The sequence below is a fragment of the Vicia villosa genome, linkage group LG1, assembly GCF_029867415.1.
Source record: "Vicia villosa cultivar HV-30 ecotype Madison, WI linkage group LG1, Vvil1.0, whole genome shotgun sequence".
In the NCBI taxonomy this organism is placed as follows: domain Eukaryota; kingdom Viridiplantae; phylum Streptophyta; class Magnoliopsida; order Fabales; family Fabaceae; genus Vicia; species Vicia villosa.
In genome coordinates, this window is record NC_081180.1 from 249,586,148 (window position 1) to 249,730,326 (window position 144,179).

At 34.5% G+C, this 144,179-nt stretch overlaps 6 protein-coding genes, 4 long non-coding RNA genes and 2 other non-coding genes across 14 annotated transcripts; 8 read left to right on the plus strand and 4 right to left on the minus strand.

Annotated features, from left to right (window-relative positions):
* Positions 1-14,668: 14,668 nt before the first annotated feature.
* LOC131625428 (WAT1-related protein At1g68170-like) lies at positions 14,669-17,423 on the plus strand. The gene is made up of 7 exons (XM_058896296.1): positions 14,669-14,959; positions 15,052-15,114; positions 15,555-15,671; positions 15,777-16,023; positions 16,113-16,271; positions 16,678-16,829; positions 16,941-17,423. The coding sequence occupies exons 1-7, from the start codon at positions 14,766-14,768 to the stop codon at positions 17,200-17,202; spliced, it is 1,194 nt and encodes a 397-aa protein (XP_058752279.1). The 5' UTR covers positions 14,669-14,765; the 3' UTR covers positions 17,203-17,423.
* A 21,655-nt stretch (positions 17,424-39,078) lies between these two features.
* On the minus strand, positions 39,079-44,213 carry LOC131625445 (uncharacterized). 3 transcript variants are annotated; one of them, XR_009290861.1, is made up of 12 exons: positions 44,087-44,213; positions 43,868-43,932; positions 43,701-43,738; positions 43,500-43,575; positions 40,909-42,994; positions 40,740-40,827; positions 40,510-40,660; positions 40,351-40,426; positions 40,184-40,252; positions 39,670-39,775; positions 39,408-39,491; positions 39,079-39,230 (listed from the first exon to the last, which is right to left on the minus strand). It is a non-coding gene; the product is annotated as an uncharacterized LOC131625445 (long non-coding RNA). The 3 variants fall into 3 exon arrangements; XR_009290857.1 differs by having other exon boundaries at positions 43,500-43,581; XR_009290858.1 differs by having other exon boundaries at positions 43,701-43,932.
* Positions 44,214-45,626: 1,413 nt separating this feature from the next.
* TRNAV-CAC (transfer RNA valine (anticodon CAC)) lies at positions 45,627-45,700 on the plus strand. Its single transcript has one exon. It is a non-coding gene; the product is annotated as a tRNA-Val (tRNA).
* Positions 45,701-56,518: 10,818 nt separating this feature from the next.
* Positions 56,519-56,592, plus strand: TRNAV-CAC (transfer RNA valine (anticodon CAC)). The gene has a single exon. It is a non-coding gene; the product is annotated as a tRNA-Val (tRNA).
* Positions 56,593-64,615: 8,023 nt separating this feature from the next.
* LOC131625453 (uncharacterized) lies at positions 64,616-66,506 on the plus strand. The gene is made up of 4 exons (XR_009290862.1): positions 64,616-64,875; positions 65,228-65,310; positions 66,002-66,067; positions 66,156-66,506. It is a non-coding gene; the product is annotated as an uncharacterized LOC131625453 (long non-coding RNA).
* Positions 66,507-88,766: 22,260 nt separating this feature from the next.
* On the plus strand, positions 88,767-90,229 carry LOC131625461 (uncharacterized). The gene is made up of 4 exons (XR_009290863.1): positions 88,767-88,856; positions 89,422-89,513; positions 89,610-89,684; positions 89,995-90,229. It is a non-coding gene; the product is annotated as an uncharacterized LOC131625461 (long non-coding RNA).
* Positions 90,230-105,498: 15,269 nt separating this feature from the next.
* LOC131645133 (tubby-like F-box protein 8) lies at positions 105,499-108,972 on the plus strand. The gene is made up of 6 exons (XM_058915794.1): positions 105,499-105,716; positions 106,025-106,095; positions 106,672-107,098; positions 107,239-107,326; positions 107,728-107,860; positions 108,042-108,972. The coding sequence occupies exons 3-6, from the start codon at positions 106,748-106,750 to the stop codon at positions 108,751-108,753; spliced, it is 1,284 nt and encodes a 427-aa protein (XP_058771777.1). The 5' UTR covers positions 105,499-105,716; positions 106,025-106,095; positions 106,672-106,747; the 3' UTR covers positions 108,754-108,972.
* A 1,771-nt stretch (positions 108,973-110,743) lies between these two features.
* On the plus strand, positions 110,744-111,275 carry LOC131625467 (uncharacterized). The gene is made up of 2 exons (XM_058896329.1): positions 110,744-110,828; positions 110,917-111,275. Exons 1-2 carry the CDS (start codon positions 110,745-110,747, stop codon positions 111,172-111,174), a joined length of 342 nt encoding a protein of 113 aa, XP_058752312.1. The 5' UTR covers position 110,744; the 3' UTR covers positions 111,175-111,275.
* A 788-nt stretch (positions 111,276-112,063) lies between these two features.
* On the plus strand, positions 112,064-112,590 carry LOC131625471 (uncharacterized). Its single transcript, XR_009290864.1, has 3 exons — positions 112,064-112,102; positions 112,210-112,327; positions 112,412-112,590. It is a non-coding gene; the product is annotated as an uncharacterized LOC131625471 (long non-coding RNA).
* A 322-nt stretch (positions 112,591-112,912) lies between these two features.
* LOC131598979 (uncharacterized) lies at positions 112,913-115,016 on the minus strand. The gene is made up of 3 exons (XM_058871508.1): positions 114,852-115,016; positions 113,574-114,749; positions 112,913-113,490 (listed from the first exon to the last, which is right to left on the minus strand). The coding sequence occupies exons 2-3, from the start codon at positions 114,328-114,330 to the stop codon at positions 112,913-112,915; spliced, it is 1,335 nt and encodes a 444-aa protein (XP_058727491.1). The 5' UTR covers positions 114,331-114,749; positions 114,852-115,016.
* LOC131598990 (uncharacterized) lies at positions 114,511-117,873 on the minus strand. The gene is made up of 7 exons (XM_058871516.1): positions 117,672-117,873; positions 117,535-117,585; positions 117,146-117,386; positions 116,144-117,060; positions 115,719-116,093; positions 114,852-115,586; positions 114,511-114,749 (listed from the first exon to the last, which is right to left on the minus strand). Exons 1-7 carry the CDS (start codon positions 117,871-117,873, stop codon positions 114,511-114,513), a joined length of 2,760 nt encoding a protein of 919 aa, XP_058727499.1.
* Positions 117,874-123,624: 5,751 nt separating this feature from the next.
* Positions 123,625-125,802, minus strand: LOC131625475 (uncharacterized). The gene is made up of 10 exons (XM_058896337.1): positions 125,515-125,802; positions 125,310-125,437; positions 125,132-125,222; positions 124,899-125,055; positions 124,651-124,808; positions 124,431-124,551; positions 124,179-124,349; positions 124,041-124,082; positions 123,899-123,958; positions 123,625-123,783 (listed from the first exon to the last, which is right to left on the minus strand). Exons 1-10 carry the CDS (start codon positions 125,592-125,594, stop codon positions 123,637-123,639), a joined length of 1,155 nt encoding a protein of 384 aa, XP_058752320.1. The 5' UTR covers positions 125,595-125,802; the 3' UTR covers positions 123,625-123,636.
* Positions 125,803-144,179: the final 18,377 nt, after the last annotated feature.

Sequence of the window (144,179 nt, forward strand, 5' to 3'; positions counted from 1 at the left end):
ATCCCTCCCTTAGCAATCTCATCCATAGTTTGGAGCATATTCAAGAGGAACCTCCAAGCAAAAACTAGAATATTGCTAGGCACAAAAAAACGCTAAACTAATATTAAAGTACGAGATAAATAGTTATTCGAATGTGAACCTGCAATAGAAATGCCATATATCATTATATAAGCCGATTTGACAAAGAAGTCAGCAGTGTCACGCCACCAAATGAAGGAATCTACTAGAGTCGGAATTGGGCTCACTTCAAAAAGGATGTTATGGAAGGATTCCCAATCAGGCCTTGTTGTTGTAGGAAGGAGAGAGGGATTGATTCCTAGGTTCCAACTCCAAATTCCGTTTTGCCATATTCCTAATTCACAAACATTGATTCTTCTATCACAGGGAAGTTCAAAAAGATTAGGAAAGAATGATTGATTCTTTTATACCAATAAGGAGGAAAGAATCTCAAACCTCAAACCAAAAATTTTCTTTGACTCTCTCATCACGTTTCCGATATATAAAACTATCTCCATGTTGTTGTTGATGTATTTGTAGTTGTTGTTCTTGTTATTGTCATGGTTTTTGAGACTTAGAGTATAATATAGTGTTATTTTTTAGATAGTTGTTGTTTACTGTTATTGTTATTGTCATGGTTCTTTAGACTTAGGACATAATGTAGTGTTGTTTTTCAGGTATTTGTAGTTGCTTATTGTTATTGTTGTATTATTTTGGAATGTTCATTTTTATTTTTATTTTAGAAGTTGTATGTGATTATGGATCGTAGTTGGATGAGAGCCAATAGATTAAGTATAGAGTATGAGAATGCGGTGATTCAAATTCTTGAATTTGTGAAGAAAAAAAAACATTCCTGATGATAATGGAATTTTTTGGTGTCCTTGTAAAATTTGCTAAAATACACAAAAACATCCATGGGATGTCATATTCAATCATTTAGTTTGTGATGAAATTATTCAATATTACAGGAAATGGGTATGGCATGGTGAAGTGGGAAAAAAAGACCTATGTCTCATAGAGTTGAAGATGGTGAATTTATGAATGATACTCTAGAATATATGATTCGTGATATTGGAGTAGATGTGTTTAAGAAAGCTCATGTGGAATATAATTTGCAAAGAGACCTCAAAGAATCTTTATATCTGGGATGCAAAATTTTTACAAGATTGTCAATTGTGTTAAGACTATTTAAACTTAAGACAATAGGTGGATGGACGGATAAAAGTTTCATTGAATTGCTTGAATTGTTGCAAAAAATTCTTCCGGAAGGTAACACATTGCGAAACCATAGTTATGAGGCCTAAAAGATATTGTGCCAAATGTGTTTGGACTATTCTAAATACATGCATGTCTTAATTAATGCATATTATATACGAAAGAGTATGAAAAATTGAAGAATTTCCCAAGATGTGGGGAGTCACACTACCAGAAAAAGGATAATGGTGCTGAAGATGATGAGGGTGTAACTAGAAAAGGTATTCCTTCCAAGTTGATGTGGTACCTACCGATAGTTCAAAGGTTCAACAGGCTCTTTGTTAATGTAAAAGACACAAATAATACTAGATGGCATACATATGAAAGATTATGTGATGTAGTTGATTCATTACAATGGAAGAAAATTGAAACGTTGTTTCCAGATTTTGCTCTTTAGTCAAGGAACCTTAAGCTCAGACTTCATGGTATGTTCTTCTCATAATTTACAACCTACCTTTGTGGTTGTGCATGGATTGAAAATATATGATGTTATCAATGATGATTTGGGGTCCAAAACAACCAGGGAACGACATAAATGGTAATGTTGATGATGCATACACAAGTGATAACTTTAAGTTGTGTGCCATGTTGTTTTGCACAATCAATGACTTTCATACATATATATGGTAAATTGTCTAGGTACGTCGTCAAGGGACATAAAGCGTGTTCAATATGTGAAGATATTCCTGATAGTGATGAAAATCAAGATTTAAATTTTGATACCCCCCTAATTCGCAACACATGTACGTCTCTCATTTGAAGAAAATGATTCTGATTATGATGTGTGTAGCAACCTGCCCTAAAAATTAAAGATTAGAGTCGCCACCTATTCTACCAAGGCGAATAGGAAACCTCGCGCAATTATAAAGATTCAGGGTAAGATACTATTTCAGGTCGAGGGAAGGTGTTAGGCACCCTAAACCCTTTCCTAAGGTTTGCATTGTAGAGTCAAGGTTTGTGGCAAAAAAAAAAGATAAAGAAAGATGACAAACAGGGTTAAAGCAAATAATTATCATAATTAAAGGTTTATAATTTAAATCGGAAAAAATGAGATTTATGGGGGAGGGGACTCGCCTTGTTGCCAAGTGCCTACGTACCTCCTTAGGGAGGATCAGAGTCTACGTAGTTCGGGGAAGGGTTGTACGCCATAGGATTTGAATTTGATCTGAGATGGTTGAAAATTTGCCTCAAGGCTTTTGAAATAGCCTATGAGAAGTTAGGAATTTGAAAAGGTTTGTCTTGGAAGTGTTTTAGGCTTAGGGCGTACAACCCTGATTCTAATTTGTACTATTAACCGCGATAATCGATTGATTCAATTACCATAGTTAATAGATTAATAGTTGTATCATTACCAATTTTAATCGATTGATTCGATTATCACTAATAATGAATTATAGTATTTTTAATAATTTTTATGAATTAATTTGTATCGTTACCCCTCGTAATCGATTGATTCGATTAAAAAGAACAACGAATTAGAATGAGAAAAATAAAGTAAAAAGTTAATCATCACAACTAATAAAATATTTGAAACCATTTAACCAAATAGAAATTGATTGCATTCTAATTAAATAAGCCCTTTAATTAAAATTATTGTTGACCATAGCGATTAATCGATATAATCGGAACGAACAACAAATTATGATTTTAATCTTAATATTATGTATTAATTTATTTAACAAAATAATTATTATCATTATACTAATAAAAAAAATTAATTAAAACAAATAATTTAGTTAAAATAATTTTTAGTTAATAGAGATTAGGATTCAGTGTGGCTGTAGTTAAGGTACATGGTATAGAAATCGGATTCTGGGTGTTAGATATAAGTGGCTGGTGATCTAATGGATAAATATTGAGGGAGTATGGTAGTCTAACGCTAAGTGTGAATATTGGATCCCTGAACAAATGATTCATAAAAAAAAATATATGGGAGCGAGGGATCGAACCCCCCTCCCTTCGCTCAAACGCGCTCCCTCTCACCAACTCAGCCAAACCAACCATTCACAATATACACGCGCCCAGAAGGAAATATATGAAACCCACAACCATTAAAGGAAAACGCGTGCGTAATTTCAAACGAGCCAGTAGCGTGATGCCACGCAATCATCTTCTTCACGAAGACTTGCAAAAACCCTGAACATTTGGCTACGGATCTGCTACGATTCCGTTCGTAGCCATTTAACCCTGCACTTTGAAAATCAAATAGGAACCATATAAATGTTTCGCACCCCTCCCATTCTCTTCGTCCAAACTCCCTAAACCCAGATACAACCCTAATTTCTTTCAATTTCACCCCTAACAGAAAACCCCAAATCAAGCTCCCTAACCCTAACGATGGTACATCACGATACAACCAAGTATTCATCAAATAAATTAACCAGAATCATTCCACATACCACAACAAACAATAATATGCAATCAGAATATGTTTATATGGCACGGATCATAGCAATCGAATTCAAGTTCAAGAGGACATACCGTGGCTTTAATGGAGATGTTTCTGGGGGTGTTGTCGCAGAGCAATGATCCAGACACCTTCAGGATGCTTCAAGGAATCTTTTGCACTCTTCAAACCTCTTTGAAACGCTTCAATCGCTCAAAACCGAATCCAAGTTTATGTGGGATTTTTGCGTTCTTGAATGCACTCTTTTTTCCAGAATCTCGTCCCCTATTCCATTGGCTGGTGTTTACTACTTATAGGGAAGTGAATTAGGTTAAAACAAACTAGTCCAAGGCCCTTTGAATCCAATCTTGAAGATTTGAGAAATTTGATTTATTAAACTTTCTATTTCAATCCAATCTTGCATCAATATTGTTCCAATCACTTGCATCAAAGGATGTTGTGGAAGGATTCCCAATCGGGCCTTGTTGTTGTAGGAAGGAGAGAAGGATTGATTCCCAGGTTCCAACTCCAAATGCCGTTTTGCCATATTCTAATTCACAAACATTGATTCTTCTATCACAGGCAAGTTCAAAAAGATTAGGAAAGAATGATTGATTCTTTTATACCATCAAGGAGGAAGGAATCTCAAACCTCAAACCAAAATTTTTTTTTGACTCTCTCATCACATTTCCGATATATAAAACTATTTCCATGTTGTTGTTGTTGATGTATTTGTAGTTGTTGTTCTTGTTATTGTCATGGTTTTTGAGACTTAGAGTATAATATAGTGTTATTTTTTAGATAGTTGTTGTTTACTGTTATTGTTATTGTCACGGTTCTTTAGACTTAGGACATAATGTAGTGTTGTTTTTCAGGTATTTGTAGTTGCTTATTGTTATTGTTGTATTATTTTGGAATGTTCATTTTTATTTTTAATTTAGAAGTTGTATGTGATTATGGATCGTAGTTGGATGAAAGCCAATAGATTAAGTAAAGAGTATGAGAATGAAGTGATTCAAATTCTTGAATTTGTGAAGAAAAAACATTCCTAATGATAATGGGATTTTTTGGTATCCTTGTAAAATTTGCTAAAATACACAAAAACATCCATGGGATGTCATATTCAATCATTTAGGTTGTGATAAAATTATTTAATATTACACGAAATGGGTATGGCATGGTGAAGTGGAAAAAAAGACTTATGTCTCATAGAGTTGAAGATGGTGAATTTCTGAATAATACTCTAGAATATATGATTCGTGATATTGGAGTAGATGTGTTTAAGAAAGCTCGTGTGGAATATACTTTGCAAAGAGACCTCAAAGAATCTTTATATCTGGGATGCAAAAATTTTACAAGATCGTCAATTGTGTTAAGACTATTCAAACTTAAGGCAAGAGGTCGGTGGACGGATAAAAGTTTCATTGAATTGCTTGAATTATTGCAAGAAATTCTTCCAAAAGGTAACATGTTGCGAAACCGTAGTTACTAGGTCTATAAGATATTGTGGCAAATGAGTTTGGACTATGTCTAAATACATGCATGTCTTAATTATTGTATATTATATACGAAAAAGTATGAAAACTTGAAGAATTTTCCAAGGTGTGGGGAGTCACACTACAAGAAAAAGGATAATGGACAAGAAAAAGGATTATGGTGCTGAAGATGATGATGGTGTAACTAGAAAAGGTATTCCTCCCAAGGTGATGTGGTACCTACCGATAATTCAAAGGTTCAACAGACTATTTGTTAATTTAAAAGACACATATAATACTAGATGGCATACATATGAAAGATTATGTGACGGGAAAACTTTCAATGTAGTTGATTCATTACAATGGTAGAAAATTGAAATATTGTTTCCAGATTTTTCTCTTTAGCCAAGGAACCTTAAGCTCATACTTCATGGCATGTTCTTCTAATAATTTACAACCTACCTTTGTGGTTGTGGATGAATTGAAAATATACGATGTTATCAATGATGATTTTGGGTCCAAAACAACCAGGGAACAACATAAATGTTTATTTAACACCATTGATGGAAGAATTAATAATTTTGGGGCAGGAAGGTGTTAATGTTGATGATGAGTACACAAGTGATAACTTTAAGCTATGTGCCATGTTGTTTTGCACAATCAATGACTTTCATACATATGGTAAATTGTTTGTGTACAGCGTCAAGGGACATAAAGTGTGTCCAGTATGTGAAGATATTCCTGATAGTGATGAAAATCAAGATTTAAATTTTGATACCCCCTAATTCGCAACACATGTACGTCTCTCATTTGAAGAAAATGATTCTGATGATGATGTGCATGTTATTCGCCATGATCATCAAGAGTGGATATAGGAAAACTAGTAAGTAAATGTTTTATATCACTTAGTAATATATATTTACTCATTTTTTTACTAAAGATTTAATATTGTCGTTGATGATCTTAATTGGTTTCAAATGTGGTTTAAATTATAAGTGCTTAACGACCGGTGAAAAATCACATAAGAGAATTTTTGGACGACCTATAAGATTTTGCATTTTGGTTATTGCTTTTGTTGGCTAACCATTTATTTTAGTTTCAATTTATTGTAAAATTATAAGGTGCACCTGTGCCATTTTGACCTTGCAAAATTATAAGGTGAACATGTGCCATTTTGACTTTGCAAATGGTGTAAACAATTAATATTTTTGGTACAATGTTTCTGATTGAGAAATGGGTAAAAGGTACAATGTTTCTGTATTAGAAATGACCAAAATATGATTCTATAATAATGTTTCTGTTTCAAAAATGGTCAACATACTGTAATACAGGTTCAAACAAAAATATAGAAAAAATTAAATAACAATGTTTTCCCCTCGGTTATTATTATAAATCGAGGTAATAATTGTTCTATATTACCTCGGTTTCTCAAATAACCGAGAGCAAATGTGGGGCACGTCATCCAGTTCTGAAAATAATAAAATTGTAGAAGCCGCGAATCGAACCCACGTGAAGAACACTTTACCGGCCCCTCGACTACTTCAAAACCAATGGAAAATGTGACAAGTTTTCATGACGCCCTTCGTTCCCTTGCATTTGTAACCGAGGTTAAATCCCTTTCACGACCGATATTAAATGTATTTTTTGTAATAATATATATTTTTATACGCTTCTTGCTTGTAATTAGAGAGACAAAAACTTATGTATTTTCAGCTTATGTTCTATTCTAAGTTTTATTGATTTATTATTTTATCATTTTATTAATTTTATTTTATTTATATTTATTATGTCTATGTTTATTATTATATGTGTGAATAATTCCATATATAATTGCAGGATTATGAGGACATTATAAATGTCAGATCTCTTGTAAAATTTAATCTTAAACTTCGCTTTAATAAAATGAAATTTATATTATAATCTTTAAACACTTTAGGAACACCTTTATCAAATCCGAGGAGATATGAGATATCAGCCAATGGACTGCCGAAATTTAACACATAATTATTAGACGAACTAACCAACACATGAAATCACTGATGCCCTCGAATCACGCTCCTGCCCGTATCAATGACTAGTTTCTCCTTGACTGAGCAGCCCATCAAGGACGTCGAGCATGACCTGCTCGACCCTACTTTCACGCAGAAATTCCTGGAAGTCACCTATTTTGGGCCTGGGTCACTAGCGCCTAGCCCAAAATAGGGACCAATGGCCATGCGCTGGGGACATTATAAATATTCTTTCATTTGAGAGGGTCAGGTATTCAAATCTATTCCTAAACACTCTCACTTATCTCTACACCCTATTGACTTTATCATCGGAGTGCCTTGTAGGTACACCCCCTCATCCTCATCATCAACATTGTACGCGAAGTTTCTAACACACTTCAGATTCTGATCAACCGATAAGATCAGTTTTATTTTACAAATAACGTCTCTTAACGAGTTCTGTCATTAAATTAACCATGAAATTAAAATAGATTAATTAGTGGTTTAAGATACAACTTTATTGTTTGAAAGAAAATATAATTTAAATTGGCAAAATATCCTTTTTGGTCCCTTATATTAACCTTTGGATTCATTTTGGTCCCTTAACTTCAAAAAGTGTCATATTGGTCCCTTAACTCTTTAAAAGGTATCATTTTAATCATTTTTGTCATATTAGCGACTGATTTAACGATCGATTTTTGAGTTTTTCCGTTGCTAATGTGACAAAAAGGACAAAATGACACATTTTAAAGAGTTAAAGGACCAATATGACACTCTTTGAAGTTAAAGAACCAAAATGAACCCCGAAATTAACATAATGGAGAAAAAAAAAAAAAAAAAAAGAGTATTTTGCCATCTAAATTCTTCTATTAATTCTGGAAAAGTCAGATTTTTATAAACACAATATGGACAAATCTTTTATGGGTTTATCCTAGATAATGGTTCATAATCTTAAGACAATTTTTTATTAAAATTCCTAATCTTTAAAATAATTAAACCAATCAAAATCACATCTTTTTAAATAATGAACAAAATATTAAAATTTGGTGATCAATCATATTCTCTATCAAATGATCAATTTTATTAGGTGGTATATTTCGTATACTTATTATGGCTTATCACCACTTACTATATAAAAGTTAACTGATATTGTAATGTTAGTTAAGTTAGTTGCCATTTATTAGATATTTATTTTCATTCTTCAAATCTTTTGGCTGGCTTCAATAAGAAAAGATGTGTGTCCTTTTAAGATCTTTGTTATTAGAAATAGAGGAAGATTTAACCTGTATATAAATATAGCTATTACCCAATGAAAATAATTTGAGAAATGTACTAAATCAGTATGATTGTCTCCACATATATTCTATTTTAATTTATCTGTGCAAGAAAAATCCACTTAGAGAATGAAGACTGGTTATTTTAAGAGTCGAAAGTAAATTTTAAGGAGGTTTATTAAATCCTAAATTAAAGAATAGGTTTTGTTTGAGAAGTTGTTTTTTGAGTTTATGATTTATAAATTAATATGACAAAAAAAAATCTGTTTAGTAATTTTTTTTATTATGAACATATAACTTATTTTATTAATTTATAAGTAATTTAGATTATAGTTTATAGTTTTTTTTTCACTTTTGTTCTTATTATTTTAACTAAAATTTATTATTATTCTCTATAATTTATTTAATCCAAAATAAAATAATTATATATTAAATATTTTTTATGTCATTTTAATTTATCAAAAATTGATCTGTTAATTTTATCAAAAACTAAACTTATCATCTATAAGTTATCAATCATCAACTATGACTCATAAACTATAAATTATCAGTCATAAGTTATAAATTATCAATTAATTTATCAACCAACCACTATTCTTACCAAACAAATCTTTAAATAAAAAGATAAAAAAAAAATCTTAAAGGAAAGATTGCACATTGTTGGTATGAACAGTTGAAATAAAACAAATCTACAAGAATTATTGTCTGAATAAACCAACAAATTAATTAAATATTAAAATCACAAAATTATTCTAATACTCTATAAGTTAACTAAAACTTATTATATCTAAAATAAATAATTAAAAACTCAAAAGATATCACTCATGCACATGACAAAGTATTCTTGGTTTATTCTATCATTATTTAATAATATACATTCATAAACTCTACAGTCTTATATCAATTAAAAGCAGCAAACACAAGAAAAAAAAAAGTTCTTTATTCCATTGACTACTGTTTGAAGGTTCATCCCCTCTCAGGTGACTTATTAATTTATTTTATTCTCTACTGAGACAAATTGGAAAAAAATGTGCATGTTCAATTAATCAAGCAAAGAACTCTTGATGTTATGTTATGGGTATATTTTTGATTAATTGAACTCTTAGGTTTGTTTCTAGGAGTGAATCTAGCTTGGAATTTATATATTTTATCTTAAGATATAAATTTGACCAATTTTACACTTCATTCTCCAGACATCTTGACTTTGTTTGTTTTGTCCCCTAATCATAAAATAGAATAAATTTGATTGGAACGGTCCAAATGAAATCCTGTTTGGAAGTTTAGAAATTTTATAAATAGAAATAAGTTTATAAAATAATAAATTGAAGGGTGTAAATTCTCCCACTAGGGCAAACCTAGAGATTCAAAAGCAGTCTTTTCAAATTATTCTGTTGGTGTTATGGGTTGAGTTGAAACTTCACTAAATAATCAAAAGCTATGTTAAATTCTTTCCTCAATTTCTTAAAAACCTTTAGAATTATTAAAAATGTCTTTTGAATTCTAAGATTTGAAATGTATTTTTTTTTATAAGTTAGACATTTATAGTCGATATTTGTTCAATTTTTACTATAAAATTCTCTTTTACATGAAATTTTGTTTTCAAATGACAATCAAATTTGATTATGGTTATGTTTTTTAAGTTGTTTGTGGTGAAATTAAAAGATTCAATCGCACCAAAATTTGATGTGTGAGGACAAATAACAATGACAATCAAATAATGACCTTCTACAAAAATAACTCTGCAACAAAACAACAACTTAACTTGTTAGAAGAAGATAAAGACAAAAAGACACAATAACTTATTTATTCAGTTTGATCAAATGATCTATTATGGCGCACAAAGCATCTTTATGATTCATTATACTTCCAAGAGTGTTTACAAAAGATTACATATGAGTTACAAGAAAATAGCCACCCAAGTTCTCAAGAACAAGCTCTATTTTTTACCTACGTGTTTCCCAATCTCTCAAATTCTCTATATATGAATCACACAAGCCTAAGTTATTTAGAAGTGTTTCCTAATCCTCCTTATATATCTTCAACAGTTTCTCAAATTCTAGGAACACACTCTTACCTCTATAAGATCACCACTAGGATTCTCAAACCCTTATCTCTGTCTTTAGCTTTAAAGTTCTGAAGTCATAATGAGCCCAAACATTAACACATTAGGAAATGAATCCATGAACCAAAACAAAAATGAAGCCATGTACACATGAATCGAGAAAACTATACTTGAGCTCTTACTAACCCAACCTCCGTTCAAACATAGACCCATAGCCACGCTGCCACCACCGGCTCCGCCCCTAAGCTAATTTTTTGTTTCTGCAATCTCAAACCATATTTCATTTCTCTTTATCACTTAAGGTATTCAGGCATAATTCAACAATCTACACACCTTGACTTGAAATCATGGTGATCCCAAATTATCCATCAACCACATTGTTGTTCTCTTCCAATTAAACATCTAATGAACCATTATTTTTATTAAGTATAAACTTTGCTTCAACCTTGATCTTGTCACTTGCATCCACTTTCTTCCAAATACCTTTTTATGATTTAGTAGTCTAACAACTCCACAAGTATGATTCTTCAACCACATTGACTCCACCTACTTTCGAATGCATCCCTAAAGGTTCATGTTTTTTAGTTTTGCCACCCTTCAGCCACATTCAAAGCATAACACCCAAGGTCAACATAACAATCCCTTTGAGATGGTTCAATCTCCCATATTGCATGATCACAAATCAAATGATAATCAAAGACCTTTTTAATCGATCTCTCACTACTATTAGTAGTATATATTGTAGGAACCTCCAACTCAAATTGAGTCTTCTCCGTCATAGTTTCTAAAGCTTCATCCCCCTGTCTTTATTGTTCTTCCCTTGAATGTACTCATTAAAAGGAATACATGTGTGATTGATGAACTCCGATCCTCCAAGTCCCTCTCCCAACATCTTATAATCTTTCCTATCTATTGAAGATACAATCCACAACTTTTCCATCAAGTTGAATTTGATTAATTTGATCAGTAAGTAAAGTTTTTGACGACCTTTAAAATAAAGTAAGTTACAATATTCCTAGTCCAAACTCCATAAGTGGTTGGAAGTCTATTCATGTAAATGAATACATGTCAATCAGGTAAGCTGCTTTTGCACCAGTCTTGCCTCAAAAACTCCATGATAACTCAGCGGTCAAATGCGTTTTTATCCTTTGTCTTCTGCAAAACTCATTAAAGTTCTCTTAACCAACCTCAAGACATTTACCATACCTTGACCTCAAACCCCATGAATTATTCTTTTCATGAAAGTCTTCACTAGCTGATGATGAATGAACAACAACATTGAAACCTTCTAAAATATATAATCCACATATTTTAGACCATTTAGCTATTATCATTTTTCTATGGGAAATCTTCAACACCCCATGTTAAGCTCTAGTGAAGTAGTATAGATTATCAACTAGGCTTAAGGATAACAAATTTCGCTTGAGTTTTGAAACATACCTCACAATATGAAGAAGAAACTCACGATTATCGAGTATTTTAAGTATGAACGTACAAATACCATGAATCTTTCAAGCCTTATTATCACCATTGTGAACTACCCCCACATTCCTCCAAATTCAAAGCCTCAAAGTCATTTTTTTACACATGTGATAAGAGAAACATGAGACGATGACCCAATCCTCTCCAGTCACCAAACTCGACATTATTTACCAAGTGACTCCAAATACAAGAAGATGGTGAATTCATAAGTTTAATTCTTTAATTATGTTGTTGATGTGAGAACATTTGTGGTGGGTAATTTATGTCAGAACTAGAGTTTGGTCAAACTCATTCCCACAAAATCATTCATACAAAATCGATTTATAAGATGATAGATGTTAGTGTCAATCTATATAAAGTATTTTCGAACTCTATTTATAATTAATGTAGAATTTGAGATCTTTCCACTCATGTCTAACACTCTATTGAGTTTGGTATGTGGATATAAACGATATATTCTGATATCATTTCAAATTAAAATTTGGCATAACCTATCCCATAAAATCGATTTATAAAATGATGAGTATAATTCTATATAATGTCTTTTTAAACCTTATCTCTAGTCAATGTATGTTAAATTTGAAAATTTTCCAATAATCTATAACACATTTGTAAACGTTCGTTGAATTTTGAGGCATGCCTAATCTTAATCTTAATGAGCTTTTGAAACTTCTATGTAAATAGAGAGAGTATATAAAACGACATTAAGCCCTTAGAGATGCCTCCATTCGAAGAAATGGCCAAGTAAATCATTGAAATAGTCTAATCCTAAAGAAATCAATTTATTCTCAAAATGAAGAGTGTTCATGCACGTTCAAATTCTTCCATATATGTATATATTCCCTAATATATTCATATATATTATTAGAAAAATCTTAGTAGATAATTCAATAGATATACAAGAGCTAGCTAGCAAAATTCTAAAAGTAAAAGTATATAGGGTGTAATAAAATTAAAAGGGACAAGCATTTCACACTTTTGTTTTCAGAAAAATTGAGTCATAATAATTCAGAGTTCGTATCGAGAAATCATAATATTGACTAAACATTATTTTCACTAAAAATCAAATGTGATATTTTCTAAATCTTCGTTCTTTAGTACAAACTCGTTTAACACTCGAACTTGTGACAAACATCTTTATGACTAATGTTTGAGTGAAGAAAAAACCAATAAACCATAAATAAATTCTAAAAACTATTGTACATGAAGCCACATAGGGTCCTACAAACACATCCCAATTATGCATATTATATAACCCATTCATGTAATCTTTCCATATAGTCTAATTTGTCAACTAATGTCTTCCACTTTCCAAAGTTTGTCAGTATAAATAAAGCACAAACAAAGCAAATTAAAGGCAAAAGATTAAGGCCTAATTGGCAAGACGGCCTCATTGACCAATTATTAATTCATTTGCACGTGTATCTAAATTTGTGCATGCTTTCTTATAAGTTCCAACTATTACGTAAAGACTAGTAGGAGTAATTTATTTGGATTATTATACTTCTAACAAATAGATGAACAGTAATAAATAAGGGAATAAGTTCAAAAATTGATAAACTCCACAAAAGACAAATTGTTAGAAACAAAATCAAATTTATAGACTAGGGTGGCTAAGAGGATGAGTAAAGTAGGCTATTGTACACTATTCAATATTTTAACACATGATTAAATAATAGTTAAAGAGAGTCTTAGTATATATATTTTTCATGATTAAACCATAGATAAATAAAATTTATATACAATTTATCATATACAAATACTCAAAAATTTAAGATATTATGTTCAAAATGAAATAGTTCTTAATTATGTTTTTATGTATTGGCTGAATTATAAATTACTAACAGGGCCCTTAGGGTGTATAAAATGGGTTACCGCATAGAGCAACAATTTTTTTACGATTAAACTGTAATTAAATAGAACTTCATAAATCATCGTCATAAAATAAGATTAAATAAGACATTTGATTGTTTTGTAATAATTGAGCTATGATTAATGTTCACATGATTTTCAAAAAATTGAGACGACCCTGATCATTAAAGTACAATTTCTACAGAAATTGTAGTGTTAACAGGGAAAAAAAGACCAAATACATTATTTCGTCTTTTTAAGTTATATGCTTTTTAAAAAAATTAATTTTTTTTATAGTTTTACGTAATAAATTACTCGTTTTAATCCATAAAAATGTATGTTGTTAATCTTTTAACTAAATTTTATTTTAAAAAGTTTATGTGTATGTTATTAATACTATACAATTAGAAGAAGAGTGTGTTTAATCAACCTAAATATACACTCATCAAATTCTATGATTGATCTATATAAAGAAGATTACTTGTAAAAACCCTAAAAAATCGCTCTATAAGTTTGACGAAAACAATAATATATTCATATCGATTATGCAGGTTCGTCTGTTTAGTCCGTCATTTTCCACACATCGAACCTTCCTTTTCAGTCCATCCACTCTACTTTTTCTGTTTCGTCCGGTTTTTTAACTGATCTAACAAAGGTTTTTGACACGTCTGGCCCGACTTGAATGGGACGGTTTGCCACCTAATACTCTTCAATAAAATTGAAAAAGTATACATAAATAAATATTTATTAACACATACTTTATCTTAAAAAAAAAACTATTATCCTATCATTCCTTTTCGAATCTGAATCTTCAAAAATATATGAAAATATATTCCCTTACAAGCAAGTATAAATACCCCCTTTATATTGATGGTAGATATCATATCATATATACACACTTCTCCATCCATCACTTCCATTAATATCTATCTCCTATATATATCCATACTTCATAATCTTTCTTCTCCAATACAATCTTATACATAAAAATCAACTATGAAAATATTAAGAAATGGCCTCCAAGGTTTGAAACCAGTGATGCTCATGGTTTTGGTTCAACTTGCCTATGCAGCAGTTAATGTGCTTTACAAGCTTGCCATCGATGATGGAATGACTGTCAAAGTTGCTACTGCTTATCGTTTGGCTTTTGGTTCTGCTTTCACTGTTCCTCTTGCTCTCATTTCTGAAAGGTTTTATTATATTTTCAGCTTTTTTTTAATTTGTTTTTTGTTTCATTATTCTAAAATGGCTTTTCTTTTGCTTTTTTTTTTTTTTATTGTAGAAATAAGAGGCCAAAGCTTAGTTGGAGAGTGCTTTTCATGGCTTTTCTTTGCGGCTTGTTTGGGTATGTTAGCATATATCATAAAATTATTTAAATTGATTTATTTTAACTTATTAACATAAGCACTTTTTGTAAAAAAAAAAAAAACACTTATAAACTATTTAAGTTAAATATTTTATATTTATATTATAAACTACAATAAAAATTGTTGGTTTTGTGAATTTTAATGTAAGTAAAAAAATGACGTATCTAGTCTACATTTGAACCAGATACATGTACTTTTTACTTATAATTAAAAGTAAATAGTATAATCTCTTTAAATGAGTTTAGTTAGTATTTCTGCAGCGACTACGACATCAAACTCTAAGTGCGAGTTTGAAATCGTGACATTTTTATTTATTTTTAAATAATGAAATTTCAGTCACAGTTTTATTTGAAGAAAAAACTTATAATCCAAAATAAAATTAATTAATCAAATTTATGTTATGTGATTAATTTTGCAGTGGAAGTTTATTTCAAAATCTATTCTATGAGGCTTTGGCTTTAACATCAGCAACATTTGCATCTGCAATCTACAATCTCATTCCTGCCATCACTTTTATCATGGCCATTTCATGCGGGTATTAATAATAAATCATCATCATTTACATGTAATTATTACAAATTAATTATTTAAGTATATGGTTTAATATTAATTTAATGCAAACAAAATTTTGTGTATATAGTTTTGAAAAATTAAATTTAAGAGCAGCAGCTGGAAAAGCCAAAGTGTTGGGAACTCTAGCAGGAATTGGAGGAGCAATGATGTTGATTTTTCTCAAGGGTGTGGAAATTAATATTTGGCCATTTCATATCAATGTTATGCATCATCATCAACATCAAACTAGCCATGTTGATTATGGTAGTAAAGGGTTGGGTGTTCTATGTGCTGTAGCAAGTTGTTTCTCTTTTGCTCTATGGTTCATAATTCAGGTAAGATTCTGGTAATTTAGAGTTCGGTCGAGAGATAAATAAAATCGGTTAAAAGTTGTAACGGTTTTGTGAATTTTATTATGGTATAGGCTAAGATGAGCAAAGAATACCCAAGTCATTACTCAAGTACAGCTTTAATGTCTACAATGGGAGCAATACAAGCCACTGGTTTTGCTCTTTGTTTTGAAAGAGATTGGAGCCAATGGAAGTTGGGTTGGAATATAAGACTTCTAGCCGTTGCATATTCGGTACCACTTCGATCTCAAATATAAATTAATTAAAATTTGTCAAATTTTAGTGTCTAACTAATACTAGCGTGTAAGAAATGCTACAACACAGAGTCTAAAGTTTTGTCATAATTAAATAGTTACACGTTTTTCAAAAATAATCTTACAGATGAACTGTGCTAAATTGAAAATTCCATACAAAATCTTCAAAAATTTAAGTCAGTTTTGCAAATATATATTTGTGGTTGTAGACGAAGTGATAATAACCGTTAAAACTGGCACATAATCGTGAATATCTGAATTAGAACCCTGATAATGATATTTGATCTAATAATATCGATTTTTATCAATTGAACTGCGATTTGCAGACAATATATACATTTTTCTTAATGAACTTTTGATGTGATTTTCAATTTTAATATTGTAGGGAATCGTTGCGTCTGGATTAGTGGTTATTGTGACATCTTGGTGCATAAAGATGAGAGGCCCACTATTTGCATCTGTTTTCAACCCTTTAATGCTGTTGTTTGTGACTATTGTTGCTTCTTTGATGTTGGAAGAAAAATTATACTTAGGAAGGTACATATAATATATTCCCTTATAAATATACATTAGCACTATTAATATATGGTTTGATTTTTTTTTTTTGGTTATATTGAGAATGATTTTGTTTGGTTTTGTGATGTATAGTTTGATTGGAGCAGTGTTGATTGTGTGTGGATTATATATGGTTCTTTGGGGTAAGAGTAAAGAGATGAAAAAGATTGCTCAATTGGCTACATCAAAAATTGCACAAGAAGCTGAAGAAGATATTGAAGTTGTTGTAATGTCTAGACCAATAGTACAAGATCATGATAAATTACATGTCTCTAACAACAATCACATTGAAGTTGATAAAGAACATGATTCAAAAAATGGAGAAATTAAGAGTATTGGAGATGATCCAAAGTAACTGCTTTGAAATGAAGTTGGAGGGCATGTTCTTTTATAGTTTAATTTAATTTTTTTTCACTAATGTTTTTTTTGTCTTTAATTAATTACTTAGTTTACCTAGTCAATTAATGAAGTATATTATACAGATATGTTAGTTGTAATTTCTTTTACGAGTAATGGATTTAGAAATGGACAAAGCCTAAACATATGGTATTTATACTATCTTACAACAACAATAGTGACTTATTTCATTAAATGAGATCAATTACATAGATCAATTTCCACTACAATGTTATATTTAGTATCATATTTCTATTCAAATTGTCAATCTAAAAAGAAATTAAAAAATATTTTTTATAGTTTTTTTAAAATATTTCTCTGCCTCTACCGGCTTGATTCCTCTTCATCTGTTCTACTTTTGTTACTAGAAAATTTACAAATCTTCTCCCTACATACTCAAACTATCTAACTCTATTTTTCTCCATTTTTTCTACTATAGGTATTATCTCAACACTCTTTCTAATATTATCATTTTTAATCTTATCATGTTTAGTTTTATCATAATTTAAATGCAACATCTTCGTATCTTTTACGCTTCCTTAATTCTCGTGTTGATTTTTAATCGTGCAACATCCTATCTTGTTCATCATCACAAGTCATATCGAAATCCAATAAAGTTTTCCCTTCGACTTTAGTGGTACCTTTGTGTCACATAAAATCCTTGAAGCACTCCTCTAATTCAGCTACTCAACTTGAATTTGATGGTTTACATCCCTTTTTATTTCTCCATGATTTTGTATTACGACTCAAGATATTTAAACCGCGTGACTAGAGATGATATGGTCTATAACTTACACATATAGGTTATAAACACTTCTTGTTTTGTTAAACTTGCATTACATATACTCCATCTTACTTCTACTTAGGTGAAAGACATGTGTTTCTGAAGCTCGTCTCTAACTCTTCAACCTCTCATTTAAATCCTCCTTCAACTCTCCAAGCAGAACTATAGCATTTGCAAAAAATATGCATCTCAGTGTTGGCTCTTGAATGTGGTATGTGAGTACATGCAAAAATAAAGTAAAAAGATATGGGCTTGGTGTTGACCCTTAATGCTAACTTATTTTAATGGAAACCTTCAAGTAAGCCTTCTAAATCCTCCATAGTCTTATCTTAAGGTGTTCTGTTAACCTAACCAGAGGTGCGTAAATACTAATAACATTAAAGGTGTCTTGTTCCACTATAAATTTCAAGGTTATAATTTGATTTCCTACTCTTTTCACATCCACAATATCCTTCATTCATTCCTCGTCTACAATAGTCTCCACCTCATTTCTCATCCACAATATCCTTCATTCACTCCTTGTCTACAATAATCTCCACCTCATTTCTCGATCAAACTTTTTCGCATGTCGAAGCTTAAATTTCGAATTTTCTAATTCTTTGGCCTTTTTCTCCTATCCACTTAGTTTCTTATAGGCTCATTAAATTGATCTTGCTCTTAACCACAGAGTCCATTATTTTCATAGATTTTCCAATAAGTGTGTTTATATTTCATGATGCAAAATGAATCTTACTCTCATGAACTAACTTTTTTATCCACATGTTCAATGAAATGTGAGAATCCTTGCTTATTTTTTATTGCATTCGGGTGGCGATGCAACAATCCTTTCTTTTATGATAATGTACACGAGTCATATAACGTGTCACTTATGAGAAACGACCTAGCATTCACATAATTTCGTAGTCGATCAATGTCATAGATATTCGACAAAGTTTTTCACTAGCTATCAACTGCCTAACACAACTTTCTCTATGTATCTGAGTTTGAGATCGGTTATGCATAGTCAAGCTAACATAGCCAAGATTTCTATATTATCTTAGAGAAAGTTATATTGGTCAATTTAATATAATAGATAAAAGTGTTCATGGGTGTGGGACAACCCGCGAATCCGCCGACCCAAATTCAATCAACCTAATAATTATTCAAACTCGTTTAGTTACATATGTGTGTGTGTGTGTATATATATATATATATATATATATATATATATATATATATATATATATATATATATATATATATATATATATATATATATATATAATCTGCGACAACCTGTATAGTTTTGGTTTGGATATTAAATTTAAGGGATAATAGTCATTTACCCCCTGCAATATAAGCGTGTTTTGATTTACCCCCTTTAAAAAAAACTTTTTTAAAAACTTCCTTAAAATATTAAAATTCTAAGTTTTTTTGCCCCTAGATGGCAAAATTACCCCCTGTAAATATTTTTATTTTGATTTACCACCCTTATTTTTACATGCTTATGGGGTACTCCAAGATTATAGGAGATATTTAAAAAAAAAAGACTATAACGGAGTAAATCAAAACACGCTTATATTACAGACGTAAATCACTATAACCCTAAATTTAAAATTTTGAATCCATATACATATACGTGACATTAACAATTTTTTATTTTTAATTACTATTTCAAAAGAAAAAACCAAACTAATATATAACTAATAACTACCATGTTACCTTAATTTTTAATTACTGTTTTTAAGATTGATTTTTTTTTCTTACTTGTTTAGTATCATTTTCAACTTATAAATTTTATGAAAAATTATGTGTTTGTGAAATTTTCTATTAATATTAAATGTTATTCTATATGAATTAATTTTATTAGACAATATATGGTGTATTTTATCTAATTTATATATTATAAATATATGTAATTGTATTGAATTGTTAATATTTTTAGAATTGAAAACAAAATAATTAAATTTTTCATTTTATGTTATGCATAATCCGCATATTCAATACAATTCAACCAATAAATGATATGTAGATTCAGTTCAATTTTAATAGTGATGGATTTGACGAAAAACGAAACCCATTAAATATTGAATAAATTAGTTAACAGATTAAACTAAACCCAACTATATACACTCTTAAACATAGAAAATGATTTGTAAAATAGACATTGATACAAGTAATGGTATGATAGAAAAGATTTTGATTTAGAAATTAAAAAAATTCAAATAAAATTTTGTTTTAGTAAAAATTGTAAAATAACTTATAGTTTTAAATAATTACTTTTTTGCAAAATGACTAATAATTTTAGAAATATAATATAATATTTAAATTTTTTATTGAAGATGTAATGATCAAAGTTCTTTTATGTGGTTGCATTTAGTACATTATGATGATGATCCACCTTAGTGGTTTAAGCTTTTTCAAAAGTCCCGACTAGAGCTGTCAAAATGGTTTACCCGGCCCGTTTAGGGTTGGTCCGAACGGGTTCTGGGCTTTTTAGGGCTGGGCCAAAAAGGCCCGGTATAATATGGGCTCGAGAATTACTACCCGAGCCTGACCCTAGCTGGGCTTCGGGCTACCCGAGCCCTAAATGGGCTTTTTTAATTAAAAAAATTAAAATAAAAACTCCATAATATTTATTATAATTAAAATTAAAAATTATATTATTTTAAACATAATACATTTTTCAGCACTATATTATCTCTTATAAATATTATAATGTGCTTCTAAATATAATATATGTCTTAATTGTATAAAATAATACTTGAATATTTAATTTAAGAGAAAATAAATATAATACGATGAAAGAATTTTGTTTATATTAATGTATAATATTTAAAAAAGATAGATTGAATAAAATAGAAATAAAATTTAGTGAAATGAGAAAAAACATTTTGCTATTTTGGAGTAAGACAATATAAATATTAATATATATTTTTTAAAATGTATAGTTATGTGGGTCTGATGGGCTACTCATGGCCCATATGGGCTAGCCCTAATGGGTAGCGGGCTTTTTAGAGCTGGGTTAAAAAGGTCCTGAACAATATGTACTCTAATTTTAAGACCCAAGCCCTATGATTTTTCAGGCCGGACGGGCCGGCCCATATAGACTAACTCATTTTGATAGCTCTAGTCCCAACAATGATTTTCGAACTATATTTGGCTTATGGGAGAGCAGGTGTGGTTTCATGTGATGTTGGATCAATGATGTATGGGGAGCAGATGTTGGATGATGTATGTGGTTCCAACACTTGTTTCATGTGATGTGATGAATAGATTTATTTTTCACTTTTTCAGTTTTTATTATATTGTAAAAAATCATTTTGATTAAAGAGCTTTTAAAAAAATTGAGTTTAGAAAATTGATGCAAACAATGACGAGGTCAAGAGACACATGCACATGATATATCTCCTTTTGTTTGCTATACTCGACCATATTCCCAAAGAAAAACTTCACTCATACACACAATTAATTATGGAGTAACTCAGGCCCGGTCTAAGGGGTAGGCTAACTAGGCATTGGCCTAGGGCCTCAAAAAATTTCTTTTTATTACCTATTATACTTGATATCTTGTTTAAAAATAATTAATAACATTCAATTTTCATTACTATTACTACTAATTTGTTCCTTTACAATGAAGTGAAATTAACTGCACTTTATTATGAGCCCGACTGTTAAGGTCCTGTGAATATGGAGAAATAACAAGTGAAGTCATATTGTGTTGCTATTTATCTACAAAAAGTTTTCATGTTTATTTACTCATATTATTGTATTATTGATTAATTTGTATAAATTCTCACCATTAATTCACCATAGATATGTCTGTGCCCCCAATTTTCTTTTGGATAGAAAGAAATAAGTATTGCAGAAAAACAATTAAATTTTATTTATCTAATATTTTTTATTTAATTGTTTTATTTTTTATGATATTTTTATATTTGTGTTCCTTGTAAATTGTTTAGTATTTTATTTAAAGTAATGTCGTCTAAAAATTTTGAATCAGGTAGTTTAAAGTTAAAATTAAAATATCTAAAATTTTAATTAAAATAATAAACGAAATTGATTATCATATTTAATAAATAAATAATTTTGTAATTTAAAAATGTAAAATATTTACTTTTAAGTAAAAGTATTGTTTTTATAAAACAAAATTATTATTAATAAATGAAAATCTTCAATATAAAATTCGCCTTAGGCCTCAGTGTCGGTTGGGGCGGCCCTGGAGTAACTTTTTTGTGTGTTTTTGACATCTCATTGTAATTAAAGAATTGGATTAAATATATTTTTTTTGTCTATGTAAATCAGTGAAATTTTGATTTTCGTCTCAGTAAATTTTTTGTTTGTTTAAGTCCCTATATTTTATGATAATTTCTTCACCCACCTCCTAACCTTCTTGCTCACCCTTGGTGAATTTACAACACTACCCCTTGTTTCGGAAGTTCATTTCCGAAAAGGTACTTTTTTTGAAAAAAAGGTGTTTTCGGAAATGAACTTCCGAAAACGTGTTTTTTTTAATATAAAATATTGATTTCGGAGATTGATCCGCTGTCGCGCACGGATCAAAACGAGTTATTTTTAAAACGTAGTATAGCGACAATGGCTCGAGTCGTATCGCAAGGATTCTTGATTTTTATTAACTAAAAGCTAAATCGATTAAGGGGGGGTTGGTTTGGTCGGAAAAAAAAGGATTATAAAAAGTGATTATAAAATAAGCTGTTTTGAAAATAAGTGATTATAGAGTTAAGCTAATCTGCTGTTTCGGTTCCTACTATCATCGATAAATATAATTCTGCGGATTTTATTCACATTCGAAGCACAAAAACATTCAACAAGCGAGAATGGAATTATAAGAATTATGATCCTCTTTCACCGGATTAAGCAAACGGTTCAACAATTGGCGGAATAACGAATTAAGCAGACGATATAACGCATATAAATTCAGGAAACATAAATCAATCGAATGAACAATGTTCTTCTATGATAATTCGGATTAAGCAAACGAATGACACAAAATAAGATTGATATGAATAGTAATTATATTGCAAAATAATATTAACCTCAAGTCTTGGAATCCGAATTACAGCAGATCAACTCAATAGGATTAGTTCGCCATGGGATCGTACAAAAGCTTCGAAAATTCCGTGAATAGTGATGGATGATCGTGAAAAATCGTGAATGGTGACTAAAACTATTTTTTTTTCGGCTGCTACCCTAGGAGCAATTAGCACGACCCGTTTCACAACTTAACTGGGTCAAATGTGTGATCCAGGCCCAATACAACTAACCCAAACAAAATACAAAAAATAATGCAGCAGCTTGTACGAGTTTTCTGGCCTTGTTGGAGTCCGAATTTGCTTCTGACTTCTGAACAAAAATCGTAGATCTTTTTCTTAGCTTTCCAACGACTGGTAGAACGCTTTACTCCGATACTCCAAGCTCCAGTTATGAATTTATTCGTGCAGGCTGCTAATGCTGAAAAATTAATACGAAAAACAAATAAGTGCAAAAATAAAATAAAATATAAAAACATATTAAAACATAAAAATAAATAAAACAAACCGAAGAAATGCTTGAGTACAAACATGGAAGAACGTGCATTAAAATGCACTGATCAGAGATGCATCTCCGAAATAAAGTTACATTTTCAGAAAATGTGGTGTTTCGGAAGTTCATCTCCGAACTCACCCCCCTTGGAGGAATTCGGAAATGCACTTCCGAAAAAAGGTCTGGACAGAAGAAAAATAACAAACAAGAACGATTCGCTTTATTTAATCGGATGAAGACGATGGAGGAGACGCTGCAACAGGTTAGAAAGTCCTGATCCTCTAGAAATCCATACCACATTGTAACTTACCAACATAATAAACAACAACAAAAAACTTATGAGCAAACTATACTTACATCATAGTGGTGTAGATCCTTATCAGCCACTCGCAACTGAAAATGATTAGCACGAACTTGAATTTTCCTTCCCAATTTTCCTTCTGAGACGACGGAGCCGACTCTAGAGTAGCCTTCTGTTTAACTTCGGCAGTCAGGCTCTCATGGAGATCAGAGCCGAACTCAAGGAAGCAACCGGCGCTGCGACAGATGGAACAAACGGCGCTGAAACAGATGGACGAACAACCGGAGCTGCAACAACAGACGGAGGAGAGGTAACCGGGGCCGGAGCATATGACGGAGGAGGTGGATGTCCGGAGGAAGAAGGATTGGAGGTACGTCCACCGCGAGAGCCGCGGCCACCACCACCACGGCCTGATCCTGCAGCATTGATGGATGATTGTTGAGAATGTGCAGGAGATGGTTGACTCCGGCGATTTTCGGGATGATTTCCTCCACCGCGGCGAGACATTGTGATGAAAGCAGTAACAAGAGATAGAAAACGTTAAAGCAAAGAAGAAGACTTAGGATCGAAAATGATTTGGGATATTTTGAAAGAAAAATGGGTGAGAAGCTTTTAAATAGGAAAGTGTTTTAGAAGTTAACCGTCTGAGAGTGGTGGGGAGAAGGAAAAGGGAACTTCGAAATTTCAAAAGGTTTTTTATTCTTTTAAATAGGGCGTGGCTGTGGAGCTTCCCAATTTTTTTTACGTGGGCTTTTAAGTAGGAAAGTGTTACCACATTTCTTAGAAGGTAACCGTCTTAGAAGGCTTACGTAGGCACATGTGTCCACATTTCTTACCTGATCAGGGGACGTCATTACAAAAAAATCAAACAAAGGGGTGCGCTGGGAAAGTCAAAGTTCTATGTTTATAATCCAGAAGATGGATAGTGTTCACGGCGATGAAATCCAAGAATCTACATATTGAAATCAGAACAATCCAAAAACTAAGATGATAAATCCAATACAAAAACACTGTGCGATACAATTCGAAATCAGAACAAAACAAAACAAAACACGTCAAACAAAACAAAAACACGTTATTCTGCCCGACGAGCGTTACAAAATACACATCAAACAAAATAAAAACACGTTATTCTTCCCGACGAGCGAACTCCTCCGAATGAAGATAATTATACCAATCCTCATCCCACTCAGTATCAGAACCATCAGCGTTGATCACGCCTGAAGACTGAGTCTGCACGTCCGAGCCATGGACCCCCAGGGGACGAGAAGCAAAACCAGTCAAAACCTTCTTCTTCTCCTTCACCTCCTTCACCTCCTTCACCTCCTTCACCTCCTTCTTTGAAGAACCCTTTCTTCCCTTAGCGCCACCCATTCCTGCGTAAAAATGAAGAAAGAAAGGTCCATGAGACCTCCTTTTATAAAAGAAGAAAGGGACACAAACTTCAAAGAAACAGGCACAATAAACAAAGGCGTTAAAAATAAAGTACTTGCAAATTAAAACGGACACTCCCTACCCTCTCTAGAAGACGCAGTCCTGCGTGCTGGTTGATTGTCTGACATGTTCCTGTAAACAATTGAAATCGATTAATATGCGAGACAAAATAAAAAACAAAAAAATTTGAACTTCTGATACATTTCGGAAGTTCATTTCCGAAAACTGGGATGGAGGTGTTTTCGGAAATGAACTTCCGAAACACCCCTGCGATGGAGTTTTCTGCAACTTCCATGGCAGACCCCTAAACCAAACTTCAAACCAAATCAAAATGCTTCTAAACAACCTAAATACTACTAACAACCTAACCATATATCATTTATGCAATTAAAACCCTAAATAACATGCATTTGAATAATAGATCTAAAAATTTCAAAACTTACAAAGTGTTAGGATTGAGGGCTTTTGAATGTTGTTTAGCAGTGTGATTGGAGCCTTGATGCAGCTTTGGAATTCTGTTTGCACAAATTTTCGCCTTTGCCACTTTTTGTTTTGATTTAGGGTAAATGATTGGGGGAGGGGGAGTGTTTTGATAAATCTGCAGAAATCGCAGTATTTCGGAAGTGAACTTCCGAAGTAATGTTTTCGGAAATGAACTTCCGAAATAAGTCAATTTTTTCAAAAAAAGACGCTTTCGGAAATGAACTTCCGAAGCAGGGGTATTTTGGAATTTTCGCTGGGGGTGACCCCCCATAGGGAGGTGGCTAAAGAAATTTTCTATTTTATTTTCGCGTTTGTTTTAGTCCCTAAAATTAAAATCCGTAGGAAATATTTTTAGGATAATCCGCAAGAAACCTGCAGATTTTCCTGCGGATTTTGGCTTTAGGGACTAAACCGACCTCAAGCAAAAAGTAAGATATAGGGACTCAAACTAAAAAAAAATAACTTACAGGGACGAAAATCAAAAACTCGCTAATTTACAGGAATCAAAAGTACATTTAAGCCAAAAGAATTTTATGAGTCCGACAACCATTATAAGACTAATTCTAACTATCAATTAATTTTTGAACATTCGATAAAATTGAATAATTTTGAGACCAAAAATAGTTAAAATATTCAAACATAAGTCAAAGAAATCATCTTTAATCTGATTTGAAAAAAGATTGTAGATTCTCGTTGATCAGGTTCTTAAGAAAGTGGATAAGTGGATGATAGGTTATAGCGTTTAGTTTGTTTATGTCTTTGCAAAATTTCTCTTCGTAATGTCTTTTATGAGGAAGTATTTTTCTCTCTTAAAATTGCTTCTAGACTATGGATGAGAAATGTCCTATTTCATTTGTTTTTTGTTATTTGTATGGTTGTTGTTCTATCTTTTAATGGAATTGAATTTACTGTAAAAAAAGACTACGGAAATGAAGTGATTGAGAGACAAATTTTATCCTTTTATACTTAAACTTGAATTCCAGTTAAATATTTGTTAACTGCTCCAAATTTAAATATGGATAAATAGTTCAACCAATATGTCTCAAATATATTCGAGGAGTATCATGTCTCATTCCCACATCTGAATCAATTATTTTAAATTAAAATAGTCAATTTCACAAAACTCATAATTTGTCATGAATTCTAAGATAATGTTTGGATATCATAAAATAAATTGAGCGGAACTCGGACAGAGTTAAATGAAGTGAAGCAAATTGAAATTTTTACTCCATCATTTGAAACTTTTATGATAAAATAAGACAAATTCTTCATTTCGCCTAAATCAGAGGGAAAAAATATGGTGGTAGTAAATGATAGAATGAAATGAAATTCATATCATTTTATTTTGCTACACTGCATTCAATTTTTAATGATCCAAACAATTAAATATCATTTTATTCTATCTCATACCGCGCTACACCGTTCGATTTCATTAATTCCAAACAATGCATAACAAACATTTGAAATAAAAATACAATATAGAAAATTTCAAAGATACAAATGATAAAACTTAAACCAAAATTATTAATGTGTTAATCAAACAAATAATATTTTAAATTATCAAAACCAATTTTCTAAATTATTAATGTGGCGGGTTAGATATGCATTTAAGGTGGATATAGTATCAATATAATTCGTCTCATACACACATTTTGAAATCGAACAAAACCCTAACTTATATGGTGTGTTTAAGATTTTAGTATGATCGATTACTTCGTATAAGATTATGTTGTCAAGACTTTATACTAGGAGCAAGAATCCAAATGAAATTTTTAAAGGGAATTTCTGCAAAAAAGTGAAAAGAGAGGAAAGATTTCGAGAATTTAACATGTCACCTCCGAAATTATATCTGACGCCCCCTTAATGATAGGTGCTATTATTTTATGACCTTATATAAAAAATTTTGAAAATGATTTTCACAATTATCAAAAATTTCTAGAAAATACCAAATTTTTTCGAAACTTCCGAAAAAAATTACCTGACTTTTCAAAAAATGTGGTAGCTCATTTTTGACAAAAAAAAAGTTATACTATTGAAAATTTTGATATTTTCAGTAAATTACAGTACTTTTCAAAATTTATCAAAAATTTTGATAAATTTCAAAATTTCTAGTATTGTAAAAAAAATTATTTTTTTGAAAAAATTCATATCAAAAACTTATAAATGAACTACGCGAAAATTTGGTTTTTACCACCTCAAATTAAATTAAAAATTAAAAAAAATAAAAAATATCAAATATAATTTTAGAGGTCACATCTTAAATCCTAGATGTTATATCTATCAAAATGAGATGGGCCTATAATTTCTTTGAAGTTATTTATTTGATTTGGGCTCTTGACCCCTTTATATATTCTACCAACATATAAAGATTCTTTTTATAAATAAAATAGAAATTAGAGATTTATTAATTATGGAAAATTAATTTATTATTCTCATTGTGCTATAAATTTTTAAATTTGTAAATTAATTTAAATTTTTATTTTATGTTTTAAAAATATTCAATTTAATTACAAGAGATCAATTAGCGGTGATAAACGGGCATGTCCATTCTGTTTGGTCCGTCCTACAAAAATCCACCAAAAAAAAGAGGAGTGGAGCAGACATAGTTAATAGTGTGGGTCTAAAATCTTAATTTTTCCTGAAAAAATGAGGATAGGGCGAGGAATGGCCGCAAACTTTGCATCTTTTAGTATTAAAAATGCAAAATGTTATGTAAATTATCATACCCGGGAAAAAATCTGAAAAAATGGGGCATAACAGATATATTGGAGATTGCGAGCTTTGACACTTCCCACGAAAAAATGCATGCAAAATAGAAATGTCCAACAGACCGGATCTATTTTGCTAGATCAATGTAGACTACATACTTTAAATTATTTTAATTTTGTTATTAGTAATAAACCCGTGCGTTCGCACGGGTTCTGATATGGGACGCGCATTTGTTTCAGATGTATATTTTTTAATAGAAAAAAATTTGGTACCCGTGAAAAATAATAATTGAATGTATAGAAAAATATCTGGTACCCGTGAAAAAATAATAATTGAATGTATAGAAAAATGTCCAGTAGCTGTGAAAAAATTAATAATTGAATGTATAGAAAAAATTTCGGTACCCGTGAAAAAATAATAATTGAATGTTTAGAAAAAATCTGGTACTCGTGAAAAAATAATAATTGAATGTATATAAAAATGTCCAGTATCAATGAAAAAAATAATTGACTGTTTAGAAAATTTTCTGGTACGCATGAAAAAAATAATAATTGAATATATAGAAAAATGTCTGGTACCCGTGAAAAAATAATAATTGAATGTTTAGAAAAATATCTGGTACCCGTGAAAAAATAATAATTGAATGTTTAGAAAAATATCTGGTACCCGTGAAAAAATAATAATTGGATGTTTAGAAAAACGTCTGCTATCCGTGAAAAAATAATAATTGATCATATAGAAAAATGTCTGGTACCCGTGGAAAAATAATTATTAAATGTATAGTTGGACGAATGTCTGGTTTTTAAATAGAGGATAATTATTAAAAACTTAATACTACATAAAATAAATAATTTTAACCAATTCAAAACCGACCCATATTTAATTGGTCAACCACATGTTTTATTTACAAACAAATTTATTCTTATTTATATTTAATTCTACAAATCAATAAAATATGTTAAGCTTATTCTTTTGTAAAAATAGTGTTGGAATTCAATTTTACAACCTTTAAGGTAAAGTTGAAAAAATTAAATACAATCGTACGAGACGCGCATTTGTTTTTGATATACATTTTTTAATAGAAAAATGTCTGGTACCCGTGAAAAATAATAATTAAATGTAAAAAAAAATTTCTGGTACCCGTGAAAAAATAATAATTAAATATATAAAAAATGTCTGGTACCCGTTAAAAAATTATAATTAAATATATCGAAAAATGTCTCGTACCCGTGAAAAAAAAATAAAATGTATAAAAAAATATCTGGTATCCCTAAAAAAATAATAATTAAATATTTTAATCAATAACTCATCCCATTAATGTTAAATAAATTACATTCAATGTTAAATATGTAATATAGGAAATAAATAACACAACAAATCTATACTATGAATGGATTGACATTGGACAATACACATCATACATATTAATTGTATTCAATTATATTTTGGAATTGATTATGTTACATGATTGAATGGTTTAAACTTTGACATCAATACTTAAAAACGGTTTGGCTGACTGCTTGTTAGTATGAGAATTTTGAAACTTTTACTCTTTAATTTTCATTCTTAATATGAATTTCTATATTTTTTTTATGTTGAAGCTTTTCTATAAGAAGAAAAAAGAGATGGGGCAGTACAAGGCGTGACTAATCTATTTGAAAGGTAATAAAGTGACTAATTTATTAGGAAAAGAAAAGAGATGGGACAGTGTAGGGAGAGACTGAATAGACTATGTTTCTTTGCTGTAACACACATATGTACCTATCCCATATTAGCTTTTGTACTTAGATTGACATTGTCCACCATAATAATACTAACCTACTCTACTTCATCTACCGTATTGTTTATACTTTTTTTATGCTACTTTTTACTCCACACCTACCAACACATCCTAGATTTCTCTAAGGTTTTACATAAGGAAGAGAAGATCCGCATAATGAAGCAAGAGTCATGGAAGGATTAGCAACAACCACTTTAATGTAGGAGATCATTTTCAAGAAGACTCAGCTAGGGTGTAGTCTGCCTATTTTGTTTTCATCATCAATTTTTATAGACTTTTATTATAGGCAATTAATTCCTATAAGTTGTCATGAATATAAATGGTCAAAAAATATTGATAATAATAATAAATTAGTATTCATCATAATATAAAAGCATTTACTGAAAATCAATTTCTCTCTCTTCCTTTTTTATTCTACCCTCTTCAATGTGAGATCATTTTACAGCACAAGAAAGAAAACAACTTATTGTTTCATCCTCATCCTTAGTATTCTTCAATGTATTTTATTTAATAAGTATTTATTTTCAAATATTTTAGTGGTATAAATTTATTTTTTCTTAAAAATTTCATTTTTGATATACTGATTTATGGGATATTGATACAAATCTACCTAATCAATATTCTTTAAGTTCATCAAACTTTTCTAAATCATATCAATTTTTTATTTATATAATAAATTGATTTTAGGCTTCCTAATTTGTACTAAATAAATTGCCAAAGATAAATAAAATACAAACATCAAACATATTAATAATAATATTAACATTTACAATATCAAATATTATTATAATAAAGCCAAAATAAATGTATAAATAAAAATACATTTAGATTTACAATATCACATTAATTTTAATTTATCACAAAAGAAAATTAATTTTGGAGGTGGTGAACAAATCATATAAAAATGACAATTTCTTTATGGATTTGAGAACCAACAAATACATAATCTTCTTAATAGGCAAGTTCAGGTAGCACCTTCAGAATTCTCCCTTTAGTTGAATTTTCACAAACTTACCAAAACAATAGTAAATGTCACAAACAAATAGTACAAAAATAAGACATTGATCTGCACTAAAAATGAAATAGAGCTACAAAAAAGTTCATTTTTTTTTTAAAATGAGAATTTTTCTTACCTGTGAGAAAAAGGAAGTAAAACTTAGATTTGTATGTTTGGTAGTTCTTGGATGTAAAAAATTAATCTTTTCTGCACACAAAAAAATATCAGGAAAAGAAAAAGATAGATGAAAATAAAAATAAGGTTAGAAATGAAAATTGCAGATCCGCCGAAAGAGTAAAACAACATGAAAAAACATTCAAGTGAACAAATAAATATTAACGAAATGGAAAAAAGCTGAAAGTTTTTCTTCTTACATGTTTTTTATGGAACCAAAATTATAAAGGTTGAGGTTTCAATTTTACATGATCTCATTTTAGATCTGGGAGTTTTTGTTCAATCTCATTATAGTTCAAATCTGCAAAAATTAGCACCAAAACTATTAGTGAAATGCAAACAAAATAATGTTCATAAAACGAATAGAATAAATATTGCATTTTAAATATCGCAGATCAAAGAGACCTAACCAGAAGAATGAAGAAGATGAACATAGAAAAAAGAAAAAGAGGAAGAAGATGAAGCATCAGGAGAATGGAGAGAGATAGAAAAGAGAAAAAGAAAAGGGAGTAGTTTAATAGAAGAGAGAGAAAGAAAAGTAAAAAATGAAAAGTGTTGGGTTTGGTGAAATGAAAGAAAAGAAAAAGGTTGAAGAAGTTCATTCAAGTTTCAAAAAGTAGAAAAGGAAACGTGAAGTGAGGAAACATAGAATTACAACCAAGGCATCCATGTGGCTCAAGTAAAAAGCAAAAGGGCAAATATGTACTTTCCAGAGCATAAAACTTTCTTATATTGTAGATGCTTGATGTATATGTCTAGAAGGCATATATTAATGAAATAAATATTAAAACGTTCTCTTAAAAATTGTGGATTCTATTTTTCAAAATTCTATATAAAAAATTCCACACAATTTTTATTTTTAGACAACTTAATAAAAAAATCAATTTTTGTTTACATCATCTGTGTTGATGAGTAGTCGACTTTAAGGTGTTTTCAATTTGTAAGACAACACAGTAGCAAAAAATAAATTATCTATTTAAGTAAATATAAATGAAAAATTATTACTATTTTTGTCACAAATTATTACTATTAATTATCCTTTTTCCAACATTCATAGTTGCATATGATATAACTTATAGCACGATAGATAGATTTTACCAAAGTATCTCTACACAAAACACATTCATCTAAAAGGTCCTAAAAATAAATTTATGTGAAAGGAGATGGTGACAATTACATAAATAGCGAAACCTCGTCAAATATGAAAATGAATGGAAGGAAGAAGAATGATACACGCATATTCTATGAGACTAAAGTGATGAGAATGATGGAAAATATTTTGGGAGAGTTTAAATGTTTTTTGGCACTAATTTTCCCATAAATTAATTAATAAATTCAAAATTTTATCACAATTCTTTATGTCAAACATGTAAGTTTTTGTCACGAACTTCTCGTAGGGATTCTTCTCGTTCGACGGTTTTAATAATTTACAGACATGAGGTGGCCCTAGCTTTAACTTTGTCAAATTAACTTCACTTTCTTCGACACAATTAGTATATGATATTTAGTCAATTTTTTCTATTTATTTTTTCCTTTTCATGGTATTTATTTGACCTAATATCTTTCCAACTTTCAAGCATTCGACTTGTCAAACTCTATTTGTTAGTTGGATCATGTCTCTTAAATATTGTGTGTCTAACTTCTTTTAAAAAAATAGTCCAAAGCTCCCGCGGCCAGTTCGACCAATTCATGTTCAGACACTTGAGTGGAGCACCTTATCTTCAATATCTTGAATCTATTAAGGTACTCGTTTATTGATTCAGCCACCTTTCGCCTCACACTAGCTAACTATTTGAGGCTAATCTTGGATTGACCCTTGTAAAATTGTTCATGGAATACTCTCTCTAGTTGGTTCCTACTATATATAGAACCTGGGGGTAAGGTGGTAAACATGTGAAAGCATTTTTAGTCAGGGAAGTTGGAAAATTTTCATCTTTAAATTCTCATTATTGGCTATCTCTTGTCTCTGATTGATATTGCTTCACATGTTCGGCAATGGACTCGTTAGTATCCCCTACAAATTTTGTGAGCTTGGGGATTTTCCAACCTCTTAGTAGTTCAGTCTGCACTTCCTAATCAGACAATGTAGAGACAAATTTTGGCCTCTGCAGAATGACATTGAGGCCATTTTGGGCCAAAATTTGTTCGACCACGTTGGTTATGTTGTTTTGCACTCCAAAATTACTTTGTTGGACATTTCTAATGACTTGGTCTGCATCTTGATTCATATGCACTAAAACTAACTCTTGGTCATTTCGACCTCCATCACCCTTAATTACTCTGGGTGGGGGTGATTCGACATGTTTGGGCACAACATCTTGTTGCCCATGATGATTAGTTATCCCTATGTTATTTGGGACTTCTAAAGTTTAGCCAGGACCCAGATTCTGAACTGTGGGTATTAGTCGAAGAGGCACTTGGGGAGCGCCAAAGCAGTCTACAACTCGTCCCATTTGTTGGGCCAATTATTAATTGTTAGTGTTTTGAATCAAGGGATTAAACACAACGCCAATTTGTTATCTTAACATATTAACCATTTCATGGTTGTTCTTATCCATCTCTTGCCTTACTTATTGGACGGAACTAGTAGTTAATGTTCGCATGACTTAATGTTGCGCCATTCAAACAAGGTTGCTTATTGCATACCCTAATGCTAAGTGTGGATTAATATAGGACACAACTTCCATCACACCTCTACTCCTATCGATATAGTCGACACTAGGCTTATCATAGTAGAATATTCCCTAACGGAAGTTGAAGTTCCTATATGACTGATCATCGATCTGACTGGTTTTTCTGTGTATGGAGCATTATTTTGAGGAAGAAAAGTGTTCTTTGGACTTACCATTTCAGAGAGAGTTGTAGAACTTCTCAAATGCATAAAAATCTAGACATTGAAAACTTGTTCTCATTAAGAGATTAGCTCGATCGGGTGTGCCAATTTGTTTACTGGTGTTTTTAGTAAATAATCATGAGTTTAGTTCACTTAAGAGATTAGCTCGAAAAATCTCAAAGAGAATTTGTGCAAAGAAAAGATGTAGAGTAAAGTGAGTGTTTTGAGTTTAGAATGTTTGAATAATAAACAACTGGATGCAAATAATAAACTTTGGATAAAGATAACAGACGAGAAAAAAAGTAAATGAAGTACATGACATTTAATATAAATTCTTCGAATACAAAAGATTTACAGAAAGTTTAAAGAATGGACACAGACTCGCATTTCTCACAAATTGTCTCGTTCTGTAACTTGGATACTTTAGTTCTATAGAGAATCAGTGAGAATTTTGCGACCTCGACTACAATTCATAAGCCTACATTATATACTACTAAAAAGATAACCATCAACAACAGTTTAATCCTATCGATCTGACACGTATCCCATTACTTAGCCTTTCATGCTCTAACTTGTTTCCATGCATCTTCAAGGATATAACTGCTGAAAAACTAAGTATCATGCTGATAATTGCTTTGAACTTCTCAATTTCCTTTGTCGAGAGTCTTCAACCTAACCTCGTAGTGTTGAGACATCTCTATATCATCAAGTCTTTGGATTCAAGAATATCCTAAGTCTCTAATATTTGGTAAATAAACCGACTTCAACATCGTGTCAAAGCTTTGCCTATGTAAATCTTTTTGAGATTGGACATGTTTTGAAGAGAACGCGATCTTAATCATGTGGATATGTTCATCTTGAGATTCCTCCAAACCATGCTTACCACATTTAGTCGAACTACTTAGGCTCTGTTTGGTAAAACTAGCTGGTAGCTGATAGCTAGTAGCTTATAGTTGGTGAGTGATAGCTGATAAGCTAACATGACTGTTTGGTAAATTAACGGTTTCATTAGTTGATAGATACAAAATGACATAAAAGATCATTTTAATTAATAAGGGTAATAATATTTTGTTAAAATAATAAGGATATAATTGGGAAAAAAAGTCACAAGTTAAAAGCTACTTCAAATAGCTTTTGAAAAAACAACTAAAAGCTAGTAAAAAAACTACAAACTAAAAGCTAGAATAGCATTACCAAACAAAGTTTTTTCATTAATGTGAGCTGAAAAGCTAAAAGCTAAAAGCTCTTTTTTAGGTCTTACCAAACATATCCTTAGTCGAAGTGGTTAATACGTCGAAGCTTTTCAGGCAAACCTCCTTGACACTTAGCATATTTCAATGTTTCTTCGTTGACTTTTCTTCGTTTAAAACTTTTAGGCTAACATTTACGCATTGAGATTCCAATTCGAAACATTATTAATCATGAAGGAGATGTTCAATGTGTTTGTTCTCAATATTGTTGATGTCTTAATGCATGACATGCGCTCGTTCTACGAGTAAAAAAAATGGCTTCGGGACAAGTGGTATATGCTTCTCGCAAGAACATAACAAATTCTAAATATTTTTGAAAATCAAAATAAAATGTAACAGTTATAAAAGTAAACCCTAAACTTGGTCAATAAGAATACAAATTTAAATAAGTCATAATAATATATTAAATTTCAAAAGATTTTTTAAATGTGAGGGATGCGAAACTTTTTTTTGGTTGTTTCTTTCAAAAAAATTCACTCCATCCAAAACGACACATTTTTTAAGAATTAATAAATAAATATAAAAATTAATTTAATGGTTCAAGAAATTAACTGATTTGTTAATCTCATTAATAAACCAATCGAATTACACCAATTTTTTCCGAGTTAATTGTAACTATAATCATATAACCTTACTAGTATGCTCTATCCTTTATTTCTTAGTCTAATTGATATGGCTGACTAGGGACGGAAATAAGCTAGGCCGATAAGAGGGGATTACAGGCTAACCTATATAGACTCGGGTTAGGTCACACATTTTTTAAAGAGTTTTTCTTTATAGACCTCCTTCTCATCTTGGTCACCCGCGGCGAATTTCCCAGAATGTCTCTATATTTCGGAAATGCATCTCCGAAGTCAACTTTTTATGAAAAAAAAAGTGGTTTCGGAGATGCACTTATGAAACACCTTTTTTTTTTATAAAAAAAAAAAGGTGATTTCGGATATGCATTTCCGAAATAAAGTTATTTTCCAGAAAAGAGGTGTTTCGGAAGTGCATCTCCGAAGACACCCCTCTTGGAAGAATTCAGATATGTACTTCCTAAATCTTCTCTGATGCAAAAACAATAAAACAATCAACAACGCATCGATTTATTATAAAACGTGGAAATTACAAACATCACATAACATAAAATTAAAGTTACATATTGTTAAACACGGGTAAGTGAGGATGAGTCAACATTTTGATAACGTCATCCCCTGATCTTTGAAGTTTTGCATCCAACTCAATCGGACCCTTCGAAGAAAATTGGTCAAAAGTTGTCCACAAAACCGCTAAATCTTCGTCGTTCTTGACTTCAAATGGGGTGAATTGAACGTCTCCCTCATTGTTCAGCGAAGGCGAGCGGTACTCAAGCTTGACAACCTTCCCATTTTCCGGGTATTGCAAGAGAGTGTTGAGCGACGTTATCAACTCCGCAAACAGCGTGTCGCGCGAGAAGCGAAATTGGAACGACATCGGGTAGCCAGTGCTGAAGTAAACAAATGCAAGGTTGGGGTAGGTTTGTGTCATTGGTGTTTTGTGGCTTGATGTTGATGAAAAGGATTGGTGTAGTATTTATAGACTTCTGAAATCAGCCCAAAAACAATTAAATTTCGGAAATATACTTCCGAATTAAGCAGAAACAGGCCTGAAATTTATGTTTTGAGTTGTGCAGTCTATTTTGACATATAACTACAAATTCAACCAAGCATAAGCAAAACATAAACAATGACAACATAAAATATAGGTATATTATATATGTATTGAATCGGTTTGATTTTACATTATAAACGACAATACATACAAAAAATGACACACACCGGTCATTACAAACAAAAACGGTCCGGTAAAAACTAAAATTCGCCGAACCAATCGGTGGAGCTTAAATCTAAAACCGGTATGTTCTTCGATCGCTCTCTATTTTCCTCAGGCTCTTGCTTCATCATTTCTTCAAACTCCTCCATTCTTTCATCAATCCTTCGACTCACGCGCAACTTAAACGGACACCCACACTTTCTCGATCCCGTGTCTTCGTGTTTTAACACCCGATTTGTTGGTACATACTTCTCACCCCTCTCGCAATTCAACACGACAAAAGCTTTCCGTCTACTACCTCCATTGTCGGACCTTAATATGACAATGCCAAATCCAAGTTTAGTAGCTTCACTTCGAACCCAATCAGGCAAATGTTCATGATTTGAGAAGCTCATATCATTTGTAATTGTTGTCGAACATCCACCGCAACGATCATAGTTTTAACATCGTTAACCGGCTCTTTATCAACGTTAACCTCTTCCGAAACTTCTAAGTCATCAGAGACAATGTTGTCCGGATGCACCAAACCTAACATATGCAAAAATATACTGAAGCTGTTAAAACTGTTTTTTTTACTTCTGCCAGGGCTTATTTCGGAAGTACATTTCTGAAATTTGTTAGGTGATTTATTTCGGAAATGTACTTCCAAACCAACGCAGTTTTCAGTCCTCTAAATCATCAACAATGTAGTGTAATAGGAGATAAAATGAATGATGTTTACCTCAAATTGTAGCTTTATATGCTCCATTTAGCATGATCAACCGTTTGAAACTTGATTTTGAGACGAAAAATTGATTGAGAATGATGGAGGTTTTGGAGAGGGTTTGTGATGAAAATGATGAAATAGTGAAGGAGGGAAAACAATATAAGAACACATTATTTCTGAGATACATCTCCGAAACAATACCTGATACTTTTTTTTTTGAATTTTCATAGCTTTCAGAGATGCATCTCCGAGAACACCCCCATTTGATGTTTTCGGAGATGCATTTCCGAATTTTAGGAAAATCTGAAGAAGAAAAATTACTTCGAAAATGCATTTCCGAAGTAAAGGTATTTTTGAGTTTTCACTACGGGTTCTCCCCATAGGGGGGTCTACAAAGAAATTTTCTTTTTTTAAATATAAAAGGCCTAGGCTTTTTTATAAGCCTATTTAGTTAAAAAGGCTAGGCCTGAGGCCCCAAAAAAAGTTTTTTAAGCCTATTAGGCCGACCTATTTAAATAAAAATGAATAATTTTTTATTATCATTATGTTCTGTTTTGTATTTTAAATTAAAATACATAAATAAAACTTGTGAAAATAAGATGAAAATACCTGATAAACATTATTTTCATTAGGGGTGGACATCGGTTCGGGCCCAAAACTCCAAACCGGCCCAACCCTCGGGTGAAAGAACATGGCCCAATGCAGTCAAATTGAGTTTTCGGGTTACACGGGTTCGGATTGTTTCAGGTTCAGTTATATAGGTCGGATATTGTTGGGCCCAATTAATTTTCTTGTTACGTTTTGGGCCATAATGGGCCAATTTTAAAAAATTTCAAACACTTTTTTTTACATTTTTTTTTGTTTATCATTGGGCCATATAGGTCTGATATTGATGGGCTTAATATTGAGACTAGATACTTAGTTGTTTTTATAAAAAAAAACTGAATAAGTTAAAGTCATAAACCCTTTAAATATGAGCTAAATGATGAATTAATCAGAATTCATTAACTTTTCAGATTAAAATTCAACCAAATTCTTATATAGCATAAGTTATAAAAGAACCATATAAAATATTAGTTTTTGAGTCTACAAATATTTGCTCAACATTAATACAACCAATACTACTTTAATATAACAACACAACCAATTACAATTAATCAATTTCTTTCTCTCCAAGAGCTCCAATTTCTTCTAATTTCTTCCAATTTCATTTTCAATCCTGCAACATATATATTCAGCAAGTCAATTTAGCAAGTCAATCAGTCAATCTTGTAATTCCAGTAGAGAATTTTATCATTTTACCATTAACAGGGTTTAATGGAAGAATCAAGATAATTGTATTCTCACTTTCAATATACAAAACTACAGGAGTAAGAGCAGCACTAAAGATTCTTACATAGCAGTAGCTGAAGATAAAGAAGCAGCAGTAAGAACAACACTAAGAGATGTAGTTGGAGAAGGTGCAGCAACAGATGCAGGTCTGCCATGTTGAAATGAAGATTTAGATTTTTAAATAAAACAAAATATGTATAGATAGTTTAATTTCAAGAGTTTAAATAAAACACATTTAGGACTGTTTTCTTAGTCTGCCTGTTATGTTTTTGTGTTTAATTTCAAGTGGAATCATGTTTAAATTAGAAATAAAGAAGCGTACTAACCATGAACTGAACTGGGTTGCCCACATTGCCTTGATTAATCCCTTTAATTCATGGTAAAGCCAGGTGAGTTCCATGAGCATTAAGGCATTAAGATGCTGACCCAAATCTGCAACAGATACACTAAATTCAGCAATAGTCACATGCTACTTACTAGATTCAGCTCACCCAAATTTGTTTTCCCCTAGAATGTATTTCAATATACTTGTTCAGTATTCATCATATATGTTAAACCAGGATAAGCTGCATTCTATAAGTATTTCATTCTATACTTTTTTCAGCATTCACATTCAAATATCACATTACAGCCATTTACATTCAAATATCACATAACACTTGGATGTTATAACTAAAGACCATAAGAAAGATTACTTATCAAATTCAGTATACTTAGATGTTATAACTAAAGACCATAAGAAATGTTACTTATCAAATTCCGTACATAAAGCATTTGAGACTTCTATTAGAACCAAAAAGAGACTTTAATTCAACGTATACTTCAGAATGTAAAACACACCTCAACAGATAATCCGATCACGTTAAAAAAATCCTAGCAAAGTGCAGAATACACAGAGCAATATTGAGGCTGCCAGGTAAAAGGGAATAGAAAATTAGACTACAAAGCAAAAGAATATTAGACTGCTGAAATAAAAAATAAAACTAAAGAGCTTTTCTTTGACTTACGGGCCAGAAACTTAGGAATGCTTATGGCCAGATTCTAGAGCGGAGTATTTGTTCTGATCCCTTTCCAATCAGCTATCTGTTACAAATATTAAACAGGTCTTCAGAACAAGTGTTTCAAGGAAGAGAATAACAATGGTAAAAAAGAGAAGAGATGACTACCTTGATAGTTGATGCAAAATACACACATCTTTCAAAAGTCTCTTGGATCAAAATCAAAAGTTGATATTCTTTCAAAAAGTGGTTGGTTGTGTTATTCATGGATTCAATATTACGAGTCATTCATGACTCCAAAAAATTCAAAAAGTGGTTGCTGCAAATAAAACAGAAAAACATAAGAATACATGTTTTATCTAACAAAAACACATGACCAAAATATAAGGTAAATGAACCTGAATATGTTTCAAGCACAGCCCGAAGGCTGTGACTGAGTCCGAGAAGGAGACAGTGTTCCACTTTCAGGTGAAGTTTCAGTAAATCCTAAAATACATTTAAAAAAATCAACAAACATATTACATAATAAATGAAGAAATTACACTTAAACAAAGATAGACACAATACCCAGTAAAGTATCTTCAGAAATCTCGTACTCCTCATTGAATTCCATGTCTTTGAATTGGTGAAAGGAAGGTCTTAACCAGTTTTGAGCACAAATTAAAGCCTCGGCCATTTCTGGTTTGAGAGAGCTTCTATATACCTCTAAAACTCTCCCACCCGTGCTGAATGCACTCTCAGAAGCCACGGTTGAAACTGGTGTAGGCATGATATCTCTAACTATTTGGGACAGAACTGGATATTTGCTAACATTATATTTCCACCAACATAGAATATCAAACTTATCTTTATCCTTTTCACTAAAACTTATACATTTATCTTTTATATAGCTCTGTAGCTCAGTTTCTTCTTCAACCGAATCCATAGACTGCAAGTGTTGCTGAAATACATTCTGTCTAGCCACATGTGCCGATACTTCGACGCTGGCAGCAGTTTCACAATGAGAAACAGTGGCTGCCATAGACAGGACAGATCCTTCAGCATTGTCATTGGCTTGTTTGTAAACCATAAATTTTTTGGAGAGATTGTTATTGATATCTTCTAATAAATATTTCTTAGTTTCTGAAGATTCTCCATACATATCATTAAAGCACCAGTCCACATATCTTAACTTATATCGGGGATCAAAAATAACACCGAAATAGAGAAGTTGGTTCATCTTAGTGATATCAATCCAGTATTTCTTAAACTTATCCAACATGTCCCTAGATACATTAGCAAACAATCCATTAAGGTCCATGTTTAATTCCTTAAGCTCAACGTAAATTCCAGCCAAGAACGGAAACGCCGTATGCAAGCTCGCTTTAGTGGAAATAGAAAAAACCTCTGTCGCTTATAATAATTCTTCAAAAACATAATAAAGACCCTGACATTATCCCAATCTTGACTAGTAGGGGGAATCACCACGGTCAAAGAAATCCCTATAGTCTTCATCTCCATCTTCTAGCTTATCAAAAGCTATTTCAAACTTCTCAGCCGCATCTAACATCAAATATGTCGAGTTCCATCGAGTTGAAACATCAAGACATACCGACTTCTTGCATGTAATCTTGGCATAACCCACACATTCATTAAACTTTAAAGCTCTATGGGGTGAAGATCTTACAAACCTAATTGCATTTCTAACACTTGCAATTGAGGTGCTAGCTACTTTTAATCCATCTCTCACGACCAAATTCAATATATGAGCACGACACCTCATGTGAAACCCAAATCCATCCAACAAAAGTCCATTCATGTTTCTTATTTTCTACTCTAAATACTTAACAGCAACATCATTTGATGTCGCGTTATCTACTATAATAGTTGAAATGTTTTTCAGCCCCCACTCCTTCAACACATCCTCAACCTTCTTACCAACTATTTTATCTCGGTGATTTGGGATAACCGCAAAGCTAATTATCCTCTTTTGGTATTGCCAATCCTTATCTATAAAATGGGCAGTGAGGGTTAAGTAGTTAAGATTTTGAACGGAAGTCCAACAATCTGTTGTAATTGCCACCCTACTACAATCAGACTTGAATAACGCTCTCAACCTCACTTTCTCATCAAGATATATCTGAAAAACAATCCCTAGCTATGGTTCTCCTTGATGGTATAGTAAATTGGAGTTGCATTTGGTTACAAAAGTACTTGAATCCCTCTCCTTCAACTGTAATAAATGGCTTCTCATCTAAAATGATAAAGTAAGCCAACTCCTTTCTACAACCTAAAGGATCAAACCTAGAAGATGTTGGAACCAAAACATCTCCCTGAGTTGTTGAATATGTCAATACAGTTTGGGTAGGGTCGGTTTAGAGGTTTAACGGATACTTAGGACATGTTTTCATATGACTCTTTAAGTTTGACGTTCCATGTTTCTTAGAGTCACACATGTACTTTTGATGACAATACTTACATGCCGCAGTTGCGGGATCACTATTAGGAATAAGCTTAAAGTGGTCCCATACCTCAGACCTCTTTCTAATAGAATTTGCATTAACTCTTCTTTTCTTCCGACCAATAGGAGGAAGTGGTGCGGTTGGTTCAATGGGTGATGTTGTTGTTGGAGTATCTTCTGCCATGACTGAATCATTAGGTTGAGAAGGTACAGCTGCAACATTTTTAAAAAAGTTACTTGACATACACATTCCTAAACTTAACATTCACATTGATACAGACACTTCTACACATTTATATTTTCTTAAGATCACCAAATAAACAATTACTCTAAAATAATAAGTACTAATTACCATGCCATAACAGCTCTGCACATTTATAGAAAAATAGTATATTGAAATTCTAACTAGTAGCTACCATGTGAATTTGACTCACACTAAGATAAAATAGCTACCATATATGTAGTACAAAATGATTACCATGCCATAGCAACCAGTAAAGGCCATAGCTACCATATATGTGGGACACGGCTCTTCCAACAAAAACCAATGAAGGTACTGAACAATGATAAATTAAGATAATATATCTAATGGACCATTTTTCTTAACAATATAATTTGATACAAGCAATGATATATTATTTAATATACAATGACTTAACATAGACAAGTTCATAAACTAAATAACCTACTACATACATTAGACATATTCTACACTTACAATGATCTTGAAAGCTCCTAGTTCCTTGTGTGTTCCCATCAACATCAATGTTTTGAACTCCTTGTGTGAATTGCATCTTTTCCTTGGTCAAACAAATTTAAATATATACATTAGCATAAGGTAATATCACAAAGGTGATCATCAATTAAAAACAGAAAATAAAAGTCAACAAGAAAAAGATTGAAAAATTATGACAATAACCTTGTATTAAGTGGAAGAATCCTTGAACCAAAATAAAACTTTGAAAAGACAAATAATATTCAAAACATTAGTTAACAAAGTAACAACATGGTCTAATATTCAAAACATTAGTTAACAAATGCATAAAAATCTAAAGAGTAACATTATTGAAAACTTCCAAGTAGTACATGTTGGTTACAACATCATTGAAAACGTTCTTGAGGGTATGTTCGCCATTGAAAACGTTTGTGTTCTGTTAAGAAGGAAACATTGTATAAAACAATATTATTATCAGAAACACAATACGGAACTCATCGAATCTAATAACAAAGAAAGAAGAAATTATAGGGATGAAGAGAGAGAGAGAGAGAGAGAGAGAGAGAGAGAGAGAAAGAGAGATATCTTACATAGAGCTATAAGGAGAGAACGAAAAAACAAACGGTGGCTTGAAGTTCAAAGACGACTTGATGTTGAAGAGCGGCGGCGAAAACCCTAGAAACTCAGAGAGAAAACATAGTAGCCACTAGCCACACGATTGAAGAAGTGAGAAAATGAATAAGCTTTTGAAATTGGGCTAACTTGGGTCAAATGTCTGTGCCTTAACATAAACAGATTACTAATTACTAATTACTAATTACTAATAGTATAATAATATAATAATAATAATAATAATAATAATAATAATTGTTATTCCGGTCGGGTTCGGATTCCGATGGGTGAAATATTTAAAACTGAATCCGACTGATGTTATCCATTGAAACCCATATAAGTGAACTGATAAAAATCGGAATCCGCATTAAATCGACCCGTGGCGTAAAAACTCTTTCGGTTCGGTCGGGTAATACCGGGTGGTCTTCATTTGTCCACCCCTAGTTTTCATGAGTTCTCTTAAACAAATAGTCTCCCATCACTTATGCTAATAGGCAAGTTAAAATAAGTCAATACAAACAAATTTTTAGTCTCTTGGTCTATTAGTTAATTAGTCTATTTAGACATTATTTGAATTACTTATTTACACATGTGTAAAATAAATAAGCTTTTATGTAAGCTAATCAGGTTTTCGAAAAGAACATACTCAAGTCTAAAAATAAGCCTACGACAGACTACAAGCTATGCGTAGACTTTAATTTTTTTCATAAGCTAAATTTAGACTTCAATTTTTTTATAGACTAGACTTAGACTTAGACTTAGACTTGACGAAACCTAACTCGACCCGGCCTATTTTCACCTTATTGCTTACCCTTGTAGAAGTTAGGCTGGCCCTTATATTAAAAAGAAAGATATGCATTTGTTGTAGCCTTCTCATCCCACAAACCATATTATTGGACCCATTAGAGTCTTAAATGTACAATTCAACATAGGCGGCTTAGGGTAGAATAGATAGATAGAAGACCATGTACGTATGTAGTTAATGGTGCACAGGTGTAGCCAATTAAGCAATCATGCACATGTGCTATGCATTTATTACATAACTTTGGCATTTTCGTAGTTTCCTCTCATCATTATGGTCATTTTCCAAAACAACAATCAATAAATACCTAGAAAAACACCTAGACATTTTCATCAAGAAATTAATAAAGTAAAGGTGTGAAGTGAAAATGATGAAGAAGAATTCAGTGGTTTCTATGATGCTTTTATTTCTCATAGTATTTTCTCAAATGGATAACGTTGTTCCAGATGCTTCTGATTGCTTAGATGGTTGCTTCACTGGATGTGTTTCAAGAGACTGTTTGTCACTCTTCTCAATTTTCTTTCTTCTATGTTTTTATTCATTTTCTTACTACTAATTAATCATTCATCTAATTAAAATTATAACTTATGTGACATGCAGCAAGGCTTATGGCAAGGTGTGAACGAAAGTGCCAGATTAGATGTGGTCCAGGTAACTAAAAAATTACAGGATGTTTTATGAGTTATTAATTTTGTGGCTGAATGAACAACAACAAGGTCTGGGTGGTGTAGTCGGTTATCACGCTAGTCTCACACACTAGAGGTCCCCAGTTCGAACCTGGGCTCAGACATTAAAGTTTTGACTTTTTTTTGTGTGATTTTGCCAGATTCTATGGTGGAGAAAGGCATGGATTAATTTTGCAGACAATATTTGTTGTCATAGTAGTGCTACTTTCTATGGTGAAGAGATGCTGATAAGGATATATTGGTTGAAATAAGAAGTTGGTTAAGGAAGTTTAATACTATCTCTATCACAATAAATTGCTGTCTATTTTTAAGTTTATGTACTACATTGTAAAAGTATTTTACAAGTCTCTTTAATTGCTTGCTTATGTGTAGTCTCTACTTTTACATCCACCCACTTTTACTATATGCATTTTCTTGATTTGTTTTTGGTAATTTTAGACCTAGAGTGTGCAAGAGAATATCCAAATCTATATTAATTTACTTTTTGAATAGAGTATGGTTAGTATCTTTGAATTCTATTATGAGACATTGTTTTTAAGTGATATTTTTTTATAAACATAGTAAAAAAAAACTAACAAAAATATTCATTTTTAAAATTATAACTCTCTTTTTACATATGGTTTGCAAATACTCACAAAAATGTTGATACATATGGTTTGCAAATACTCACAAAAATGTTGATATTATTAAAGTTTGAATTTTGACTCTCACAAATACATCAATTTCTTCATCTGCATTTACAAACAGAAAAACATATTTTCTTATTTTTTCAACTTCATCTGCACAAAAGAAAATATTTATTTATTTGATTTTTTTAAAGTTTAGAGATGTTGTTTAAAGTTTATATTAATAACCAGATGGTAAATAATAATCTCAAATTTTCTAAGAAAAGTTGAGACATTGATCTCTAAGTTACATACAATGGCAGGATAAACATGATTTAAGAACAAGGTTGAAAGTAATTGAAAATATAAAATTGTTAACTCAGTTCGGTGTACAACAACCCCTATTCAGAGGGCTACCAAGTCATGAACGAAATCTACAATTAGTTGTATCAATTCGAATCTAAACAACCTTCAATTTACAACTTTTCACTTAATTCATACCCAGTGCAACTTTTACTTAAGAACTTCCTAGATAAGAGAAATTCCTCTCACTTCAAATCACGGCAATGAGTTCTCACAATAACAATCTCAGTTACTGATATTGACGGCCCTTTACATCAATCTTCAATTACAAGTGATACTAGATTAAGAACCTCTTAATCAAATACGATACTTGATCTTGCTTAAAAGCATTGATCAAGAACAATAGCTTGAGACACAGGCAACACACACTTAGATTCATGTAACAATGATACCTAAGTGACATACAGACATTTAACGCTTAAAAGCTTATGAATGCATGACAGAACTTACAACTCAACAACAATTCTACTCTTCTATCAAGAATGATATTAGGGAGGCTCACATTAAGCACACAAACCCTAACTTATTACACTGTAAGTTTTGCGTTTCAATTAGGTTTGTAGTCTTCTATTTAAAGCACACATCTGATTTGGATTTGGGCTTCAAAATTCAATAAGGAGACTGCTAAAAATCTTCACAAGATTCTCCATAAAAATAGGTCTCCAATCATTAGTTTCCTAAATATTCTCCATATTTAAAAACTATGAATACATCTTCAAAATAGATAAAATCTTTTATCCTTAAATTTAGCGTCACATTGTATTGCATAATATTTCCATAATATTATGCATATGCAATAATCAAAACAGATTTCAAAAGCCCGGTTTAACACACGGTCACGATGTCGGATGATTTTGCATAGGAGATCTTTTTCGACATGTTTCTCCATATGTGTTTGAAAATAAATCAAACACATATAACTCTTAGCCCATCAGAGAACAAACATACACCAACGATTTCACACAATCAAAGACATTAGTAGAAATATTAGTCAGTAAAATCTGCAAGCAAATAGTTCTTCAATCTAGAGTTTCCTAAATGTCTCAACTTTCCTAAAATGTCTCAACATTTAGAAAACAGAATAAACCAACAAAGTCTCTAATTCATCAGTCTTGGACGCCACATAGGATCTATTAATATTCATAGAATATTTAATAATTTGTAAGAAAACAATTGCATCAAAATTGTAAACTGTGACAGACCAACACCTGACTCGAATTAATGAAGGTAAGCAGCCTTCACTCTGGATTACATGCATGTTACCAACATAGGGGTAACATTCAAACAGAAGGGTGAGATATCAAACCATATAATGGAACGTATGATAAATAATATATTAAAATTATATTATATAAAATCACCACTTCAACAACTTTCAAACAACACCCATCATCACAATTCAACAACACAAACATCTTTTTATTATAATAACATCAATTCAAATATGCGACATGAAATGCGACTTGTACAATGCACATGCATGTGGTACCAATGGAGAAAAACTCCCAATTTAGAATCTGCCAATTAATAGAGGCGTCAACAAGGAATAAGCCTTCAACTTAATATTTGTCAATCCAGGCCAACTTACCGAGCATCAGCTCCCAACATGATATGCTATGTATGCGACAACAATATGAATGTTGGAGTAACAGCAACATAACGACAAAATCAACATTGACCATAAGCCTACAACTTGATATTTTCCAATAATCAAAAGCAATTCAACAAAATTCAATACCACCTGTAATTTCACATTTTTCAGCAAGTATGCAACACACCGAATCAATCAAAATAAGCTACAAACGTTCCATAAATATTCGGACAATTCAGCTATACCGGTCAAATAATTATCACCTAAAAGTTCTATTTTTTCTATTTCGTACTAATGTGTTTTATTATGTCTTTGTTACATTAATTAAGTCTACTACTTATACTGCTATTTAAAGTTTAATCTTCTAAACCTGCTATTGATAATTTCATTAATCTTCTACTATAGTTAACCCTCTGTTACTATAGTCAAATATAATCAACTAACCAATTTTGTTTTCAATTAATTAATTACCATATTTTTCATTACTAAGTAATATTATTACTAATTTTCATTAGGAGTCATTCAGGATTTATACTAAAACATGTTACAGGATTAACTAGATGCAAACACTACAGTAAGTATGGTGGCCCCCACCCCCAACACTAGGGGCCAGCGCCCCTATTCCTTTATCACCATGGGAGCAAGCACTCCCTTCATACTCTCCTTAAGGGGCGGACGCCCCCTCCCTAGGCACAAGGTGGCAGTCGCCACCATTTTTCACACACACACAGGGGTGGTCGTCCTTCACAGTTTCTCTTCTTTTTTTTGTTTTATTTCCAGCCACACAGACTTCACCAATTACCCAGTTTTTCATTTGATTCTCATCTCAGGCTAGCACTACAATTATTTACGGTAACAAAACAACTACCCTAACATCAACATTGAACACTTTTTTTCAACAACGAATTCATCAACAATAACTAATTTTCAGGATCAACCACAACAATCAAACACAAACAGGAGCAATTTTACAAACTCAATCACACATACTATTCATCATATACCCTATTATAGAGTTAGAACCTACCCTTACCTTGGATTAAAGGTTGCTCTAACTCTCTGATTGCACCTAGATTTTCCTCTTTGCTTGTAATTCTACGTATCTTCCTCAAACCCTTATTCCTCTTTTTCTGATAGCAGCTAAAACTCTCCTACTGTTACTTCTAATTTTCTTTTAACCTATAATTTCTATTATTCTTAATAATTCTATTGGGCCTAATATTCACACTCCCACTATGCTACGCACAATTATAAAATAAGCTCAATACCATTAATCTCATATAATACTAATATTTATATTAATATTATTTCAAATATTAATAATACTAAATGATACTATTAGTAATCGACCAACTAATCAACTAAATAATCAACTTAGCAACGTAACGCAACATATAACAACTTATCAACAAATAATCTGAAAATAATTTAATTAAATAATTAATTAAATTACGGGTGTTACAGACACCAGGAACAACCAGGGTTATATCAGATATCATGCAACGGAACACAAAACAAAAGCTTCTCAACATTCTCCAGGCACAACATACTCTGTGCACACAGTTACCACACTCTAGTTGACATCATACCAACATAGGTTTGAAACTAGATCAACCAATCACTCATCAACTCATCACCTAGAAAGCATAGCTGGCATCTTCAGACCATTACTCATAAAACCACTTCCCCTTCAAGGTAAAGAGCATAATGGTTCACATATGTGCTGCACAAAGGAGCATACAGACATGTTATAGAGAAAAATAAATTCTCCCAACTCTTCTCAGACATGTCCTAACCATTTGTCTGAGACAAGTGTCCCTGCAAACACTTTATACTGCAATGTAGAGAAAATTCCCTTTTATTTGCAGTAACAGAGCTACACACACTTCCCTCTGTCATACACAATCATGTGTTTCTTGATCTTTCTGGATTTTATAATTAAATCCTCCATCCATGTACATTTAACCAAAAATTATATTCCCTGAGTCTCGCCCAGATATAGAACATGATGCCTGCTTTGATACCAATCGAAATTTTGGTATACAAATCTCAGATGTCCTAAGAGAAGTTGAGACATTGATCTCTAAGTTACATACAATGGCAGGATAAAAATAATTTAAGAACAAGGTCGAAAGTAATTGAAAATACAAACTTGTTAACCCAGCTCAGTGTACAACTACACCTATTCAGAGGGCTACCAAGCCATGAAGGAAATCTACTATTAGTTATATCAATTTGAATCTAAACAACTTGCAATTTACAAATTTTCACTTAATCCCTACCCAATGCAACTTTTACTTAAGAACTTCCTAGATAACAGAAATCCCTCTCACTTCAAATCACTGTAGTGACGTCTCACAATAACAATCTCAGTTACTAATATTGACGGCCCTTTACCTCAATCTTCAATTACAAGTGATACTAGATTAAAAACCTCTTGATCAAATATGATACTTGATCTTGCTTAAAAGCTTTGATCAAGAACAATAGCTTGAGACACAAGCAACACACACTTAGATTCATGTAACAATGATACCTAAGTGACATACAGACATTCAACGCTTAAAAGCTTATAAATGCATGACAAAACTTACAACTGAATAACAATCCACTCTTCTATCAATAATGATATTATGGAGGCTCACATTAAGCACGCAGACCCAAACCTATTACACCATAAGTTTTGCATTTCAATTAGGTTTGTAGTCTTCTATTTAAAGCACACATCTGATATGGATTTGGGATTCAAAACGCAACAAGGAGACTGCTAAAAATTTTCACAAGATTGTCCATAAAAATAGGTCTCCAATCAATAGTTCCTAAATATTCTCCTTATTTATAAACTATGAATACATCTACAAAATAGATAAAATCTTTTATCCTTAAATTTAGCGCCACATTGGATGACATAATATTCCCATAATATTATGCATCTGTAACAATCAAAGCATATTCCAAAAGCTCGGCTTAACACACAGTCACGATGTCGGATGATTTTGCATAGGAGATATTTCTCAACATGTTTCTCCGTATGTATTTGAAAATAAATCAAACACATATAATTCTTAAGCCCATCAGAGAACAAACATACACCAAAGATTCTACACAATCAAAGACATTAGCAGGAATATTAATCAGTGAAATCTGCAAGCAAATAGCTCTTTAATCTAAAATTTCCTAAAATGTCTCGACTTTCCTAAAATGTCTCAACATTTAGAAAACAGAATAAAACAACAAAGTCTCTAATTCACCAGTCTTGGATGCCACATAGTATATATTAATATTCATAGAATATTTAATAATTTGTAAGAAAGCAATTGCATCAAAACTATAAACTGTGACAGACCAGGTGTCTTATACTTCTAGTTAGGACTTCCCATTCTGTGACAGACTAAATGTCTCATAGTTATGGTTAGTACATCTCATTCGACATGTTGAATCTGCATGTTGAAATATCTTTTTCAACATGTTGATGCCAATTTAGTTTTACCAAAATTCATGTAAATCATAATTTCAGGGAAATAACAATCTCCTCCCTTTGGCAAATTTTGACTAAAATATCCTAAAACACTTTTGCCTAAAAAAACACAATCAAAGGTTTGAAAATAAATCAAACACACACATCACAGGCACAAGAGCAAATTTGAGCAGCAGAAATAAATTCACAGTAATAGTTAGTGGCAACATACAACAACATAGCACTTCATTCCAGCACAAGGACCCCCCCTCAAATACGGCTAAGTGAAAATTCTCCCCCTCAATAGCAGTAGTCAGTCAGTGGTTAGTGGTTAGTGCACATACACATTACTCCCCCTTTTTAGCCATAATATGACAAAGGTAAGCAACTAACCAAAAAGGTAAACAACAATAGCACATTAGCTTATATAGTTAAGTAGCACATAGTGCACAAATGCTAAACATATCCATGTTATGAAATCTTCAACAGCATCTGGTCAAAAGCATGTTTTAGACAACTTTAGCCATTACTAAAATCATAGAACTAACATAATCTCCACAAGCTTGAACAACATGCAAGCTTCATAAGGTCTGCACCAATGCAACAACAATCTATATACACCTACTCAACTCCCCTTGTCATGCATAAACATTGCTCCTGCTGAAGATGAACATTTGAGCACCATATGACATCATCTGAAAAACTTTACATGCTCATAGGGAAGAGCTACCCTCCATACACATTGTCATGACTCTTTGGTTGGTCAAGATGTCATGTAGTCTTGGTATGTGTTCACTTACAGGCTCAAACAATTCTTGGTTTGCTTAAAAGCTTTACTAAGATCCAGACTAGCAACTCTCTCCTAGAGTTACTTACAGCAAAAGAAAAAAATACTTCCTCTAAACCATTCTAATCAGATCACTCTATCTGACAACATTCCTCTACCCTTACATCCACTAGCAATTACTGATACTATTGGAGTCTTCAAAATAGTAGTCATGCATTCACCAAGCATACTAGTGTAGACAAGATCGAAACCTTTTCATCCTAATCCATATAGTCAGAAATACCTCTTCTGACAATAAAATTTACCATCAACCTTTACATTCATAATCCCAAGCACTTCCAATAAGTAACCATCAACAATGATGTTACAACATCGTATGGGACATCATCTTCAGAACCTATTAACTTTGATTCTGGAACCACCATCCATAGGACTTATTAATTTTCATAGAAGTCCTTTCACACAAAAAGATCACACCTTCAGCAGTTATCATACACCTGAGAACCATGGAGAGAAATGAACTCTGATACACTTTCTAAACCATAATGTTCAGATTGCAGACTTGCATCAAGATGTTAGACAAATGCACAGCTCCCGTCAGGGTATTTGACATCAATCACATGCCCAACCACATCAGAGGAACATTTCTTCACGTTCCTATCTTCACATATTCTCTTAGAGATACAGTGAGCTGATAAGACTACCTTCTTACAAAAGGTATAACACAAGATGTGACATCATTCTTCTACACACCACCAACAGAAGTTGATTTTTCATCATGGCAAACAGTCATGACAAATATTCACACCGCAAACAGTCATGACAGATATTCATTCCAGATTAGGCTAGTTACTTGTATTCACACTCACCCTGAGCAAAACAAACTTCCTTAGCTGAGGAAGCAGAGAACTGAAATGATGTTTCAACATCAGTTCAGACATCAGTCTAAATCACATGGATTTAACCATTTACCATGGCTTTGGAGACAACATCCATAATAATCCAAACACATTTCTTGAAAGGAATACAAGAGTTGCCAAAGAAGAATTTGATTTCAATTGTTTAGAACGTGATTCTAATAAACACCTCCATATTTGGGAATATACGATAAATCAAAGAGATGAAGTTCAAAAAGCTTATCTTAACTAGGATTTATATCAATGTCAACTTGAAACTTATACCCTTAATAGGGACGAATATCCAAGATGAATTCAATCCTTTTGGTTTAAAATGTTTCCTTAAAGACTAGAGTATTCTCCAACTAATAATGTTGCCTACTGTTTAATTTGTTACTTGTTCAATGAAAAAATCTAGTGGACATCCCAAAGTTTACATATTTACTAGAAAAGGATTTAAAACATGGAGAAACATCAATGCCAGAAAGAAAATTTATTTTATTAAGTTCTTGCTCACCTCACAAGTAAGCTTTGAAATCTTATAAGACTTATTCAATCAATCAATTCATATAAAAAATGTTCTTAATGTGTAGTGCGTTGATCAAGTCATCCAAAATAGACTCCGTCTCAAGAGCTCTATTGATTCTGTTTATTGGCTAGCATTTCAAGCTTGTTCCTTTAGAGGCCATGACGAAACATTTGGATAAAAAAATAGAGGTAACTTTCTTGAAATAGTAAAAATCTTAGCATCATACAATGATGAACTTGAAAAAGTAGTAATATAGAATTCTCCATATAATTCAAAGTAGGCATGGCAAATAAACCCGCCCCCGTCGGGCCGCGCCCGTCCCCACCTCGAAATTAGCGGGGAAAACCCGGTTTAACCAGGTGCGGGTACGGGGAAAACCCGGTTTTTATTTACGGGTGCGAGGGAGGGTGATGCTAGTACCCGCCCTGCACCTGCACCTGCATTCGCCCCACACCCGCCAACTAAATTTAATATTATAATATCATGTTTATTAGAATTTTTATTTATTTATTTTGAAAATACAATTTAAATAAAAATATCAAACATAAAAAAAAAATTAAATAATCAATTATTTAGTTTAATTATTGATTTTTATTTTTATTGAAAAAAAGTATAAATTTAAAAAATTAAAATTTTATTCGGGCGGGTGCGGTGAAACCCGTTTCTTGTTGGGGGCGGGGGTGGAGGAATAACTATTAGTCCCGACCGGGTTTGAGGGTGGGTCTGGATGGCGGGTGTGGGTGTGGTTAAACCCAACCCGCCCCGTTACATCCCTAATTCAAAGTATACCTCTCATTCAATTCAAAATGAAATTTTGCATATCATGTTTAGTAAAGTGAAAAGTTATATCTGAGAAGAGATTGGAGATTCTAAATTTATCATAATTGTTCATGAATCATGTGATGAATATTTGAGGGACAAAATGGATATTATCTTGAGGTTTGTGGATAAAAATGGATCTATTCAAGAATAATTTTTTGAGCTTCTGCATGTTAAGGACACTATGTGTATCACTCTTTAAAATGCAATTTGTGATGTTCTTTCTCGGTGTGGTCTAAATGTTTCAAATACTCATGGGAAAAGGTTATAATGGTGCTAATAATATGAGAGTATAGTGGAATGAATTGCATCCATTATTTTCAAGGATTGTCCTTATGCTTATTATATACATTATTGTGCACATAGATTACAACTAGCTTTGGTTGCTGCTTCATGAATAGTTTTCCTTGTTCATGCTTTATTTTCACATTTAACTCTTATTGTTAATGTTGTGTGTTCCTCTAGTAAGTATCATCATAACTTGCAAAATGTAATATAAAGGAGATTACACATTTACTATAGACTAGTGAGATTAACAATTGTTGAGGACAAAATCAAATTGACCCTTTGAAACAAGTCAGAGATTCACATTGGAGCGCACACTTTTCTTATGTTTTTATTATGATAGGTTTGAATAATCCAGCTTTTGTGGTTCTTGCATATATTAGAAAAAATAAGAGAAGTTATGCTACATTTGAGGATGCTAATGGTTCTTATAAGTTTGTGAAATCATTTGATTCCCGTTAATTTTGCACATGATGAGAGAGTTTATGGGAATTACATATCTTTTATGTCAATTTTTACTACAGAAATATCAAGATAAACTTAATACTATGTAGTTAGCCATCACTACAATGACATCAATCCAAAAGTTGAGAAATGGTGGGTGGGGTGGTTTATTGAAAGATGTAAACTAATTTTTGAAAAACATAATATTGATCCCCCCCTTTAATCTAATGTAGTTTATATAGAGCGTGAAGGTCGTGCGCGTTTTCAAATTAATCATATCACTGTGGATCAACATTTTAGAGTGAATATCTTTTGAGTTACAATTGATCAACAACCGCAAGAGTTTAATTATAGGTTTTATGAGCAAATAATAAAGCTTTTAAGTCTAAGTAACAAGTTGTTTTCTAAGGAAATTTACAAAACATTTAATATGAAATAATATATGTGGTTTTTAAATAAATTCCATACTACAGATTTGGGTCAGCATGAGAAAATAAGTTTGAGATATCAACTTCAACATTTTCATCTTGATGTTGTTAGTCATCCATGTTTAAATAACTTGTCAACTATGTCAAATTTTGTGAAGATCTAAAAAAGACAAGGAAGGTAGATACATATTATTTGAGTGATTGACTAATATGTCTTATCTTAACTCTTCTAATTTCTACAACTACTATGGAAAGATCATTCTCAACAATGAATAAAAATAAGATAAGAATAATATGGATGATGAATTTCTTGTTGACAATATGATGCTTTACATTGAAAAAGAAATAGTTGAAAACTTTAATACTGATTGAATTATTGATGAATTCAAGTATTTAAAAGAAAGGAAAGAGATACTTTAATTTGAAGTTGAATATATGTATTCTATTTTTATTTTGTATTGAAATTACTTTCAATATTTGAAAAAAAAGTATTTGAATTTTATAATATTTTAGTAAATTTCAATTATAATATTATAGTTAATATTTGTCGCTACCTATAATATTTTAGTCAAGATTCATCACAAATGTTAACTATACATTACATATTTTATTTTTATAAAATATATACTTCTTTTTGCTGCTATATATTTTGTTTAACATGTGCTTATTATTACTTTACATTTATATTAAATTTAATGAAACAATAACATTCAACAAGGTCTGGGTGGTGTAGTTGGTTATCACGCTAGTCTCACACACTAGAGGTCCCCAGTTCAAACCTGGGCTCAGACATTAAAAAATTATGAAAATTTTCTTTTTATATAACTATGTTTAATTGACGAGGGTAGTGAAAGAACTTTGAAGTCTTAAACAATATTGATTTAATTGCAAATTCCCCCTACTTTTTTTTTAGTTTTGATCATTCTATTTTAAAAGATTGATCTTTGGTCTGTCAATTTTTTTTTCGTCGAGATTTTAGTCTCTCTTCTAATTTAAGGTTAAATTTTAATGATATGAACGTCTACTTAATGACTCATGGTATGGGGTGACATTCTTGCCACTTAGCCACCAAAGCTGACTTGTTATTTTGAGGCAGAACTTACACAATCATTCAATGCTTAAAAACTTATGAATGAATTACAGAACTTACAACATAATAGATACAGTCCTACTCTTATATCAATATGATATTAGAGAGACTCACAATTAACATACACAAACCCTAGCAAAACACACGTAAGTTCCCCACTAAAACTAGGTTAGTGACAATCTATTTAAAACACACATCTGGACTGATTTGGGCCTAAAAAACGCAGCAAGGGCACTGCCGAAAAAGCTCCAAGATATTCCCCACAAAGATAGGGCTTCAATCATTAGTTTCCTAAATAATCTCCATATTTAGAAACTGATAATACTCTTTGAAAATAGATAAATCTTCGATCCTTAAATTGAGCGCCACATAGGATTGCAAAATATTCCCAAATTATTCTGCCTCTGTAACAAACTAACATATTCCAAAAGTCCAGTTGTACACAAACACGATGTCGTATGATCCTGCATAGTACATCTCGCTCGACATCTTTCTCCAATTGATAGAGCATCTTGTTAAACATGTTTCTCCACAAGTGAGTTTTACCAAACATAATGCCAATCATAAAAATAGGAAATTAACAATCTCCCCCCCTTTGGCTTATTTTGGCAAAAACTACTTAATACTCCTTGCATATACAAACAGGAGAACAACTAAGGTTTGAAAATAAATCATACACATATCAGAGGCACAATAGCCAAAACTCATCATCAGAATATCAACAAAAAAATCTCATCATCATCAAAGATATCAGCAGCAGGAATAAAATCAGAGTAACAGTTAGTGGCTGCTACTCAACACAGAGAAAAATAAATTCTCAAACAAATTAATGTCAGGACATTATGTGTGATATTTCTTCATAATCCAACACAGGGACTCCCCCTCAAAAATTGCTAAGCAGCACTTCAGAGAATCAGAAAACAATCAGTGGTTAGTATACACACATTACTCCCCCTTTTAGCCATAATATGACAAAGGTAAGTAACTAGCCAAAAAACAAACCACAATAGCACATTAGCATATAGATTTAAGTAGCACATGGTGCACAAATGCTAAACATATCCTGGGCATTTAACTCTTACAAGAATCGGTTCCACACTCTTCTCCTTCTCCATCAGCATCATCACCAGCAGATGCATCACCATCAAAAGCAACATTTTCACCATTAATATCATCACCATCAGATACCAGGTGTCATGATAGCAGCAATGATATTGTGACCTCTTCAACAACATCTGGTTAGAACCGTTTTTCAGCCAAATTTAACCAATACTAAAATCATGGAACCAACAATCTCCCCCTTTGGCAAATTTTGGCTAAAACAACCAAAGCATTACAAACTTGGAGATACAAATTGCAAACATAAGATATGTCAGTAGAATATGCAGTTACAAATCAATTCTTACCCTCAAGAGAAAAACCTACGAACTTCCCAAGTTCATACATCAGAGGCAGTAGCAGCACCACCAGATAAGACCATAGAAGTCCGGCCTCCTTGCACATAGAGCACCACTACACCAGTAGCACCAACAAGCATGACAAATTATCATGCTCCCCCAAAATATTTGCATGCATCAAGCAACCACAATAACTACCTTTTTCCTAGCAATAGCATAGTCCTATAATAATGCTAATCAACATGTCAAGACATGTATCATGACATCAGGACACATATAAAACAACACTTTACTCCCCCTTTTATCCAAAAAGTGATAAAAAGGAACTAGAGTAAATGTACACAAAAGAACACACACATATGGAAACACAAAATAAACCACACACAAATGCTACACACAGGAACACACACAAATTTTGCAGAGAAAAATAAAATCTCCTAATTTCTCTCAAACAAGCTCCATGTAACCCATAAGTAAACACATAGAAATCATTTTTTGTTTCCTAGTTAGTTTAGAGACTGCTGGGTTAAACTACTTTTATCAATATTTAAAGTACTTTGCTTCTTTGGTGGGAATGAATTTCACTATGGATATATGTCCTCACATTTATTTGAATTTGTATGATATATTACTTTGTTTGCTTTGTGGATGTTTTCTCTCATTTTCAGGTGTTGTTGTTAAGATTCTCTACTCGGTTGATCTTGCTCAAAAAGCGGTACTTCTTTATTGTAACTGACTTTCATCGTGTTTTGTATATTGAGATCTAATGTTGTGAACTTCATTTATCTGCAATGTGTGAGTTCCACAACAACTCTTTGGTGTGAAGTGTTTGGTGACTTTAATGACCATTTATTTGTCAAGTGACTTATTTATCCATCTTTATTCGTTGGTCTCTATATAGGTAAGAGAGAAATATGTTAAGAGTTTTCCTCTACAATGACATTAAGGGGTTTCAAGGATTTAAAGGGTCATTAGTAACACTATATTTTTAATAAATTTTCTCTAGTAATGTATGTACTATGGGTGGTGTATTAAATCTTTAGACAATAATCATACAATGTAATTGATTGATAAGTTTTTGTTAGATAAAGATATTATCATAATTTTAGGCTTTTTCTCTGTTTGCTAATTGGGCCAAGTAACCTCATTCCAGTTTTAAGGTTTAATTCTAATATAATATTTGGCGGTAAAAAATATATGAAGAAAACTATATAGGACCCCATATGAAGAAAAATAAAAAATAGCATACATTAGACTTTTACTCCAATAGGATTGGATATCATTGAGGAATTTGTTGAGTATGTATAAAATTGTTATGGTTTAATTTAGTAAATCCAATAAGAGTATGGTTCAACTTTTTCAAATATTGTGTTCTATTAGCCACAATTTTATAACTATGGATTAAAATAAATTGTAGCTTAAATCCATATGAAAAAACATAGCTTAAAAATTATATAATGATTGTATAATCGTGTCTCATTTTAAATCGTGGTCTAAAACAACACAGTAAACCGTAGCCTATTCACATATTTTTGGCGACGGACTAGCATTATTGTGGGCTAAAGTTAAAAAATTGCACTTTATGAGAATATGCAACAACCGTTTATTCCACGGTTGAAAAATCGTCCCTTAAAATGTTAGCAACCGTTTTTTTACTTTAGACCATAATTTTTCATCGTCCATGAGCAAATAAAAATTCAAAGGATGTTTATGATAACTAAAAATAGGGAAATTGTGAAGAAGATCTTCTCCTTGATCTTGGTTAGGGTTTTGATGAAGCAAAACACATTAAAAAAAGGTAAAGTCGACAATGATCAATAAATAAGAAAAAAAATGAAGACAATGAACGTTAAAGATGAAGATAACAATCAATCATGACAAAATGGAAAAGATCAACATTGAACAAAGTCAAGATTGTCTTTATCTTTGATATATCATCATTCATCTTATATATCACTAAAAAGCTTAGAGATATTATTCAAACTAATGCTACAATTTTTTCAAAGCTAACGCATAAAAATCCAAGGAAGCTTTGCCATAAAAAGTTGTTTTCAAATGTAAAAAGTTGATTTTAGTGCTGCTAGGAAAGTGGTGGTCGACTACCAGAATGTGTTAGTGAAATACAAGTTTGAAAATTTGAAACATTTTAGCATTGGTAAGTGGTAGTCGCCTACCATAATGTGGTAGTCGAATGCCATGTGATGGTAGTCGGCAACTAGAATGTGGTAGTTGAATAACAGTTTGAACTTTCGAAAAAAATTGAAAGTTAGAAAGTGACAGTCTACTACTAGAATGTGTTAGTGGAATACGAGTTGAACCAGTGTGTTTTTTCATCAAACGAAATAGCTGTTTTGAATGGAAAATATTCATGGAACCTTTTCAAAGTTATGCATCCACTCATGAAGGTTTCTAAGTGTGTATAAATGATTGTTAAACATAGAAAATTAAATAAAAACATTCACATAATCATTTACACAATTCAAAGATTATTTTCAAAAAAATATTCTTTTTCAAGATGTTTTAAAAATATGTGAACTTTCATAAACCAGACAAAGTTTCTTAAACCAAAACAGAATCTGAGCAATTATGTGATATAAATTTGAATTATGATATTGATAAGAATCATCAATAAAATTTTAAATATAATTATTGTATAGCCATTATAAGGTTTTCATTTCTCTACAAAATCAAGTGTGACTTGTTTCACATAGTGTTTTATAAAGATCATCATAGTGCTTGGTGATTGTGAAAAAGGTTCTTTGAATTAGGATGATTCAAATTCCACCTTAGTGGTTGGTGTTTTTTTATTTTTAAGAAGTTTGTAAAGAGGTTTTGGTGAAAACTTGTACAAGGATCTAAACATAGTGAAAAATCTTCTAAGCAGTGGAGGGACTAGATGTACCCTTGATTAATAAGGGGAATTAATATAATTATTGTGTCCTTTATCTTTATACTTTTTGTTTAATTTAATTTATATTCTCATTAAAGTAGCATTCAGCCACTTGTTTCCGATGAAATTAAAAATTAAGAAACATTGCATAAATCAAGAAAAATCCAGCAATATTAACTCATCCTGCTCCAAAATTTTATTTCATAGTTACAATGATATTATTACCATTGATGTTCGAAAGCATCATATTTCTCCGTCTCTTGAAGATTTTACTGTGATATAGAATCTTCCCTGCTCCAGATCCCTCCACAATGAATCAGATCAAGGTGATTTTTTGTCATTGCTTCGCATTCCTTCCTGATAGATCTAAATGGTGGTGTTCCTTCTCTTTTTCATGTGGGAAGTATGATCCCAAACATTCATTTCATTCATTATATGGTGAACCATATCGTCGTAACTTGGTTACTAGCCAAAAATGTTAAAAAAAATTTGGGCCAATGCTGTGAACCCCCACATTATGGGGATCAAGAGAAAAAGGATTATATGGTTACCATATGGTCATTTGATAACAAAAATCTTGGAGATTATTGGCTTCAAGGTTGAGTATTAGTAAAACTCTACCAGGATAGGAAACGTTGTAGTAGAGAACATGTGAATTCAGATCAATAGTGGAATGTTGACCCAAAAGCCTCCAAAGTCAATAGATCCTCTCAAACTCAACAAGCTCAACATTAAGCACCTCAACATTAAGCACCTCAACAAAAATGGCCTCTGAAATTTTGTTCCTGAAGGGACAGATGTTGGACACATTGTTGGAACAACTAGTTCAACAAGTTACACCAGTATGACAACAATAACATAAATAATATCATAACTCAGAAAGCAATAAACTAACACAAGAGATTGGAAACCCAGTTTGGTGAAACCACACCTACGTCTAGAGGACACTCTACCCAAGAAAGAAAATTCACTACTTCAAATTAGTACAATTAGTCTTATAGGAATATCAACCCCTATGATGTTCAATACCTCTTACTAATCCTAGTAACTTTCTATTTAGCACTTCCCCTAAATATGAGAACCCCCTCTCACTTTCTCTCAATCACCAACCCCTAGTGGTCAACTTATCCAATAACACAATGAATAATAAATTTGCAACTCAACTAAGACAAACCAACAATTATGCCAAGTTACTTAAACATAAAGTGGTGTACAACAAAGATTCAACACTAATTCTTATGATGGAATTAACATAGAATACTAGACACAAAATACTCACAGACCCTAGCACAAAGAACCTATTCCTTGCATACAAAACACACACCTATACATGAGAATTCCTTATATAACAATGTTTTCTGGGCTATTTCTCCTTGGATATCTAAATTAAATTCGTTCAAAATAATAGCCGAATTTGTTGAATTTGATATGCTCCATAAAAATCTCCAACAAAATATATGATTTGTTATATTTCAACTTCAATTTTAAATCTTTATTTAAATCTGATTTGATCTTCTCCAACTGTCAAACAAGTCACACAAACATTATTAAGTAATATGTAAAAAATCTGATTGAATCCCAATCACAAATTTCCCACCAAACAACATCCACTTTGTCCTGCTGTCAAGGGCCAGATGTTGTACTACACACATGTTGAAGTATCTTGTTCAACATGTTGCACCAATACATCTAAATTAACTCTTCACCATGAATTGTAGATCTTCTTGTAGAGTGAATCTTGAATAGAATAAATCATAACCAATATTGCAATACCATATGTTTGTTGCAAGAGATCAGATGTTGCAGCACATATGTTGGAACATCGTGTTCAACATTTGTCTCTTTTGCACCAGAAACGACTTGAACATTTTCCATGTTGTTTTACATTATGCAGCCAATCCAAAAGGGCCAACAACCTCCAACTCTGGAGAATTTCAATTACAAAATCTCTCAGACTCTACAAACAAAGTTCTCCTCCAAACTCTTATCAAAAGCAAATAACCACCAACAAGAAGATCAACTTTATGGCGTATCTGCTCTTCCAAATGTTGCTGCCATCATAATTGTTCAGTGATGATGAGGATACTAAGTAGTCTCCACTTGCTTGCTTGCTTTTATTCTTTACTTGTCGTTAAATATCTCTTTTTGCACCGAGTACCTTTTTAATTTTTTTAATAATATTCTCCTTTTGTTTAATAAATTAATTGTTTATCAAAATTGAATATATGTTTTATATCCCTTATTTGAAATTCTTGATCTATGTGCTTGAATTTATTTTCCTATTTGTTTATTATTCCCATCTTTTTGTTAATACCAAAAGGGGGAGAAGTATACTTTCAGAGGGATAAAGGTACACTCTCTATATTTTTCAGGGGGTGTTTAACCACTCTAATATATCATCTTTTTATATCACTACTAGAAATTTGGCCTACGGCCACGCTAAAATTTTGCACGGCTCAGAAACTGTGGCCACATATATAATTTGGCCAGGGTTTTCAAAGCGTAGAAATATGTCATAAAATATTGAATCCAGAGTATGAAACTGTGGCCTTTTCTTCATTTTCTACGGTTAACAAACTGTAGACATTTTAAGCCGCAAATAAAAACCGCGGCCTCATAATTTTCACTTCAAACTGTGGCCCAAACCAAAAAAATAAAATCCCGCCAGAACTTCCCTCTCTTTTTTTTAGTTTCCCTCTTGTCAATTATTTTATTTTCTAATTTTATTAAATTAAAAAAAGGAAAAAAATTGAAAACATAAATACAAAAAATCCTTTGCTTATTATATTGTATCTATGGAAACCCTAAAACCAATTCTCTCCGCCTCTTTGTTTCAAACTCACACACCCACACGCCGTGAACAACAACAACGATTGTTCTCTCCTCACTCTTCTGCTCGCGATGAACACGAAACATAGCAACATAATACTCTGTTCTCTCCACTCTCGATTGTTTTCCGCCATGACAGGAGCTCTTAGAACTTGGACGAACCCACACACCCACACGCCGTGAACAACAACAACGAAATCCTCTCAACTGCGTCGCTCTCTAGCAAAATCAAACAAAACGCAAACAGGAAAAACCCTAATCCCCAAATCAAACCCAACCCCAGGTATACACTTTGCTCTTTAACTCGATTCCTCCTCTTCATTACTGTTCTTCGTGCTCATCTCCTTCTTCTGCATTTTCTTGTTCTGTTGTGTGTCTGCTGATGTTGTAATTTGGTGAGTCATTTCAATCTCTCTTCCTGAAACTTCTCCCATCAGTTTCCTCTCTTCCCGAAACCACCGCTCTTCCTTCGTTAAACCATCTCTCTTCCTTCGTTAAACCACCTCTCTTCCTCCATTTCCTATCTTTGTTAAACCCTTTCCTCTCTTCCACCGTTTCAATATTGCTTCCTCTCTTTATGGGTCTCCTCCATTAAACCCTAATCTTCTCTGTTTCTCCCTAAATTTTCTCTGAAAAAATCCCTAATCTCCTTCATCCCAAAAAAATGTTCGATTCTTCTTCATCTTCTCCGTGACCGAGGATCTTAGTCCAAATAGGTTGATGACTCTTCAACTGACTCGATCGTTTCATGGGGAAAAAACAATAACATTTTTGTTGTTTTGAATGCTACCGATTTCGCGAAATATATCTTGCCTAAGTATTTTAAGCATAACAACTTCTCAAGCTTTGTCAGGCAGTTGAACACATATGTAAGTCGCTTTTTGATTTTGATTTTGATTTTTAACTTTTTTTAGGGTTTTGTAATTACTTTGCTTTCGATCTATGTTTTTGGAGTAACCGGTTTAGTTCTGATTAACTTTGATTTTAGTATGCTTAATCAAGTAAAATCCGATTAGGTTTTGCAATAAGATTGATAGAGTTTATTTATTTATAAACTGTTCAGTGATTGTAATTGTGAACGTGCTTAACTAGCTGCTACTGTTACCTTGATGCCTCCGCCGCCGCTGCTAGTTGCTGTTACTACCAAACCTATCCAGGAAGGTTTTATGAGAATTGGGTATAAGAAACAATCCTAATTCATAACTTTACTTTAATTTACAGCCTCTATTTCATGATGGGATGAAAGAATGGAGTTGCTGCAAGAAAAGAAGTCATGATTTTAGCTTGTTTTTGGAAATTCCAGGGTAAGATCTCCTCTGTTCCTTTTCTCTAGTCTGTTGTTTTACAATAATGAGGATTTGGTCTGTAGTCAACTGGTCAATAAGGGTCTATTTCATGAGTAGAATGTATTTTTATGAGTTGATATCCTCTTGTGTAGAAGGCTGAAGGGTCATAAAAATGTGCAGGTAAGATTTGCAATGTGGAGTATGAATGTTTTTGTGCTAAATAAGATAGATTGTATTTGCCACTTCTGCATGGGTTGTTTTCTACAAAAAAATCACTTCAAATCTTAATTATCTATTTCAAGAACAATGAACTGGATTCAAAATCTATAATCATTGTGAAAGTACTCTTTTGTTTTCACTTTTAGTTACAAAATTGCCACCTCGTTTATACTGCCGGCCATGCGTACAAATATTTGAAAACTGAAAATAAAATGAAAACAAAGTCATAAATTTAAGGGTCCGTTTTCTTTGTGCAAATATTTATATTTTCATTTTTAAAATTGTGTTCATTTTAACTTGTTTATAAGATCCGAGACTAGAAAAATCATTATGACGGAGAGAAGATGAAATTCATGAAAACGATTCTTCATGTCATTTTCATTGTTTTCAAAAAATGCGCACAATTGTTCACTTCAAGGTTTTTTTTATCTTGTTAGCAAACTGTATAAAATGCATATTAATTCATGTTATACCAACCAAATGATTGCAGACACTTGCTGAAGGGGCAATGGTTGGTTACACTGAGAAAGGAATGCAAAATTCTCAAGATATACTAGTAAGTAAACATAGACACTTAATCTACTTTGTTAAGTTGAAATTAATTTGATATGTTTAAAGATTCAAATTTAAATCTGTAATTGTAGGTAAGGATGAATGAAAGAAACTTTTTGAAGTTTGAAGTTTGAAAAATGAAAAAGCACTTACTGATAAGCCAAGCTGTTCAATAAGCTTCTCAACTCTCTGCCTCTTATCAGCAACTGGCAATGGCCCCAATCTGAAATCAGCAGCAAACATCAAAGTTTCATAGACAATAAGCATATGCAAGTTTTGTGTCAACTCACAGGCTTATGCTTTATGTCAATCACAGTTTCATGACCTTTGGTAAGTTTTGTGTTCATTCTCTTGAAATGCAAGTTAAGTTTTGGTAAAATGTTTGAGAGAGCTCAGATTAACATAGCATGTTCTTAATGGCTCCTAAACTGAGGGGATGGTGTGCTGAGGATGTTGTTGAAAGTATTTGTGGGTAAATATTTTCGGTAATATATCGTATCCACAGGGATTGGTTAATATCACTGCCGTTCTATAGTTGTTTATTTTGAGTTAAGAAATTTGGTTTGGTTTGTTTTATACTAATAATAATATCAAAAGCAAATAATAAAATAAAAGCAAGTAAAGGATTTTGTGTTAACAATTAAAGAAAGATGTTGAGTCTTTAGGGTTCATCAACCTAATCCTATACAATTATCAATTAATTCTCAATAGAACAATCCTTTGAATCATTATCTTCACTTATCCTCAAATAAGATTCCATGTCTGCAAATCAAATTAGATAACTTTTACCGGTATGAGATTCGATCTCTCCAAATCACAATAACGATAATAGTAATTAAGAACGATAATTATGAAAACCCAATTACAATTCCATCTCTGCAAATTGCAATTGAATCAATATAGTAACCTAGGGCAAAAGTTAAATCCTTTCTTTCGATCAAAGATTCAACAATGATGTAAATTAAAAGCAAGGTTTCTTATTGATAATAAATTCAAACAATTGTTCACAGGAATTAATCAATGGTAATGTATATTCATAGGTTAACTACTACCTTAGACTCAACAAGAGGGATTTAGCTCTCCATAGACATGAAGAACATACAAGAATCAATGGAGAAATTCATCTTCATCAATAGAATGTCTTCGATTGGTAAAGAATCCACCTTCAATTGTTGTTCTCAGCTTCAGAATCAGATAGCTCTCCTAATTTCGCTCCCACAAAAGTCTCTCTCCACTTGGAAAACTAGGGCTTTAAAACAGAACTTTTGGGCTTTTAACGCCGAGGCCGCGGCGCGGCAACGGGCTGGCGCGGCGCGCCCCTCAAACAGAAGTATTTTCGCGGCGCGCCTAGGAACTCTCGCGGCGCGCCCTTTGTACTTTCCATCTTTTTCTTCAGCCTTTGAGACTTCCAGCTTTCTTTCCTCCTCATGTTCTTCTTAAGTTCTTATTCAGCTCAAAACCTGCAACAATAACACCCACAAGTGATTCGATTTGCTTTACGCACGAACTAAACTTATTCAGTTCAATTCTTAATAAAAACCTATGGATTCATCACATTTTTGCATTGGTTTAGAGAAGAAATCACTTATATTAACACATGAATTTACCATTAATTTACTCCTAACAAACTCTCCCCAACTTAGAGTTTTGTTTGTCCCTAAACAAAATTACTTACCTCCAGCAAAGTTTACCGACAATCAAGCAACAAGTTTTTCAAAAAGTTTTTCTCAAGTGGTTCAATCCAGTAACTAAGTCAAATACTCCTCTTCTACCTGCAAACTCAGAATATACACATGAAACAAACGTTGAAAGCAAATTACCTCCAGAAGTTCAAAACACTACACAATTGTAATTGAATCAGCACTAATCACTCTCATCAAAAAGTATGATGAATAAAAGAGGGGTTAAACACTCATCCAAACAATTAAATCAACAAAGATCCATATCATACGTTCACCAAATTGCTCGCATCAAGTCTTGTGGAATCTGAGAATCAGAAGGTCTTTCTATAGTTGTAATGTGGTTTAGATTCAAAGAAAAGAAGATAATCAAGGGTTGTTCCTAATATAGGGAAGCATCCAATTCATAACTTATTTCTTTTTCTCTAAAACTCTACTTCCTTTACCTGTCTGTCGCTACCCGCGAAAATTAGCAGAGTCGCCACTAACATATTTATCCTGAAAAGGAAGGGAATGCCAGCAAACCACAAAACAAAACAACGGTCTCACGACCAGAGAAAAAGGGTAAGGGAGTCGGTTACGCGAGGGGAAGGTATTAGCACCCCACGCGCCCATCGTACTCGATGGTATCCACGCTAGTGTCTAAATCTATGGGTGTGTAATAAATCTATGCTAATCTGGACTAAAATGAATGCAAAATGTAGGGAAAAGAAAGGATTGTGCTCGCACGGGCCCTACCCCGCTGCCTACGTATCTGTTTTGCAGAATCAGAGCTACCGTAGCTCGGCTAACTAGTTTCTGTTTGTTTTTGTGTTTTTTAGGTGAACGAGTTACATTCACACTCCGCTGCTCGACCTTTGGAGACTTAAGCTTGGGAATGGAGCGGAAATAACAAGCTCTTAAGAAAAGAAAATCAAAGAGTGTGGTTTGTGTTTTAAAGAATGCATGAGGAGAACCTAAGCTAAAGGGGAAAGCTTGCTACCTAATGTTATCATACAAAGGGTACCAGTCTAAACTAAACTAATCAACCTACGGGGGAAAAAAGGAAGCACACAATAAGCACACAAACGAGCATCCGCTCGTAAAGCAAACAAAACCAACGGTACTGACCGAGTGGTAGAAAAGCGGTCCCGCCATAGCCAAGGGGAGCAGCTCAACCCAAGTCAACCAAGCATTAGACCTCGTGAAAATGATCGGGCCATAGACAAGAGGGCGGACCCCTCTCAGCAACCAAGCCGTCACGGATCATAAAGGAAAACGGTGCGTGCGTACACCGAGCATCAACGTCGAGCGACGCGAGCTATAGGAAAGGCGGGGGTCCGACTGCATGAACCCTTTTCCTGACATACTCGATAACAAGATCTTGTGCAGGTTCAGAAGCGAGCCACGCGTAGCGTGCGCATACTGAACAGACTCGATGAGACTAGGCGGGGGTTGATTACGAACCCTTGACCGCATGCCTTCCATGAGGACTTAACGGAGTGCCATATAGGACTTATTACACCGTGACTCCCTGCCGCAAAGCACAAATATAAACACACCAACAAAAACAGAGCCTCTTTCGAGGACTTGGCCAGATGCATGTCTAAATCCTACTTCTCATGTTATTGGATGATGCGGGAAAGCGATAAAGTGCGAGAAAAGTAAAATGAAACGGGATCAATACCAAACGGATGATAATCCGTAAACTAGAGAGAGGCGAAGCGAAGAAACTAGAATCCCGCAAGCGAGCTAGCAAAGCAAAAGCAAATAGTCAGCACACCGATTAGCCATAAAGCGCACAAATGTCGACTCGCATGTCGAGCATAATCACGATACACCTGCAAGAGTAACAAGCAAACCAAACAAGCAGATATAAAGCGATAAGATCGTGTCTCCAAGCCGAGAACACGATACGAGTCAATGAGATATAATCGTATTCCGCGAGTGAAGCGGAACACTCAAGCAATGAGTATCAATCGATGACCGTCCAAACGCCTTGCACACTAGCACACAAGTTAGAGATAACAAACATCGCAATCGGAATTGCGTTCTTATTATAAAGCGAAAGGAAACGATCAAATAATATGAATATGAAATGAATAACAAAACCTCAAAGAGAAATCAAACATAAATGGGATACAAATTAATGAGAAACAAGCATTTAACTAGATAGTACACTTCTCAAGCTTTCCAACGGTATAAGGAACATGTAAAACAAAGCTATGAGTGAAAAGTTACGCAAGAAAGAAGTTAGAAAAAGAAAAGGACCAAAAACAAGTAAGGGAACCGGTTCCCCTATATGGGAACCCGGGTTCCAGCACAAAAACACACACAGGAACCGGTTCCCCCAAACTGGGAACCGGGTTCCAGGGCATTCTGCCCAACTCACGAACCAACAAGACACAGCAGGAACCGGTTCCCCCAAACTGGGAACCGGGTTCCAGGGCACTCTGCCCAAAAACCAAAGCAACACAACACAGCAGGAACCGGTTCCCCCAAACTGGGAACCGGGTTCCAGGGCATTCTGCCCAAAACCAAAGCGCTTTAGATTGAGCAGGAACCGGTTCCTCCATTTTGGGAACCGAGTTCCACTGTAGGAAAACCAAATTTTATCATTTTTAAAGACTTGGAAACCATTCCCACTCAATCTAAACCAACACCAATTCGCAAGCCTCACGCACAACATCAAAGCGCAACCGAAACATAGTGAAACAATCATGGGAACAAGGCACGGTATCAAGGCAAAGATCGATAGCACAAGAGAATATGTGAACCAAGTATCAATGTGAGGCATGCTATTAGTAATAAGCGAGCAATTATCAAGCACCAAAGCGACAAAGCCAAACATATATTGATTTCAATGATTAAGCACAAATGAAACATATTGGCAAAAAGTAGACATAAGTCTCTACGTCAATTAGGCCAAACAAACACAAACCAAACAAAGCGCGACGCGTAGAGCCGAACCACAACTCAAACATCATCACCAACAATTATGTAGACGCGACATAAGCGACAAGCATTAACACATACAATGGTAATCAAACTACGACAATACCTCAAGTAATGATTTAAGCACCTACCGAAACAAATAGCAAGCAAAAGATTTCAACACATGCATTGGCACAAACACCTTGAGTGTGAAACAAGATACAAGTATTATCAACAACAATCACATCAATATGTCACCAACGGCAAGAATTAACACATGTGAAGATGATTAATTATAGCAAACATACTCAAGTCATAACCTAAGCATCAAACTAGGCCATTATCAAGCAAAAATTCTACACAAGCATTTAAACGAACACTTGGAGTGTGTCGCAAGACACATGCATGAATGTTAACAATATTGCACACATAATCACCAATGAGCCATGGATTCGAACACAAATAGCGTAATTCTAGCCACAATTCATATGAACACAATTAACAATACACAAATTCGTCGATCAATCATCATCACACATCCATTGAGACAAGAGCAAGAAGTAAATCTAAATTTGAATTCATGTAATGATCATCAATCAAGCACTTAATTCATGATTAGAAAGCTTACCGAATGAAGATCTAAACCGACGCGCGAACACGAACACGACACGTATGCGAACACGACGCGAAGCGAAAAGCGAATCCCAAGGAGAGTGAGAGAGGGGCGCGCAAGCTAGGGAGAGAGGAGGAGAAGAACTTCGAACTCGGAACTTTGATTTTCAATCCATGTTGTTCTTGATCTTGAAGAAAATTGATGAATATTGATGAAAGCTTTATGTAACTTGTGGTTTTGATCTATGAGAATTGAGAGAATGTGTTTGTGAAAGATTGGTGAATTGAAATTATGAGAGTTCCCTTTTGATTTGTGAAGAGCAAAATGTTTATATATTGTCAACGCGAAATGTCCAAATTGCCCTCGGTGCGTCTCATTTTGGCTCGCTTTTAAGGAAACTCGGTTCGGCTCTGAATCCCGGAACAAAACCGATGCCATTATGAAGATGACCAAATTTGTGATCCGTCGCCGCGAGAATCACCTTAATCCGATAAGCGATGAAGAAAATACGCCTGTTTGAATGACGAGAAACGTCAATTCATCTGGCGCGACTGCGCGAAATTTTGTGAGTACCGCTCAAAGAACTCGATAAAACCCTATCTTCGGCTCAGAATCTGAACATGCATGTGTGACGAAGAATCGAAGCTAACGAAATTTCTGAGAGAATGCCGCCGGAATGGACTTCATACGATAAAAATCGAAGAAGTTATGAATTTTCGAACTCAGCGCGACATACCCGAAAACACACTTTTCACCGAAACAACGCGACGATCCTTAAAATTCTGGGAATTTTCTATGCATATTTGGCCTTCGGTCCAAACATATGAAATCTTGGTAATGATGCCACGGAGCTTCAGTTAAATTTTCAAGCGAATCCGGCGAGCGGATTAGGAGATATGAATTTTCCGAGGCGCAAAACCCTACATTCAGCACTATTTCTCACTGCAAAACCTCAAGTAATTTGCCAATTTGAAGACCTTCCTTAAAGAATTGGCTCCCGAGCCGAACACAAAAGTTGTAGATCTTGTCGAAACAATGGGGACAACGCGGGAACTTAACTCGTATCACCTTTCAAATAGTATTTATGAATTTTCCCGTACTTTCACCGTTTAAACCACTCTTTCACACTTTACCCTCCTAAACCCATGAAAACTCTTTATTATTTTTCTTCCATTTTTGGATGACGAAATAAACGTCATCATTAACTTATAGCTCCAATAAAGAGGGCAAATTTTGGGGTGCAACAGCTGCCCCTATTCAAACTTCTTGAACCTGGCGAGTGAGAAACGAAAGTTTCGAACCGTTGAGGTGGAAGGAGATTGAATACCAGAATGAACTCGAAAATTTGCGCTCTTGATCAATAGAAGATTCCATCTTGTAATAAGAAGGAATGTACCACCCCGCGAGCAGGGGAAAAAACTTCAACTGATCTGGATAATAAATATGCTCCCACTTGTGAAAAAGGAGGAACGGGCACCCACAGGCAGGGGAAAACACTTCAAATGATCTGGGCATCAAGAGAAGGAACATCTCGACTGATCTGGGTATCAGACGTAGCAAATGTCTCCGAACTTGCATCGGGATAGATGTCTTAAGTCGATCTGGGAATCGAAGGAGATACGCCGGTTGATCTGGACATCAACGGGTAAAAGTATCTCTGATCTGGGAATCTGGGCAAACATCTCTTCTGATGCAATTAAATCATCAGGTAGATATTCCAACTAATCTGGGAATTAGCGGCTAGCTCCTTCGTAAGACCACGGGGATCCGGAGGCGGTTCCTTCAACTGAACTGGAAATCAGGATAGGAACAATATCTCTTCCGAACTGTGTACGCCGGGGAAAGAATGCCTTTAAACTGATCTAGACATGATGCTAGAAAATAAGTAGGACAATCTTCATCTGAAAGACAAAGTCGATCAGGCAAACATCTCCATCTGATCTGATGATATCAGTGGCTTGCTCCTTTGTAAGACCACGGGGATCCGGAGGCGGTTCCTTCAACTAATCTGAAACTGGATATTAGGATAGGAACGGATGTTTCTTCCGAACTGTGTACGCCGGGTAAAGAAAACGTCCTCAACTGATGGTTAGGCATCAGGACTGGGCAAACGAGTTTCTTCTTCTGAACGAACTAAATCGTCAGGAAGTAGATATTTCCAACTGATCTGATGTATCAGAGGGCTTGCTCCTTCGGAAGATCTTGGGAGATCCGGAGGCGGTTCCTTCAACTGAGCTGGGTATCAGGATAGGAACAAATATCTTCCACCGATCTGGGGGCATCGGGAATAGGAATGTCTTTGAACTGATCTGAGCTGCGTCAGAAAATAAGTAGAACAATCCTCGTCTGATTCAAAACATCAGGATAAGCGCCTGTAATGACTAGGCGAATATTGCTCTCTAGGGAGCATTTGAATCTGGACAACTTTCCTGTAGAAAGAAACAACAGATATGATATGGTTTATGCATGATGTATGTATGAATGTGTGTGGAATAATGTCTCCGAGAAGGAAGACGCTGTACGCTTTTGGAGAATGCAATGCAAATGATGCATGATTCGAACGTTGCTTAGGGAGACAACGAATGAGCACTGAATTGCTGAAGAAGTCCTGGAGAGATTATAGAACTCTGCGGGGAGGACAAGATGGGTGACCAGAAGTCACAGACTGCGAGCTGGCAAAGATGGATCAGAAATCTGCTGGAGATGATCAAATCTAGATGCGAGCTCTGCTTGGGGAATAAATCTTGCTTGAAGATAAGAACATCCCAATTAACTGCTTGGGCAAAACCCTGGCAACTTCATTGGAGAAGCAAATTCTCGACATTCTGGGGATGTGGGGATAAGGGCAAGTCATGGAGACAACTCTGATGGGGAATGACCAACTTGCTGGTGTAGGACGCATTCCGCTGGGGAAGTTTTAGATAAGGAACAGATCCTGCTGAGGATGCATGTGAATCTCTGCTGAGGAAAGAAAACTCAGTGGGTAAGATGGATACCTCCGTACAACGATCTGCTAGGGATAGGAGAGATCCGCTGGGGATAAGAAAGATCCGCTGGGGAATAATATGACTCTCCTGGGGAAAACAGGCCAATCCGTTGGGGAGAGAAACGCTCTACTGGGGAGAACGAAGAACTCAGGCAAGAAACCTCATTAAGAGCTAGCTGGGGAATCAGACACCATTCCATCATGATTCAACTGGGGAGAAAGCATTCCGTCGGGAACAAGGCTTCTGGAGCATAGAGAATGCCTTAAGATGTGCTTTACTGAGGATGTGAGAATCCTGGAACAAAGAAAGTCTCATCTGAATGTATTCAGCTGGGGAATGAGAATCTCTCACTCGGCTAGATCCGCCAATGTGTTGATATGATGCGCTCAAAAGGATGTACCCACGACGGGAAAATGCAAGAGCAAATAGGTTGTCAGACATCTGAGCTTTGAAACTTTCCATACAGGTGTTGGATTCGAAGAGTTGACAGGCAAGCACTGATTAGAACACCAAACAAGTATCGACCAGAGCATCCAACAGGCATTGGTTCTTCAAGAGAAAGCCACCAGGAAGTGGGATCAAGGGGTCAAGCAAGTGTTGACTTCAAAGGGACCAAACAGGCATTGGCTTTCATAGTGTTCGGCATATTCATATTGATTGTAAGGATGCCAACAAGTAATGTACTTTCAGCTTCTAACTGCTGAGGATGAAGACCCTGACGGTTCTCAAGTTCATAAGTTGTTTAGCTCACACCTGAACTTTAAACTGAACATCTCCTGATGAGGATAGAATGCCAATGCATAGTGCCTTGCCCTAGTCTATAAGGACCTTGAAGAAATTTGTCTTGCAAATACTTCCTGAGATTTGTGCTATCATAGTCAACTTGCCCCAGTAGCATGACTTTGAAAATGTGCCCCTGCATGACTTGTATTGTAGGTAAGTTCAACTGTGCCTGGGTGAATGCCCCTGATTGCTTAGCATTTTGAGAGATTCTTCGAATCTTGACCTGATTGCCTCAGATCGATTGAAAACTTACTCGACAAAGTATTTAATTGCTTTTGTGCCTCTGAGGGTGATCGGACTTTGAAATATTGCTGCCTCTGCTCAATGGAGTTCTTAAGACAACTTGTCCTTTGGGAGGAATAAACTTTTCATCTGAAGTTCATGATGGAAACTTTCTTGATGTTAAGCACTTGTTCACATGCAAAGAATGTTTATTATGAGAAATATAATTCTAATGCAAAGAGTATGTTTGTCTCGAAGTTTAAAGAAACTTTTTATGAAAGGATGTCGTAACATCGATTTTTTGTTAAAGAAAGAAAAGATGGTGCGATACCAACTCAAGCGCTTAGCGGATCTCCTAGGAGTCAGCTTACCGTATTCTCGTGTATAGTCCGCTTTCGAATTAACCCTGCTTCAATTAGGACTTTCAAGGGTCGTAACGTGGCCAGGTTCACGGTTTTTAGAAAAAAGGATTTTTAGGCTCAAAATATTTAGTGCCCACCCCCTTCGTGATGTTCTCCAGTCCTAAGTTCAGTTAACTTGACACGAGCATTCATCTTTCAAGAGGAGTTTGAGATGATTGAGGAATCAATGAGGTATTTGGACACGGCAGTCACTTTACCTTTTGTTTTTGGTGTCTGATCACACGACTTTGTTCTTTTGATGAGGATCTTTATTTTGTAATCCTTGTTTTTCGCTTTTTCTTTGCTTTTTTTTTCGTTTCCCTAACTTTTGCCTGGACAAATTCTTTTGAATTTTGATTTGGATGTCCAGCGGGATGCCCTAACTTTTGCCTAAGTCACATGCTTTCAAGTTGTTGACTTAGCGGGCCTTTTTTTTTCATTCTTTTTTTCTTGAACAAGTCGCGTGATCCTGAATCTCTGATTTGTTGGAAGTGATTGTGACTGCCTGAGTCTTTGATTGATGAACAATTACCATTGTGGTATCGTCATATTTTGACCTCCTGATGTGAGGGATAAACCACAACGGCTTTGATGTTGGTCTCGACCTCTTGATGTGAGGGATAAATTTGATGTCTCGACCTCCTGAGGTGAGGGATAATCGTTGTGGATTTGACTTTCCTCAACCTTTGGAAAGATAGCCATTGTTGTATCCTTATATGTGTGCTCCTGATGAATTTAGAATGCTCGATCAGGTTAACTGAATACTACCCTGCCCCAGGGTTAAAATAAGGGTTTTTTCTGCATAGAAAAGAAACTCCTACTTCGAAGGCTCAGAAGGGTTAACGAAGGTCTATCTCCCTTATATCTCCAGTGTTTGGGAATTTGAAACAATTCCTGTACATCATCAACAGGGTTCTACTCAAAAGCATACCATTTGAGGTTATTGGTATTATGTTCATCATTCTCCCTACGGAGTTATCATGCTTTATTAACAAGAGTTAGATATCACAAAAAGCATAGAAAAACATATAAGAGCAAAAACGAATGGATTTTTTCAAGACAAACATATCCAATGCATTATGATTATAGTTCAAAAATAAACAAGTTTTGCATACAAACAGTATTGAACAAAGCAAGAAAGCTTAAACATGAACATGCATGATGATTCAGCAGTTGCCAATGTTGAGGAGATCCTCTCCGTATGGACTTATTGTTTCAAAAGATCCGCTGAGTCGGAGGAGAACTTCAATTTTAGCCTTCAGGTGCGAATGTGATAGCCTTTGAGTCAATCAGGTCTTGTACCTTGTCTCTAAATGAATGTCAACCTTCAATCAGATAACCAAATGCCCCTAGAGTGGAAAGCACATCAAGCATTACGTCAGAACACTTTAGATCACTTCTTGGAAGAAGATTTTGGCAAAGCCATACAGAAGTTGTAAGTGCTCAGCTTTAGGGATTTGAGATGTGTCAGTGGTGCACGAACTCAAGATACAAGGGGTCTTGCTTATCCCTCGGTCGGGAGCCCTCAAAAACAGCAACGGGAGTTTGTGAATGCTTTAGGGATTTGAGCTGCCAATGATGCGAACTCAAGAACACGGAGTCTTGCTTATCCCTCGGTCGGGAGCCCTAAATATAGTGACTGGAATGTTGTGCATGCTTTAGGGATTTGAGCCGCCAGGTGCGAACTCAAGAACACGGAGTCTTGCTTATCCCTCGGTCGGGAGCCCCAAATATGGCTGCTGAAACAGAAAACACCATCATGAATGGAGGAAACTTGTATTGCTATCGGTGAACAACAATAACCTCTGACGCTTTGCTATCAAAGTCGCTGCTTGGAACATACAACAATTGTTGAGAAGGAAGCCTCTGGCAGTACCAATTGCAAGTGATTTCATGAGTTATTTCCTCGAGGAAGAACAAACATTCTACTTGCAGCAGATGAAATGCGACTGACCAGTAGAAACCATTATGAATAAACTCAAACATCTCTGCATCGAGCAAGTTATGGAATTTTTGTACCTCAACACCTTGTAAGACTTGACATTATGACCAGGTGCCCCGAGAATGGAAAACACCGAGTATTGCCATCGAAATCAGGAGAGCTATCTGTGGTGGGAAAGATCCAAAGCAACCAACTTAAACTCCAACAAGCAAGGAAGTAACTCGGATACAAGGCACTGTGATTACATCAACTTGCTTCTTACATTCTATCTGTCTCGATTAACAAGGTTGATGAAAAGGAAACTCCAAGAGGAGTAGGTGATTCGGGATATGAAGCAGAACCTTGAGAATGAGAGGTGTGCCCTTGCGGATCACTCTTGATTATTGTCTGGCAGAAGATTCTGGCAAAGTCACACGAAATTTGTAAGTGCTTTAGGGATTCGAGCAATGCAAATGGTGCAATGCTCAAGATAGACAATGTCTTGCTTATCCCTCGTGCGGGAGCCCCAAGCAACTTCAAAGACTTGTAGATACTAACATCACGACCAGGTGCCCCAGAATAGAACTCACACCTAGTGTCATCGTTATTAAGCGTAGAATTTGTAGACATCCACACAATATGGAGCTTAACCAGTTGCAAATAAAGCAAGCATGGAAGCAAATGAGAATAGGACAAGTCTTCAAAAAGAACCCCAAACTGAGCTTTCATCTTGGTCACCCCACAAAGTTGTTTCATGACTGATCTTTGAACACACAACAGTGACAAACCAAGTCCGTGAGTCTGGAGAAAGTACCAAGTCTGAATAAGAAATCCTCAATCTTGAACACCTGTTATGCATGAGACGTATGAGATGCATGATATGAATGCAATGCCATGTTCATTCAATTTCCAAGGAATCCTCGTGCTTTGATTTCTTAGATAGCAAAAGATAGAAGAGCTCGACACGAGGCTTAAAGATATGATTCCTTGGAAATGGAAGGAACACGTATGCTAGTTATTTTTTGTACATCATTTTTTGGAAAGTAAATATGCAATGATGCAAAGTGGTGGGACTTGTTGCCGCCCACCAGGCACTCTGGACTGCCGGTAACACACATAATACAGAGCCAAAGGTTCGGCCCCCAAATGGTATACCACATGGAACACGGAATATCAGTCCACAGAACCAAAGCCCGTAGTCAACAACACACTGGAACAGAACGCAGACTACCACTCGAACAAGAACCATAGTACCCCACGAACAGGAACCAACAGTACACTCGAACAAGAACAGCGGTAACCCACGAACAAGATCCGAAGTCACCATCAATGTACCTGTTATATAATCATTGATTCCCGCCCCACTCACGGGTAAATCTAGGCCAAGGTAGGTCGAAAAGCCAACAGAGGATCGAATGTAGGCGTTATCATACGATATTGCCTCATTCCACCAAGCTCTGCCCGTGGATACATGATCAGATCAATCAGGCATACGCCTTCTGTCCGTCACGGCCACTCTAGTCCTAGTTCCTATGGTATCACTCATAGCCTGGGTATTGGGCCTTTTACCTCTTGAAACACCCACCCACAGAAACAGAGATCCAGACAGTCCAGAATATGATGCAGAAAAGTAAAAGCGCACATAGAATGCAATGCAAACAGGTAAATATGCAAAGCAGTAAAAACACCCAATGATAAACACACAAGCGCTAGGATCGACTCGCTAGGTCCGGACCAGCAACAGGTCGAGACGTCCCCAGCAGAGTCGCCAGCTGTCGCTACCCGCGAAAATTAGCAGAGTCGCCACTAACATATTTATCCTGAAAAGGAAGGGAATGCCAGCAAACCACAAAACAAAACAACGGTCTCACGACCAGAGAAAAAGGGTAAGGGAGTCGGTTACGCGAGGGGAAGGTATTAGCACCCCACGCGCCCATCGTACTCGATGGTATCCACGCTAGTGTCTAAATCTATGGGTGTGTAATAAATCTATGCTAATCTGGACTAAAATGAATGCAAAATGTAGGGAAAAGAAAGGATTGTGCTCGCACGGGCCCTACCCCGCTGCCTACGTATCTGTTTTGCAGAATCAGAGCTACCGTAGCTCGGCTAACTAGTTTCTGTTTGTTTTTGTGTTTTTTAGGTGAACGAGTTACATTCACACTCCGCTGCTCGACCTTTGGAGACTTAAGCTTGGGAATGGAGCGGAAATAACAAGCTCTTAAGAAAAGAAAATCAAAGAGTGTGGTTTGTGTTTTAAAGAATGCATGAGGAGAACCTAAGCTAAAGGGGAAAGCTTGCTACCTAATGTTATCATACAAAGGGTACCAGTCTAAACTAAACTAATCAACCTACGGGGGAAAAAAGGAAGCACACAATAAGCACACAAACGAGCATCCGCTCGTAAAGCAAACAAAACCAACGGTACTGACCGAGTGGTAGAAAAGCGGTCCCGCCATAGCCAAGGGGAGCAGCTCAACCCAAGTCAACCAAGCATTAGACCTCGTGAAAATGATCGGGCCATAGACAAGAGGGCGGACCCCTCTCAGCAACCAAGCCGTCACGGATCATAAAGGAAAACGGTGCGTGCGTACACCGAGCATCAACGTCGAGCGACGCGAGCTATAGGAAAGGCGGGGGTCCGACTGCATGAACCCTTTTCCTGACATACTCGATAACAAGATCTTGTGCAGGTTCAGAAGCGAGCCACGCGTAGCGTGCGCATACTGAACAGACTCGATGAGACTAGGCGGGGGTTGATTACGAACCCTTGACCGCATGCCTTCCATGAGGACTTAACGGAGTGCCATATAGGACTTATTACACCGTGACTCCCTGCCGCAAAGCACAAATATAAACACACCAACAAAAACAGAGCCTCTTTCGAGGACTTGGCCAGATGCATGTCTAAATCCTACTTCTCATGTTATTGGATGATGCGGGAAAGCGATAAAGTGCGAGAAAAGTAAAATGAAACGGGATCAATACCAAACGGATGATAATCCGTAAACTAGAGAGAGGCGAAGCGAAGAAACTAGAATCCCGCAAGCGAGCTAGCAAAGCAAAAGCAAATAGTCAGCACACCGATTAGCCATAAAGCGCACAAATGTCGACTCGCATGTCGAGCATAATCACGATACACCTGCAAGAGTAACAAGCAAACCAAACAAGCAGATATAAAGCGATAAGATCGTGTCTCCAAGCCGAGAACACGATACGAGTCAATGAGATATAATCGTATTCCGCGAGTGAAGCGGAACACTCAAGCAATGAGTATCAATCGATGACCGTCCAAACGCCTTGCACACTAGCACACAAGTTAGAGATAACAAACATCGCAATCGGAATTGCGTTCTTATTATAAAGCGAAAGGAAACGATCAAATAATATGAATATGAAATGAATAACAAAACCTCAAAGAGAAATCAAACATAAATGGGATACAAATTAATGAGAAACAAGCATTTAACTAGATAGTACACTTCTCAAGCTTTCCAACGGTATAAGGAACATGTAAAACAAAGCTATGAGTGAAAAGTTACGCAAGAAAGAAGTTAGAAAAAGAAAAGGACCAAAAACAAGTAAGGGAACCGGTTCCCCTATATGGGAACCCGGGTTCCAGCACAAAAACACACACAGGAACCGGTTCCCCCAAACTGGGAACCGGGTTCCAGGGCATTCTGCCCAACTCACGAACCAACAAGACACAGCAGGAACCGGTTCCCCCAAACTGGGAACCGGGTTCCAGGGCACTCTGCCCAAAAACCAAAGCAACACAACACAGCAGGAACCGGTTCCCCCAAACTGGGAACCGGGTTCCAGGGCATTCTGCCCAAAACCAAAGCGCTTTAGATTGAGCAGGAACCGGTTCCTCCATTTTGGGAACCGAGTTCCACTGTAGGAAAACCAAATTTTATCATTTTTAAAGACTTGGAAACCATTCCCACTCAATCTAAACCAACACCAATTCGCAAGCCTCACGCACAACATCAAAGCGCAACCGAAACATAGTGAAACAATCATGGGAACAAGGCACGGTATCAAGGCAAAGATCGATAGCACAAGAGAATATGTGAACCAAGTATCAATGTGAGGCATGCTATTAGTAATAAGCGAGCAATTATCAAGCACCAAAGCGACAAAGCCAAACATATATTGATTTCAATGATTAAGCACAAATGAAACATATTGGCAAAAAGTAGACATAAGTCTCTACGTCAATTAGGCCAAACAAACACAAACCAAACAAAGCGCGACGCGTAGAGCCGAACCACAACTCAAACATCATCACCAACAATTATGTAGACGCGACATAAGCGACAAGCATTAACACATACAATGGTAATCAAACTACGACAATACCTCAAGTAATGATTTAAGCACCTACCGAAACAAATAGCAAGCAAAAGATTTCAACACATGCATTGGCACAAACACCTTGAGTGTGAAACAAGATACAAGTATTATCAACAACAATCACATCAATATGTCACCAACGGCAAGAATTAACACATGTGAAGATGATTAATTATAGCAAACATACTCAAGTCATAACCTAAGCATCAAACTAGGCCATTATCAAGCAAAAATTCTACACAAGCATTTAAACGAACACTTGGAGTGTGTCGCAAGACACATGCATGAATGTTAACAATATTGCACACATAATCACCAATGAGCCATGGATTCGAACACAAATAGCGTAATTCTAGCCACAATTCATATGAACACAATTAACAATACACAAATTCGTCGATCAATCATCATCACACATCCATTGAGACAAGAGCAAGAAGTAAATCTAAATTTGAATTCATGTAATGATCATCAATCAAGCACTTAATTCATGATTAGAAAGCTTACCGAATGAAGATCTAAACCGACGCGCGAACACGAACACGACACGTATGCGAACACGACGCGAAGCGAAAAGCGAATCCCAAGGAGAGTGAGAGAGGGGCGCGCAAGCTAGGGAGAGAGGAGGAGAAGAACTTCGAACTCGGAACTTTGATTTTCAATCCATGTTGTTCTTGATCTTGAAGAAAATTGATGAATATTGATGAAAGCTTTATGTAACTTGTGGTTTTGATCTATGAGAATTGAGAGAATGTGTTTGTGAAAGATTGGTGAATTGAAATTATGAGAGTTCCCTTTTGATTTGTGAAGAGCAAAATGTTTATATATTGTCAACGCGAAATGTCCAAATTGCCCTCGGTGCGTCTCATTTTGGCTCGCTTTTAAGGAAACTCGGTTCGGCTCTGAATCCCGGAACAAAACCGATGCCATTATGAAGATGACCAAATTTGTGATCCGTCGCCGCGAGAATCACCTTAATCCGATAAGCGATGAAGAAAATACGCCTGTTTGAATGACGAGAAACGTCAATTCATCTGGCGCGACTGCGCGAAATTTTGTGAGTACCGCTCAAAGAACTCGATAAAACCCTATCTTCGGCTCAGAATCTGAACATGCATGTGTGACGAAGAATCGAAGCTAACGAAATTTCTGAGAGAATGCCGCCGGAATGGACTTCATACGATAAAAATCGAAGAAGTTATGAATTTTCGAACTCAGCGCGACATACCCGAAAACACACTTTTCACCGAAACAACGCGACGATCCTTAAAATTCTGGGAATTTTCTATGCATATTTGGCCTTCGGTCCAAACATATGAAATCTTGGTAATGATGCCACGGAGCTTCAGTTAAATTTTCAAGCGAATCCGGCGAGCGGATTAGGAGATATGAATTTTCCGAGGCGCAAAACCCTACATTCAGCACTATTTCTCACTGCAAAACCTCAAGTAATTTGCCAATTTGAAGACCTTCCTTAAAGAATTGGCTCCCGAGCCGAACACAAAAGTTGTAGATCTTGTCGAAACAATGGGGACAACGCGGGAACTTAACTCGTATCACCTTTCAAATAGTATTTATGAATTTTCCCGTACTTTCACCGTTTAAACCACTCTTTCACACTTTACCCTCCTAAACCCATGAAAACTCTTTATTATTTTTCTTCCATTTTTGGATGACGAAATAAACGTCATCATTAACTTATAGCTCCAATAAAGAGGGCAAATTTTGGGGTGCAACACTGTCCATCTTTTTTTCATTCGTAGCTTGGTTTTTCTTTTTCACTTTTTTTCAGCAACCGTTATATTCTAACGTTGTTACTTCTCTTTTTTTTTCTCAAGCTACGACTTCTTTTATCTTTCACCGATTACCATAAGTACTTACTCTTCTTTTGAATGTGACTCTCCCCAACTTGGAGATCAACCTGTATTCAGATTATATGAATGCTCCCCTACTTTCTAAAAAGGTCAAAGAGAAAACACATCACCAAATTTTATGGTTGATGGTCCAAAACAAAACTTTTTATTGAGATCAAACTCACCAGGTATTTCCTTGGTGTATATTATGATACTTACCTTGACCTCAGGCTCAAAGAATGGTTAGCAAAGGATCACACTCTCACAGAAGCAAATAAGTTTTTTCATTGGAATAGGCTAAAAGAACTCTCAGATTCAAACAAGTGCCTCAATCACTTTCACAGATTTCCACAAACGATGCAACAAACGGTTTAGCATGATACAAACACGTCAAAATAATTGATGGTCTCCTGCATATAGTAAACAATGGAAAGCTTTCCTCACAATGGTTAAGGCTAAGCTGATCCAATAACAATGTACCATAAAGAACTTCTGACAGTATTTACTAACACCTTGAGTTTCATTGCACACATTAAGAGTTTGAGTTCAAAAATTCATACCTGCTTTGTTACTTATTGAAAAAGAAAGTGAACTGAAAAATTTTGAACATTCACTTCCTACCACTTTTCATACATGTTGCTTCCTTGTTGATACTTTGCTTGAGATTCCCGCTTTGTTATGGGACTACTTACTCTAACTGGAAGTACAAAACAGAAAATTTGAACAATTCAAAAATAAATAGCTCCACCCCCCAAACTTGAACTAAACATTGACCTCAATGTTTCGTAACAAGTCCGAGAGGGTGACTTACAGAGAGTAACGCAATATCAATTGCTGCCTCCTAGCTTTCACCAGACGGGTTCCCTGATTATTTCCTGAAATAAAATCAAACAAAATAAAACAAAACATTAAAAGTGTGGGTTACCTCCCACAAAGTGCTTCGTTTAACGTCGCATGGCTCGACGGTTCATGCTTTCAAGGGACTAAAAATTGTGCATGTTGCTCCACTTCCCCGAAGAAATCTTTTAACCGTGTTCCATTAACGGTTCTCCTCTCTTTTGTCTTAGGATTCTCTACCACAATGGCTCCATAATTGCATACCTCTTTTACTACAAATGGTCCCGACCATTTTGACTTCCCTTTATTCGGAAATAACTTGAGTCTTGGTTTGCACAAGAGCACCCTTTTTCCAACTTGAATTTCTTTGTGGCTGATGTTTGTATCATGAGATGCTTTCATTTTGTCTTTTTTAACTTGATTTTCAGCATTTTTGAGTTCTTCTTCGGTGGCATCGATTTGGAAACTATCCTTCTTGTTCTTAGGATGCTTCTTGGCTTCGAAAAGATTAAACTCTACCTCTTCATCTTGCACCCTTACTTTCATGATCCCCGCATCCATATCAATCATCATTCGGGCGGTTTTCATGAATGGTCTTCCAAGAATTAATGGTACCTCATGATCTTCCTCCATGTCAACTACCACAAAATCCACCGGGAAAAAGAATTTGTTTACTTTTACTAGCAAATCTTGAACCACTCCATATGGTGAGGTGATAGACTTGTCAGCTAATTGCAATGTCATCCTAGTAGGCTTCATCAAAATATTCCCTAATTTCTTGACAATGGATAAAGGGATTAAGTTGATGCTAGACCCCAGATCAATCAACCCGGCACCAGTGAAGTTCCCTCCAATATTTAATGGCAAAGTGACTCGTCCCGGATCGGATTCCTTTCTTGGAGTAGTTCTCTGGATTATGGCACTACACTGGGCATCAAGCAACACGGTCTCCTCATCTGTGTATTTCTTTTTCTTTGTGATTATATTCTTCATGAATTTAGCATACTTGGGCATTTGCTCCAACGCTTCGGCAAATGGAATATTTATATGAAGTTGTTTAAATATGTCCATAAACCTTGCACGTTGCCTAGCATTATCTTTCTTTGATGGTGCATGAGGATATGGCAAATGTTGACTCGAAATCGTGTTGTTCGCCATCTTATCTTTAGCACTCCTTCTTTTTAATTTCTCCTTCTTGACTTCTCTACTCAAATCTTCCTCTTCATCCCCCTTTCTAATAATTTCATATTCTTCATCTTCTCCATCATGTTTTTCATCTTCTTTTTCTTTATCGTCTTCAACCTCATTAGTTTTCGTTTCATCCTTGCCACCTTTTTGTCCAGACCTTGTTACCACTGCTTTGCAATGTTCTCTTGGGTTCTCTTGAGTGTTGGCCGAGAAAGTTGCATTTGATTGATGAGTTGCAATCTGCTTAGCAAGTTGGCCCACTTGAGTTTCTAAACTCTTTATAGCTGCTTCTTGATTCTTCTGATTTATTACTGATGTTTGAATGAACTGATTCACTGTCTCTTCTAACTTGGATTGTCCTCCTTGCTGTTGTTGTGGTGGTTGAGTGTATGGTTGGAATGCTTGTTGTTGATACCCTTGATTCGGTGGTCTTTGTTGGTACCCTTGGTTGTTGTATCTTGGGGGATAACCTTGTTGGTATGGCTGATTCTGATATTGATTCTGCCTTTGTCCTTGGTTATTGTTCATGTAATTCACTTCTTCTTCTTGCACTGGTGGACAGAATCCTGTTTGATGATCTCCCTTGCACAATTCGCACTTAGCAACTTGATAGGAATTAGATACCCAGTTCAGCTCCTTGATCTGTTGTGGTAATTTAGACATTTGTTGTGTCAAAAGTTCCACTTGTGAAGTTAGCAATTTGTTCTGAGCAAGTAGAGCATCACTGTTGTTCAACTCTAACATTCCGGGTTTCTTATCTCTTACTGTTCGATCATGATTGCCTTGACGATCATTTAGAGCCATTCGCTCTATTATCTGAGTAGCTTCTTCAGGTGTTTTGGACATGAGAGAACCACCAGCTGTGGCGTCCAAAAGTGTCTTGTTTGTAGCTGTGAGACCGTTACGGAACATATGGATTTGGTCGACGTCTGAAAAACCGTGTCCTTTGCACTTTCTCAACATAGCTTTATACCTTTCCCATGCTTCATTCAAAGATTCATTACTACCTTGAGAAAATACTGCTATTGCTGTTTTTGCTTCGAAGAATCGGTTTTGAGAGTAAAACCTTTCCAGAAATTTTTCTTCCAATGTGTTCCAATTTGTCATCACTACCTCGGGTTGATCCAGATACCAATCCTTTGCCTTAGATAGCAAAGAGTGTGGGAACAACCTCTTAAATAATGCTTCCTCATCAGCTTGAGCGACACCCGTAGTACCCGCTAACTCATAGAATCGAGTAAGATGCGTGTACGGGTCTTCATGGTCCAATCCGGCGAAAGGACTTGCACAAATCAATTGTATGATACCGGTCTTCAGTTCTGTCGGTCGCCCGTTGGTGGCAGTTCTCGCGAACTGAGGATTGAGTCTTGGACTATTAGCACATGGACCATTAGCAGCCATGTTGCCAACAGTAGGTTGTATAAAAACTTCCGGTTCTTCCTCCGTGAATAGTTCGTGAAAGAAGAATCCTTCTTGCGACTCGTCAATGGTTTCAAGTTGTTGTGACGATGTCGCGGTTGCGTTGTCTCTTGCTTTTGCTATGTTCGCTCTTTTTCGTGCTTTGCTATTTAACCTCCTAGCGGTCCTTTCGATCTCGGGATCAAAAAGAAGTTGATCGCTAGAAACTTTGCTGCGCATACACAATCTTCTGCAAAACTAGCAAACACGTGAAACAACCAAATAGAGAAAATAAAAATTAAAACTCAAAATAAGAACTATTGCAATGCATGCAATATTGACACCAATCCCCGGCAACGGCGCCAATTTGTTGAAAGTATTTGTGGGTAAATATTTTCGGTAATATATCGTATCCACAGGGATTGGTTAATATCACTGCCGTTCTATAGTTGTTTATTTTGAGTTAAGAAATTTGGTTTGGTTTGTTTTATACTAATAATAATATCAAAAGCAAATAATAAAATAAAAGCAAGTAAAGGATTTTGTGTTAACAATTAAAGAAAGATGTTGAGTCTTTAGGGTTCATCAACCTAATCCTATACAATTATCAATTAATTCTCAATAGAACAATCCTTTGAATCATTATCTTCACTTATCCTCAAATAAGATTCCATGTCTGCAAATCAAATTAGATAACTTTTACCGGTATGAGATTCGATCTCTCCAAATCACAATAACGATAATAGTAATTAAGAACGATAATTATGAAAACCCAATTACAATTCCATCTCTGCAAATTGCAATTGAATCAATATAGTAACCTAGGGCAAAAGTTAAATCCTTTCTTTCGATCAAAGATTCAACAATGATGTAAATTAAAAGCAAGGTTTCTTATTGATAATAAATTCAAACAATTGTTCACAGGAATTAATCAATGGTAATGTATATTCATAGGTTAACTACTACCTTAGACTCAACAAGAGGGATTTAGCTCTCCATAGACATGAAGAACATACAAGAATCAATGGAGAAATTCATCTTCATCAATAGAATGTCTTCGATTGGTAAAGAATCCACCTTCAATTGTTGTTCTCAGCTTCAGAATCAGATAGCTCTCCTAATTTCGCTCCCACAAAAGTCTCTCTCCACTTGGAAAACTAGGGCTTTAAAACAGAACTTTTGGGCTTTTAACGCCGAGGCCGCGGCGCGGCAACGGGCTGGCGCGGCGCGCCCCTCAAACAGAAGTATTTTCGCGGCGCGCCTAGGAACTCTCGCGGCGCGCCCTTTGTACTTTCCATCTTTTTCTTCAGCCTTTGAGACTTCCAGCTTTCTTTCCTCCTCATGTTCTTCTTAAGTTCTTATTCAGCTCAAAACCTGCAACAATAACACCCACAAGTGATTCGATTTGCTTTACGCACGAACTAAACTTATTCAGTTCAATTCTTAATAAAAACCTATGGATTCATCACATTTTTGCATTGGTTTAGAGAAGAAATCACTTATATTAACACATGAATTTACCATTAATTTACTCCTAACAGATGTATATAAAAAACATTTTATGGCCGGTTGGTTGGTGATTTTTTAAGGAGATTGTTCCAAAGCTAATCCAATGTTGTTTTCTTGAAAGAAGATTATGTAGGTTAGTTTTATTGAAAAGATTGAAAAAAAATTGAATTCTTGGTTTCTACATCATTTTGAATAATTGTGTTATGCATGCATATATGTGAACATGTATAGTAGATTATTATATGAAGAAAAAGAAAGGTTGGCTATGAAAAATTCTTTTTTGGATTTATGTTTATCCTTTATTGTGTGTGTAACAATCAAACGGACTTAACAAGGGGAGTGGAAGAAGCTATGAAGAGGCAATGATATGTGAACGTCAGTAACTAACAATGACTCTTGGTGTAACTAACAATGACTCTTGTTTTTAATTTCTAAATGGTGATATGACTTGCCTTTCTTATTTCTTTTTGGCAGTTGTTATTACTCTATTTTCATTAGCTGAACTATGTGAATTTAAACCAATATTTAAGTGTGTTAAAAAATGTGTGTTAAAGGTCTGTTGCTCCCACTCTTATAAAATTATACTTCATTACTAATGAGTCGAAAAATTTGTCACAGGCATGTCCCTATAATTTGTTGAAATGGATCTTTATTAACTTTAAAACAAGTTAACTTATAATTGTTTTCCCTTATTGCAGCTTATGCTGGTTTCTTAAAGGAAAATGGTGAAACACTGGTGACTTGGAAAAGGGCAGCGTCCATGGATGAGGTTCTCCAGGAGGCTGATATAGTGAGAATTCTGATGCTGAGAGTTACACTTTGTAGCTATAAAAATTATCACATTGATTATTTCAAATAATTTTGTTTATCATGGGTGCTTTTGTAGATTAGTCTTCATCCTATCCTGGACAAAACCACTTATCATCTAGTCAACAAGGAAAGACTTGCCAAGATGAAGAAGGTAAGAGTTCAAGGATCTTTTTTTCTTTTAAATTATCTTGTAGGTTAGTCTTCTTTTACTTATGGCACATTCCTATTATATGGAGCAATTCTTATAAACTGCAGTAGAAGACCTGTTATTGATGAATCATTCGTTTTGAAATTGTACTTGGCTCACTGAAGCATGAATTTGTGTGGTGCATCGTTCATTTTGAAATTGTACTTGGCTCACTGAAGCATGAATTTTAGCTGCTCCTGTTACTTTTGAACTGAGTATATTATGCAACTGTTTGGATTGGATAGATTATGTAACGATTTTCTTGTGATTGCAGGTTATAAACCCTCTTTGGCCATGAAGAGATCTTTGAAAAGAATCAATTTAGGGAAGGTTGTACCCACTGGCTGTTTCCACTGGCTGTTTGAGACTGAACCGCAATCATATACTATACCTTTGAACTCATTAGTCATGGTGTAAAACTATTAGTAGCTCTGTATTTGGTTTTGTCTTCACACTAGAAGTACATTTATGATATTTCATGATCGCGTAATCTAATGCTAGAATTGTATTTATAAAACATGGTTGATCCTAAATAAATGCTAGAATTGTATTTTCTTTCATGATTAATTTTATATTGATCAATATTATTGTTAATTTTATATATATATATATATATATATATATATATATATATATATATATATATAATGATACAGAAATAAACCGTGGCAAGATAAATGGTTTAGAATGCATAACATATAACAACGGTTTTAAATAGGTGGTCATAACCAAACCGTGGCTATATCTTGAACCAATACTGTGTCGTAAACATTAAATTGAAACTGTGGCTATACCGTATAGCCACGGTTTTACAGTCATGGCAAATACAAACCGCGGCCTTAATCAAGCTACCTAAACCGTGGCTTAAAAATGCCACGGTTGTAAAAAAGGCGTGGTCTATACCAAAAAACCGTGGACTTTACTTTAGGCCACGACCGTATACTCCACAGTTGGATTTCCGTGGCCTAAGCGTTACGCCACGGTTATTTTGCATATAGCCTCAGTTTTCTGGGCGTGGCAGGAGGCCTTTTTTCCTGTAGTGTATGCTTTGTCCACCTCCTTGATAGATGTCTTGTCATCATAAAAAAGGGGAGAATATGGATCTATGTACTTGCAGGTGCAATTTCTGCACTAGTAGATGATCACAAAGGTTTTGATGATAACAACATTGTGATATGAAGTCTTCATCTGAAGTAAAATTCCAGATGATCAAGTTGTTCTGCTTATGAGATCAAGATGTCAAATACAATCTCTTAAAGGCAACACATAATGTCAAGTGGAATTCGATGGAAATCCTTGATGATTTTTCGTATTTTGAAGCTCATAATCAATTAACCTTATGTATTAATTAATTATGTCATTTAAAGTCCCATGGATATTTTTGTGTGTGATCAGAACTACAAAAAATTGACTTTCCTATTGCATATAAGGGGTATGTCGGCACAGGATGCAATATCATGTCGAGCATAAATAAAAACCATAAGAAATAAGTTCCTTTCCCATCTCGACAATCTTTTGCAAACATTATGCTTTAGCACTGACAAAAATTTTAAAAGAGGTTCCTATAGAGTATTACAGATGCGATGGGTGCTAATACATTCCCCTTGCATAAGCAACCCCATACCCTTTCTCTTTGTTTTATTAGTTTTTGTTTTAAAACTTATGTGGGTTTTGTTCGTTCTTTTCCCATTCCTTTGGAAACTATAAAGATTGGTGGCAACTCTGTTTATTTGCGAGTTAAGTTAATCAATAGCTTAATCTCAATTTTCCCGTTGCGACAGATGTAACACCCCAAATCTACCCCGCAATCAACAGGAATATCAGAGTACAAAATTTCAAGCAAATAGAACATAACGATTCGGAGCGTCACATTTTAAACAACAAAATCACATACGTATATCATGCTCAATTACTTAGATATATAACACACATGTGGGAGAATAATATCGAATCATTAATCATTGTCAGCCAATCAAGTACTTGCATCGCAACGGAAAATCATATGTCAACAACAATACAACTCATAATATCATGGCCAAATACGACACAATACATCTAACAAGTCTCAGCATAACATAAGGGTAAAGTTTAACAAGGATAAACACAATAAACAAAATGTAAACAAGTAATCCACGTCCCCCGAGTGCTACGTATCAGAGCATCGACACACACCGACTCGAGCTATAAGTACACGACTAGTCTGCGTCATTACCTGCACGTTACCAACGGAGGGTAACATTCAAACAGAATGGGTGAGATATCATTCATTATAAAGAAGTGTATGATAATATTCAAAGCGGAGAAATAATCATACATTGGTCACCACTTCTCAACATATATCACTTACTACTATTCACATCATTCAACATCCTACCGACAACAATGATATCAACCTCAAATAAGGCATACCTAATCAATTATCACATATGATCAATGAAACAATCATCAAATCGACACAAAATAACATTCACGTTATGTACACACAAACATTCAATTATGATTCGACATACGACTTTACTTATGCAACTCGAACAATGCAAATGCATGTGGTACCATTGGAGTGAAACTCCCATCTCAAACAATTGCCATTGGGCCATCTCAAACATTTGCCACAAGGGTCGTCTCAAACATTTGCCAAAAGGGTCGTCTCAAACAATGCAATGAATGTGACTCAATGATGCACATTCACAATCATACTTAATGACATAACCGACTCGAACAACATATTCCATGTAAACGACATGATCAACTTAAACGACATAGTTAATTCCGAATTCCAATGTCAACAAAATCCAATTCAAGAAAGATTCCAAGAGTCTTCAAAGTTATAGTAAGCATATTCAATGGAAAAACATCAATTAGGGCTTCACATAGGTCCAAACGGCACTTGAAAAGGAGTTACGGTTCAAAAGTTACATAATTTCAAAGTTGAAACCATTTTTATAAAACAGGGTCCGCTTAGCGAAGGGGTCCAGAAGCGAAATACACACAAGGTCCGCTTAGCAGAGCGCTAGCGACCCAAGACAGAAGCGAAGAGCAAAACAAGGTCCGCTTAGCAGACTAGCTTCGCTTAGCGGAGGCGCGATTTTGCAGAAATTCAGTAACAGTATCAGACCTGCATAAACCCCCTCCCTTCACCCATAACTCATTCCAAACATCAATTAACCAGGCATAAGCACGAAATCTATCATTATTCATCACTACATATCAAATAAACACATTCTAAATCATAGATTCATGCATTTTGTTCATAAACCCTAACATCTCTACACATAACTTCCATGGATGCAACATACAATCAATCCCACCCAAAACATCATCATACATCCCTTTAGCATGAAAGAATCCCACCCTTACCTTAGGTTTTGGATTGAAGACAACTCTAGCTTCAATATTGAGATTCTCCTCTTTCTCTTCACTCTTCTCTTCTCTTCTTTCACAACTTTGTCAAAATGAGCTTCTAAGTCTAAAACTCCTAAAACCCTTGTTTTGTTTAACTTACTATCTTTCTCATTACTAATGGGCCTTAAATCACACCCCACACTTACTAATGCTATCTTAAGCCCCATAACTCTCCTAATTAATTAACTTATATTATTTACTATAAAACCCCATAAATAACACCAATATCGCATAAGCACTTAATACACACATAACTAAATAAAACACGCATAACACAACATAATTAAATAAAACACGCAAATTAAAAACGGGCGTTACAACAGACTGGCGACTCTACTTGAGAGTAGTCCCTAAGTGAGTTAAGCCTATCTTTTTTATTTGTATTATTATATATTGTCTATTGTGTGATGTTTGCTGTTTTTTTTTTTTTTTGGGTGCTTGGTAATCTATGTGTGGTGAGATAAGTCATATACCCGGACTTGAGTGCATAATAAGATATGATGGTGGTATAGTCATGTTTGGATTATGTGGAGTTAATCCTAAATAAGCTGACTTGAGATTCCCAACTCAGTGGAGGCCTCTTTGAGGGTGGTAGTGTTGAACAAGTCAATTGGGAAAATGGACAGTTATATGTCTTTTTCATCCCACTTAAATACTAGTTATGAACACTAGTACATCTTAATCAATGAATGAAAATGAAATAACAAAAAAAAACCTTAAAACTTTATAATATAGTCCTAGATGAAGTATTAAATTTATGATGAATCTAGCAAGGGATCTTATAGCTTTAAAGATTTTGAAAGAGAGGAAGTGTGAAAGCTCGCATGGTCTATGTTCTAGTGATCACAGTATTGAAAAGATATTAAAGTAATTATTAAATTACTAAGAAAATGCACACACTCATCTAAAAGTATTTAAATCCTCTATAAAATTTTTAAAAACACCTTAAAATCTATCGAGGAACCATCAAGGTGCATGTGGGATTGATCTAGAGTGGTCCTACTTATTTATGAAGCTTGTATACACTGCCTAATCGATTTGGGACTTCAACCAATCAATTAGAGTAATTCATAAAGCTTCTTAACTGATTAAGAACACTCCGAATCGACTAAGATAATAGTCGTTGTAGGATTTCCTATTTGAGAATAAGGATTATCGTATTTTGAAGCTCATAATCGATTAACCTTGTGGCTTAATTGATTATGTCATTTAAAGGCCCATGGATCTTTTTCCTTTTTGAGCCAAATTTTTCTTCTATAAATAGAGTGTTTCTCCTCACTTTCAAAATATACCAGAAAACCTATTTCTATATATTTCTTACTTTGTACTCTTTGCATCTCATTTCTTTCTTTTTCTGATTCTTTGATTCAAATATTGTCTTGGTGTAAAATCTCGTGTTTGATTTGGAGGATAGCCATTGTAAAAATCCCGTTTTGATTGTATGAAGGTCGTGAGCATAATCTGGAAAAAGCTCTCATATGGTGGAAATTCTCAAGAAGAATTTCTTGGACACAAGAGGAGGTCAAATGGCTAGTCTAAACCCATATAAATTTTGGTGCAATTCTTCTAACCTAGATCTCTTTATGTTTTTGCTATTTACTTTGATTTCTAATTCTTTATTTATTTTGTTCCAGATTTTTTGTTTTAAAAATTGTTTTAAACATCTTTATTTATATTGGACATCCATTTTTAAACCCTGACAATTCACCTCTCCTCTTTTGTGTTTGAAATCATTTGTCCAACATATCCTGCTCTCTGAGTCCTATAACTTTTTGCTCAGTAGTGGACTCATGATGTCACTAGTCCAACATCAACCTTTTCGTAAATATCAATGCCTTTTGGGATTAAATGATCTTTCTCTTATGGAGGTTGAGACCAGATCTAATCGGTCATGGTCCAAGTCCATGAATTACCATATTAGTGGATATGACCCAGATAAAAATACTAAATAATAGAAAAGATCAAAGTACCTTTACTAAAATGTGGTAATTATATGATGACATTATAATTATATATTTATCATATTTTAATTTAACCATTAAAATTATATAAGTCAAACTATATATTTCTTACTTTGTACTTTTTCCATCTCATTTCTTTCTTTTTCACTAAATTGCCCAAGTGCTTTGAGAGTGAAAAATATAACTGAAGCTTTTCCTTCAGGTGTTGAGGTTTTTCTTGTAATTTTCTCAAGAGGACTTTTGTCTCTTATGAGAAGTTGTTATTTGTTCGTAGCTAAACCAGCAAAAGATCTTGTTTGGTCTGTGAGATTGTCTTTGAAAATTTCCATTTGATTCGTGAGTATAGTCCAATGTAAAAGCTTTCATTTGGTTTGTTCGTCAAAATCTCTATTTGGTTCTTGAGCTCAACCTAGTGCAAAAGTTCTATCTGATACACATATTGTCTTGGTATAAAATCTCGTATTTGGTTTGAAGGATAGTCATTGTAAAATTCATGTTTTTATTGTAAGAAAGATTATGAGCATAACATATAACATGTAAAAAGCTCTCATATAGTGGAAATTCTCAAGAAAAAAATTCTTGGAGACAAGAGTATATCAAGAAGCTAGACTGAACCTATATAAATTCTGGTGCAATTCTACCAACTTTGATCTCTTTATATTTTCGCTATTTACTCTGATTTCTAATTCTTTATTTATTCCGTTGCATATTATTTGTTTTACGAAATTGTTTTAAATATTTTTATTTATTAAAGAAATTTTAATTGGACATCATTTTTGAAATTCTAATAATTCATCTTTCCTCTTATGTGTGTGGAGTCACCCGTCCAACATATCTTCACTCTTTGAGTCTTATAACTTTTTGCTCGATATTAAACCCAATGTCACTAGTCGTCAAACATCAACCTTTTTATCAATATCAAATGCCTTTTGAGATTGAACAATCTTTCTCTTGTGGGGGGCGAGAATAGATCTAATCAGACTAGATCTAATCATCGCGATCCAAGGTCATGAATTACCATACTATGGATTGGTTTTAATCCCTATCTTAGCCCAAATAAAAATACTAAATAATAGAAAAGATCAAAGTACCTTTACTAAAAAGGTAGTAAATATATGATGAGATAATAATTATATATCTAACATATTTAAACTAACAAATATATGGCAAAAGTATTCACTATAAGTATTCATTATATCAAACTATAATCAAAAGTATTCACAATTCAACAAAAACATAAACAAGTGCAACTCATACAACAAAAACAACAATATTGCAATAATATCTTTTTTTCATATTCATTCTGTAACTTTTCTATTAATTTTTTTGCTATAAAAAATTGTAAGGTCAGCTAAGTAGCAACGTGTGCTAGTGTTACTTTAAAAGCTTGCATAATAATGATAAGGGAGAGTGAATAAAGTCAGACTTTGACACTAGAACTCCAACTACTTGTAGTACTGGCTAGTAGCTAGCATTCAGTGTAAGTTCAATACAGAGAAAAACATAAGGGAATGGGAAGAAAGGTAGGTACCCCAATAAGGAAGTTTTAAAACCTTTAAACTCAACAATTATAATGCAAGCGTGATTATCGATTTATAAAAATTAAAGACACATAAGTTGGACTTGCTAAAAATAGCACATTGTAAAATGACATATTAGCAAGTGTTGGTCCATGTATGTTGAGCCTTAAACAAAAACAAATGCAAGGGCAACTCATATATTGGGTTGTTCATGGTAGAGTTCGTCAGAAAAACTGATCTAAATCTGAACCGAACATTTCAATTTATTAAAAATCAAATTGAATCAAAATTATTAGTTTGACATACCGTTTTGAAATTCCGAACCGTATTGAATTGTTAGAAGATAATTTTTTTTAAATTGAACCGATTATCAAATAACAGAACCGTTAAGCTATTTTTCAATTTAAAAAAAAAAATTGTTTTATTCATTTTTAATTTTGGTTCAGTTTGTGTTCAATTTCAGTTACGGTTCAATTTTAAACTATTTGTGCATAATGGTTTGGTTCACTAACCAAATATAACAGTTCAGTTATTTTAACTTTAATTCAATTCGGTTCAACAGTTGAATTCAGTTTTGGATTTTTTTTTGGTTAAATAAGTTTTTGGTCCCTATAAATATTGCAATTTTCATTTTTAGTATTCTCTAAAACCGTTGCCAAAATCCAAGAAGAACTAAAAATAAAACTACAATATTTATAAGCACCAAAAACTTATTTAATTTTTTTTTAAGCTCTACTCCTACAACAAAAGACATCAAGAACATTTCATATCATGAGACATAGATTTGATCTCACAATATCTCTCACGTCTTTATTCAATATATGTGAATTTTTTCATTAATCTTTTTTGTAAAGAAATGTAAGGTCTTATAAGAAGCAACGTGTGTTAGGGTTACTAAAGAAGCTTCCTTAATGATAAGGGAGCATTCATAAAGTAAGACTTTAACTTCAACTACTTGTACTAGCTAGTAGCTAGCATTCCATGAAAGTTCAACACATCGAAAAACATAAAGGAATGGGAAGAAAGGTACCCAAATAAGGAGGTTCAAGACCTTTAAATTATAAGTCATTGTCAATGTAGAAATTCAACAATTACAATGCATGCGTGATTACCGGATTTCAAAACTCATTTGTTGGATAGTGTGAATTAAAACTCATTTGTTGGATAGTGTAAAGTTTCATAGAATAGAAGTATTTTGAATGTTAATGAATACGATATTATGAAATATTTAGTTCTTGTGATTTTCTATTGTATATTCGATTTTAATTTTGATCAACTTAAAGTTAGTAACAAGTTTGTTAGGCTGCATTAAAGTTTAACAAGTGAATTTCAAGAACTAATATGGTAAAGTAGTAGACATACATTACTTACTTAATCACTTGAAGTCTAAAGAATTAGAATCATAGAGGCAAACTAAACAATTCAAGTGTGTATAGGTGTATGTGTGTTCCCCCTGCAAGGGCAAGAAGACCCAGAGACTCTAGTTGATATATTACACGTTTGGGGGTGAGGGATAGCCCACGGTGGTGAGTAGCCATGTACAGTGGTTTTTGAGATTGTTATAAGGACCAACTCACGTGAGGTGAGAAATCCTGCTGTTCGTCGGCACTACTAGGCCGCAGGCGGGCGGTTGGAGTGATGTTGTTAGGGTTAGTCAGAACGGAGTACTCTCTAAGTGGTGTTTGAATGAGTGTAAGTAAGTGTTCCTTGAGGGATATTGTATTTATAGGGGCTCTCCTAGAACTAAGGTTTATGGCACCTTAGACGTAGTCTTAATCGTCCCGTTTATTAAGGAGATTATGGTCCGACTATATTTTTGGAGTCATCAAAGACTTATACTCTTACTTAACTGCCATGCGGGGCAGGCTGTATGGGCGACTATATTGGGTTCTGTCCATGCGAATTATTTACTAGGCGATGGGCGCCTTAATGTGTGTTAGGGTTACTAAAGAAGCTTCCTTAATGATAAGGGAGTATCCATAAAGTAAGACTTTAACACTAGAACTTCAACTACTTGTACTAGCTAGTAGCTAGCATTTCATGAAAGTTCAACACAAAGAAAAACATAGAGGAATGGGAAGAAAGGTACCCAAATAAGGAGGTTCAAAACCTTTATACTATAAGTCATTATCAACGTAGAAATTCAACAATTACAATGCATGCGTGATTACCGGATTTCAAAAATCTAAGACACATAACTAGTACTTGCTAAAAAAGAACTTTGCAAAATGACATATTAGCATGGATTGGTTTGAGATCTAAAATAAAATATTAATTGAGATCATTTAATATAAATATTAAAAATTTGTTCTAAATTAAAGGTAAGTCCAATCCATCTTGAACTAAGTCTGAGAAAGTATCCAATTTATTTAACAATTTGTGTCTTTCTCTTCATCCATAACAACAAGTAGGGGACATGGACGAAGACAAAAGATAAAAAATACAAGGTAATAATAATCGCAGAATGATCAATGAATATTATTTTAGTCATAATACCAATCTTCTTAGAGGCTTGTAAATAAACTTGAAAATCCAAGAGAAAAGTACACAACATTCTTTCTCACATACATCCAACTTCTCCTTAATTCGTAGACTTAACTGCTGGAGTGTTCATAGACATCACCCATTCCATTAATCTCACATTGTTGTTTGTTTAGTACTTGTACTCCTCGAGAGATATCATCTCAATCCAACTCAGATCAATGGCGCATCAAATGAGATATGTGGTTGAAATTTTGGCACTTACACAACAAATGTTAAGACTGATGTCCTAACACCGTACAATGTCAAGACATGTTATAACATCTGCTGATAAACAACACAAATATCAAAACTGAAATAAGCCGCGTAATGATAAAAAACACAGTAAATTGTTAACTCAGTTCAATGCAACAACACTTAATTTGGGGGCTACCAAGTCAGGAAGAAAGTCCACTATTAGTAGTATTAGTTCACAACCTAAACAGTCTCAGTTTACAAATTTTCTCCTAATTACTACCCAGTGCAACTTCTACCTAGAAATTAACATCTAGATATGAGAAATCGACATCCCACTTCCAATCACCGCAGTGATAAACACATTCACACACCTTGTGACTAGAGAAACCAAATAGAAATATTACACTTTCAAATAAACAATACTTGGTCTTGCTTAAAAGCTCCAACCAAGAACAATACTCAACTCTCTTGCTTAAAAACTTCAAGAGTGAGAACAAACAGTCCACCTCAATGTATTAGAAGATACATGAGTGACACACAAAAAGAACACATGAAAAACCTTATAGAACTCCCAAAACACCAACCCTTATTTGCACTTACGGTTTCTATTTTTGTGAATGTCTGCAAAACTAGGTTTAGCAAGTCCTTATTTATAGACTCTTGCAGTATTGGCTTGGACTCTGAAATAAATCCAATCTTCTCCTTTTTGAATAAGTTTTAAGATCTTCACACAAAATAGAACAAATCAAATCAAATCTTAGTTTACTAAAAAAGTCTCAAAGATCTTTTTTCTGAAACTAAATCAAATTTGCATTTGTCCTAAAAACTCCTTGATTTGTTGCGCCTGTATGAGTGTTTAAATATTCCAAAATTTATATTTTTCCATCAAATCTTCAAGGATTAAAATATAGTCTGAACTGTCAGGATATTTTGGTATAAGATGTCACAACATCTGGCAGAACATCTATCAAAACACATAACAGTTGAACCTGTTATGACAGTTGGTCAAGATGTTTCAACATCTTGCTAAACATCAGTTAAAAACCATGTTTTAGAAAAAAATTAATGGCAACACAAAAACCATGGACTTAATTGTGGTTATTATTTTTATACTTTTTGTTTATGAATAACTTAGGAACTCAATTTATTGTATTTATTTTGCTCAGTATGAATTAAATCTCACTTGTTGGATAGTGTAAAGTTTCATAGAATAAAGGTATTTTTAATGTTAATGAATAGGTTATTATGAAATATTTAGTTCTTGTGATTTCCTATTGTATATTCGATTTTAATTTTTATCAACTTAAAGTTAGTTATAAGTTTTTTAGGTTGCACTAACGTTTAACAAATGAATTTCAAGAACAAATATGGTAAAGTAGTAGACATACATTACTTACTTAATCACTTTATGTCTGAATAATTAGATTCGTAATGGATAACTAAACAATTGAAGTGTGTACTATCCAAAAAAGTACAGGTGTGTGCGTGTTTCCCCTGCAAGGTCAGAGAGACTTTGAGGTCCTAGTAGGTATATTACACGTTTGGGGGTGAGGGATAGCCCATGACGGTGAGTAGCCCTATACGGTGATTTTTTAGGTTGTTTTAAAGACTAGCTCACGTGAGGTGAGAGAACCTGCTATTGGCCGGTACTGCTAGGCCACAGACGGATGTTTGGAATGATGTTACTAGGGTTACTTAGAGTGGAGTGCTCTCTGAGTGGTGTTTGAATGGGTGTAAGTAAGTAAGTATTCCTTGAAGGATATTGTATTTATAGGGGCTTTCCTAGAACTATGATTTACGGCCCTTAGACGTGGTCTTAATTGTCCCGTTTATTAAGGAGATCATGGTCCAACTACATTTTCGGAGTCAACAAAGACTCATACTCTTACTTAACGGCCACGTCGGGCGGACTGTATCGACGACTATATTGGGTTCTTCCATGCGACTTATTTACTAGGCGATGGGCGCCCTAATCTTGGACTTTTTCCAAATAGGACATTACATAGTCCCTCAAGCACGAGAACTTTTCCGCTAAAGGGAAAAGTGTTTAAAAATCGTTCTTTTTGGGGGCGCATATCACCCTGTTGACGATTCTTATGGTTGACGATTATTGGGGGGGACCCCTCTTTTCCCTTAGTGTAGGGTGATTAAAGTAGCAGGCGAGTCCCTTAATATGGAATATGCGAGTTCGTGGGTGCCTACGTGGCTTATGCTTATTGACAGACTTGGGCGAAAAAGTTTTAGTATTGATGTGACATTAACTGATTTGGCTAGGTTGAGTGTTTGAAAGGAAGAGGCATATGTGGGCCTCAGGTGTTGGGACTTTCCCTTCATGATGATATTCCTCGGGAAGGCGAATTGGTCTGCCATGTTTACACGTGGGCCTCAGGTGTTGGGACTTTCCCACATCTGGAGTCAGCCTATTAGGGGATCGTGTGGGTCTGCTTCTAGTGTACTTTATATATACTTTCGGAAATACCGCCCCACTATTTCTTCTTTCTTTCCTCAAAACTTCTCGCGTCTTGGTTGTTATTATCGTTCACTATGGTGAGAAAAATGACTTTTATCCATGTGCAGACATAGTCTCCTTGTATTCCACCGCGAATATGATTAACAAATTTCTCCATGGTATTAGTTTTTCAAGCACTTATCGTGAGAGAGACGTGCTTATAGAGCATTGTTTGGATGATGAAAGAGAAAATATGGATACTTTCGACAATTCGTCCGCTCTCTATTTTTACCTGCACCTTCCCATTATTTATGATCTAGGGTTCTAGTTCATTTCACCTCCTTCGAAACCGAGTTTTTAACTGCTGTCAACGTGGCACCCTCTCAGATTACCCCAAACATTTGGGGAATACTCAGGGCCTTTCGGATAGTATGATGTCACTTAGGGTTGTCGCCCTCTGTTAGGGGGTTTTATATATTTTTTGGATGGAGTCTCTTTCCAGCTGTGATTGGGTGACTTTATTTCCTTTCGCAGGGATGCGTTTTCCAAAGCTTCTCACCAATCCCTATGAGGATTGGAAAGACAAATTTGCTCGAATAAGAGGTACAAACTTGGCATCTCCCATTATGGTGGGGCCGAGAGGTGGGCCCTTGTTTCCTTTTTCCTAGACCCCTAACCCTAAATCCACTATGAGGGTGGACTCACGCATACTCTCCCCTTTGGATCGTGATGTGATCCAAGCTTTGGAGGAAAGGTGAAAAAACACACAAGAAAGCGGGTTGAATTGTGTCATGTTAGGACCAGTGAAGGATATTAACGCATTGATGTTTGTGAATATGACCATGCATTCATGTTGAGTTATGTCAAGAGGCACGTTCGCTAGTTTAGGAGAATGGACAAGTGGCTTGTCCCAAGCTCAAAGAGGGGGATTGGAGCTCAGAGAGGGGGCTCATGAGTTCAGAAGAGGGGACCTGGTTCCAGAGAGAACCAAATGTTGAGTGGGTACCACATGCATATGCATAGAATTGCATAATCGAGTTGCATAACGAATTATATGTACATTTATTGAGTTATATTTGTTGAGTTGTGATTGATTGGTGAGTTGAGTGTGAGAATGTAATTGATATATTGTGATTAAGATTGTGTAGAATATGCTATGTGTTGATATCTTACCTTGAAATATATGCCTTTTATTATTGATTGTGATTTGCCACCCCTTATGTTTGAATGTTACCTTTAGACGGGCATCATGCATATACTCAAGAGTAGGGACACTGGTAGCTAGCTCCTGGAGCTATTTCTTTCAGTTTCGTTGTTTTAGTATCGATTATGCTCTGATATGTAACACAGGGGAGCAATTTCAATTTCTTTGTTGAGATTTTGAGATAATGCATGCTCTCACATTGTTTTGCTTTGGAGTGATAAGCATTTGGAGAAGACTTACGAGTCAATGCTTTTTTTAATTATGACATGAGATTTAAATTGGTGTGTTTTAATTATGATTTCACTACGATGATACTAGATGAGTTGGATGTTGTGCAAACCTCCCGAGTATAGATCAAATAAGTTGATGTCGTGTAAACATCCTAAGCGCACGTGTGTGCATTAAAATGTTTTGTTGTAACCTGAGTTACGGAGCAGGTCATGTTTTGTAGTGTGTGACACCCTAAGTGGTTGTATTTTGTTAATTAATTTCTTTGATAATTATGTGCGGGGTTTAGGGTGTTACATTAGTGGTATCAGAGCAGGTCAGTCCATCCGCCAGATTATGTAATGTTGATTGTTCCTTAGTACGCTATATGTGTGTGAAACGCTGTTAGTGCTTGCTTGCTTTTCTAATCGTTTGTTTGCGGGAGTGAGATTGAAACAAGTGAGGGGGAAGATTTTGCTTCTCTGAGATGTTTCAGTTATGGCGTGTTGGTTCGGCGTGCTGCTGATTGCAAGGGTTCAAGCGTTGTTGGAGATGTGTTATTTCTCAAACCCCAAGAGAATGTGGAATCGAGATTTGTTTGCCGATAAAGTTGTGATATCTTTGAGGGAGAACGATCAGGTATTGTTGATGTTTGCTCTTCGGAGAGTGAATATCAACGTGAAGGCTAGTGGTACGCCAGTGGTGTGTGATTCCTAATGTTTTTCTTGAAGATATCCGCGACTTGCCTCCAGAACATGTAATTGAGTTCGACGAAGGTGAAAAGCTGTTTGTTTCTGCTAAACAAGTGGATGAGTCCGTGGAAGACGGTACATCAATGTTACTAGTTAAGAAGAAGGACAACAACATTAAATTGTGTGTTGTCTATAAACAACGGAATAAAATTACTATAAAAAACATGTATTCTCTTCCAAAAATTGATGATTTAATGGATGATTGATGAGTGCTTGTGTGTTTACTAACCGAAAAGGAAAATAACCTCAGTTAAGTAACATCTATAATCCAAAATCTACACAAAACACCCAAAGAAATATAGTTAACCATGTCTTTAGAACTATGTCTTAAACTAAATAAAAAAGATAATAACTTAACTATATAAATAGATAAGATAATCAACAAGTTGCATGACATTACATTCCTTATAGATCGCCGCAACCTTTTCGACACCATTTTGGTTTGGTGGTGGATAACAGGTGGATACGTTACTTAAACTCTTTATTATTATCATTATCATTATTATTATCATTATCATTATATATTCTTAAACTAAACTTCTCTACGTCAAGATTACATTAATTATAATTAATTTATGTAGTTTACATGGTAACTTGATGCTTGGTTTTCTTTCACTCATTCATACTCATTAAATTATTCTATATATTTGACTTTAAAAATAACTATTTTCCACTATAATTAAATTATCATTATTAAATTATTAAATTCATTTGACTCTAAGTATAATAATTTACATATAAAATACTTTAATTAATAGTAAATCTAATTCGTGTTAAATTTTTTTAAAAAAGTTTTGTTGTCTATTATAATTTTTTATAATTTAATCAATTAATGTCATATACAATTGCATATACATACTTAAAAAAATAAAAATAAAAATATTTAATTATGTATATGGAAACTTGATGTTTGGTTTTCTTTTGGTCTTTCATAATCATTAAATTATTGTGAATATTTGACTTTTAGAATAACCATTTTCTACCATAAATAAATTACCATTATTAAATTATTAAATTCATTTGACTAAATATAAAATAGTTCAATTAACCAAAAATTCTAGAATGAATCAAATTTTAAATACCTATTATATTTTTTAAAAGAGAATTTTACGGTCTATTATAATTCTTTTTAATTTCATGAATACTATAACACAAAAATAATAATTGGTGTATATTAAAATGAAATTAAAAAAATATTTTGATAGAAACTAGTTATCTTCTATATGTAATTTCATAGACTAATTTTTTATTTGAGTTGAATCAGACAAAACTCTTCCTTTATAGAATTTAATCGTGCTGCATGTCTAATGTTAAGATCGAATCGATGACGTTTGATTAAATTGAAAGAGATATTTTACCATCTCATACAAGTGTTTTATCAAGATAATACAACGGTCTAAAAGCATGATTTTACATACAATTATTATAAAAGTCAAATATTTTTTATTTTCAACAATTATTTAATACTATTATTTAACAAGTTGTGATTTATTTAAATCATTTTTATATCATAAAAAATAATAAAACTTAATTTATACTTTTTCACATAGTTTCATGAACTAGATTGAATGAAATTTTGGAGTCCGGATACAAGAGTGAGAGTAAGAGAGAGAAAAGAAGAGAGAGAGAGAGATATCATGGAGGTGTAAGAAACTGAGGTGTTAGCATTTTCTGACCTAAAGCTTATATCTTTCTACTTTGTTGCAAGTTTGCATCTTTCATTTCAACTTCATTCAATACAACTCTTCAACTTCTGATTCTACTTTAGATCTAAACATTCTGGGTATGTTTGTTTTCTAAATCCAAATTGTTTTTTTTTTTTGATGTTATCTATGATGTTTTTTTTTTGTTTCAAATCTTGAAGCTTTTGGTCAACTTGATTTCTGTTGAAATTACTGAGAAACAGTTCAATTTGTTTTCAAACTTGTAAAAATCTCTTTTTCTTTTTTTTTTTTTTTAGGTTTGTGCATAGTAATGAGGCAAATTTAGTTCAATTTTTTGTAAGATGAAAACTTGAACTGGGTTTTAAGATTTGGAATTTCTAGATTGTTTTTGAGGTGTTGTTTTCTAACATTTGCTTGTGTTTTGCAGATAAACTTGCAAGGTGGATTTGATCTAGTTTGGGAGTTTTGATGAACTGAGATTAATTTGCTAGTTAAGAGGTAGTTTTTCTTCCTGCATCCCTTACATTATGGTCTTTCTATGTTTTTACAACGATTTTTGAAAGAAAATTTACTGGTTAATTTTTTGTTCATTGTTTTATATATGCTATATTTGCTAGTAAATGTGTTAAATGTTCCATATTTATCGTAATGTTTTTTTGCCTTAACAAGATGTTTTGTTATCATATATAATAATCACATGAGATTTATAGAGTAACAAAATTTATGCTTTTCCCCGGTAAAAGCTTCCGATGCCATTTTTAAGTCAGTTATCTCAACCCCAGGGTTTGCCTGGTGGCGAAGGCTTTGGTCCTGAGAGTGTGCTCCTCTCAAGGTCTCAGGTTCAAATCCTGCCAGGTGCGGACGATCCCTGTGTTGGGCCGTTGGGCCAGTCCATACAGAGGTTTGCTTTGACTTTAAATGGGCCTAGTAGTGGACGGTGGGATTGTTTCCCTTGGATTAGTCGGTTGCAAGACTCGATATCAAGCTTTCTAAAAACAAATATAGTGTTTCTTTTGGTTGGATAATAATTAATGATAATGTGACTGCTGAGATGAAACTCTACTTTGATTGCAGTTATATATATGCTTACAGTGGTTGGATATAATCCATCAGAAGTTTGCAGAAGAGATACTTGCGATAATCCTGCAGAATGTCATTCCGTAGCATAGTTCGTGATGTTCGTGATAGTTTCGGGAGCTTATCTAGGCGTAGTTTTGATGTCAAACTTACCGGTCATCATCATAGAGGAAAATCTCATGGTTCGGTACAGGATTTGCACGATCAGCCTCTTGTAATTCAAAATAGTTGCTGGGCGAGCTTACCCCCAGAATTACTTTTCGACGTCATTCGACGGCTAGAGGAGAGTGAGAATACGTGGCCTTCACGAAAGCATGTAGTTGCTTGTGCTTCTGTTTGCCAGTCTTGGAGGAATATGTGCAAGGACATCGTTAAGAGTCCTGAGTTCTGCGGCAAACTTACGTTCCCCGTGTCCCTGAAGCAGGTTAAACATATTACTTTTTTCCTTGCCGATTGTCTCACGTTTTTTAATAAACAACACGTTACATTTATGATGAGATAATAGTGAAAGTTGATATGGTTGCAACATGCTGACTTTTTTTTTTTGTTTGTTTCGCTTGTCAGCCCGGGCCGCGAGATGGAATCATTCAATGCTTTATCAAAAGAGATAAATCTAACTTAACATACCACCTATTCCTTTGTCTGAGCCCCGGTAAACACTCTTCTCTTAAATAACCACTTGGGTTCTTATGGTTTTATGATCAAATAGCGGTGCCCTGGCCGCCATGGCGGTTTTTGGGCTCGCCGTAATGGTAAATACCGGCCAATATTGCGGGTTTTCCCGCCATAATCCGGTATAACAGCGCCTCAAAGTTGCCAATATGGTGGGATTTACATGGCAGTTTTTGGCCTCGCCGCTATGGCGGATACACATGGCGGTTTTTGGGCTCGCCGCAATGGTAAATACCGTCCGATATTGCGGGTTTTTCCGCCATAATCCACTATAATGGCGCGCTGATACGCCGTGGAAACACTTGAATCAGTCCATTAGTTGTACATGTTGAAATCGATATATTTTTTTTGTTCCTGTTTCTAAGTTTTTGTCTTTTGCAGCTTTGTTAGTCGAAAATGGAAAATTCCTCCTCTCTGCTAAGAGGACAAGGAGAACAACCTACACTGAGTATGTTATTTCCATGGATGCTGACAACATCTCCCGATCAAGTAATACTTACATCGGAAAGCTTAGGTAAACGTACTGCCTGCAAGTATTTGTCATTGTTCGGTTTCTCGTGTCATCAACTAAGTTAAATCTTGGTTTTCTATTCATATCTTCAAAACCGTTTAGTTTACCGAGTTTCTTGCCGTTTTCTATTCATATCTATGTTTTCTTACTTACAATAGTTTATATTATTATTTTGGTATACCAGATCAAACTTTCTCGGAACGAAATTCATTATATATGACACACAGCCTCCCCACACTTCTGCCCATATATGTCCACCGGGGATTGGGAAGACGAGCCGCAGATTTTCCAAAAAGGTATCGCCTAAGGTCCCATCCGGGAGTTACAACATAGCTCAGGTAACATATGAACTGAACGTTCTCGGCACTCGAGGCCCAAGAAAGATGCACTGCATTATGCATTCAATACCAAATTCAGCACTTGATGCCGGCGGATCCGTTCCCGGACAGCCCGAGCTTATTCCCCGTTCCCTGGAGGACTCATTCCGTAGCATCTCGTTTTCAAAGTCCCTAGATCATTCCATCGAGTTCAGCAGTTCACGGTTTTCCGAGATCGGAGGATCATGCAACGAGGACGACGACGGCAAGGCAAGACCCTTAGTTCTGAAAAACAAGCCTCCAAGATGGCACGAACAACTCCAGTGCTGGTGCCTGAATTTCCGGGGCCGAGTAACTGTCGCATCTGTTAAAAACTTTCAGCTGATCGCATCCACCCAACCACCTGCTGGCGCGCCGACGCCATCTCAACCAGCTCCATCGGAACATGATAAGATTATTCTACAATTCGGCAAAGTCGGGAAAGATATGTTCACCATGGATTATCGGTATCCGTTATCCGCATTCCAAGCTTTCGCGATATGCTTGAGCAGCTTTGACACCAAGCTGGCTTGTGAATAAGTTATAATCATGAAGTCTTTTTAAAGTGAACTAATCAAACTTTTGTGATGGTTAAAATTCTCTTTATTTTTAAATCTCTTTGTCCTATTCTTATCACTAGTGTTATGGGATTAGGCCATTGTTATTGCTCAGATTCTGCATGACTAAATTGTAACTGATGATGTAATAGGGTTTAAACTTCAAAGCATTTTTAACTTAAAATGTTGTGTTTCTTTCTCACTAGTTTCATGCATGCCAATGCTATGTTATTATCCTTGTACCAACAAATTACCTTAGCTTATGTCAAAAAAGTGAATCAAAGGTAACACAATAAGCTCTTTTGTAGCCAAAAACACAATTAATTTGAGCTGGAGATACTAGGTAATGGTGTCATACTATATTTTCAAACAATTATTAGTCTTTTTTGTTTTGATTTTGTGAATGGTCAAACAATTATTGGTTATCATTGAATTTTTGGAGTAATGTTTTGACATGACTCTTGAGTAAAACAATAGAGTCAAAAGTGAAATATCATAGAGAAGGACCACAAGGGCACAAACAATATTGGAGTACTCAAATTGTTGATATAATGAAGAAGAAAAGTACTCAAATTGTATTTAATATATAAGTAAAAGAGAAAATAAGATATACACGGGTATTTTGCCACATCACGCTTTTGTTTTACACTCTAAAAATTATTTTTTTTTAAAGGAAACTAGTGTCTTACCCGTGCGTTCGCACGGGTACCCGTCTGTCTCGCGCATTGGGTTTTAGGGCACTTTAATAAAATAGGAAATATATATATATATATATATATATATATATATATATATATATATATATATATATATATATATATATATATATATATATGTATATATATGTAAGTTCATATAATAAGGTAAAATATTTTAAATAGGTTAAAAATACCTGTTGGACCTTATAGTTGGTTAATTTATCTAAGTGTGCCCGTCTGTCTCGCGCATTGGGTTTTAGGGCACTTTAATAAAATAGGAAAAATATATATATATATATATATATATATATATATATATATATATATATATATATATATATATATATATATATATATATATATATATATATATATATATATATATATGTAAGTTCATATAATAAGGTAAAATATTTTAAATAGGTTAAAAATACCTGTTGGACTTTATAGTTGGTTAATTTATCTAAGTTAATAGGACATTAAAGTTTATTGGGCCTTAGAATTCTAGCCTTGGTGCAGAAAACCTATTTTTATTGTTAGATCTAATTTGTTAATAGGCCCACAAAAGAATCCTATTATTGGTATTGTTACATAACGCTGGAATTTAAAATGAAAGTAACGTTGGATTCATAAGCAATCAAAGAGTCTGTCTTTGGCATTGTTGGTGTAAGAAACGCAGGGTTGGGTGATAAGTGTGAAGAACAAAATGTCGCAGCCAAGAAGGTATGTGCATGTGTTACTGTTTATGTTGTTTGCAGAGTTTATCATAAGATATTCATCCATTTAGAGGTCGCAATGTTGTTTTGATTCCAGTTCACCCGATAGGTTGGAGTTGCAAACTCCATGGAAGCGGCTCACAGTTGAGAGGATACTGAGTGGGTCACAGGAGAATGATGATGTTATGGAGGAATGGAAGAAACAACATGAAAGATTGAATCGTGTCGACGATGCCGGTAAAGTTTCTGTAGAGGCTGCCAGGATTGTTGAAAATAAAGGGTAATCTTATAGTTTAATTTTGTTTTTTGTATTGAATTCCATTTAACCTCTACAAAATTGAATGTGTTTCCGGAATAATGAGTTACAACTTAGTTTAATAAATAGTTTGTATGTTATTGTGTTGAAGGGATGATGGAGATGGAATTGAATACATAATGATATCTTCTGATAGTGAGAGGTAAAGTTTATTTATAAGTGATAGGGAATATATTATCGTTATACGTATATTGATGCTGTTGTGTTTGCATTGTGCTGTAAATGTGGTCTTAATTTCAGGGAAATGAGTCCTGTACAGGAAGAGTTCGAAGAAGCGTACTGGACTCGTGAAGTTCATGATGTAAAGAAGTTTTGCTCAAATGTTATGGTAAGCAGTGTTCAAAGTCTATAGTTGTTGGCACACTGGTGTTATACAGAGATGTAATGTAACTGATATTGTATGTCAATGAGTGCAGTATATTCCTGCAGAAATAGTAGAGAAATGTGGGCTTGCTGGAATGTCAGAGATTACCCTCAATGATGTGGACAACGGGTACCCATATGAGTGCAATGTGAAGAAGAGGCCAAAAAAAAATGAAACATATTTGTATGGAGAATGGTTTGACTATGTAAGGGCAGCGGAACTGAAAGTAGGTGATAAAATGCACTTTGTGATTTATTACCCGCCGGTGTTAGATATTATGGTAACAGTGGAGCACAGTGGTGATCGTTGATAGAGCTGTTGGTTAGGCAATGTTTGTGGTGGATGTATAGGGCCGTTTTTTAGCAGTTTGGTTTGTATGGGATTTATGGTTTTGTTTTTTTTTGTAATGGTGGATGTGAACCAAGATTAACAATTATGGCACTATGTATGGTTTTAAATTAAATATTATCAATTTTGGTTGTAAGTTTCATGGAATGAGCCAAATCTGCCATGGTTTTTATGCAAAATTGATTACCATTCTGTTTTAAAATTAAGTATTGTTTATTATAAGTATTGAACATGATATCTATCAAACTTGATCAGAATAGGGAACCTAATTTCATTATTGTTGGTATAAGTTGGGGTATGGCTCCTGTAAATGGTAGGCTATTAAATCTAATAGGTAAACACACAACAATGGACATATGAATAGTTGAAAATTCAATTTAATAGTATATGTTAAAGAGTAGTACGATAATATTAAATGGTTATAAAATAGTTGTAATGTGTTATATTATATTGGGATGTGAAAGATCAATTGGGTTATGGGCAGTTATTGTTTTTCGTGAGGCATATAAATAAAACGAAAACTGTTTTGAAGTGATGTAAATGCAAAGAAGACTAATTGAACAATTGCATTGATTTCTATTGGACGGTGGAAAAGTAGCAGGTATGTGAAGAGTCCATTTAGAGTGTTATATAAGTAATGTGCAGATAGTTTGATAGCACTAAACACTGAAGCATTCATCATTACTCTGCAATCAACAGTGTAAGCTGCGAATTTCTGAAAAGATGGAAGGAAGAGTTGATCAAGCAGTGAGAGGTAAAGGTAAACACATCATTTGAAAGTTTGCTCTGTTACATATTGTATTTAAAAGTTATATATGGTTGCATGCAGGTGAAGAAAACTCGGTCAACCAAATGGCTGTGGGGAAAGCTGTCACCTCTGATAACTCTGTGTATGTTTGAATTAGCTTATGTTGAGTATACGTTTTATGTTTTAATTTAGAATGTTTGATAACACATTTATTTATTGACCATGTTGTCTGTTTGTATAATGTTCCAGATGCCATGAACCTGTTGTTGATGATTTTAGTTGCCATGTAGAACAGCCTGCTAAGTTACAATATTGTATCTGGAAGCAAGATGTGTCCAACGGGAAGATGGCTCAGTCATGTCTTCTTGTAAGTTATTATTCGTTTTAAGCTTATTGTCTTTCCCTAACAGTTAATGGGATTATCTAATGTTGTTTTATATCAATATTGCAGGAAATTCCTGAGCATGTTGTGGCAAGTCGCTGGCTCCATGGAGCAAGGTTTGTAGATTTGGTTGACTGGGAAAGGGAAGTCAGGTATGAATGTGAAGTTCATCATACCGAAAAGGGTCAGATGTTCTTAGGGCGTGGTTGGTACAAATTTGCCAAGGAAAGGTGCCTGCTTGATGGAGACTCTATGGGCTTCAGCATTAAGGATCCCATCAGCAAGGAGATACTTGTAACAATGTTGAAATATTAACAATGATGTCAAAGTTTGTTATAAGTATCTAAGTGTTTAACTTTTTGTAATTTTCTGGTGGACTTAGGTCCACCTTTATATTAATATATAAGATTTTGGTATTTAGATGTTATGCTATATATATATTATTTCTGTTACTTACATTGCTAATATGCTGTTAGTAATATATATTACAGCAGTTACTTGCAATACTAATATGCTGTTATTAATATAGATTACCGCTGTTACAGATTTACTCTGATCAATTCTAAAAACTTAGACATTGTTAAAAACTTCTTTATACACAACATTTGTAGTTTTCTCCCTGAATTTCTTTTCTTCATCATGTATCAGTATTTTGATTCCCTTTTTTGTTGTTACTCTTGACAATGCGACATAAATCTGGCCATGTGTGAATACATCTTTCGGTAAGTACAAACCAACGTTATCCAATGACTGTCCCTGTGATTTGTTAATTGTCATAGAATAGGAAACAATAATAGGTAACTGTCTCCTATTCAGTTTGAATGGCCATGGTGATTGGGATGGTGACATGTCCATTCGAGGTATGTAAACCAAATTTCCCAAACCTTTACCACCCATTATTGAAGCCTCCAGTACATGGGCTGCCATCTTTGTTATACACAGCCTTGTGCCGTTACATAAACCTTCAGCCTGATCTATATTTCTCATGAGCATTATAGGTGTCCCAACCTTTAGTTTTAAGTGATGGTTTGGCAATCCTGATGTTCGGAGGGAACTTAGAAATTCTGGTGTGAGGATATCAACTACTGCTGGGTCATGAATCTCAGACTTGTCAACTGAATTTGCGCTGTAGTAGTCACGAATCTCTCCTACATTGTTGACCAAACAGAATTAGTAAAAGCAAAAATTAGATTAATATAATCCATTAAATTATATATTTTTGTTGCTTAACCTGGCATCAAGCTAAGTATATGGTCATTGATCTGATCAACAATCTGCAGTGTAGAGGCAAGTATCGCTCGACTTTTAAGGTAATCAACACATTGGAAATTATTTATGAAATCAGGGTATGTGCTATTGACAATGGCCACGATTGGATCATCAAATTCTGTTATCAGAATATCAGGTGGTATGTTGATTTCGGCGGTGCCGTCATTAGGCTCAGATATTCGGCCCTCTCCTATTCTTAAAAGCCAATCTGAAAACTGTGCTATCTCATTTTTGTCAGTCTGTGTTGATCCTGTTCGTAGCCGCATGTTTCTTGTCAATGTTAATACCTCAACTGAATGCCATATGTAAGATGCATTTATGGCACAGTGTACAATATCGGAACGACTGCCTCTGGGGACGACAGGTAAAATCTGTCTGAAATCGCCCCCGAAAACAACAACCTTTCCACCGAATACATCAGTTGAATTTTTGTCTGCACTCATAACATCTTTCAAAGTTCTGTCAAGCGATTCTATTGCATACTTATGCGCCATTGGTGCCTCATCCCATATTATAAGCTTTGTCTGTCGTAACATGTCTGCGACATCATCGTTGAATTCAACCTTGCAAGTAGAATTGTCCATAGTTGGTACCGGTATCCTGAACTTTGAATGTGCAGTTCTACCTCCTGGAAGTAACAATGATGCTATACCGCTAGTTGCAACAGTTAAACATATATCGTGTTTTGATCTTAATGCAGCTGCGAGTGTTCTCCACATATATGTTTTTCCGGTACCACCATAACCATGAAGGAAGAAAACCGCAGGTTTTTGAGACTCCACAGCGTGGATGATTTTTTCATAAATACTTCTTTGCTCATCTTAGGAACATAATATTGATTGTAGAACGGTGTTAGAATAATTGATTCATAGAATTTCAAAGCGTAAAATAAAATGAATTTAATTGACGCAATAGTTACCTGTAAGAGCAGCAAACAGATTTTCAAATTCTGAGTTCATTGATGCTGTATCATAATTACGCTCATCATATATGAGCCTGTTTCCCAACTGTTCAAGAACATAAGCATCCGGATATGGAATAGGACTAAAATCCTTTAGTGTCCTTCTATTTGCCTGAAGCAGTTTCTCAATTTCTATTAAAGTCAAATTTTGTAACTCTTCTTGTGTGAGGTCCAATTCTGCATTGATATGCGAAATTGAGTTATAATACTGTTGGTAAGTCATCTGTAGGTTGTTATTAACAAATTGTTTTGTTTGCTATTTTATTATGTCTAACAAACCTGGATTAGCAGCCAATGCTCTTTGTGTATGTAAGACACCATCAGATAATAGGAGCCAAGTTTGTTCCCAAACATGTGCAGGGCAATTAACAGCACCAGACAAAAGCATGATAACAAACAGTTTTCGAAGAAAATGACCAGTCCCCCAATGACTTGCCTCCTTTATAGCAGCTATGTATTCTTTGTCGTCTTCAAGAAATCCCATTGCAAAGCATGCATCTCTGAATGTATCATACTGAATGTTATCCACGGTCCTGATTTCCTCATATGTTGTTGGTCCTTTTGCCACCGTCAACATCATGCGCAGGTAAAACAGTTCACCAGTTGTTGGCGGAACCCATATGAGACGTCCAATGGTGAAGCCTTTTTTCCACGGTTTCCATTCTCTCTTTTTTTTGTGGTAAACAAACTTTGAGACAAACTGACCATAAGTTAATGTTTGTGCCTCTTCATATTTAGCATTTGCTACCAGCCATGCAGTAAACATTGATTCAGTCACACTTGCAGTTTCCAGCACATTTTCCATGCGTTCATAATCTGTATAGTATATAGGTTTCTCCCCAACCAAATGATAGAACATACGTTCCACAGCTGGTTTTCTGCCATGAATATTGTAAGAGTAAATGCGCCAGCATGCTTCACTGGGTGAGACATACCTGCAGTCGAGATATTGTTGGATCTCATCAACAGGTTGATTGCTATTTGTTGAAACTGCTGCTGTTATTCTGTCATAGCCTTTATTGATATATTTGAAAAGATATTTTATGGAAGTACTCTGATTACACCATTCCATGTTTATATGTGCCTGGTATTTCATAAGAAATCTGGTATTATATGGAACCACATGTCTGTTGTCCAAGGTGATACCATTTTTTTCAATAGTGAAGGTTTTTGATCTTCTCCTATACAGCAGATATCCTTCTGCATCAACAATAATGTCTTCAATAAACTTTTTGGGGTAGTATTTAGAACATCGTCCATTCTTCATACATTGTGAGGTCACGCGAGCAAGCCCACAGGGTCCATGCATCATATGTGCCCTAACCAATTTGTATAAATTGGGATGAACAGTCGGGTCGGGAATTTCAGCAGAAATGATCTTGTCTATGTCAGATGGTGTTGGGTATTTGCTCTTAGGGTGTAGGAATATCAAGATGTGAGCATGTGGCAATCCGCGCTTTTGGAATTCGATGGTGTACATATCTATTAAATTGAAAGTTAGTTCGATGTAATATTTTGGTACTACACAGACACATGATTGAAAAGTAGTATAATTAAATGAAACAACTTACATGCAATCACTTTTCCCACGACATGGTGTTTTGTAATATCATCCATGAGGGTATCAAACTTTATTTTGAAAACTTTTGAAATGATATCTGGCCTATCATGGGGTTGTAGACCTGTGCCTGGCAATGCTCTTTTAATTTCAGGCCAATTTGGGTTGCAGGTAAAAGTAACAAATAAATCAGGGAATCCCAATTGACTTGAAATGGCCATACCGTCAAAATATAGTTGATCCATATATCTCTTGCTACCAACAAATGTTGATGGCAGAACAACTCGTTTTCCTCGCTTTTGGTGTTCATTTCTTGTATCGCAATCAGTTTGAGCGGCCAAATTATTATATTTGCCCACTCTTAATTTCGACTGATTATCTCTCAACCAATTCAGTCGTTCGGATTCCATCATAGCATAGCCGTCGACTAAGAATTGTTGAAATAGGCGTCTTGAGTAAAGTAGTGTTTTTGCCTCTTTGCGACGTTGTTGTAACCGGTAAGAAAACCAATCCTTAATGCTTTGACGGTTTCTCTTAGTGACCTCAGTTTCATGGCGATATCTGTGCATTATATTTTTCCTGTAACCATCTTCCCCATAAGGAAATATAAGAGGATACTGATAAGCCAAATATGCTGGGTGAAACTCATCTATTCGTTGCAAACCACCATTGCGGCGCTGAATTAAGATGTCCCTTTTATCAGCAGAATCAATGTCTCCCACAATGAGTGCAGCCACTTCTGAGACAGTAGGTTTGTTGTAAACACGGCCATCTTCGGATCTATCAGAAATAAGCCTGAGTTTTAAATCTGTGAAAGAATTTGTCCTTAAAACATCCCTTGCCATTCTAAAAGCTTTGGCATGAACATTGTGCTGATCTAACATCATCTTGAGCTTTTTGACAACCGGTCGCTCGATGCCTTTGTTGTCCCTGTTTATTTTTCGCAGCCATGAATAAATAGTTTAACATAATATTTTTATAAAACAATTGTGTAATTATGTCTGAGCATGCTTACTTGAAACATTTTATTCTGTGTTCAACTTCATTGTCCGTGTCATAGATGTATAATTGAGCATATTGCGGAGGTTGCCCTGTTTCTGGCAGCAGTGTACCAATTCGATGACAGGTCTGACCCTGCAGTCTCAAAGTAGGGGGTCCACCTCTTTTAGAATATGTTGTGTCGAACTTCATTCCAGGGGAAGTGAATGAGAACATTGCGTTGTATGTTCGTATGTTAGCCTGGTAGTTTTTACTATCTGAATATGTGTTATTAAATAGAAGATCTTGCAACACCTGTGGAGGTTGCTCAAGGAACGGAAGAACAATTTTTCCTCCACGGCAACAACGATAAAAGCGAGGAGTTGCTGTAATTTTGTGTATTCACTTTTTCTTGGTACCACATACATGCTTGGCAGTGTGCGCATTCATAACTTTGGTCGCCAATATCGTAATATTCTGAAAGAAGAAACCACAATACTGAATATGTCTATTAACAGAAGAAGTGTACATCATTTGGTTATCAGTGTATGATATGGAAATACCTTGAAGATGGGCCTCCTGTAATTGTGCCGGGTCTGAATCTTCGTCAGAGCCGGAACTATTAGAAGAATTTAAATTATTGTCAGAGTTGGAGTCATCATTGTCTTCATAATGAGATTCAACAGACACATTATGATTTGAGGTAGATGGATGATCCATGGACTGACTTGACATATTATAATTTGAAGTAGATGCATGATCCATGTTCTGACTTTGACTAACAATGTTGTTCGTATTTGTAACGCCCGCAAATTCAGTTATTCGCTTAATCTAGACGTTCAGAGTGTTTAGTGAAGTTTTCGTATTTTGAGACGATTTAGTCTGTATTAGTTCGGGATAGCGGATCGATATTTAATCAAGTGTTTTGATATTTTCAGTATTAGAAATATTATTGGAAAAATATTTGAAATTTTGGGAATTTTCTGAGTAATTAAGATTAGACCGGAAATATGATATATTGGTCGAATTTGGATTGTCGGTGTTATTTAAGGGCATATTTGGAATTATTAAATTGAAGTTGGAAAATAATATTAAAGATAATATTATTTATAAGTCGGAATTATTACATTGATGGAATATTATTAAAGGTGGTATAATTGATTATTTGAGTTATATAACTTATTGGGCCTAAATTGAATTGGAGGATATTAAATAAAGAGAAAGTTTGAACACTAAGCCCAATTTGTTTTTATATTAGGGTTTTAGAGATTTAAGAGTAGTGTTGTCACAATGAGGAAGAGAGGAATAGAAGAGAAAGAGACAAGTTTTGAAGGAGAAGAACAAGCTTAGAGATTTCATCCATGGTGTCAAATTGGAGTTGCAATTGGAGACCCATTGAGTTGCTTCCATTTATAAGGTAAGGGTGGGGTTCTCTTCCTATAATGGGGCTTATGAACAATTGTATGTTGGAGATTGGGAATTTAGGTTATAGTTTTTTTTCTATGTTAAACTATTACCGAACTTGAAATTGAAATTATATATTCTACCATTGCTGTTTGTTACTATTCATGTTAATGACTGTATGTTGCTGAATCCGTAAAATATATGAGTGACGAGTGGCTCGGCAACCCATTAAGGTGTTATACTAGTTTTGTTTTTCATTGCCAAATTTCTTTTCTCTTTCACATGCCCTGTCTTGTTTCATATACTTACTATTATTTAATATATGAATGTGGAGATAATATTAAAGAAAGAAATCATGGTTTTTGAATGAAATAAATTAGAAAGAGTAGGAAATATTAGTATACTAGATAATTTGAAAATCATATAGCATTACAATGATAACTAACTATTTTGTGGCATAGTGTTATTAAGAATTGGATTACAATGATAGAAATAAAGCATAACTGGTATAGACATAATTGAATAGTAGGAACAGTAATTTTGGTTTCCTTATACAAGCAGTAAATTATAGAACTAATAAACTGTCCAGTTTGATCGAAATAGCCGAATTAAGCGGTATATTTAGTTCTCCGGAATTTGATGAAAATTGACGTGATAGCTAAGTTTAATTAATACATTAACGTGGTGGTGTTATTTTGTCGAAATTGTGATATTAATTGGTTGATTAAATTAATGGTTGAATTAATTTTTTAATAAGCCTATTTAATTGGAGTAAACTTGAACTTAGATTAACTATTCGGTTTATCGATAAATTACGATATCTTGAGTATTTAATCGAACGAATTGACTAACCGGTGAATAATAGATTTGTATCCGAATTAACCGGTTGATCCGTGATTTTAGTGACTTGGAAGTATAACCCAAAAACTCATAAAGCCGTGAATATTAAGGATTTAACCGGAAATTAGATAACCGGTAGTGACGCAAGATATACCCGATTAATTAGAAATTATTAGGTGAATAATTTTGGTTAATGGATTAGTGAGTTAATTTAAAGACTAACTTATGGAGGGTTATAAGACTAATTTGACTTGATTTAATGTGTCTATTTGTTGTAATGATTTTGTTAATATGTGAAGTTATATGTTTGTCGTGATGTGTCGAAACATGTCGATGTTTGTGATGATTGGTAATACGTGATGTTGTATATATTCGTGATGATAATTTTGTGACTAAGTGAAGATGAAATATTATGGTGACGTGAATTACCTCGTATAATGGTAATTGATTGTGATATAGGCTTATGCCTCGTGACGATATGTGATTGTGATGAGTATGATGTGTTGTCTTATTTGTCGAGTCACATTTCATATGCATACTCTGTGACGGCCTGGATTGGCAAATTAGTGACGAAGGCTTATGCCTTGTGCCTCAGATTCGGGCAATTGGTGATGGGGGCTGAAGCCCCGATTGGTACCACATGCATATACATGAGTCATGTCCCATGTGTCTTATGTGATTCATAGTTATGACGTTTTGTGACTATATCGTGATTGTATTCCATGACTTGTTAAATGATGGAAGTATGTGAAGATGTAAATTGATGATTTTAAGATTAGTATGATGATATTAATATTTGTGAATGCGATTAACTGAATATGTCTGGTGTGACTTATATGTGATGTTTTGTGTTTAGATGTATATGTGATGTTTTGAGTTTAGATGTTTATGTGATGTTTTATGACAAGATGTATGACTTATATGCTATGACGTTGTGGGATTGAAATTGTGATTTATACTTGTGATGTATCATGACTTGGCTTACAAAGTAAATGAATGAGATTTATATGTAATTGATGTGAATATGAATTGTGGTGACTCGTTGTGAGATGTAAAGCATGTGAGATTTGTGAATTAGTGAAAGTGTGAAGTGTATAGCAATATTAATACTTGCGATGTGATGACTATATATGCCTGGATCCTAATATACAATTTATCATGCGCTCACTTATATGATTTGATATCTCACCCTTTTCTCTTGTTCGCCGTTGCCTTTATATTGGTAACGTGCAGGTGTTCGAGTATGAAGATTTAGTTGCCATTAATCGAGTCGGTTGTCGCTCTGATACGTAGCACTCGGGGGGACGATTTATATGTTTATGATGTTGTTGTTTATTGTGACTATCCTGGTTTATTAGGATGATATGTTAAGTGAAGTTGCTTTATTAATATGATGTTGTTTATGTGATTAAGATGTTACTTGATTCGAAAATTGAGAATCACGACTCCGTTGTTTTATTAATAGAAGAAGTTATTGTGTTTTAGAAAGTGCTATGTATCCGCTAAGTGCGATGTAGTGATTTATTGTTGAAGTGAATATGTGACGCCTCATTCGTTTGCCGAGAAATTTTTAAATACTTTGATGTTTCCGCATTATAATTGCCGGGTAGAAATGGGGTGTTACAGTATTTTGAACCCTACTAACTTCAGTATTGAACAAATTTCTCAATCTTTTTCTGTTATCCAAGATTATTTTCCTTCTCTTTCTAGCCATAGCCGTTTCAATAGTGGTTTCATATGTTACAGAAGATGTAAAATTATGATTTAAATGGGAAGTGAGGTTGCTTGATCTGACACGGTTTCGATAATCCCTCTTTGCTTTAAGAATAAGCTTTCTCCTCTTTCTTGCAATGGATGTTTGAGGAGCAGTGTTTTTAACAACATCTGTTTCCATCACAAACACAAAAGTAGGATGAATAATAATACTACAAATAAGATTGATTTGTATAGATTTATGCACACAATATGAGATGTATAGCATGCTACTTCATGATTTTGAATACTAAAAGTTTACAGTTTCTAATTGAAGGGGAATTGGTGGGTTCAAATGTCATGAATGCAGTATTGATTTTAATTTTTCTTTCATACTTGAATATATATGAAATTGGAACTGAATATGAATAGAATGATGGTTATAGATTTAAATTACTACTTATCCCTCCCTTATAACTGTTGTGTGTGTTAAATGTATTTAATTTAATCTATACAGGTTATTTATAATATTTTATTTGATGGATGTGTTACTCTTTTAAAAAGACTTTAAGTCAAAACTAATATTATAAGTAAATAGAAACTGAACAGTTAACCCACTTTCTGCATGTACCAAGTACTTGTTTCCTATTGCACTGAATAGAAGTTTAGCATTGCAACTGCCTGCGGTTAGGGTTCCGACAATGGCATCTTCACACGGTGGTCCTTCTGTGCATATTCCCTCTGATGATGAAAATGATTTCAGGTATGAGTAGATAATTTTATTTCACCATTGCTTTGCGGTAGAAAATAGGGTATACCGGTATACAAAATATGGTAGTGTGGTAATAACACTTAACAACATTTAGTGATGGGTGTAGTATCAATATAGCGCAATGTTGTATTATGTGTGGTATTTGTCAAGAAATCAAATGTGACTGAATGACTATTGTTGGTTTTTATTGTTGGATTTCATATCCCGTCGTTACTCGGCATATGACTATTGCTTAGTAAAGAATGCTTCATATGCGGTTTGTTTTTAATCCATATTTGATGTTGGAACAGCCATGATCAGGCAATGGAAATCATAGAAGATTTGGTAAAGGAAACAGGGTACGATCCTAAGGTGGAAAGAAAACGCAGGAATAAACAGTGCAATGTCACTGCTGATCGTGTTGTGACGAATGTTGATGTTGTCGCACAAAATAGCGCAATGGTTAAAAGCAATCCCAATGCAGGACCTGTAAAGATAAAAGAGGAATCAACAGACATTGACACAAATGAAATGAAAGTTTCTGAAGTTGGTGAACCAAGTGGATCAAAAGAGGGTAAGAAACAAAAGGGTAAAGTGGTGAAAAAAGCAAAGGTCGGTACAGACATTACTGTAGACAGTTCTACAGGGGCTCAAAAATTTTTCTGGAACACCCATGTTACAAATGCTAAATCTACACAGCAGAATGTAATGGTAAGGAGATATTTGAATATTTGCAGCATGTTATTGAAAATGTAAATAGTATATATCGTTAATAGTTACCTTATTTCTTGTATGCAGCATTTCCCTAAGGAAATCGCCAAAAGATGCCTCCGTCGCTTTCAAGATGAAATCAACCTGCTGGATGTAAGGACGAAGAACATTGTTACCTGTCAGGTTCACAAAGCTAACAGAAAAGGAATACCCCAGCCATATGAAAAGTACATGGCCCTGGGATGGTACGAATTCGCCAAATCTCTTAACCTGCGTAATGGGGATACAATAGCGTGGAGTATGCTGCGATTCTCTCCGTATATCTATGTGAAGGTTGAAAGACAATGAAGAAACTGCTGCTATTTGCAAACCGTGTACTATACCCGAATTTTAATGGTTACATTATATGTTGGGAATGTTATTTTGGTACATTGTGTTATATATATTCTGCTACATGTTATTTTGTAAGCACTATATCCAAAATGTGAACACAGTAATATTGTGACCACTGGAAGATCTAATCTATAATCGTTTTCGGGACAAATTTTTTAAGTTCTCCTATTATATTCTATTAATCCGCTCTGATATGCTGTTAGTTAAAATGAAATCTGTCCCATAATATTGTATCAACATTATAGTAAGATCAGACATAAAATTATTTATTGATAGTTAACATAGTCAAATGTTAAAAGTCCTGGTGTTTGTTTGTGAGACACAATCCATGTTTTAGTTTACAATGTAATGACAGAAAACTTAAATTTTGCTAATCCAAACAAACCGTTCTTTGCAACATCATTATTGTAACTAACATTAAAAATAATAAAAAAGGAGCACCCCGTTATAAGAGGTATAGTTAAAATGGAATGTTTGATATATGATCAAAAAGAATCAAAATAATTAATAATAGTATATATAATATGTAGTTCAATTTGAATCATTTGAATATAATAAGCCAAAGAAACCATTGATAATTCTTAAATCAAATTGAACATAACAGAAGCACATAGCCAGTATTCATGCACTAATTATTACAGAAAATGAAATCACACACATGATTAAAAGCAAAGGAAACTAACATTCAGTTTTTATAACAAACACCTAAGCAAAACACACACAAAATAAAAATATTCCTAATCAATCTTCTCCATTTTAATTATCTTCTTCAGCTTGTTTGATGACAGTTCCCCATCAATAGATTCACTTGATGCAGCAGGAAGATGTCTCTTACCACCAGGTGTGACAGCATCCGGCTTGTGTTCAGATGTAATTTCCAGGTCCTGCAATGCCACGATGAAGACTATTAGTTAGGAATATTGATATAAATGTAAGTCGGTAAGTGTTAGTAATATTGATCTAAATGTAAGTAGGTAAGTGTGTTGTAGTGAGACTTACTGTAACCAATTCACAGTCTTCATTGGCATCTGTTTTAGCTTCATCAACACTCTCTTTAATCTATATATTGTTAAACACAGTTTTCAATATAACATAATCACAGGAAAAGCAAAAAAATGCATACACAGTTTAAAATTTCTACCTCCAGAGTATCAGGTACGACAGTTTGGATTGGAATAGGTTCCTTGAGAATTTACCAAAGAAAAACAAAATCAGGCCAAAAATTGTTATAATATGAAGTCCTCTTTTATAAAACAAATGTCAGTTTATTAGAGCTGACCTCATCTGTTCCCCATTTTTCCTTAAGTTGCTGGATAATAGGATCATTTTTTATAATCATAACGACGGAACAGTTCTTCCAGCGTGGATGCCACTTAACCTTCATAGCCATTTCCAACTTCAACAACTGATCAAGTGCTAACGGAAAGTCCAATGGATCAGTAATTCCAGCCTATTTAAACAACTGGCCATATTAGTGTACACAGAGTATTGAAAAGTACATTCTAATTCGTCTGCACAATATAAATATAACCTGAATCATAGTGTTACGAAGTTGCGATGCAGATAAACCCAACAGCATTTCACATTCTCTGTTCCAGAAGACAAAATTGCAGCTTTGGCCCCCGTGAGTAACCTCAATTTCAATCTTATACCTGAACATCATAAGAAGTCGTTCCGTTAAAAAAGCCGACAACATAGAAACATCAAAAACATGACAGAAACAACATCTATTAGGTGAGAACAACTAAAACCTAAGGACTTCAGCCATGGTTTCATGACCAGCTTCACACTCAAAGGGGGGGCTGTCCCCGCGCGCTATAGATTGACACATATGGCAGGCACGATAGAACCATCCAAACGGAGATGCTACTAATAATTTTGTTGTAGCGACAGTAGCGCAAAATGTAACCTGGACAAATAGCCGCCAAAATCAGAAACATGTGACACACTAAACAATGAGGTTATAATTACGATAATATAGGAAAATAGAAAGACATACATCCGTAAGTTGAATAATCTCAGCAATAGGCAAAACAACAGCCTTTGAGAACAATTTTTGCACAGGAGTGAGCTGTTGATTTTCAGAACTTTGGGAGGAATATTGGGAATTCCCTCCAAGTTGGTCAGACAGGGTTACCTTGCTCTCCTCAGGCATTCTGCAGAGCATGGATCATTATCAAATTCATACATGAAAAAAATAATTGCATAAAATGGATGACACTATCAACATACCTATCAATAAAGTCTTTCATGATCGGAAAATCAGCATCAACACATAAAAGGGTCACATTGTAGGTGTTTGTCACAGACAGAGGATACTTTCCTGCAAATTCAAATTACACCTTGTCAATATATTTATCACAGATTTTTTTGATTTAGTATTAATTTATAAAATAAGTCATGGAATAACCTTCTTCCTTCACTTTGGCATACTGAAGCAACACAACTGTAGGTAGTGATGCAGCAACCCTAACTTTGTTAAACTTGATGAACTGATCCGCGTATGATTCCCACAGAGTACAGTTCAACATGTTGTTGCTAAACCATGATCACAACACATTAAGATATATAACATGATTCATATATGAGGCAGTTTAATGTATAAAAAAACAAACCTGTGATCACGCAACATCATGCTAATTTGCTGCTTCTTTGCACCTGACTCAGTCTGCGCATAACCAATACTATCCACCATTCCAACGACATCTGAAATAAATTTATTAATTTCACACGGCTATAATGCATCAAAACATGAGACAATAAAAAAACCAAAAACCATACTCACGAATCAGAACATGTTTGTCAAACCTCCCTGTTATGATGTCTGAAAAACTTGTAAATAAAATCGATTTCGGGGGTATCTCATGTTTGTCTTCATCAAGAACAGACGTTCCAGCAGTAAACTTTATCATATATCTGTGTCCCGATGCCCTGAAAGCCAGAACATAAGGCACCACCTTAAAATTAGATACAGTATAAGTATGGCCTAATAAGCATTTTTCGGTGAAAACCGACACATGCGGTGCTGGAACAACAGCATGAATATCATCTCCCTGCAGCAGAAACCAACAAATGATTCAAACTATACAAACATAGGTAAATGATAAACATACTGAAACATAAACAGGGTAATCACCAATTTGTCAACAAAGATCATTTCAAAATGTTCCTTGCTGTTGGAGACAACTTTCCATCGGTGGTGAATCCTAACAACAATCTTCCAAAGCTCTTTTCCATCATTGATCTCTGCTATTCTCTCAACAGGCCTTGACATGATAATGCAAATTCACACTGCACTGAATGATTACCGCAGAAGTTAGCAAGCATGGAAAGAGAAGAATGAAATCACTGATAAATAGGCAAGCCATTTAAACACATAATTACTGCAATTGTGCAGTTTGGAACGTGGAGAGGCACAGAGTAATGGTCCTTACATAACTGTAGCAACATGAGAAGCTGTGAGGGTGAAACTTCCACAGCCATAACTGCCGCAGCCCACCATGCAGTTGAAGGATCAAAAATTCTGTAGTAACCACCAAAGCTGATGTGGATCATTGAGAGAAGAGTTGCTGATGTGGATAGCCTAAGAAAGTCTCAAATGGTAGACTTTTCTTATATGATAGATTATTGTTTCATTCTTTCATAAAAAGATACAATATGTGTAGAAATGGAGTAAAGCACATAATTACAACAAAATAAAAAAAAATCTTAATCTTAATATATATAAATTCAAGATTGTCATGCTGATAATCTTAGTCAATGTCATCTTGATATCAAGTTTAAACACAAATCCTAATTCTATTATCGATTAAATTAACACTACACTACAAATAAATAATAATAATAATAATAATAATAATTAGCTAAAACTAATAATAATAATAATAATAATTAATAATAATTGTTAGGTTTTGTATTGTTGACTGTATTTTGTTAAAATAAATTTTCAGCAAGTTGTTTGATAAGATGTCTTGACATGTTGGTACGACATCGTAGCATGACTTGTTTCTATTTTTAGAATATTTGTTTCAGATTCTCAGAAGATTTGTTTTATGATTTCTGTGATCCTAGAAGCGTGTAAGAAGATTTGATTCTCTAAAGATTTGTCTTAAGTTGATATATTTGAAGATTTGTTTCACAAGATTGGATGTCAAAACATTTAGGAAAACATCATATTTGATTTGATTGTGTGCAGAAGATTTGATTTGTTTTGCCAGTCCATTACTTTACGAAGCCCATGCTATTCTATGGCTATAAAAAGAAAGACTCTAAACCTAACGTAGACAGAAGACGAAATTGTGAGAATATTCATTAGGGTTTAGGTTGTTCTTTGTTATTGTTTGTGAGCCATTCTTGCATTACTTTGATGCTAGGGCTGGACTGTTAGTTGAGTTGTAGCTGTGGATCACTCATAAGCTTTTAAGCTAGAGTGGATTTTGTTTCATTGGAAGTGTGTCTTTTATTTGTTGTCATTGTTGTTTATCACTATTGTGTGATTAAAGGGAAGTGAGAGGAGTTTCATATCTAGGAGTGTCTTAGATAGAAATATCACAGGTAGTGATTAGGTGCGAAGTTTATGAAACCAGAGGTTGTTTAGAACTTCAAACTAATAATATTATAGTGGATTTTCTTCTTGGCTTGGATGTCCCCAGATCTAGGTGATGTTGCACCGAACTGGATTAATAATTGACCTGTGTTTTTACTTCCTAAAACTTACTTTATTTTGTTAATTGTTACGGGTGTTACGATGTCGTGACATTGCATTCGACATTCTGGAAGTCCTGACATCGTATACGACATCTGGTTTCTAAGTGCCAGAATTTCAATTGACATCAGAGCAGGTACCCTGTTCTATTTTTGGGTGATCTCCAGGGAAGATATTTTCTGGTACTATTGAAAAGGAAGGAGGAAATACTAACAGACCACCTGTTTTGGATGTGACCAACTATGACTATTGGAAGACGCATATGGTGGCTTTTCTAAAATCTATGGATAAAAAAAGTTGTTATCAAAGGTTGGGAGCACCCTGTGGTGAAGGACAAAGATGGGAACACATCTGAAAAGCCAAAAGAGGACTGGTCCAAGGAAGAAGATGAACTTGCTCTTGGAAACTCCAAAGCTTTGAATGCATTGTTCAATGGGGTTGACCGAAATATATTCAGGTTAATAAATACATGTACTATGGCCAAAGATGTCTGGAAAATTCTCAGAATCACTCATGAAGGCACATCAAAAGTAAAAATGTTAAGACTTCAACCTCTCACCACCAAATTTGAGAATCTTAGGATGAAGGATGATGAGTGTATTCATGACTTTCACAAGAATATTCTTGATATTGCCAATTCATTTAGTGCCTTGGGAGAGAATATGTCAGAGGGGGAGCTTATTAGAAAAATTCTCAGGTACTTACCTAAGAAGTTTTGCATGAAGGTCAGAACTATTAAAGAAGCCCAAAACATCAATCTGCAACATGAAAGTGGAGGAGCTTATTGGGTCACTTCAAACTTTTGAATTGACTATCGGTGATAAATTTGAAAAGAATAGAAGAATCACTTTTATCTCCAACATTAATGATGAAGAGGTTCAATGTGACATGGAAACTGATGAAGGAATTTCTAATGCTATTGTACTTCTTGGGAGACAATTCAACAAAATGCTGAAGAAAATGGATAGGAGGACAAGACCAAATGTCAAGAACATGTCATTCGACATCAGTAAGAACAATGATTCTTAGAAAAAAGCAAGAACAAAGAAGAAATCCAATCAAGGAAAATAAGGGATTGTATGTCTCTTGGTCTGAGGATGATGATTCTGGAAGTGAACCTGATGATGAAATTGCTAAGCATGTCACAAACTTCGCTAGTAGATGTGAATCTGATGATGAATCAGGTGATGAGGATCTCTCTTTTGAAGAGATCGAAGCTTCCTACAAAGAGCTTTGTGTCAGAAGTGAAGAGGTGTGCATGACAGGAGAAAAGCAGAAGATAATCATAGCTCAACTGCAGGCTGAAAAAGAGAAACTGTCACCTAACGTCTCTGATCTTTAGAATGAGGTAACCTTACTAACCTCCAAGCTTTAAAACATGACCAAATTCATAAGGATGTTAAATAATGGATCTGATACGTTGGATAGAATTCTTCAAGTTGGGATAGGGGCATGAAACTCATCATGTATAGGTTTTAATTACCAATATCTAAATAAAGGGAAAACCCATGTGACAAAATTTGTTCCTTCTGAAAGGAAGCATGAGCCCACGATGTCCTACCAAATGTTGCAGCATCATGCCAGACATTAGAAATCCCAAACCAAAGCCAAATTCTTACCATGGAGATTTCATTATTGTGGGGAATATGATCATATAAAACCTTTTTGTTACAGACTGTATGAATGCGCTAAACATCCAAAAAAACCTAGGGCTAATCATGTGATGATTACATCTAGAAAGGAATGAGAATCTAAGGGTGTTGACACTATTCTTATAGCCCATATTTCTCTTAAAGCTTCATCTAGAGAGGACTAGTACTTTCACAGTGGATGTTCTAGATACATGACAGGGGTCACAAATTATTTAGTGGACATTAAGTCTTATTCCTCCAGTTTTGTCACTTTTGGTGATGAAGCTAAAAATGAAATCAAGGGAGTAAGAAGGACAGCCTGTATTGGACTTCCTAGACCGAATGATGTTCTGCATGTAAAAGGAGTGATTCCTAATCAGATCAGCATTAGTCAGTTATGTGATCAAGGCCTAAAAGTCTTACCAAATCAGATTGTTTGGTCACCAGTGAGAAGAATGATGTTCTAATGAGGGGAGTTAGGTCTAAAGACAATTGTTATTCGTGGGTACCTCAAAAAAACTACCTACTCTTCCACATGTTTAATTACCAAGGAAGATGAAGTCAAGCTGTGGCACCAGAAGCTTGGACCTCTAAATCTGAAAGGTATGAAGAAGATTATATCTAAAGAAGCTATTGTAGGCTTACCAAAGCTCAAAATTGAGGAGGGTAAGGTCTGTGGTGAGTGTCAAATAGGGAAGAAAATCAAGATGTCACACCCGAAGTTGCAATATTAGACTACTTCCAAGGTGTTAGAACTTCTACATATATATTTCATGGGGCCTATGCATGTTGAGAATCTTGATGGAAAGAGGTATGTCTATGTGGTTGTTGATGATTTTCAAGGTTTAATTGGGTAAACTTTATCAAAGAAAAATCAGACACTTTTGAGGTTTTCAAAGATCTGTGTCAACGATTTCAAAGAGAAAGGGATAGTGGGATTGTTAGAATCAGAAGTGACCATGGCAAGGAATTTGAGAAAGCCAGATTTTATGAATTTTGCTTTTCTGAAGGTATTGGTAATGAGTTCTTGTCTCCCATCACTCTTTAGAAAATGGAGTTGTAGAACGCAAGAATAGAACCTTACAAGAATCAGTTAGAGTTATGATACATGCAAAAAACCTTCTGTATCATTTTTGGGCTTAAGTCATGAACACTGCTTGCTATATTCACAATCGTGTTACTATGAAAACATGTACATCATCCACACTCTATGAATTGTGGAAAGGAAGGAAACCTAGTGTTAAATACTTTCATGTGTTTGGGAGTAAGTGTTACATCCTGGCTGATAGAGAACAAAGGAGAAAAATGAATCCCAAAAGTGATGAAGAAATATTTTTGGGCTACTCCACAAATAGAAGAGCTTATAGAGTGTTTAACACCAGAACCAAAGCCATGATGGAATCCATTAATGTAGTGGTTGATGACTCTATCATTCAAAAAGGGTCTAATGTCGAAGAAGATGTTGGAACATCATCTTAGCAGACCGATGGTCCAGAAAGTGAGGCAGACATTAAGTCCAACATTGAGACAACTGATATGAAATCAGATAGTTCTGAAGCCAACAAAGGTTATTACATTAAAAGTTCATTAAAAAACTCTTTATTTTTCGCACTTCCAACTTAATAATATATTAATATATTTATCATTATATTTAATTTACATTATTTTCATTGTTGTGCTCTTTTATTTTTGAAAAATCATATTAGTGACTATTACAAATATTTTATTTTATTAATATACTAATAAAATACATTTAGTAGCATATAAAGAATAAAATATTATGATAACTTATTATGTAAAAAGTAACGATTCTTACACTAAAATTTCATTAAAACACTCTTAAATTTTGTACATTGTTATTATTATTGATTGTATCCCTTTGATTTTTTAATATTTCAGAACCAGTCTCACTCTTTATAACCACGACTCAAAGATTCACTTTTCAGTCAATATTTACTTTTTATTGGAACTCCCTCATTTATTCATGCATTATTATTAATGGTTTTGGCGATACCATTCACACTTCATTTGGAACAGAACTTTGGGTCATCCAGAATATCAAAGATATCTTATTTGAAAACACTAAAGTTATCCACATCCTCCGTGAAGACAAATCAAATTGTAGATTTCATGGCAAAGCTCGCATCCACTAGCAACAATTTTCTGATTCACAACTCCCTTTCATAAGGAATTTATTTTTATGTTTATAGTTTTTTATCTCTATTTTTTTAAAGCATTGTAACAAATAAAATAGTTGATTTTTGTTACACATCATTTTAATAATATTGTCTTTTTATATGAATAATAGGAATGATTGCTATTTTATTTTACACATCAATTGAATTCTATAAATTATATTATTATTATTATTTTTAAATTATTATTATTTTTATTTTTATTTTTATTTTTATTAATACGATTATAATTATTAACTATTTTATACATCCTTTTAAATTACATAATTATTTTGGAAAATAAAATTATAAAATAAAATTTAGTGGTAATTTATAATTGATTTAGTTGTAAGTTACTAAACTCCAAATATTACTTAAGAGTTATGTAATGATAGAGTATTTGATTTATTATAATATTTAAATAATAAGTATTATGAATAATTAATTTATTTTGTTAAATGGATGAGAAATATGAGGACTAATCTATTTTTTTAATCATAAAAGTATATTTAAGAATCTAAATATCGCTATTTAATAAAAATATCAAGATAGCTTGGCTAAAAAAATAATAACTTAAATTAATATATTTTAGAATAATCAATGACTATAAAATTGAAAAAAAAAACTCTTTAAAGTTTCATTTTAATTTTCAAAATGATTTTTTCTTTAATTTAATTATTGATGTGAAAATAATTAATTTATTGAGATGATTATATAAATTTTTTCTATTCATTAATGATATACATTGAGCCATAACAAATAATAATTTTCTATACCCCATAAAATAAACAATCCATTAACCAGGTCACAACACATCTCTTCCACTATAATAAATAAACAAAAAAATCATGAAAATATGAACAGAGTTACTTGATTAGCATAGGAACACCGTAGAAAAAATCAATATGGTAATATACAATATGATTTTAAAAATTTAAAATTTGTTTTAAGAGAATGTATGATTTAAAACTTTTTTTGGACTTGACATTTAATAAAAAAATTCTTAGGTTTTGTAAATTATAGACTACCGTAATATCAAAAAAGGGTAACTGATATCATAGAACGAGATCACACAAACTTTAAAAGAACGAGATCATAGAATAAGATCACACAATCTTTAAAAGAAATACATATCCTCTTTTCAGGCTCCAATGGAAGGGCTAACCATTCTTGAGGATCACCGACCATAATTCTAGCCGCATCCATGCTTAGAACAAATTGAGTGTTCACTATTCTAGCATCCACCCAATTATACTCTGCTACATCTGGATGGTCCCAAAAATCCAAAGAGGCCCTCACATTAGCGTAGCTGGGCTCACAATTATTAGTCTTAAAGTGAAGCTAAATATAATCCCTAGCGCGTTCTTTCCTCTGCCGATTGATCTGGATCTTTTCCTCAAATAAAATGTGAGATCATATTAGAATCTCGACACCATTAAATTGTCTACCAACATTTGATAAAAAGGGCATCAAGTGAGCTAGATGAAGAAGTTTCTTCCTCCAAGGAATTGCTAGATACTTTTTCTAAATCAAAATTGTCAAACAAAGATATAATTTATGGGTCTGGATGATTACTACCACGAGGAAGGAGATGAAAATCATGAGATACCCCCATTATTAAGGAAGACGAAGTTTCAACTTCAGAATCACTTATTAGGTCAACTGCACTATCACTCATGCTGACTAGAAAACAGGAAAGACTGAAGATAAAAGCTTGAGTTAGGGTGATACCTGGTTATGTGAGATTGATGAAGTAGGATGAAATGAATAAAGGCAGAGGCTTCGATAAAACACTAAAGATTTCTTCTAATAATACTTTTACAGGAGAAGAAACGAAGATGTTTTTTTGGGAAAGTAAGTGTAAGTTTGAATATCAAAGGTTACTAGAACTTCCAAATACTCAATTCATCTTATTTATAAGCAACGACAATTGAAGGGTTCAGACCAACTAAAGAAAGAAGTCACAAGATCAATAATTAAATTTCCTCCTCGTGGATACATGTCTACTTGAGTGCACTCAAGTGCCCTATAAATTGCACCGCGCCCTAGATAGTCATGTCACTGCACTTGTCAGAGGAGGGATACAACATGTTTCAATGATGAGACAATGTTTAATGCTCATGTTCCCCCATTACTTTACAACTGATTCCAAGTGTTTCAACTCCACTTCATATCAGACAACGTCCTGTAGGGTGGTCAACATCATTTAAGGCTTCCCCCAGCTCCTTCAGTGCCCGACAAAGCCTTGGGGAAACTGTTCTAAATTTGCCAAAGGCTGAAATGACTAGGCTTCACTTGATCCAAGATATAAAATCAATTCACTTGCAAAGAGCAAAGTACAATCTCTAATCTCCATTTTCACTACACTTATATTGAATCCTGAACGAATTTGGGCGCCAGAGTGCAAACCATGCAGGTCCACCCCATACCACCACAAAAAAGATCAAAGCCACCGTTCAATATCATTAGAGTTTCAACTACATTTATTTTTGATTCCCGGACGAAGCAAAAAGAATTATGAGTTTTTTCTCTTAAGTTACCAATATATAGGCCTTGTTAACCTAAAAGACCATAACGCCATCCACTTAACTAGTGGAATCTCATTTTTACTCTTTTTGCTCAAATGAGTATATTAGCGGCTCTAAACATAATTGTTATTACATTAAAGGTCTGTTTGAAACTGTTTTAGTACACTTGTTTCTCAAAACTGTTTTTAACAACACTTTTAAATCTAAAAACTAAAACTATCAAAATATATTTTGGTTTTCAATTTTATGTTTTACTTTTCAATTTTCAATTGAGGTAAGCTTAAAACTATCAAAATATATTTTGGTTTTCAATTTTATGTTTTACTTTTCAATTTTCAATTGAGGTAAGCTTAAACTATCAAAATATATTTTGGTTTTCAATTTTATGTTTTACTTTTCAATTTTCAATTGAGGTAAGCTTAAAAAAAACGGAAAGCACACTTTTTTTCATTAACGGTATTATAGTAACTAGTCAGAGACCTGTGCTGTCGCCCGGGTGCATTATTTGTAGTGTAATATTTTTATGAACAATACGAAAAATGTGAAGTAAAGAAGTTTGACCAAAATTTATTTAAAAAATGAAAATTAACAATATAAAAAAGATTTTACTAATAGGATATTAGTAGTATGAAAATTAAGTTCTAAGTTAAAATAATGATCCACAAAAAAGGTTTAAGATCAAGGGAATTTATACTTTGTAATGAGATTTAATAGTTAAATTATAATGAATTGAAACTTTAAATTGTGAAATTGTTCGATTTTGATTGTTAATTTATATTCTAATGGTTATCATTTATTTCTCATGTAATATGATAAAAAATTATGAAATCAAAATATTACGACTATATAAAGTATAATGGTAAACTTGACAAATAATGTATTTAGATACAGATGTGAATTAAAATAGATTTACCTAATCGTAAATAAATAATTACTATATAAACTCAATTATATTAAATAATAATAAAAAGCTTGTGACATTGAGAATGAAAAAAAATTGACATTTGAAAATAAGAATTTTATCTTCAAATAAAGGTAATTTGATAGTGACCCGTAAAATAAAAAATTAAAACAAATATCCTATCACTCAATGTTTTGTCAATGGCCTATGCATGAAACAATAGTTACAATTTATTTCAATCTAGTTTCGTTTCCGTAAGCATGAAAGGCATATTGGGAAACAAAAATGGACCTGTTCATAATCAAAATCATGTTTTAGATACTCTTCATCACAGCTTTCAACCATAGTAGTGAAGCTCTCAATAACATATAGGAAATCAATCTAATAAAGATTAAGCCTACACATCTGCATCTTTTAATCGGTACTATGCATGAAATAATAGTTACTACAGTATTTTAATTTTTGAATAGATAAACTTTCTATATGTATTATGATACTAAATTTTATCTGCTAAGACATTTTATCTAATGAGAACCTATCAAGCATTATAATACTGAATTTGTTATATTAGCATTATATTGGAGATTAAGTTACAATATTATAGTATTGAAATCAGTTCTACATGTAAACACCAAATTCACTCTCGTTCTTTTTGGTTGCAACCATGCCCATTCTTACGATAACATTGAAATCAAATGCCCAGAAAAAAAGATCAATGTCAAAATATTTAAAGAATGAGTAAGAATATAAAAGCATATTTTATCTTATTCACTCAAAATAATATGATGGTAATATATTTTACAAACTAAATTGAATATATCCATGAAACAACAGTAGAAAAATTGACATTCTCATTCTCATTTCCTTCACGTAACATAGAATTGAAACCTGCAGGTAATGGACAAAGTTATGCTATTGATACTTCTATAACACAGTATCTATTCCCAAGAAATTAATGAAAGCTTAAAACCAAAAAATAGAACACGTTGCTGTAGCAACCTGCCCTAAAAATTTAGCTTTTAGAGTCGCCACCTATTCTGAAGGGCGAATAGGAAACCCTACGCAGTATAGAGATCGGGGTAAGATACTATATTCAGGTCGAGGGAAGGTGTTAGGCACCCTCAATCCTTTCCTATTGGCTTTGAATCTAAGGGTCAAGTTTTATGGCTAAAAGTTAAGGTTTTATAACTAAAGAATTGAATAAGGGGAAAATTGAGATTTTAGGGAAGGGGACTCGCCTTGTTGCCAAGTGCCTACGTATATCCTTATGGAGAATCAGAGTCAACGTAGTTCGGGGCACAGGGTTGTACGCCTTAGAATTAGAATTTGATGTGTTTTTGAAATTGTTTTGAGGCTCTTCGAATTGCCTATCGCAGTTTGAATTTGATTTGAAAGGGCATTTTGAGTTGCCCAGGATAAAAATCCTGTAGTATCGTGGTTTAGTGTATTTTAGATGTTTCGGGCGTACAACCCTGATTTGGCACAATTAACCGCAATGATCAATAGGTTTGATCACCATAGTTAAGAGATTGGGGTTTTGCACCATTACCAATTCAAATCGATTGATTCGATTATCACTAATAATGAATTAACGTATTTTATTATTTTATGAATTTGTATTTTTATACTGTTACCTCTCATAACCGATTAATACGATTACAAATAATAACAAATTGATAAGGTATGCTAATCATCATAACCAATAAGATGGTTAAAACCATTTAGCAAAATAAATTTATTTGAATTTTAATTTATAGGATTTGATTAATTAAATTAATCGATTATTAACCATCGCGACCGATTAATACGGTCGAAACGAATAATAAATTAAATCCTAAGATTTCGGCTCAAAAACTCATGGGATCGGGCAAACCCTGATACCTTATATCACCGCTCTAGGTTTTTTTTTTTGTGATTTATGACTAAAATTAATTAAATAGATTAAATCGATATAATCGAAATAATCGGGAGGAACTCCTAAACCCTGATCTAATCCTAATTATATTATCAACTCAATTTAAAAAAAAAAGTCAAATTATATACACATACAAATATATTAAGTTCCAATTATTAATTATATAAATTAACATAAAACAAATAGAAAAACCTGGAGCTCAATCATATGCAGCGCCTCCCTGATGGTCCACGGTGGACCCACAAGCCCACAGGCGTCAGATCTAGATATTAATGTCATCCCGTGGCTGATAATGCGCGTGCACGGTGAACCTTCGTTGGTGAGCAGCACAGGATCGGTAAATAAGCAATTTAGTAAAATTAGTGTAGCCAGGGGGAATCGAACCCAGGCTCTTTTGTTTACCAGCGAGGTCTCTTGCCATCCATGCTGTGACGACAACCCGTTATATTTTTGATGCCAACATAATTTAAGTTAAACAAAACCAGAGAAATCAAATGATGAACATAGACCCTTGATTCCGTCTTCCCCTTTCTCATGGAACTCTTTTTTTCAGGAACACACAAAGATTATTATCAACACATATGCAGGTGTAATTGAAATAAAATTGAAAGTATTCAGTATGGATTATTGCAAAAAGCTCTGTGTCGCGGAGGATTGGATTCCGCTCAGGGAGGAACGAGAGTCGGAGAAGAATTGGCGGCCGGTGGCTGATGAGAGGCTACCGGCGGATCGCGGTGCTGCGATTCTGAAACGTGGCCGGTGATCACGCGGTGGTGCTCGGCATGAGGCGCTGTTTATCGTTGCCGATAGGGTCGGTTTACGGCAGCTTTACGTGCTGCGTGTGGGGCGGATGCAACGGTGGTTCGTCCTCTGGATCTGCAGCAGCGTGGTTGTGGTGGAGGCGTAACGATGACGCTGAGGCTCTGTGTTACAGGTGGGGATTGATCTTTATCAGTATTTGACCATTGTTGAGTTCATAGATTCATGAGATTGTTGTGTCTCCTCTTTGTATCGGTTTGGGAAAGGTGAATGAGGAAAAGAATTTCTCCGTGAAAGAGAACAATTGGACCAATATTCACGGTTGGGATTGGAACTGCCTTGTTGGTGAGTAAGAGTCTGTACGGTCTAAGGAGTGGCCAAAGTTAGTAAAAATATGTACATCAGTTAGGGAATAGGATTCTTGGTCTCCTTCTGATTTTTTCGGTCACCCCCTAATAGTGAATGTTAGTATCTATTTATAACCAAGAATTAGGTTTTTTTTCTAATGGGCCCATTGTCCAATTGATCTTTTTTCTTTTAGCCCGAATAAATTACTACCCCATTAATCCATGGTATATTATAACAATAATAGTTAAAAATAATTATAATAATCTTAATAATAATATTATTAAAACCACTACTAATTAATAATAGTTAGTTATAATAATAAAATGATTAAACTAATTATAAATAATAAACCATGTGAATAATTTGTGAGAAAGGACTAAAAAAACCTCAAGAAGACGGAATAGATGAGCTAGATGACTGAGCTCAAGCACTTTCTGATTTTAACCCCCATTTTGACTCAGGGTATCTTATAAGAACGCAGGTTTGACAATAGGAATGTCAAACCCCATGATTCTTAATTTTGATCCTTGATGAGTTAAAAGACATGAGTTGACCGGGCAAATTTTGGGGTATGACAGCTGCCCCTGTTCAATCTTCTTAAACCTGAAGAATCAGATAGGCACGTCTGCCTATCGTGATCTAAAGGTAGAAGATGATTGGACACTGAAATGCCCTACAATTTGCATGGGAAGAGATCCCGTAGGAGATGGGCTTATAGATGCCATCCAGGGTAAACACCCTTTTTCAAAGTGTGAAGCAGATGCTTTCTGGAAGGAACCACTGTGTTTTGATTGTAGCATGGCCTGAAAAGGCAACCTGAATATTATGCAATGGTATGATGCATGCGATGTATGATGCAGTAAGCTTCTCAAAATAAATGAGAGCGGTGTTTGTATATGCATTATGTATGAATGAGGTATGTTAGTTGAATGATGCGTGATTGTTAGTTCTGTCAATCGAAGTATGTTAGTAATTCTGAAAAGAAAGATAGCACCTTTGATTGTTTGTTGAAGTTTTGGAGAATATCACTACCGAGGGACTAACGCGATAAACCCAGTTGAGGAATCGTTTGAAAAATCTTGTATGCCTGGAAAAGCTCCTAGAAAGGATGGAATACGTCTTGAAGAAGACTGCCTGGAAAGGTTCCTGAAAAGGAATAGCGAGGACCTTCTGTTGGTTGTGTAATTGGCTTGCTATGGTCAGCAAGCTTCCGCAGTTTGTGAACCCCTACTTACTATAGTTCTGGTAAGTTTTCGCAGTTTGTGAACCCTTACTTACCATAGTTCTGGTAAGTCTTCGTAGTTTGCGAACCCCTCACTTACTATAGTGCTGGTAAGCTACTCGTAGTTTGTGAACTTCTCACTTACCATAGTGCTGGTAAGCTACTCGCAGTTTGTGAACCTCTCACTTACCATAGTGCTGGTAAGCTACTCGCAGTTTGTGAACTTCTCACTTACCATAGTGCTGGTAAGCTACTCGCAGTTTGTGAACCTCTCACTTACCATAGTGCTGGTAAGCTACTCGCAGTTTGTGAACTTCTCACTTACCATAGTGCTGGTAAGCTACTCGCAGTTTGTGAACTTCTCACTTACCATAGTTCTGGCAAGCTACGTCGCAGTTTGTACCTCTCACTTACCATAGTTCTGGCAAGTTACATCGCAGTTTGGACCCCAATAGGATTGCTTGCTATAGTTCTAGCAAGTTCACCTGCACCAATAGGATCATCTGTCCTAGTTCGGACAATTCACCTGCACCAAAGGAATTACCTGCCATAGTTCTGACAAGCGTACCTGCATAAGAGTGATCGCCTGCTATAGTTCTAGCAAACTTACCTGCATGGAAAAGATTCACCTGTTCGGAGACTCACGACTCGAGGGTCGGAGAAAATACACCAATCACAACATGAGGGTTGGAAACTAGGCTTTTGTAGTATGATTTGAATTTTGATGTAACAGTGAGACGGGAACTGATTACCAGACGGGAACTGGGTTTAATGATGGTTTGGACTGCCAATAGAAATTGGGCTTTTTGTGATGTGTAAATGCACTGGATGATATGCGTATGCTAATGCGTATGTATGTATGCTAATGATGATGCAATCCTGAGATTTTATCTCCTTAAACCAATTGAGCTTGTTTACTCCATGCTTGCACCTATACCCTGACTATGCTTATGCTGGCTTTGTAATGTTTATGTATATGGATAATGCTTATGCATATGTGTATTTTTGGTTGACGTAATGAGTGGAACGAAGTAATGTCTTTTGTAAGATTACCTGAAAAGGCTTTTTTTTTAATGGATGTGAACATTTGTCTCAGAGAAGACTACCTGAAAAGGTTCTTAGAGTAGATAGAAATTTGTCTTGAAAAAAGACCACCTGAAAAAGTTCTTAGCAAGGAATGGAGAATGTCTTTAAAGACGACTACCTGAAAAGGTTCTCAGCAAGGGTTGAAATTGTCTTAAAGAAGACTGCCTACAAAGGTTCGTAGAGCGTCTTTAAAGAAGACCACCTGAAGAGATTGAAAGATGTCTAAAGAGACTACCTAAAAAGGTTCGTAGAATGTCTTAAAGTAGACCACTTGAAAAAAGGAAGACAAATTGTCTTGAGAAAGACTGCCTAAAAAAGGTACTTAAAATTTCCTGAAGAGGACTACCTGAAAAGGTACTTAGGACAAGAATGTTTCGAAGAAGACTACCTAAAAAGGTGCTTAGACGCAAAATGTCTTGAAGAAGACTACCTCAAAAGGTGCTTGGAAAAAGAAACGTCTTAAAAGATTACCTGAAAAGGATCTTAAAGAAAGAATGTCCTGAAGAGGACTACTTAAAAAGGTTTTTTGGAAATGGTGATCATTCGTCGTGAGATTTGTCTTAAAGAAGACTACCCGAAAAGGTATGGTGTAATGTATCAACCCATGTATGCAATGCATGATTTATGTATTTGCATGACGCCCTAATGATAGGTTGTTAATAACCAAAGCGTATATAGCTCGCTGGAGTTGTAGGTTTGTTTGATAAGGTGGGGTGTGATGCTAGCGCGATTCCCCGATACATGTTTTTGAACTTTGATGATCGGAGTTAGGAGAAATATTTGTTCGAAGTTGTAAAGTGCGAGAACGCCTTTTCCTTTTGTTGTGTGTCTTGCCCCAGTTTGATTTCCATTGCCCCAGTATTTTCATGGAGAAAGATGCTTATGAAGGAAGTGCCCCAGGGAATAGCCTTGTCATATGCTTAGATGTTTAGATTGAAGGGTGTGCCCCTGATCTCCAGGTCATGGAAGGTTATCCATAGTGTTCTATCTTTTGAATTTGAATTCTTCCCATGTCTGACATGCCCCTGTTTGAGATTGCTTTGAGATGTGCCCCAAGTCGATTGAACCTTAGGAAGACTGCCCCTAGTTGATAGGATGTTCGATTGTATGCCCCTGTGCTCCTTGAAATTTTTTGCCCCTGTTTAGGAGAACCCCCTAGATGTGGTTCCCCCGACTCCAGGGTCTTTATTAGAAATGATCACCTTTGATTAACCCATTTCGAGATTTCCTCGATGCTAAGTGTATACTCGTAGATGGTGTTGTACTTTTTGAGAAGTAGCTCCAATGGAATGCGTATGCAAGTTTTGAAATCGAAGTCCGTTATGAATTAGGACTGGATGGTTTTGAAAAGAATGCTTGAAGAAGCATAGTGATTAGAAGTAGTTTTAACAAACATAGGAGTCAGTATAACAAATCCTGCTTAACATGCTTTCATGGTTAACCTTGCCTCAATTAGGACTTTTAAATGTTGTAACTTGGCCTGGTTCATGTTTTAAGAAACAATGGATATAAGGCTCAAAATTTTATTTATCCCACCCCTTTCTCCTTGATGTTCTCCAGATCCTAAAAATTCGCCTAATCCAATGGATATGCTTTGTTTGCAAGAGAATCATTTTAGTTTCGATATTGAGCAGAAGCCTTAGTAGAGATCCAAGCATTGATGTGAAGCTTTGATGGTTTAGCAGTCACAAGATTATCCTTTGTATTTCGCCTTTGTTTTTATCCCTTATTTTTGCATGAGCTAATTCTTTTGAATTTGACCCATCGGGATGCCCCAATTTTGCCTAAGTCTTTTTGTTTCCTTTTATGGAATTTTCATTTTGACTTAGCGGGCGTTTTTTATTCTTGAAAGCTCCTTTTGAGATTAATTCTTGGATATTGAATGTTGTGACTGCCATGCCGATTTCGATTTGTAAGCTTCGCCTTTGATACTTCCTCGATCTTGAGTGATGTAATGAGGAAGAAGATTGTTGTGAATGTTATCTCCATTACTTCCTCAATCTTTGATGAATGCGAGGAAGAGGATATGCTTGAACCTTTGCTTTGCTTGATCCTTTGCTTGGATTGAGTGATTCTCTTGACAACCAAAATACACCATTGAATTAATTGAAATCTACCCTGCCCCTGGTTGAAATCAAGGTTTATTTAAAAAGTAGAAGAAAACTCCAACTCCCGGCTCGAGGGGGTGACGAGGGATTAACATCCTTATATCTCCACTGTTTGGGAATGGAAACAATGCCTGTACATCCTCGGCTCGGTCTTACCTTGAAAGCATATATTTAGCTGGACTTAGTTTTTGTATTCGTCATTCTCCCTCAAGTTTGTTAATAACCCTAAAAATAGAAGTGTGTGACTGGAAAGTCATGGTAGTGAGTGAATGAATTGACTCCAAAACCTGCATGGTTGTCCCATTAGAATTACTAATCCGAAGGTACAACTTTTATCTTGGGTAACACTTAGCGGTCGTAAGGGTTGAAATTGTGAGCACGATAAACACCTATTGATCCTAGGGATAATCTGCTTTGTAGATCCACTGATCTTGTTTTACTCCTTAGCTCTTTAGAATTGTAGAAGTAAAAGGGTAACCTCGAATTCTTCTTTGGACATGTCAAACCTGTAGAGAATAAACCGTCAGCGGTGGGTTTTCGTCATATCGGAACTTCATGAGCTTCCTTTGACTGAACCTCTTTTGCTTTTTCTCAGGATAGTATCACACCATTTGCAACCTTCAGCGTTTGTAAATTAATGAAGAAAATTTATGACCCTTTCTCCCTTGGCGTGGAGTTAACACAGGTCGCCTTCCCTTCATAGTAGTCATGCATCTTTGTTCAGGATTTTGCCCCAGTTGGACTAATCCTTGCCCCCAGGTTATCGTAGAGCGTCCGTGTAAGTTTGTTATGTTCGTAGATGAACCCCCTATGATTAGATACATCTTGAGTGTGTCTATGAGGGAACTCTTTGTTGAACTAATCCTTGCTCGATGACAACCTTTATTGTATTTATAATTCTGTTATGACAAGGCATGGACATGCGGCTAGCATGGTGAAAGACATCCTCTTTTCTTTAGCAAGACTAAGATCTTTTATTCTCCTTGCTCCATAGTCTACGATCCTTTGATTTTTTTTGAAGTTTCGGGAAACCGGCTAGCATGGTAAGTGTGGATGCGGGCGAAGATGCGAATGTAAATGCATGAATGCATGAAAATGCAAATGTACGCGTACGCGAGAGACTCCTTATATTGTAACTCCGTGTATGCAATGCAGACGAGTGACATGTAATCCTAGGGATAGCCTTAGAGGCGACATTAGACCCTCTTGGAATCTTTGCAGGATAAATGTTATGACACGCCAATGGAAATCCTTTGGATTCGAGAGTATGCAGAAGATAGCGGCTAGTGACCGTTCAAGATAGTCACTAAATCTCATGGCCATCGAGAGGCCAATCAACGTGTACCAATGAATTTGTCCCTCGTGGGAAGGTTCTCTATGCGGAACACAACCTATCTAAGGACGATATGGACGAAGAGAAATCCCTACAGACTAGGGATGTGATGTGTAAATGGAAATCCAAACCCTACAAGTTAGAGGGTGCGCGGGAATAAGCATGGAGTGACCGTTCAGGACAGTCACTAGATTTCATAGCCATCGAGAAGCCAATCGAACGCATGCTAATGAAGTTGTCCTTCGGGGAAGGGCGCGTCGTTGTGAAAACGCACGAGTGTGAAAGAAAATCCCTATAGGCTAGGGAGTGCGTAGGAGTAAGCACGGGGTGACCGTTCAAGACAGTCACTAGATCGCATGGCCATCGAGAGGCCAATTGACGTGCGTTAATGGAAATGTCCTTCGTGGAAAAGACATGGTCTTTAGAAATTAGAATCCCTACAGGCTAGGGACCACGTAGGGATACCTGCAAAATCGAAACGCATAGATATCCAAAGCAAATAAATTGCAAACATATAATAAGCACAAGAGCACGAAAGTCCTAGGTTCATAGGTTCGACGTAGGGGGCTC

Excerpts from the sequence above, each read along its gene's own strand:
- LOC131598990 (XM_058871516.1), bottom strand. The coding sequence starts at position 117,873 with ATGGATCATGCATCTACTTCAAATTATAATATGTCAAGTCAGTCCATG. Across the intron at positions 117,387-117,534 it reads ATGCGCACACTGCCAAGCAT|ATAGTAAAAACTACCAGGCT; the intron begins GTATGTGGTACC and ends ACACATATTCAG. Across the intron at positions 117,061-117,145 it reads CACAGAATAAAATGTTTCAA|GGACAACAAAGGCATCGAGC; the intron begins GTAAGCATGCTC and ends AAAAATAAACAG.
- LOC131625467 (XM_058896329.1), top strand. The coding sequence starts at position 110,745 with ATGAGTCCTGTACAGGAAGAGTTCGAAGAAGCGTACTGGACTCGTGAA. Across the intron at positions 110,829-110,916 it reads AGTTTTGCTCAAATGTTATG|TATATTCCTGCAGAAATAGT; the intron begins GTAAGCAGTGTT and ends CAATGAGTGCAG.
- LOC131598979 (XM_058871508.1), bottom strand. The coding sequence starts at position 114,330 with ATGTGGAGAACACTCGCAGCTGCATTAAGATCAAAACACGATATATGT. Across the intron at positions 113,491-113,573 it reads TATACTTAGCTTGATGCCAG|GAGAGATTCGTGACTACTAC; the intron begins GTTAAGCAACAA and ends TCAACAATGTAG.
- LOC131645133 (XM_058915794.1), top strand. The coding sequence starts at position 106,748 with ATGTCATTCCGTAGCATAGTTCGTGATGTTCGTGATAGTTTCGGGAGC. Across the intron at positions 107,099-107,238 it reads TCCCCGTGTCCCTGAAGCAG|CCCGGGCCGCGAGATGGAAT; the intron begins GTTAAACATATT and ends TTCGCTTGTCAG. Across the intron at positions 107,861-108,041 it reads ACTTACATCGGAAAGCTTAG|ATCAAACTTTCTCGGAACGA; the intron begins GTAAACGTACTG and ends TTGGTATACCAG.
- LOC131625475 (XM_058896337.1), bottom strand. The coding sequence starts at position 125,594 with ATGGTGGATAGTATTGGTTATGCGCAGACTGAGTCAGGTGCAAAGAAG. Across the intron at positions 124,809-124,898 it reads AGATTATTCAACTTACGGAT|GTTACATTTTGCGCTACTGT; the intron begins GTATGTCTTTCT and ends CTATTTGTCCAG. Across the intron at positions 124,083-124,178 it reads AAAAATGGGGAACAGATGAG|GAACCTATTCCAATCCAAAC; the intron begins GTCAGCTCTAAT and ends TAAATTCTCAAG.
- LOC131625428 (XM_058896296.1), top strand. The coding sequence starts at position 14,766 with ATGAAAATATTAAGAAATGGCCTCCAAGGTTTGAAACCAGTGATGCTC. Across the intron at positions 15,115-15,554 it reads TTTCTTTGCGGCTTGTTTGG|TGGAAGTTTATTTCAAAATC; the intron begins GTATGTTAGCAT and ends TTAATTTTGCAG. Across the intron at positions 15,672-15,776 it reads ATCATGGCCATTTCATGCGG|TTTTGAAAAATTAAATTTAA; the intron begins GTATTAATAATA and ends TTGTGTATATAG.